This window comes from Diabrotica undecimpunctata, chromosome 6 (assembly GCF_040954645.1).
Source record: "Diabrotica undecimpunctata isolate CICGRU chromosome 6, icDiaUnde3, whole genome shotgun sequence".
NCBI lineage: Eukaryota > Metazoa > Arthropoda > Insecta > Coleoptera > Chrysomelidae > Diabrotica > Diabrotica undecimpunctata.
This window is the reverse complement of record NC_092808.1, coordinates 94,371,407-94,494,383: the sequence shown is the minus strand read 5'-3', so window position 1 is coordinate 94,494,383 and position 122,977 is coordinate 94,371,407. Positions and strand designations below refer to the sequence as shown.

Below are 122,977 nucleotides of genomic sequence, written 5' to 3'. Positions count from 1 at the left end.
TGCTTGAATTCAAGAGACTAGGTGAAAAGGACGAATGAACAGGTGAAGGATACAAATTGTAGTATGTAGGGAAAAGTAACACTAGGAATGGAGTTGGTATAATTGTTAACAGTGAAATGAAAAATAACGTAGTAGAAGTTGTAAGAACGAGTGATAGAATGTCAGTGAAATTTGTACTTAATAAAGAAGTATTGAATGTTGAATGTATTGAAGTGTATGTATGCTCCTCAAACAGGGCTGGACGATGAACATAATAGGTGATTTTAATACACATGTGGGTCAATTCAAGACAGAATATAAAGCATACATGGTGGAGCAAGCTTTGGAACTAGAAATTAAGCTGGAGCTGATATGCTTGAATTGGCAACAGCATTAGATTTATTATGTACATAAGTCGACAAAATCACTCCCAAATATATTATTTCTTGACAAGAAAAGAAGACATACGTGAGTGTAAGGACTGCAAGGTAATAGCGAGACAGTAAAGCCGAAGGGAAAATTTTATAAAATAGCCATAAGACCAGCTATGATGTACGAAACTGAATGCTGGGCAGCTAAAAAGAAAGAGGGGTAAAGATTGCATGTGGCCAAAATGAGAATACAGTGGAACCTCGATTATCCGTCAGGGCACCGGACCAAGGGTATGACGGATAATCGAAAAGACGGTTAACAGAACAAAAAAAAGTTCATAGTATAACTCTCAAATTTTATTTGTATGTTTTATTTGACACAGCATTGTCGACTGCGTGTTTTAAATTGTATGCTTTCCAGTATTCTGGCAAAGAATATTTGAATGTTTTAATGGCCGATTGATCCATTGGCTGTATCAATGATGTTGTATTCGCAGGCAGAAAAGAGCAGGTGATATTTTCATCGTTACTTCGCAGCATACCGGCTTCAGGATGGCAGGTGCATTGTCCAAAATGAGAATCGCCTTTGGTGGCAATTTTTTTGCTTGAAAGTATTGTGGAACGTCCGGTATAAAAACTTAAAAAACAAGATGTTAGAAAAATAGATAAACAAATTTTGGTTTGCAGTACATACCTTTTTGAACCAGTCAGCGAATATTTCCTGGGACATACATGCATTAGTTTTGCGTAGTAGTTAACGGAAAGCACGTTGTCGCGTGTCTCATCGATCATATCTTGAAGCTTTCTTTTATAATCTTCAACGACTTCAATATTTGCGGCGCTCTATTTTTCACTTTCGATTTTCAGTTCCCGTATACCGTGGCGATTTTTGAACTTTTCCAACCGCTGCTTCCTTTAAATGAAGGATCGTCATTCAATTTCATGTTGAAAAACAACGCTTTTCCGGCAACAATTGGTCCAGACAAAGGAACACCTTCGCTTCTTTTTTGAACGAACCACAAATACAGAGTGTCGTATCGTGCCATGTCGAGTGATTCATTTGTGGCTTTTTTTCATTGTCTAACTATGTTTCATCCGGCCATCCAACTATTCCATTTGCGAAGCATACTTTTCAATTCCATCAGCATTTTTCTTTAAATCATTGATTGTCGTTCTCGGAACATCATACTTTTTGCTCAATGCGACAAGTTCGAATTTGAATTAAACTGAATTATGTTGACACACAGATATTGACTGTAATAATTATTGTGCTCTGGATTTTTATTTTCGGCTTGCGATTCTAAAAATGAAACTCTAAAAGAACGGTATCACTTATCATTACCTATTTAAATTGAAGTTTAATACAGAGCCCTGAATAAGAACAATAATTATTTACATAAAAAAAATGCGATGGTGGCATAACTTCACGTACACATTTCAACGAATTTAGTTTGGCTTGATGACTTGATGAATTGATGAAATGAATTGATGACTAAATTTTTATTTATGTTGGTAATATAACTTATGTATGGACCCTGACGGTTAACAGAGGTGACGGTTAATAGAGAGACGGATAATCGAGGTTCCACTGTACTTAGATGGATGAGTGGGGTGACAAAAAAAGGATGAAATCAAAAATGAATATATTAACATCGACACATTAATCACCCAATATGAAAAATGACTGATCTGCGGGTTCCTGGGAGTAGGGGAGGACACGCTTAGGCAGGACATATCGATATAGCGAATTATTGGGGGTTTCATTGTATGAGCTGGTTAACAAGATATAAACTGAATTGGCCCTCTCTCTTAAGTTTGACCCCCATGAAGGCGGTTGGGGGTAGTCTATATCGCTCCTGTTATGAATGAGCATGCTATCGCTGAAGCTTATTCAGCTTCTCTCTGATGGTCTTTTGTTGACCTTCAGACCATCATATTAGTATCCTTACCATATTAGTCAGAACATCTGTTAGGAATCCATACCCATTATTTCCCGCATATAATTCGACATGTTAAAAGGGAAAACTTTGCTTCGTCTCCTTCATAACTGACTACTTCATAAATCTAAATATCTCTATACCTCTGAAAAGAAATCGGGAAATTTTAATTTTAACATGGTCCAGTTTATAAAAAATGTCAACAGCAATACGAATCCATTTAAACAAAATTACCTACTACAAAGATGTTGCAATTACAAAAATCTTATAATAAACGTTGGCGCCACCTATAGAATTATCGCGACAACCACAAATAAGTATACATTTTATTAAATAAAACTCCTTGTGTAGAGAATTGCAGAAAGATGGCAATACTTACTTATGAGATTTGATCTTAGTTGTTCACTTTGATAGTCAGTCTTAATTTCTTACATGACAATAATTTCTTAGGCAGGTCAGAATTAATTGGCTAATTCTTAGTATGTCTGCACATAATTCTAAAATTTAAAGATATATCGAGAAACACAAAAATGATAATTTATAAAACAATGAAACTCTGATGTATTAAACTGTAAATGAGTGAAGTTATTTAAACACTTATTACAATTGCCTATATCATAAATCATATAAATAAATAATAAGCTGTATGATACTAGGCAGGCCGGTGCGTGCGAAACCGGTAAAGGTGTGGACTTGACGATAAAAAAACTTTATAAAGACTATTAATCGAATAAACTGCCGAAATAAAGTGATTAATTAATGTAGCCAACTAACCAAATTTATGTATAACAGTGACGGACAAATAACAGATAAATAACGACTCAAAGAAGGTCTTCAATCGAGCATCCTAGTCATCAGATGACCACCAAAGTAAGTACATCAAATGAATTTGTAAAATATAATATTGACGATAATCTACCTGACTTTACGGTAGAAAATTTAATAAAAGAAATAGAAAATAATTAGTCAAATGATACTTATAGACGTAATAAACTAAAATAAGAATAAATTAGAAATAAGTCCTTCAGACAATGTAAATGCATTAAATAATACAATTACAGTTAGTTTAAATACATCAATAGAAAAATCAGGTCCATCTGACCAAACAGTTGACAATAACATAAATATCAATAATACTGACTTCTTACAAGAAGCAAATTTTAAAGATTCGTTCAGTAGTATAATGTAAATAACGTAGAATTAGTAAAAAAGACCCCATTCCGCAGGAAGTGGCTCAGAAACAGAAGATCTGATCTGCACTAAGGAACTAGTTCGATCAATGGACACATTAATCGAAAAAATGGAAACCCAAAACAAGCGCGTGATGGACCAAATACTTAAGAGACAGGACGAAAATATGAAGCAAATGACAAAACTAGAAGAAAAAATCTCCGGAAAAGACCAAAAAATAAAAAATCTAATGCAAAAGATATTCGAATTAACAGATATAATAGCAGCATTAGAAAAGCCGGTAGCAATACCAAATGATGAACCAATACAAAGTGAAAAATAGAAACGATCAAAAAAGGACAGAAAAATAAATAAAAACTCAAGAACTGGGTACCCACTGGTACTGGAAGACCCAGTACCAGTAAAGGATGTCAAATGAAAACAGAAGAGAACGGTGATGCTGACTGGACAATTCAACAAAATCAAAAAAGAAAAATAAATAAAAATGCCGATAAATAAAAAAACTCAGAAAGAAAGAATACCGAAGTAGAAAAATCAAAAAACACCAGTGTTGCTGAAAACATATAAGAAATACAGAAGCGAAAAGAAGATACTTGCGTAACCAGAGGTATGCAAAAAAGAACATGCCCAAAGCACCCATAGAGACGGAAGATGCAACAAATGAAAAAGAACCACCAAGGAAGGATGCACCTAAACCACCGGAGATTATCCTCAAAACCATTGGAAAAAGTGAGGTGATCTGGCACAAAGTTGCAGAAAAAAGGATAGGATCGGCGAACAAATTCGCTAAATGCCGAAGATCTATTATTATACAAACTAGTCACAGAGAGGGATACCTCGAAGAATAGAGTCAAAAGAACCCTATTGAATACATTGTGTAAGTAATAGACCAAGAGATAACAACAAGACTTGTAATTAGAGGATTACACGAAACTACAGAAAAAACAAAAATCCACCAAGAACTAAAAGTAGGAGGTATTGATGTAGTTCTGCCACTGTTCCTAGTCACAATGAAAGAAGAGGACAATGAAAAATTACGAAGCTTAACAAATCTCTGCTACATGAGAATACACGTATAAGAAGAACTAAGAACAAGCAAAGAAGTTATGTAGTGCTAAAATTGCCCATGAAACTACCATGAATTCAGATCATGCCACTGTGGAACTAAATGCGTCAAATGTGGCGAAGAACACATCAGCAGCGAATGCACAAAGGACAGAAACACTGATCCAAAATGCGCAAACTATGGCGAATCCCACACTGCCAATTACAGAGGATGCTCCAAAACACCAAAAAGAAGGACACACATGCACCAATAAGAAGCAAAACAGTGAAACATGCACCAACAACTAAAAACAACAACAAAAGCTATGCCCAAGTAGCAAAGAAGACAGGAGAACCAAAAGAAAATTATGAAGTAGCAAATCTCGTGGCAATACTACACGAACAAATTAAAACCTTCACGTTTATGTTCGAGTAAATGACCGATGTACTGAGCGCAATGGACAGTATCGGTGTAAACGGAACTCTCTTGGACGAGTTTGCCAACAGACTTAAACTAGACATAATAGCTTTACAAGAAACTAAGATAACGGAAAAAATAAGAACAAAATTTCCGGGCTATGATGTTTACAGAAATGACTATAGGGCTAATCCAAGAGGTACAGACATACTGGTGAAAAAAGGAATCGAACATCAAGCAATTCCTACACCAGATGATCTGGTCACTATGGAAACCACTATAGTAAGGTTCAAAACGGGAAACGACATGCTGAAAATTGTTTCCTCATATGTTAGACCGAACGATTCACTCTTTAGTGATGACCTGAATGTCATTTTGGACACGGAGGAGCCCACCATTATTATTGCAGACCTGAACGTGAGATCGCCCAACTGGTTCGAAGGAACAACAAATGGTAACGGGAGACTGTTGTGTGGTCTTGTTGTGTGATCTTGAAGAAAAACAGAACACCGTAGTAGTAAGGCCCATAGAACCTACAAGCTTTCACGGTGGAGACAGACTTCACACATATTTGGACATAGCAATTCTACAAAACGTGGGTCAACAAACCGAAATGCAATCAATCAACGAGGGAGACTCAACACACAACCCAATTGTATTGGCCCTGGGAGCAGTAGAAACAAACTACAAGCAACCCTACAAGAAATAAAGGACAAGTTGGCCAAACTACAAAAGAGTAGTGAGCGAAACCATTGGAGCAATACCAGCTATAAACACAACAGAATAACTAGAAGATTATGTCCTAAAACTAGAGAGAACAATACAAAACGCTCTCGATGCCAGCACCATCCACGAGGAAGAAGAAACATCCACAACAAAAGGAAGATACAGAGAAATCAGCAAGAAGCTGAAAGAACTGATAAAAAAAGGAAAAGACGAGCCAACAGAACAAGAAACTAAGAAAATAATAAAAGAATTACTAACGAACTGAACAGGGAAGTCAAAAAACAATTAGAAGAACAAAGGAGCGAAAACTGGGACAATTATATCCAGCAGCTAGACCCAAATAAATCCGCGTTCTGGAAGCTATCAAAAATACTAAGAAAAGACAAGAAACCTATTCCACCCCTAAATGGAGAAAATGGAATAGTGTACACAGAAACCGACAAAGTGGAAATGATGAAAAACACGCTAGAAAAAGGATTTTTGAAAAACTATCATCCTGATGATGTACACTTCACAGAAGAAGTAGAAAGAAGATATAGAAATCTAAAAAAAAGAAGGGTAACATAGGCATTACTCACACCTCCCCTGAAGAAGTTGGAAAACTGATTGCCAAGTGCACCAACGCCAAGAAAGCTCCAGGACCGGACATCATAATGATCGAAAAACCGGGCAAAAAACAACAACAGCTATAAACAACATCATGGAGCAGGTCATACTAACCAGACTGAAAGAAGAATCAAAAGCAATCGGAACGATACCTGAAGCACAGTTTGGATTTAGTGAACACTTAAGTGAACTTCAGCTTCTGAGACTAACAGAATATGTCACGAAAGGGTTCAATGAAAAGAAACACAGCATCAGCCTTTCTGGTTGTCAGTAAAGCTTTTCATAGAGTATGGTACGAAGGCCTGCTGTATAAAATGAGCCAGTATGGTTATAGCGAGTCGATGACCTGTCTCCTTATATACCTGTCATACCTAGCCGACAAAAGGTTCAGAGTTCGTATAAAGCCAACTTTTTCTGAAGTTGAGACTATGTAAGCTGGTGTGCCACAGGGGCGGTGCTGTCGTCATATCTATACACCATTTATACGACAGACAGACCATCTGAACCCAGTTAGATGCTAAGCCTGTACGCAGACGATACAGCGATAGCTGCTAGCAGTAATAACCAATATCTAGCTACGAGACACCTACAAAGAGCACTCAAAGAACTTGAGGCACGGTATGTGCAGTGTAAAATATTCCTTCAACCCTGACAAAACACAGGCCGTCATGTACCAAAAAAGAAAAGGCAGACCAAATGGGGTACTATCCCAATTCGATATCCCAATCGAATGGTCAAACCAAGCCAAATATCTAGGCATAAGGTTGGATAAAAAGCTGACCTTCACAGAACACGTAAAACAAACGGTCAACAAAGCTAAAATACTCTGGAGTCAACTCTCATCGCTAATAATTCGAAAGAGTAAACTGAGATTTAAAACAAAGATTAGGATGGCAAACTGCATAATTTTGCCAACACCAACATACGCCTCAGCAGCATGGGGACATACGTGTAAAACCAATAGAAAAAGGATACAGACCGTCCAGAACTTCATGATAAGAGAGGCTCTGAATATTCCTAAGTACGTCCCATTAAGATACGTATTTAGGACAACAAAAAAAAATCCCTGAGAACAATGGATGAAAGAGCATACGAGATATTCAACAACATCAGGAACCACCGGAGCAGCTTATTAAGAGAGTTGACAGACTATGACGAAAACGTAAGGACGATATATAGACGGTCCAGGCAGCAGCTATCAGGATATAGAGATAACGCAGAAGATTAATAAAGAATGAGATAGCCATGCGATAGTCTAACGTATGCAGTAACAGAAAAAAATCCCTATATTATTTTATTTCTTTTATTTAGTTATGTTTTATTTTACTAACCAGTTATACTGTAAAACATAAAAACCAAAAAATATATACACGGGATGTGTCATGGCCGTATACACCTAGGAATGCACACCCCACCCATTACTACTTTCTTTCTATTATTATTTTATTTTAACCTTAACTAACAATCCCCTGTTACAGTAGCCATACCAACGATGCAACCACATGGAGTGAATTCTGATGCACAAACATAAAGACCTGCCTCTCAGGCAGGTCAAAGAACATACAGTCGCGAAACCTGAGCATCGAGGTCACGTTCGAAAAACGTGAGCTTGGTGGCCAGACCTCTCGGACACTCAGCCGGCGAGGAGAACAAAATTTATTTTGCCGATTCGGCGGTTGAGTGACCTAGCACAAAAAAATCCGGACATCTTTCCGGAACACACTTTGGTGACACAAGTCCAAAGTCAAGTCAAGAAATAAATTCAATCAGTCATAGGGGGAAAGTTCGTCTAGCTACCCCTAAAATTAGGTGGCTTAATCACACAAAGTAAAATAAAGGATGTCACATTACCCACAGCATCCAAAGTAACGCTCAGCACAAAATCCTCCCCATTCGTTATGTTCTGCAATAAGGAGGGGTGATTGGTTATAGCGTGGGGGTTAGATAGGTACCGCTCCATTACGGAATGTGACCGGTTTGATTTTCGGACGTGTGGGTTTCACTGATCCATTGGAACACACATGTCACTCGGAGCTGAGGTTTGTACAAACTGTGTGTGTGTGTGTGTGTGTGTGTGTGTGTGTGTGTGTGTGTGTGTGTGTGTGCACCGATATTTGTGGTAACGTGTGTGAACATATTCCTGTATTATGGTAACTTCGTAAATTGTGGTAACTTACACACGTTACCACAATTTCATTCCCCAACATTTTCTTTGTTTAAGTAGTATTTACTGTCTAAATAACTTTAAATACTCTTTTTTCTCATGTGCTTTTAATAGATATTGTTTTTAATACATAGGATCGAATAGAGCTTAAATAAAAATTGTATTACGCCGATTCTGCGTATGTTGCCAGAAATCAGGTTGAGGCAGATTGAATTTACACACGTAATTGTGGCATCGTGGGCGTGGTCATAAAGTGGCGCCCTCTGAGATGGCCTTGCGGTGTTGCCCATTTCAGTTGAAATAAAATTATTTTTATTTCGATTTTGGGAATAAAACGTGTAAGTGTGTGAAAGGTGCCACAAAAGTGCAACAATTTTCTTATACGCGATGGCGATGTTGACCAGAAATAATAGAATAATAATTTATGGAAAGATTAAAGGAATACTAACTTAAAAAAAAAAGCGTATTATTTCTCCAAACATTATAGTTAGATTGGGTATCAGATACTAATTAAAATAAAGTTTTCTATATTCAGTGATGTGATGTGGCCATTCGTATAACTTTTCACACCTACTTTTCATGCAAATCATGTAAGTTTGACTTATGAAAATTACACTTTAAGAGTTCTGTAGACCCGTATAAAAAAATATAAAATTGGTCGTCTATTCATCCGTCCGTCTGACTCTGTTACACAAAATGTATTTCGAATCTACGAAACCGATTAAATTGAAATTTGGTGCATATGACCCAGTTGCGAATAGTTATGTGAAAAATAAACTTTTAAGTATAAAGAAAACTGAAATACTATGCCTTAAATTTTAGATCAAATTAAAGGGCCTGTTGTGAGTTATTTAAGTTAAAATTTTTATTAAGTCTAAGACAATTTAAAATTGGAGTTGAAATAGCAGCTGCATGAACTTTCCATTATCAATGAATAAAAGACTTATCACAAGAATTGCTTTCGACCAGCCTGAAGAGAAACTTTTGGAATTATTGTTGGTAGCGTCCTCACTATACATATTCGGACATATGGAAACTATTTTATTTTTAACTGAAGAATTTTTTTTAAATCTTAGAAAACTATAATTTTAGAGTCAAATGATATAAAATGCTTTTCAAACATCTCTTTCAGTTATTGCAAATAAGAATTTCAAAATGCTAATCTTGGATCTTTTTTTAAATATAATGGGAGATTATATGATACCCTCTTTTTAGAGGTTTGTATAATAACTTAAAACACAAATCAAAGCGTTGCCACAAAAATGACGGCTGTCAAATTTGAGCGTTTTTATACAATATGCCATTTTTTAACTCAACAACCAATTATCAAAACACTATAGCATTTATTGATTACTTTCTGATCTGATGGAGATTAGTATCAAATGATATTTTGAAATTCAAAAACAAAAATCAGGCTGTGTATGCCAGACAAAAAGGTGTGGGTTCGAGTCCCATTGTAGGCCGGATTTTTCTTCCCCCATTTTCTAATATGATTTGATAACGCTATAGTAATTTTATCAATCTTTTTCTCTCAGAAGAACCTATCCAATTATGTAATAAAGTATGGAACATTCCATTTAAAAACAATGCTCAGGATCTGTCTATGTTCGTCAAGAAACAATTTTTCGACGTTCGAAATCGACGTTTAAAGAAAAAATGATAATAACATACAATCAATAAATAAATCGTTATCGTGTTATGAAGCAATTTAAACAAAAATTATTAACTTCGACTGCTTCTAGATCGTCTTTTTAAAAGTAGCGATTTTATGTTCAGTAGACCTTATAAAATGTCAATAACTCTGGTTAAAATTTAAAGTGAAAAAATCTTTTTTACAATGTCACCATCTTCTACTTACAACTGAAATAAAAAAGTGTTATGTTATGTTTTTACTAAACTCTGACCACTTTGAGAATTTTCCACCTCTAAACCAATCTTATTCGGAAAAGTTCCCACAAACTTAATATTCGAGCCAGCGAAATTAAAAAAATATATTTTTGAAATACCACAGTGTTCTGCTAGATTTTTATGAATTTATTGCCACCCTAGTAATTTTTCACTTCTCAACTACCCCTTATGGGAAGTCAATAATTCTGTTGGGATAATATTAAAGTGAAAAAATCTTCTTTTGCAATTTCACCGTCTTCCACTTATAACTGAAATGAAAAAGTGTTTTAAGTTTTTACTAAACCTTGACCACCCTGATAATTTTCCACCCCTAAATCAATCTTATTTGGAAACGTTTCCGCTAGCTTAATATTCGAGGCAGTGAATTAAAAAAGAAAATTTTGAAATATCACAGTATTCTGCTAGGTTTTTACGAATTTATTAGTACTTTAGTAATTTTTTATCCCAAGACTAACCCTAGTGAGGAGTCAATAATTCTGGTAGGTTAAAATTAAAGGTGTAGAATTTTTTTGTAATTATACTGCACTTTATTCAAAATAAGAAACTGATCTGTTTTTAGTAAATGTTAACCAACTACACGTTTTTACTAAATGTTAACCAACCACACCAATTCTATCAGTCACACATTTACTATATTTTTTGTGTTTTACTATATTTTTAACAGACTAGTCATTTTTTTCTCGACTACTTAAATTAAAAAGCATTCTCAAATGTTACTCGGTGCTAAATAATATATACTTTTTAAATGTTTAATTATATTGAATATTTTAACTATAGAATAGTCTAAATATTGAAAATATGAAAATACTTTGTTACAAAAATTATAAATTTTAACTGTTTTAAAAAAGTTTTTCGGATTCGGGTCGTGAGTACCCTTTTATGAATATAAAATAACTGAAATCAAGTTGAGTTTTAGTAAATACAATGGAATTGTTATATTTAACATAATACTTAGCAGGTAAGAAATATTCAAATTCCAATAATTTTATTACATCCATTACTTTAATTAGCTAATTATTGTAAAGGCGGATCGAGACACCTTGCACACCTATTGTTAAAAGATACCGGATAGGTACCTGAAAATTTGGAAAACAGCTTAAATATTTTATTATTATTTAAATAATAAGGGTATTAAATATATTGTTTAGGTTAGTTGTATAACATAAAGAGTTTATATTACTTGGAAAACATTTTAGCAGATAAATATTTTAAGAATATTCAAATAAGACGGAAATTACAAGTTTTACAGAACAGCTAGTTTAGATTATTTGAGTAGTAAAATAGATTTATATTAGCTGCATTTCAAAAATTTAAATATATTTATATTATTTAATTTTATGTCGATATTATATTTATTGTCAGTTGGATATAGGTAAAAATTAACAGAGTATTGGGGTATTAATGGGTATTAAGGGGTGAAAAATTACTAGGGTGGTAATAAATTCACAAAAACCTATCAGAACATGATGGTATTTTAAAACTATTTTTTTAAATTTCGCTGTCTCGAATATTAAGCTAGTAAGAACTTTACTAAATAAGATTGAGTTAGGGGGGAAAATGATTAGGATGGTCAAAGTTTAGTAAAAACTTAACAGCAGAACACTACTGTTTTATTTCAGTTATAAGTACAGGGCGGTGAAATTTTAAAGAATATTTTTTCTCCTTAAATTTTAACGTAACAGAATTATTGACTTCCGATAAGAGTAAATTGAGGGGTGAATAATTACTAGGGTGGTAATGAATTTGTAAAATCCTAGCAGAACACTGTGGCATTTCAAAAATATTTTTTTTTCCAATTCCACTGGCTCGGATATTAAGCTAGCAGTAGTAACGTTTTCAAATAAGATTGGTTTATCATCATTCCGTCTTTACAACCTTACGTGGGTCCTAGCCTTCTCAAGAATTTCTCTCCAGTCGTCCCCAACCCTCGCCTTTCTCTCTCCGCCAAGCACGTATTCCCATATTTTTCATGTCTTTATCGATGTTATCAAGGAACCTTGTTCTAGGTCTTCCTCTTCTTCTCTGACCAATGGGTCTATCAAGGAGCGTTTTCTAGCTGGGTCATTTTGTTCCATCCGCATTACATGCCCTATTCACCTCAGACGTTCCAAGATTAGTTTAGGGGAGCAGAACAGAACACTTTTTATTTTATTTAAAAGTAATAATTTATAAATGGGTGAAAAAATATGGCATAGGCAAAAATATATTTTTTTAAATTCTGCCAGTTTGAACCTTATGCCAGGAGAATCGCTCCCCTTAAGGGTGGTTCGGTGGTGAAAAATTATGATGGTAGTAATTAATTAGTGAAAAATGTGTGAAAAAAAATGTCATAGACAAAAAGTTTTTTGTTTGTATCCTGCTAGCTTGAACTTTAAAGCAGCAGAATTACTCCACTTAAGGGTGGTTTGGTGGTCAAAAATTAGTGAAAAATCGGTGAAAAAATATTGCAAAGGTTAAATCGGATTTAGCTTATGTGTCCTATAAAAAATGCTGAAGCACGTCGAATATAAATATGCGCTTTTTAAATATACTGGACAAGGTGACTCAGGCAAGCCTACCATAGTCTAAAAGCTTTACTTTTAATGGAACTTCCTGTATATTTTGCTATTCTTAAAAGCTCCTTAATAACCCGATCTCAACCAACTATGTCATGTAGAGTCTATTATGAGTATTAAAGGGTAGTTAATATGTTGAAATTAAACAGTGTGGAAACCACTTATGGAATAAAATTGTTTGTGTCCTTGAATCTTCTGCCCTTATGAATCATCTTGTACATTTAAATTCATGTTTAAAGAGCACCTTTGAATTTAAAACTAACAGGTGAGGCGTTTTTTTATAATTTTCTAAAATAAGGACGCAAACAATTGTATTCCATGAGTAGTTTACACACTGTATAATTTTAAAATTCCACCCTGTATTATTCATAATATATGATATAGTTTATCGAGATCAGGTTATTAAGCAACTTTTAAAAATAAAAAATATACAGGGAAGTCTATTAAAAATAAAACTTATGCAGTATGCTAGGCATGCGTGAATTACCCTGTACATTTAAATTTTTCCTTAAAAGGCACACATTTATATGTATTAAAAGTCGGCGGGTGTCATCGTTTTTTATATTTTTTTTTTAAGGACAGAAATAACTCTATTCTATTATATAGGGGGATCCACATATATTATATTATATTATATTATATATAATAGTAATAATAATAATAAATTGCCTTTATTTAGTCTGTAAAAATTTACAAACACGAGATACATGAGGCGAAGTCTAGCTAGAGCTACTCCACTTAACCTCAAGTTTACAAAGTCAGTTGGAAATAAGTAGAACATGAAAAAAAAATGATTTATAAATTGACATAAATGATAATATAATATTGAAATGATAGAAATAGTCATGTGGCTACTAGAAAAATAAGATAAGGAAAATAATTTGTGATGTTATGTGATAAATGATATGAATGATAAATAAAAACAAAAAAAAATTCTAATGGTAACAATAACGACAACAATATACTATATAATAATAATAACGTTACTGCGATTGTAGGTAAAAATTTCTTATAATGCCGCTTCATGAAATCAAGAGATTTACTTCTTAAATTTTTTGTTAAACTATTAAACACTAAAACAGCGTTGTAAGTAAACGATCGCTGGGAAATAGCTAGTCTATATCTTGGCAGCATAAGACTATGAAGATATCTCAGATCCAGATTATGAGCGTCTCCACGAAATACTAATTTGTTCTTTAAATAAATAGGATTTGACGACGCAATAATTCGATATATCAATGAGGCGAGGTGATATTTGTATAAATTATCTATGGTTAACCATTGAAGTTCTTTTATTTTGCATGATATACGATCATATTTTCTTATGCCAAAGACAAATCTGCAACAATAATTTTTAATTTTTTGCAACTTTAATTTTGTAACCTGATTTAAGCAAGGGTAAAATACCAAGAGCCCATAATTAAGAATTGACATTACGATAGTTGCACAAAGTAACTTACGCAATTTAAAGTTTAAAATGCCTGTACTTCTATACAGTTGACGCATAACTAAATAGCATTTTTTTACTAAAAGGGTGACATGCTCTTGAAAACGTAGCGTACAGTCATATATGACTCCTAAGTTTTTACAACTATTAACATTTTTTAGATGTTCATTTTTTATAATTAGTTTTAAGTTATCCTGAACAGTGTTAGGTCCAAAAGAGAAATACAGTTGTGTGTCATCTAAAAAAGAGTGCAATTTCAGATTATTTAAAGATTTATACAGACCGGAAATATATATTTAAAAAAGAAGAGGACCAAGAACCGAACCTTGAGGCACCTCTGAATTGACAGATGCAAATTCTGATGAATTATTATCGATTATGACTTTTGATAACGATTTACCAAATCTTCTTCTTCTTCTTCAAGTGCCATCTCCGCGGCGGAGGTCGGCAATCATCATAGCTATTCGAACTTTTGAGACGGCTGCTCTGAAAAGTTCATTTGATGTACATCCGTACCACTCTCTCAGGTTACGTTTACCAAATAAAATTTGAAAAACTGTAAGGAGGTATCATTAAATCCAAAATATTTCAATTTAGCACACAGAAGAGCGTGATCAATAGTGTCGAAGGCTTTAGAAAAATCAAGCACGATGACTGAGGTTGCTTTTCCTGCATCAAATGATCGAAGTATATTATCTGTTAAGTCAAGAAGCAGGGTCGTTGTACTAAACTCTTTTCTAAATCCTGATTGTATATACGTAACTACATTATTTCTAAAAATATAATCGTATATCTGTTTATAGATAACCTTTTCTAAAATTTTTGACAGTCCCGGCAAAATGCTTATTTTGGGCGAAGATCATTAAGTGATTCAGGTTTATTTGATTTGGGCAGTGGTTTTACCAAAGCGTATTTCCAAGTGTCCGGAAAATAACCTACCTCCAAAGAACAATTTATAATGTGCGTAATATAAGGAGTAGTAATAGAAAGGGAGAGTTGTAGCATCTTTGCAGAAATATTATCACATCCATATCCAACAGCTTCCGAATTTAACTTCATCAATAGTGGCCATTTTAAACGAGAAAACAATATCTGGGTTGAAAATATTTGACTGATACCATTGGGTTGTCTCAGGACAACAATTTACAGGGCTAAAGACAGATGTAAAATAATTATTTATAGATATAGGATCTTTAAGCTCCTGAGGGATCTCTATAACTGGTTTATTTACAATTTTGAATAACCTCATAGCTTTCCAAAGCTCTTTTTTAATCAAAGAAGCAGACCGATAATTTAAGTAACCATTATTCTCCAGACGGACTGCGTTAGTAACTGCATTTCGAAGATCTTTATAGTAACTATAGTCGAAGACGTTTTTAGTTTTCTTATATTTAATTCTAAAATATTATAACACTATCGTACACTAAATAAAAAAATGTAATGTAACCAACAGAGTATCCGTATCACAGAAAAGGTAAAGCAACAACTTATTCCTATAACAAATATGGCAACATGGCTTTCAAACACACTGTATATACAGCAATACTTATGGAACCCCCAAACACAGAAAATGTGTTACGGATATATTTGTGGCATCTTTTGCACACAGTTTCTGATGACAAAATAATTGTGGAATCCGGTGCCATAATTATATTCGTCGATAATATTAGAACCATGGAGTGTATCAAAGCAATTCCTATCCATAAACACTCTGCACGACGGGTGCCAGTATCATGGTATGTTTACACCGATTTGCCACAATTGAGGATATAGTATGTGATGCCACAAATATTGCGAAACGTGTATAGGTGTGTGTGTGTGTGTGTGTGTGCGTGCGTGTGCTTGTGCGTGTGAGTGCGTGTGTGTGTGTGTACGATACTATAAAATATACAGCTCTTCTCATTTGAATTTGTCTCTTCTTAAAATAGTTCTCTGAAATTAGATACTTTCGACATTACTTATTTCTTGAAATATTGATTTTAACACTCTTTTCCCGGTTGTCTATACATTTATATGTCATCTGCATATTATTATTTTATGGCATTCATCGTGTCCGTGTTCCACAACTTTATAATCTGCCTTTCCTTTTTGGCTATGCCTGTTCTATCAATTTAATTAACATGTCTTTATAAGGAGTACCATGCCTTACTGTATTTTTCGGATTGTTACTCTAGCTGTATATTTTTTTCTTGCGAGTTTCATCTTCAATATTATTTTCTTTTTGGTACTTTAATCTTAGATAATTTTCTTTGCATTTAATTTGTCAAAAGATTGTTTATAATCTAGAAACAAGATATGATTCTATGTACCTAATATTCTTATTTCTGTAAGTTGTCTTAGTGTAAGGATATCGTATGTTGCCGATCTTTCTCTCTACAAAAGTTGTTTGGAACGTATGGACAGGAAAGGCGAAGGCCAAGTTTGAAAGAGATGACCAGTAAAGTTTTGGGGACTACAAAACAAACACAAGCTGCACTCTTTACCTATAACACACATCTTAATTTATTTTTGTCGATAGGATACTTAAACCAAAAGATATCAAATTTTTATCGTCGAGCTGATACAAATTTTATTGAACATTGATTTCGCGCACGTAACTGACATTCAAAATCGACGGTCGTTTCAAGCGTTGTTCCTGAGAGAACGGTTTATTCTACATAAAAAGTGCTAATAAATATTTTTGTTTAAAATTATCCCAGCTACATTTTTTATTTGAAACATTTTTTTCTACGACGTACAGATTCTTGGTAAATCGATTTTTTACGTTTTTACCCTCCTATGAGTTGGGTTTTAGGGCGAAGCCCAGGGGTAAAAGTGGTACTTTTTTGAATTTTTTTTGGGGTCCCAAAATTTATATTCTCTGCAAAATTCAGCTTGTTCGTATGATTTTTAGGGGTGAACTATCTGACCCTATTTTATTTCATAAAAGTACAAAAATAAAATATTATTCTACAACATGAAGTTTACCCCACTTGGCGTGGATTATTTGGTAAAATATCGGGTGTAATTTCTTTTTGTTTTTTTTAAGGTACCAATTAATATTAGTCCAATTTGGATCAAATATTCACCTAATGGATAGCTTGTATAATAGTTATCTGTTGTCATATTTCTATGGGAGTTTTTGATAGGATCTACCAATTTCTGTACAATATCAAATGGCTTATTAGATGTCTTGTAAGAACCATCAAATTTTAACCACAGTATATTTCAAAATTCCAGATAAAGCACGTCCTGCTGTCACAAAGCACATATAAGTTTATTCCATATTTAGGAAACGAATATGTAATATTTCATCTATAGTGACAAATTTCCCCTAACTATAATTATCTTTGATATTCGTGACAAAACGCGTTTAAATAAACCTGGTAGCAGCTAATTTGTCTGTTTTGTTACGATCTTTTCTGGTTAAAATACTACCAAAGCGAAGACTACGAAGAAGAAAGAACTAAAAAGTGCTATCAGTAATAACATTCCAGTTATATACACTGCGCTCCAAAATTAACGCATAATTTTAAAAAATCTGGTAAATCAAATAATTTTAATGTTTCGACTTTTGTGCTAATATATTATTGTTACCCCCGGTATATTGTAAAATTTATCGAAAGAAAGTAAAAAACGCTGATGTTTTTACCATTTTTTGCAAAAAAATTAAAAACGTGCTAATTGTACTTCATTTTATTTCGAATTTAATTGGGTTGGATTACGTTGTGCTAATTAAAGGGGTTTTTCAAGTTTATTAAGTGTTTTTTCTTTGAAATGAACCACCAGCAGCAAGAAAATCGAAATTTGTCAGAAAATGACTGTTTTAGTATCGTTACTTTTCGCGAAGAAGGATACACTCAAGTAGAACTCGCTGAACGTTTTAATGTCACCCAGTCAACGATTTCAAGAGTGTTAACACGTTTTTCTGTTACTAGAAGCACAGTATATTGCTTATAAAGAATTCTTTATAAGCAATATACTGTGCTAGAAGTAACTCGAGAAGACCCGGTCAAGGCCTTAGAATGGTTATTACATCTCCTAATCAAGACCGGTTTTTGACACTTCGTACACTGGGACAAAGGTTTGTTACCAGTACTTCTCTAGAAAATAAATTTTTGGATCGTTATAACTTTAGAATCAACCAAAATACAATTAGAAGAAGACTTGCCGAAAACGACCTACACCCTCGAAGGGCACCAATTGGCCCATTATTGACCAGAAAAACAAAGGAAGAAGGGGAAAAAGGCTGCTAGGGCATGGACCATAGCAAATCCCAAGAAAACCAAATCTGCAACACCCGAGGATAAAGAAACACTTCGGAAGAATACCATCACCCCCCTCACAACAGAGTTGCTAAGAAAAGTCACTTAAATATTTCAAAAAAAAGTCAGAAATGCTTTTAGTTGTTATTAAAAGATTACGGATGAAAAGTTTCGGCGAAATAGAAAATTTCAAAATTTAACAAAAAGTTTCATTGAATACTTTTTTGAACAGGACAATATTGAAATTATTTTAATGAAATAATTTCGAAAATAGTCTAAAAAGTTTAATGTAAAGTTTTGAGAAAATTGAATTTTTTAGTTTTGAGATAGAAAAATAGAAATAGAAATAGAATGTATTTTGAAAATTTTTAAAAAAATTTCGTAGATTTTTGGGCTGGAAAACAGTATAATAAAAGTTACGTTACAGTTTTTCGTTGTGTTGGAACCATCGATTGAAACACACATTGTATACTAAACGTTAGCGCCACCTATCGACAAAATATTGCGACAACTACAAAGTAGTATACATTTCAATAAATAAAACTCGTGTAGAGAATTGCGGAAGGATGGCGATACTTACGGTAAATATGGATATCTTTAATTTTCAACTTAACTACCCATAACGAAAATTAATTTATGAGATTTGATCCAGTTGACTACTTCGGTGTCGCTGGGTCAGTCTTAATTTCTTACATGATAATTTCTCTTGTAAGGGGTAGAAAATATTTCACCCCATAAGTTAATTAAAATATAAGACACGTATTAAGTATACAAACTTGAATTTTAATAACTGGTATTTTGTGACTAAAACCACGATGACGTTAATACACGTAGAAATAAAGCTTTACATACGCCATAGGCGTACGGTCTACGGTCACGGTCACAGTATGTTGCAGCAATATATACTGTGGTATGGTTTTGGTTTTACCACGTTTTACTTTCAAATAAAATTATTAAAATTTTGTAGAGCTTCGCTACTTGTTTTTAGCAAGATTGCAATTAGTAAATAAAATACTAAATAAAAGGGGATGGGGTCACCTAGGCACCTATTTTTAGTAGTTGCCAATATTAGCCAAAAAATATGAGCTATGCAAGCAAGCACTAAATATTTCAAAATAATAATAAATAAATAAATAAATAAATATATATATATATATATATATATATATATATATATATATATATATATATATATATATATATATATATATATATATATATATATATATATACAGGGTGGTCCTTAAGTAATTCTACAAAAAGAAACAGTAGATTCTACACTTTAAAATATTACGATTTAAGCCAAATTGCTTTAATAAAATGTTGATATTAAGAAAGATACAGGGTGTTAAAGTGCAAATTTATAATTTTGTTTTTCGCTATAACTTTCATGTTTGTAAACATTTATGTATAAAAATGTATAACTGGGAACTTTTAAATGTGAAATTATAATTTGATGCACATTTTGGTGTAGCTGATAGAGGGCGCCACATATATGGCATACATTTGCACTTAACTTTTTTGCTCTTTAAGTTACCTGTATTTATGACAAACAAATATTAAAGATACACCCGACTAGACAAACGTTATGGAAATGCCAGTCTACAATGAAGGCGCAACTAAGAAGAAGTAGAATTCAACGAGCAAGTGAAAATTTGCAAGAGTTTGAAGCATATGTTGCTCGTATAGTGCGGTTGGCTTATCCGGATGTACCAGACAACATTTTAGAAGAAATTGCTGTAGATACCTTCGTCAATGGGTTAAAAGAAAGTGAATTATAGAAAGCTTTACGACTAGCAAGACCGAAAGTTCTAGATGAAGCGCTCGTTATTGCCTTGGAACATGAAACAGCTAGTCACACCACAGAATACTCTATTGGAGTATTCTGTGGTCAAACTTCACGGAGTCATCGAGTAAGAACCATTGAAGAAGAAGAAGGCGACAAACCAAACGATGAACGTCTGGAAGAAATGGTACGAAAAGTAGTTCGTAACACGATGCCGAAGAGACGCGAGCCCAGATGTTGGAATTGCGTGACGTAGGTCATATTCGCCGTAATTGCTAGAAAATGATACAACAGTCTGAAAACTAGAACGGGTCGACATCAAGGGGGACTGCCGACCTCAAGAAACAAGGTCCCTTAAGCTAGCGGGGACACGAGCGGAATCCAATTTAACCTACGTAATATTTTTTCACCAATTTTTCACTAATTTATTACCAGCCTAATAATTTTTCACCACCAAACCAACCTTAAGGGGAGCGATTCTGCTGGCTTAAGGTTCAAGCTAGCAGAATTCAAAAAAAAAAAACTTTTTGTTGATGACATATTTTTTCACCCATTTTTCACTAATTTATTACCACCCTAATAATTTTTCACCACCAAACCACCCTTAATGAGAGCGATTCTGCTGGCTTAAGGTTTAAGCTAGCAGAATTCAAAAAAAAACTTTTTGTTGATGCCATATTTTTTCACCCATTTTTCACTAATTTATTACCACCCTAATATTTTTTCACCACCAAACCACCCTTAATGGGAACGATTCTGCTGGCTTAAGGTTCAAGCTAGCAGAATTCAGAAAAAAAACTTTTTGTTGATGGCATATTTTTTCACTAATTTTTCACTAATTTATTACCACCCTAATAATTTTTCACCACCAAACCACCCTTAATGGGAGCGATTCTGCTGGCTTAAGGTTCAAGCTAGCAGAATTAAAAAAAATATTCATGCTATACCACAGTCTTCTGCTAGGTTTTTACGAATTTATTACAACTTTAGTAATTTTTCACCCCTTACTATCCCTTTAACAAAAATTAAATAAATTTGTTTTTTCAAAAATACTTCAATACATTTACACGGTGTGTGTGTGCGAGTGTGTGTGTGAAAAACACTTCGGTTGTAATAATTGGTATATTTAATTAAAAATTACTACTTACCTATTACTTACTAAAAGTACTACAAATTTCACTGAAGATGGACTAATAAATCCGAAAACGTTTTGAACTTAATCCCTTAGGATTTTTAAAATTTAATCAAATATACCAATCACAACAGTGTTTTACTTCAATGTTCGAGTTTTTTAACTATATGATATACAGCCAACTCACGGGAATGATCCCTTTTTAAGTTGTAGAGTTTTGTTAAAAAATAGGCAATGTACAAAACAACAATATTGCAATGTTTAGCATATAAAAAAGTTGGTGAAGTTGGTGTTTGTGTAAATTCTAGCATTTAAAGATGTAAACTACTTTCCTTATTTGAATTTCTAGTATTTATGGGAATTATCTTCCACACTGACACATACGGATTTCAAGATTGGAGGGTTATTGGAAAACAGATCCACTATTCAACTTAAAATCTTTTTTGCAGAACATCGGAAGAGATCTTTTTCTTATAATTTTAAGGTGCTTAATCTTCATCCATAATCCAATGGGACCGAATGTTATTCCTGAAGATCGGTTTTATAGAATAAGAACAGTTATAGACTTTTTAATAATAAAATGACTGCTCTGCGTTATCCAGTAAAAGAATTATCGCTAGATGAATCGATGGTACCGTGGAAAGTTAGACTTAGTTTTAAACAATATACTAAACAAAAAGCATAAAAGACGATATCAAGGTTAGAATTAATTCGTAAATTAATTTATAAAAATGCAGAGTATGTCCTATCCTAGAAATAAGAAAAAACCCAATTTATGAATGTGTGGATTGTGCCGAGAAACCAGATCTCTCCGTGGGCGATTCTTTCAAATATTTCCATAAACAAAATAAATAAGTTAATATTTTTTTGTAATAACCTTTAATTTCTACCTATATTCAACTGACAATGAATGAACAATCGACAAAGAATTAAAATATAAATATCTTTAAATTTTTAAAATGCTGCTAATATAAATTTATTTTACTACGCAAATAATCTATATCAGCTGTTCTGACCAACCGATAATTTTGGTCTCATTTGAATATCCCTACTTAAAATATTTGTATCCTAAAATGTTTTCCAATATAAATTCTTTATGTTATACCTACACCTAATCTTAAAATTATGTTTTGACCAATCGTTGATACTCTTCTTATTTAAATAATATTAAAATATTAAATACCTAAATTATTTTTCAAATTTTCATCTACCTAATGAATACAAATCTTTTAACAATAGGTGCGCACGGTCCCGACCCTCCTTTACAATCAGTTAAATAATGTAATAGACGTAATAAAATTATTTCAATTTGAATATTTCTTACCTGGTAATTTATTCTGTGAAATATAAAAATTTCATTGTATTTACTAAAACTCAACTTGATTTCAGTTATTTTATATTCATAAAAGGGACTAACGATTCGATTTCGCTTAGCCATGTAATACGACTCGAATCAGAGTCAATTTTTTAAAACAGGTAAAATTTATAGTTTTTGGAATAAAGTGTTTTCATATTTTTAATATTTAAATATTGAAAAAATAAATATTAGTTAGGTAGTATAGAATAACATTTGAAAATGTTTTTCAATTAGAGTAGTTGAGAAAAACATGACTAGGCTGGTAAAAATATAGTAAAATTCTAGCAGAGCACTCTGAGAAAAAACACAAGATTTTTTATTCACCTAGCGTCAATGTGTATCTTGTTGAATGTTTCCCATTAACTGAGGCTTAGGGGTCAAAAATTATAAGGGTGGATCAAATTTAGTAAAAACCAGGCAAGCAATTTATATTTTCAGTTACAAGTAGAATACAGTAAAATTATAAAAATAGATTTTTTATCACCTTAAATTTTAACGTAGTAGAATTATTGACTCCTCATAGAGGGTAGTTGAAGGGTGAAAAATTACTAGGATGGTAATGTATTAGTACAAATCTTGTACAAATCTAGCATAATACTGTAGTATCTCATATTTCCGAAAAGATTTGCTTTGCATTCAACCAGCGTAAATAGATGGTGGAATTGGTGAAGTTGGTTAACATTTAGTAAAAACTAACCAGACAGTTTCTTATTTTATTTATAAATAGTATTTAGTAAAATTATAAAACAAAACTTTTTCATCTTTAATTTAAACGTAGCAGAACTATTGACTTCCACTAAGGGTTAGGCGAGGGATAAAAAATTACTAAGTTGGTAATAAATTCGTAAAAACTTAGCAAAACACTGTGGTATATCATAAATAATTTTTTTTAATTACGCTGGCTCGAATATTAAGCTAGGAGGAACGTTTCCAAATAAGATTGGTTTAGAGATGGAAACTTATCAGGGTAAAAATACTTTTTTATGTCAGTTATAAGTAGAGGATAGTGAAATTGTAAAAAAAGATTTTTTTCACGTTAAATTTTAACCTAACAGAATTATTGACTTATCACAAGGGGTAGTTTAGGCAAAGAATATAGACGCTAAGCGTCTATATTATTTGGTTTAAGTGTGAAAAATTTCTAGGGTGGTAATAAATTAGTAAAAACTTAGCAGAATACTGAGGTATTTCAACTATTACGTTTTTTTTCTTATTTTACTGGTTCAAATATTCAGCTAGTAGGAAAGTTTTCGAATAGGTTTATGGGAGCAAAATTATCAGGATGGTCAATGTTTAGTATAAACTTAACAGAACACTTTTTTATTTCAGTTATAAGTAGTGGACAGTAAATTTAAAAAAAAAATTCTCCTTAAATTTTAATCTTACACAATTATTGACTTTTCACAAGGGGTAGTTAAGGGGTGAAAAATTACTAGGATGGTAATAAATTCGTAAAAACCTAGCAAAACACTGTGGTATATTATAAATATGTTTTTTTAATTCTGCTAGCTTGAACCGCAAGCCAGCAGAATGGCTCCCCTTAAGGGTGGTTTAATGGTGAAACAATATTAGGGTGGTAATAAATTAGTAAAAATTGGGTGAAAAAATATGCCATCAACAAAAAGTTTTTTTTTTTTAATTCTGCCATCTTGAACCTTAAGCCAGAAGAACCGCTCCCATTAAGGGTGGTTTGGTGGTGAAAAATTATTAGGGTGGTAATAAATTAGTGAAAAATGGGTGAAAAAATATGTCATCAACAAAAAGTTTTTTTTTTGAATTCTGCTAGCTTGAACCTTAAGCCAGCAGAATCGCTCCCATTAAGGGTGGTTTGGTGATGAAAAATTATTAAGGTGGTAATAAATTAGTGAAAAATGGGTGAAAAAATATGTCATCAACAAAAAGTTTTTTTTTTGAATTCTGCTAGCTTGAACCTTAAGCCAGCAGAATCGCTCCCATTAAGGGTGGTTTGGTGGTGAAAAATTATTAAGGTGGTAATAAATTAGTGAAAAATGGGTGAAAAAATATGTCATCAACAAAAAGTTTTTTTTTTGAATTCTGCTAGCTTGAACCTTAAGCCAGCAGAATCGCTCCCATTAAGGGGGGTTTGGTGGTGAAAAATTATTAGGGTGGTAATAAATTAGTGAAAAATGGGTGAAAAAATATGTCATCAACAAAAAGTTTTTTTTTGAATTCTGCTAGCTTGAACCTTAAGCCAGCAGAATCGCTCCCCTTAAGGTTGGTTTGGTGGTGAAAAATTATTATGGTGGTAATAAATTAGTGAAAAATTGGTGAAAAAACATGCCATTAACAAAAAGATTTTTTATTTTATTATTCTGCTAGCTTGAACCTTAAGCCAGCAGAATCGCTCCCATTAAGGGTGGTTTGGTGGTGAAAAATTATTAAGGTGGTAATAAATTAGTGAAAAATGGGTGAAAAAATATGCCATTAACAAAAAGTTTCTTTTTTGAATTCTGCTAGCTTGAATCTTAAGCCAGCAGAATCGCTCCCCTTAAGGTTGGTTTGGTGGTGAAAAATTATTAAGGTGGTAATAAATTAGTGAAAAATGGGTGAAAAAATATTACGTAGGTTAAATTGGATTCCCCTCATGTGTCCCCGCTAGCTTAAGGGTCCTCAAGAAACACAGCCCCCATAGTAACTGTGAACATTACGTCTTCAGGTGGAATTCATAGCTTGTACATCGAGGGTCGTATCAATAATAAATGTAGATCGTTTTTGATAGATACAGGTGCAACGAGAACTATTGCATGGCCAGAAGTAGTACGAGGCCATCTTAAATTATCGCCTGCAACAGTAAAGCTTAGAACAGCAACTGGTGAGAGAATTAATACATATGGCGAGGCTAATATGTCAGTATCCATTGGCCAGACCACAGTGAAACATAGAGTATTAATTGCAGATATCTCCGACGAGTTCATATTGGGGATGGATTTAATAAGGAAAGTTGGGGCTGTATTGAATGTCAAAGATGGAGTTCTCGAGATCAGTGGTGAAGAGTTGCCGTTTCATGAAGACAAAGAAGATGTTATCAGCTTAATAACTACTTGTGACGTAACAATACCCGGTAATAGTGAGAAAATTTTGATGACCAGACCAGACCAGAGATGAAGTTTAAGGATGGTCGAAGATGTGAATAATGCCGAGTTCCTAACGGCAAAAGCTTTGGTGAGAATTCGAGATGTCGTTCCTGTAAGAGTTATGAATTTAAAGGGAACTGCTATTGAATTAAGTAACAGAACTTTGATCGGACAGTGTGTTCCCGTGGCTTCGATTTGTTCCATGATTACTAATGAGAAACCGTCGAAATCTAAGTATCCAAAGGAGCTTGTTGAGATGATGATTAAAACGTGCCAAGATCTTGATGATGAACGAACTAAAAAAGTGAAGTCTATGCTGATAGAATTTCAAGATGTTTTTGCCATGGATAAGAAGGATAATGGCAAAACAAGCATAGTAAAGCATAAAATTAATACCGGAGACGCTCAGCCAATCAGACAACAACCTAGATGACTTCCTTTTGCGAAATGAAGCCGAAGACATCATCAAAGATATGAACAAACAAGGGGTAATTAAACCATCAAACAGTCCATGGACATCACCAGTAGTCCTAGTAAAGAAGAAAGATGATTCAACACGTTTTTGTATTGACTACCGACAGCTCAATGCAGTAACTAAAAAAGATAGTTATTCTTTGCCCAGAATAGACGACATTTTGGATACACTTTCTGGTTCTCGTTGGTTCTCCACACTCAATCTGAAAAGTGGATATTGGCAAGTAGACATGGAGCCAGCCGATCGTGAAAAAACTGCATTCTCGATAGGATCAGGGCTTTGGCAGTTCACAGTTATGCCCTTTGGTTTATTTAATGCCCCGGCCACATTTGAAAGATTAATGGATGCAGTTTTAAGAGGTCTACCATGGAAAACATGCCTGGTTTATTTGGATGATGTAATTGAGTTGCAAGATCCTTCGATGAACATGCCAATAATCTGACATAAGTCTTTCAACGACTGCGGGCAGCGAATTTGAAGTTAAGGCCAAAGAAATGTCACTTGTTTCGACGAGAAGTGAAGTACTTGGGACATATTGTAGCAAGTAATGGCGTAACAGCTGATCCTGAAAAACTTGCAGCAATTAAGGAAGGGACCTGTACTAAGAGATTATTATGAAATTAGAAGTTTTCTTGGCCTATGTACATATTACCGACGTTTTGTCAAAGGATTTGCCAACATCTCCAAGCCATTAACAAAGTTGACAGAAGAAGGCAAAGAATATACATGGAGCGAAGAGTGTCAAAGAGCTTTCGAACACTTACAAATGGCTCTGACCAGCGCACCGATTTTAAGCTACCCTAGGCAGGCAGGGAAATTTGTGTTGGACACCGATGCAAGCAACAGTGCAATAGGAGCTGTTCTCTCCCAAATCCAAAATGGACAGGAGAAAGTCATCGCTTACTTTAGCAAAGTCTGTCCAGAGGGACAGATGGCAAGATGGGTAGAACGATTACAAGAATATGATTACGAGATCGAACACAGGGCTGGCAGAGTTCATTCAAATGCTGATGCCCTTTCGAGACGGCCGTACAGTGTAAATTGTAATCACTGTATTAAATTAGAAGAACGACTTTGCCCCGTGAGACGAACCACCGTCATTAATGATCAATGACAGCCTCAACAGCTACAAGACGCTCAAGCCGATGATCCATGTATAAAAAGAGTATTGGATTGGATGCGTCGAAGGAAAAGACCTTCTTACCAAGACATTAGTGCATGTAGTCCAGAAGTCAAGTGTTACTGGAGCCAATGGAATTGCCTAGTGCTGAAAGATGATCTTCTGTATAGAACCTTTGAGAACGATGATGGTACAGAAACTAAGCTTCAGTTGATTGTACCTAAAAGTAAAGTGTCAGAAGTATTGCGTCAGTTGCATGACGATGCATCAGGTGAACACTTTGGTATCACGAAGACTCTGCAAAAGGTTCGAGAACGGTTCTATTGGGTGAACTGTAAAGATGATGTAAGAAGATGGCGCCGGAAATGTGAACTGTGTGCAACCAGTAATGGTCCAGCTGGTAAAAAGAGGGCACCCACGAGACAGTACAATGTTGGTAGTCCTATGGAAAGAGTAGCAATCGACATTGCAGGTCCACTTTCAGAGACAAACGATGGAAATAAATATATCCTGGTAGCGATGGATTATTTTACGAAATGGACTGAGGCCTATGCGATACCAAATCAAGAAGCTGCTACCGTTGTAGAGGTACTTGTTAAATAATTCTTTAGCCGATTTGGTGTTCCCTTGGAGATTCACTCCGACCAAGGGCGAAACTTCGAGTCAACCCTTTTCCAAAACGTTTGTAAATTGATTGGAGTCAATAAGACCAGAACGACACCCCTGCATCCTCAATCAGATGGAATGGTCGAGAGAATGAACCGAACAATGGGTAAACACCTGTCCAAGGTTGTATCAGAACATCAAAGAGATTGGGACCAGCACATTCATTTATTCCTAATGGCCTACCGCTCGGCCGTGAATGAAACTACAGGCCAGACTCCAACCTGCCTGATGTTAGGTCGTGAAGTTCGTTTGCCCTGCGACCTAGAGTTTGGCTGCAGACCTTCCGAAGAACATGTGGCAAGCGAAGATTATGTCAACCGCCTGAAGTTAAGAATGAACAACATTCATGCACTTGCTCGATAACACATCCAGTTAGCCAGTGCCAGAATGAAAGATCAATACGATTCTCGATGCAAGAGTGAAAGCTATGAAGTAGGTAATCTTGTTTGGCTTTATAATCCACAACGTCGTCGAGGCTTGTCTTCCAAACTGCAAAGACAATGGGAAGGTCCGTATGAAATTAAAAAGAGAATAAATGACGTCATATACCGAATTAAGAAGTTGCCGAAAGGTAAACCAAAAGTAGTTCACATAAATCGTCTTGCACCATATGCTGGCTCAAATTAAACAGGAGAAGCACGAACCCTTCAACATGAGATCAAAAGTGACCGGCGACCAAGCTTTAATGAATTTATGTCAAATTACGCAAAGAGAAAGAGTGCTAGATTCGGTGTGACCACAGAAGTTCAGCAGGATCTTTTTAATGTTCCGCATAACGTCTCCCTAGCCCACTGTGTTGCCCAAGATCTTGAGATGACTAAAGGAATCTCATCCGTATTTTATAAGAAATTCGGTCGTTTGGACGAGTTAAAAAACCAGCAGCAGCAAAGTTGGAAGAGTACTGAGATTAGAAGATGGTTCTCGATCTTTGCTGTATATGGTGACCAGGAAGACGTATACAGACAGGGCAACCTACGAGGATATATGGCGTGCTCTAACTAATTTGAAGAAAATCGTCTGTAATTACGACATTAAGAATTTGGCCTTACCCAAGATAGGCCATGCACTAGATAATCTGGACTGGAAGATTGTCAGAAGCATGCTTGAAGTGATCTTCCGAGAAACCGGCGTACGAATTACTGTGTGTTGCATTAACCCGATGAGATCGTATCCTTCAAAGTCAGTAGACTGTTATTTCTTTCTAAGGGGTTCATGCAGAGCTGGAGAGCTCTGTAAATTCCGCCATCCTGGGCGTACATCTGGAGTTGCTGATCGGGACGCTCAGATCTAAGAGGGGAGCAGTGTAACGAAATAGCCCATCTCCGATACGTCATAATTCTTAGAAGAAAAGATCTAGAGAACACAAGAATTGGCATTTCAATACCGCCCGTCTTCGATGGTTCTTTCGATGAGACGAATTAGAGGTGGGACAACGCCAGAATATTCTAGAACATAGTAACTTTGTTATATATATGTAACGTTTTTAGGAGTGAGTTTAGTTGACAAGAGAGTACCGAACTGTAAACTATAAATAAATATATTTATATAAATTCGAACCGCTCGTTTTATTTAATCTCGCTACAATATTCATTTTTTTTAAATCCTGAGAAAACTAATAAGTATTTTTTTAAAATTTAAACGCAGAATGAAAAATTACCTTATTACCAAGGGCCTTAAGTCCATCAGAATAAATAAAAAGTTTGCAATTAAAAATAACTGTAACTTATTAAAATAAACATTATAGAAGTTTTCAGATACAAGTTTCGATATCTTGGTCCGCTCTCTCTACCGAATCATGCTACTGGCTGTATCTGGGTTTTCCGTGACAATTTTCAATTCGTCCCACATACTGCAGATTTCTTCAATAGTCTTATTTGAGAATTCTCGACCATTATCACTGTGTAAAATGTGTGGAGCTCCAAATATGGTAAACACTTCCAACAAATGGTACCCAATTTCTTCGGCACGTTTGGTTTGTAATGCTCTGAGCTGGACAAATTTGATAAGATGGTCTTGATAGACCATAATAAATTTATAGTCACCATCCGCTTGTGGCTGCATGTCAATAAAATCGACTTGACATCTCGAATTAAATGCACTACTTAAAATTGGCTTCACAACGAGTCCTTTTTTTTTGAATACTCATTTTCTTTTGACACGGTACACAAAGATTTAAGTAAACCTCCAACAACAAAAAACTCCACAGTGATGTTCTTATGGTTCGTCTTAAGTTCTTTCATCATTCTATTGCGGCCCCCATGTCCAATTGAAATATGAGTCTCGTGAATGATATCGAAAGTTACCTCCATAAATACATAATAAACAATAGGATCTCTGTCGTTTTTTACTGGCACAACGAGTTTCTCGACATTACCAATTTTTACAAAATCATACCGGGATAACCGTTCACATTCTTTAGGTGTTTTGTGAGAAGTCTTGTCTTTGGTTGTTTTAACTTTCATTAAAAATGCATAATACTCATCTGTAGTGAATAACTGATGATTGTTTCCTTTTCCAAATTTAAGCGTATCAATTCGATCGCTAAGTCAGGCTTTCATGGACTTGAAATCACTCATTGTATAGGTAATTGATTTTGACAAGAGCTATAAGTCATGCCGATGCAGTACACAAGTTTACCTGTTATTTACAAGATCATAGCTCTTGTCAAAATCCATCACCTATAAAATAAGTTAGTAGGTATGCACAGAACACTCGAAACTTCACACCGCTTGTTTAACTAAACAAAAATGATTTACAACGGCACAGAACCGCTTCCGACTACAGATTTACTATCACTGTGGTAATACGCGTGCCTTATTTTAACACTGGTATGTCGCAGTGACTAATACACTTACTTCCCTCCACCCCCAAGCTTTTAAGAACTTATTGGTATTTAACATTTATCACGTTTACCGTTTGAATACGGGATTTATTAATAGTAACCGGTAATTTGAAATGAAAAAGACAGAAAAGATTTGATTTCACGTTCAAAGCGTCTATGTATCTATTGATACGTATTTCGACTTAATAAGTCTTATCAGAATAGTTATTCATAGCCGTTCTAGTAAACCGGTAATTATTAATAATTCCCATTTAATCATATTTACCGTAACATATGTTATATATATATATATATATATATATATATATATATATATATATATGTATATATATATATATATATATATATATATATATGTATATATATATATATATATATATATATATATATATATATACAGTTTACCCTCAGAGGTAAACTGTACCAAGTCACAATTGTACCAAAAATGAGATTTCAGTACCAGATGACTTGATATTCATGCTATTTTCTATGGTAAACAGATCTACGTTCAATACCATTCAGACACAGACTGTATTAGAAGTAAACTGTATTATGTCAGTTAATTCTCTTTACCTCGAATGCCTGTAGTCACGTGTCTGACTTGGTATTAAATTGTCATTGCGTTTACTGCATTTATGAGTACTAAGTGATTCACAAAAAATATTTTGAAGATAAGTTTGAACTTAGTGATTGTGTTTGTGGTACTATATTTAAAGAAAGCATTGAAAAAATGAGCCTTGGACAACAAAGATCCAAATTACCAGTTTTCTGAAAGTTCGAGTATTTCGGGTGAAAATGAAGCAAATGATAATGGAAACAGCAATACTCTCAATGACGAAGTACAAGGAGATAAAAAAATAAAGACTCGTAAACATAAGAAGAATTACAAAACATGGAAGTCGACAGTTAAAAAAGAAAAAGGAGCGGGTGGTGAACAGTATACATCGAAAAAAAAATAAGCTAATAAAACCGGGTACTGGGTCCAACGTGCAAAGAAACTTGCAAATTGAAATGTAGTGAGAAGTTTTCACAAGAAAATCGTCACGATATTTTAAAACAGTTTTGGTCTGCTGTCTGCACAAATTGATATTATTCAGAAACGTCAATTTGTCGCATCAACTTTTAAAGTTGAGCTCATCCATACACCATGCGAAAGAAAGGGAGAAAGAAAAAATCAACAGAAAAAAACTTTAAGATATTCACTCGCCAAAGACCAGACGTATGTAGTCGTCTGTAAATTATTTTACTTGAATACATTAAACATTTCGTTAGAACCGCTTTATCTAAGGAAGGAACTAGTGATGTGGTATCTGAAGATAGAAGAGGAAAAAAGGTCTTGCCCAACAAAATCAACGGAGAAGTGAGGCGTAGTGTAAAAGAACATATTTTACAATTTCCTGTTGAACAGTCGCATCACCGGCGTGAAAAGACCAGTAAAAATTATCTAGGGTCACATTTGAATATTTCCAAAATGTATGAACTCTATAAGCAACAATGTGAGAAACAGAATATTTCATTGGAAAATATAGTCAAGCCATGGCTTTATAATGAAATATTTAACATAGAGTTCAACTATTCCTTTAAATCGAAAATTAATGACACATTCGTTAACGCTAGAAGAAAGGAAAGCCTACATGATGAATATGACAGACATCTGCTAGAGGCATCTAACTGATACAATCTAAAAAAAAATGATAAGGAAATGTGTGGGGCGAGTCAATCGTTGGAAGGGTAGTCAACGAGATCGCCTCCTGCTTGTTGAAAGGGATATTGTTTTCAAACATATCACCTACTGTTCAAGATTTAATAATTTAGTCCGATAATTGCCCATAGCAAAATAGAAACCTCGGTATGGTTATGTGCTACTTTTATCTCCTCCAAATTTGTCCCAATCTTAAAAGTATAAGTTATAAATTTTTATTGAGAAGACATACACATCTAGAGGTGGATTCGCATCATGCACGAATAGAAAGCGAATCAAAAAACCAGCCACAGTTTCATATTATCACACCTTGGGATTGGCAACAGATCGACAGAATGTGTAACAAAAAAAAATCCCTATGAAGTGTTAGCAATGAAAACGAATGATTTTAAGAACTTTAAAAGTATGTACAAATCTCAACAGTCGCATTATCTAGCACGTAAGAAATCTACAAATGGAGAACAGTTTTTAATATCTAAGGCCGTTCAATTGCAGATGAGAACAGATGCACCTGGTTGTTTATTTTATCAAACAGATTTTAAAAGTGACTTTTATGAACTGGATCTTAATAGCAGTGGCTAGGCAGGATAGGCCGGGCCTACCCAATAATTTTAAGAGCTTTAAAATTGAAAAACATATATTCAAAAATTATGTTAATGCATGTAAATAACTTTTAAATGTACTAAATCACTCAATATATTCGCCGTTAAAACAACTATGTTATTATATTACCACAGAAAGCATCGAATCGCATTCAGGCGTTTTAAATATCATTAATAGGCCCGATCGGAAGTGGCCGACCCAGCCCACATAAGATCTCCGTACAAAAAGCGTTTGAAGTTAAGCAGCTTGCCGGACAACGATTTATATTGTCGTGTTTATGCTTGCTGTTTAGGCACCAGACGATCGGGCCTACGGCCACCATTGTTGCCACTTGTAACGTAATTATCGAATTGTAATACACTTGAGTGCAAAACAATCGACTCAAAAGCGATATTTGAGATTACACCTTCTGTTTTAATGTAAGAAGTATGAAAATAACAAGATGTAATATGCAAACAGTAACTTTATTATTGAACTTACAAAAACCGCTATTTCATTATTTGAAAGACGCATTATAAAAACAATATGCTATACGAACAAAGTTTCTCAAATATTCATCATTGGAACTATCCCAAGAAAGACGTAATGAACAGAGAAATCATCAATTACGAAATGAATTTTTTTATTTTTCAATATCTGATATTACCACCCCTATTCCTAATTACACTTTTCAGTCGATTTCGCATGGATCGGATGACTTTTCTAATAAATTCTTGAGGCATTGCTTCCCATTCATCATTAAGCGCAGCCCTCAATTCCATTAGGCTCCTTGGTGCATCAATTCCGTTTCGGACCCTTCGTTTAAGCTCATCCCAAACATACTCTATTGGATTTATGTCCGGGCTCAACGCAGGCCAATTTATTGTAGGTATACCGATCTCAGTCAGATAGGTGGTGGTGACTCGTGCGGTATGATATCGTGCATTATCATGCAATAAAATAAAGGCATCACCAATAAATCCCACGTATGGAACCACATTTCCTCCAAAATATCTCTGATGTAACGATCCGCCGTTAAACCTCCACCAGGCACGAAATCATGGAAACTCAATTTTCCCATCCATGGAAATGCCTGCCCAAATTATACAAGAACCGCCTCCATATGACACAATTTGTCGTATACAACATTGAACAAATCGTTCTCCTGGCCTTCTACAGACTCGACACCTCTTTTCGTTGCCATGTAGGCAGATCCTACTTTCGTCGGAGAATAATACCTGACTCCATTGATAGTGGTCCCAATCCAGATGTTCGCGAGCAAATTCTAGTCGCCTTTACTTCTGGGCTGCAGTTAGCTTGGGACTCGTAGCTGCCCTTTTTGGTGTCAGATTGGCTGCTTTAAGTCTCCTTCTGACTGTCCAAACACTAGTAACCACACCTCGGACCTCTCTAAGCTCTTCTTTGAGATTAGCACCAGTCAAATGTCGATTTCTCAGAGATTTAGATACAAGAAATCGATCATCTCTCTCCGTTGTTGTTCGTTTACGGCCTCCTCCTTGTCGGCGGACATAATCACCAGTATCTTGGTACCGACGATATACTCGGGACACAGCAGATTGGCTTAAATTTAGTCGATTTGCCACGTCCCTCTGGCTCAGGTCTTCTCTCAATAATGCTACTGCTTGAGCTGCTTTGACAGATGTGGTATCCATTCGTTATGCAGTTGCGAACTTAATTGACTCATGTTTTAGTGCATCGCTATGGAAATTGATGCCTACGATGTTAACCGAACGCGTTAAGTCGGTCCGTGTCGATTTCAATGAGTCAAATTCTGACCCCCTCTCTACGTGTTACATTATTTATTTGTAATACGTCACCCGATTTACCAAAAACCAAAACTTTTTTCAAACTCAATAATGAGGATAATAATTGTACAATAAATATTATTAAATTTACACCTTTTAGATTGAAACAGGAGATGTACTTTCGCAAAATAATTTTGAGTCGATTTTGTATAAATTTCCTTTTAAATTATTGTGATGATTTTATTTCAATGTCTATTTAATTTATAATGTCTTGTTCTTATCTTAATTCATTAAAAAGCACAATAACTGATATTTATTTATTTATCACTAAACATACATAATTTATTAAAAAGCGAACGTAACATTTAAATTCGCGAGCGCGTCTTGAGAATTAACTGTCCTCTATTCTCCAAAAAGTCCCGTTATATATTCACTACTGTTAGACGAGAAACGTCTACGGCCTTCTAGACAGAGCGGCGAATTGTTCTCAGAACCGGTATGGTTAAATCGGCTTGTCTCCAGAAGGTTCGAATTGTTGTTTTTTATTACAAAGGGGGACCCATCGTGTGTCAGGTAGGCATTACCTAAAAATACGTGAATGAATGAAAATATTAGTAATAAATATATTTACGGTTTTGGGTCAGAATTTATCGTAACATTGCCCCCCTCTTAAAAGATTGTTCCTCCTGGAACCTTGTCGGGACTGGAACCGGAACGGTATGCAGTAACTATGCGGATTGCAACAGACTAACACCTGGACTTCGGTGTCTTTAAAGATCTCTTCCACCATATTCCGAATAACCCTCCAATCTAATTGGCGGCACTCCAACTTTGGCATGGCTAACTTTTGCACGTCGGACTCCAGTACGTGCTCTCTCAATTGAAGTAAGGCTTCCCATACATCTCGGTAGGTAGGTTGGTCACGGGCAGTGTCTTTTGTTACCAGGTAGAAAAGGTAACGTGATGCATCTTGGAGTTTCAAGGTTTTACCGGGAGCTGGCACTTGGCATTGAAGTTCTGCAACTCGACCAAACTTCCTTCGAAAGACGGATGCCAACCCTGGTGCGTCTTTGATACTGGCCGGGATGGTAAGGGCCAGCGAGTAGTCATCGGGGAGCGCGAGTAGATCTTGCTTTTCTTCAGTAGTAACACCATGTCTCGCTTTACCGGTACCTCCATAGGCACCCATGAATTCCTCAAACGTGAGGTCAGACACATCGTGGACTTGGTTTACTTCCACTTCTTCATCTACGTTGTGGTCACCTTCGAAAGACGCCAACCGGTTATGGTGTACTATCATCGGCTTTCCCCTCGGAATCTTGCTTATTCGGTAGATGACATCGTTGATTTTCTCCATAATGAGGTATGGACCTTCCCAAAACTGCTGCAATTTGGGAGAACAACCTTTTCGCTTCTTGGGATTATACAGCCATACTTTGTCGTTCTTCTTAAAGCAACCCTTTTCGGCTTGTGTATCGTACCGTTTCTTCATTCTGTCGCTAGAGATCTGAAGGTGGGAACGGACCAACTCATGTACATCGTCCATTCTTCTTCGTAATTCGATCACATAATCTTCACCTGCTACATCTTCTCCAGGTTTACATCCAAACTCGAGATCACAAGGTAGTCGCATTTCGCGTCCGAATAGGACTTTGGCTGGTGTCTGGCCTGTTGATTCGTTAACAGCAGATCTGTAGGCCATTGTGAAGAACGGAAGGTATTGGTCCCAGTCTCGCTGATGATCGGACACCATCTTTGTCAAATACTTGCCAACTGTCCTATTCATTCGTTCTACCATACCATCCGATTGCGGATGATACGCGGTAGTTCTTGTTTTCTTCATGCCTAGTCTATCACATATTCCTTGGAATAGATCGCTTTCGAAGTTCCTGCCTTGGTCACTATGTATCTCCAAAGGCACTCCAAATCGGCTGATATATTCTTGGATCAACTTATCTGCAACGGTGGCGGCCTTCTGGTCGGGAAGTGCGTAAATCTCGACCCACTTAGTGAAGTAATCCATTACTACCAGCATGTATTTGCCTCCATTTTCACTTTCTGGAAATGGCCCAGCGATGTCCAAAGCTATTCTTTCAAACGGGCTTCCAACATTATATTGTCTCATAGGAGCTCTCCTTTTTCGGTAAGGCCCGTTACTCGTGGCACAAATAGTACATTTCTTACACCAGTCTTTTACATCGTCGGAACTGTTCATCCAATAAAACCGTTCCCGAATTCGCTGAAGGGTTTTCCTTACACCAAAATGCCCTCCCGATGGACTGTCGTGTAACTGACGAAGTACTTCGGCTATTCTGCTCTTTGGGATCACCAACTGTCTTCTCTTCTCTGAACCGTCATCATTTTCCAGGACTCGTTTGAGCAAGCCATCTTCGATGATAAATGAGTCCCACTGGGCCCAATACGTCTTAACTACTGAGCATAGGTTTGATATTTCCTGCCAAGGTGGTCGACGGTTTTCCTCTTTCCATTTTCGGATTTTCTGTATAACTGGATCTCTCTCTTGTTCTGCCCTTATCTTAGTAGGCGTCCAGTCGTCGTTGACAATCGTCGTTCTTAGCACTGCTGCTTCCTTGGATTCCGTTTTGTTGCAGTGGGAACACTCTGCTGGGCATGGCCTTCTGGAAAGAGAATCAGCGTTTCTGTGGCTAACTCCGGCCCGGTGCTCAATCTTAAAATCGTATTCTTGGAGTCGTTCGATCCACCTGGCTATCTGACCCTCTGGATTCTTAAACTGCATCAACCACTTAAGGGCGGCATGGTCGGTTCGGATTAGAAACTTTCTGCCATAGAGGTATTGATAGAAGTGCTCTACTGATTTAACTACTGCTAGAAGTTCTCTTCTCGTGACGCAATAGTTCCGCTCAGGTTTTGAAAGAACTTTACTAAAATATCCGAGGACTCGTTCCTGTCCTCCTTGAATCTGAGACAGCACTCCTCCAATTCCCACATTACTTGCATCCGTATCTAAGATGAACTCGCCTTCTGGCAGTGGATACCCTAAAATTGGTGCTGTTATTAGATGTTTTTTTAAGGTCTCAAAGGCATTTTGGCCGTCTGTATCCCAGCGGTATTCTCTTGCTTCCTCTGTAAGTCGCGTTAATGGCTTAGCGATATCTGCAAACTTCTTAATAAACCTCCGGTAGTAAGTACATAGTCCAAGAAAACTTCTCACTTGATGTTTGTCAGTTGGTTTTGGCCATTCCTTAATGGAATCGATTTTTCCCTTATCCACGGCCACTCCTTCTTTACTGACTATATGACCCAGATAATTGACTTTACCTTGAAATAGCTGGCACTTCTTGGGGTTTAGCATCAATTGGGCAGCTTTAAGTCGATTAAAAACGTTTTCTAAATTCCTCAAATGATCTTCGAATGTCTCCCCCAAGACGATTATGTCATCTAAATAAACCAGGCATGTTTTCCAAGATAACCCTCTCAACACATTTTCCATAAGCCTCTCAAATGTCGCAGGAGCATTACAGAGTCCAAATGGCATAACGTTGAATTGCCACAATCCAGATCCTGTGGTGAAGGCTGTCTTTTCTTTATCTACTGGGTCCATTTCTACCTGCCAGTATCCAGACTTCAAATCCAAAGTAGAAAATAATTTACTTCCAGCCAATGTGTCCAATGTGTCATCCTGTGGTAATCGTCGAGCTGTTTGACGAATTGGCTTAGCATTACCAGTATCAATTTTATGCTTAACAACGGTAGTTCTTCCCGTCTTTCCTCCTTTCGGTACGAAAATATCACGATACTGCCGCAGAAATTCCCTTAATTTCCTTTTCTCCATCTGATTTAGACACTGTCCTGCAACTGCAACCATTTGGTCGAATTTGTCGTTGGAATTATCAGATGTTGTCGCCTGACGGATTATGGATGTCACAGGTACACAAGTTCCTACTTTTGTCTCTTTCTTTATGGTCACTGGGTAGTCATTGACATTGATAAGTCTCACAGGAATTTCTTTAGCCGAAGTCACCAATTCCTTTTCAATTATGATTCCACGACCAACCTTATCGTCGTGGTTCCAAGGCTCCATCATAACAGGTCTCCCTTCGTCCACAATTCCCTGTAGCCGCGCTACTATGATCGTTTCGCTTCTCGCAGGCACGACTGTATCTTCTGTAATGGCTGCTTGCACAGTGTTGTCATTATGTGGACGGAGAAATACCTCCTCGTTGCCAACTTTGATTACCTTATTCTTAAAATCCAATTGGAATCCATGCATATTCATTACGTCCATTCCTAATATAACATCCTCTTCGATGTCAGCAACTATAACAGTATGGACGAACTTTTCTGCTCCAATTCCCAATTGTACCTGGATTTCTCCATGAATGTTGGCGTTTTCACCTGTAGCGGTCCGAAATCGCAACCTCGTTGGTAACAGTTTCTTACGGCTGTTTATAACTGTTGGGCGTATAATGGTTCTGGTCGCTCCGGTATCCACCAACAACGTATGCTTTTTACCATTTATTTCTCCATCTACATATACACTATCTTCACGACATTTCAAAGAGGCTATTAGTATAAGAGGGTCTTTGGAAAAGTTCCGGGTCGAAGCTGCTCCCCTAAAGCCGACTCGTTCTGGTTTTCCTGATGGTGAGTTTCTTGATTTTATGGTCTTCGTTTTCTTGCATGTAATAATTTTCATCATATTAACGAGCTGGTCAAGTTTATCTTCATCTCCTTCCTCTTTTACAGTCCTAACTTTACTGTATCCGCCAGAGGCCTGCGTAGCTGACTCGTATTCGAGGGCGGCGGATAAGACATCAACCAGCGTCTTGTGACGAGCTAATCGTAGTGTTCTCTGCATTTCATGATCACGAAGACCATCAATAAACGTTTGAACGGCCAATTTTTCCATCATGTCTTCGGGAGCTGTTGGATAAGCATATCGTACCAATCTGGCAATATCTACCTCATATTCTTGAAGAGCCTCATCTTTCTTCTGTCTACGATTTTTAAGCTGCGACTGATATACATGCTCCAAATGTTCGTGGCCATATCGCATATTTAACCTCTTCTTCAGTTGTTCGAAATCATCGGTCTCCTCTACGGCTATGGTCTGAAGCACATCTAAGGCATCTCCTCTAAGAGCGATAGTCAGGTTTACCGCCTTTTCTTTTTCAGACCATCCATTTGCTCTTGCGGCTGATTCGAACTGTTTCATGTAGTTGTTCCATGATGATTTTCCGTCGAAAGTTGGGACTTTAACATGAATAGAACCTCCACTTCCTTCAAATTTCGGCCGTGTCTCCAACTTACATTTCGTCTCGTCTTCTGTTATCTCCACTGTAATCGGATTGTTACGTCTCTCTGCTGTCCCTGTTTCCTCCATCTTCCTTTCCATCTCTTTCCATATCTTTTCTTCGAAGGCCAACATATCGGCAGCAACTTGGTTTTTTAACGAAGACACTCTATCGTCAAGAGCAGATATCTCTGAAGTGACTTTAGAGATGTTAGCAGAAATTTTGCTTTCCAGAGAAGAAATCTCGTTAGAAACTTTGCTTTCTAAAGAAGCGATGTCGCCGGAAACTTTGGCTACATCAGAAGACACTTTCGAAATATCGTCAGAAACTTTGTTCTCTAATGATGCGATATCACCGGAAACTTTGGCTACATCACCAGAAACTTTCGAAATCGACGAGAGGACAGCATCATGCTTGTCTTCAAATATATAAGTTTCCGGATCCAAACCTTCTTCTTTTAAAGCGTTCTTTAGTCGTTGGACTAAATCAGACTTTTTCCCAGTAGAAACTAATTCCCTATCTTCAAGATGCCTTCTTAAATCCGTAACTGTGAGCTCATAAATCGTCGTCATTTTCACAATTTATTTTATATCACACTTCTGCACCACTGTGATGATTTTATTTCAATGTCTATTTAATTTATAATGTCTTGTTCTTATCTTAATTCATTAAAAAGCACAATAACTGATATTTATTTATTTATCACTAAACATACATAATTTATTAAAAAGCGAACGTAACATTTAAATTCGCGAGCGCGTCTTGAGAATTAACTGTCCTCTATTCTCCAAAAAGTCCCGTTATATATTCACTACTGTTAGACGAGAAACGTCTACGGCCTTCTAGACAGAGCGGCGAATTGTTCTCAGAACCGGTATGGTTAAATCGGCTTGTCTCCAGAAGGTTCGAATTGTTGTTTTTTATTACAAAGGGGGACCCATCGTGTGTCAGGTAGGCATTACCTAAAAATACGTGAATGAATGAAAATATTAGTAATAAATATATTTACGGTTTTGGGTCAGAATTTATCGTAACATTATGATAAAAAAATATGTAACATAATATATAATTGTAACATATTTTTAAACAAACCTTAGAAACAAACAACACAATTGCAACTCTCACACAAAAAAAATATGTATTCAACACACTGGCGGCTACAGAAATTTTTTTGGGGAGGTCATGGATCTTGAGGGTGATTACTTTTCTCTGATGCAAGGTCACTTTTAATCTTACCACCAATAGGATAAGTGAGTTTTCAAATATGTTTAACGGGAGGGGGATGGTCATGACCCCATGACCCCTCCCTCTGAATCCGCCACTGATTACACATAGCTATATGTAATTTGCTGGCTTGGCCTACCCAAAAATTTACCACATCAACCGCCACTGCTTAATAGACTCAGGAGAAATGCAAAACTAGGTGACATTAATTTGCCTATTATCCATAAAGAACTGAATCCACTACCCTCTACTAAATACCAACATTTGCAGAATTTATTAAAGTGGGTTCCCAAGGTTTTCCATAGTTTTATAATAATTTACCAAATTCTAATAATTTATCAAATGAAACTATTGATGACGATTACGATTAAGTCTACTGTAAAATGTTTATATTTTTGTGTAAGTTACGAAATAAAAATTAGTCAACCACTCCTTCTTTACTTCTGATACTTTCACTTACAGATAATTTTGACTGTTCGGATACTAAATAGTATGTGAGTGAAAATATTGGAGAATATTGAAGAACATCTGTTTAGCAAAAAAAAGGCAGAGGAATAGTTGAAAACACATTTATTACTTAAGTATTAAGTCACATTTTTGAATAAAGAAATTCGAGGTAAAATGTACCAAGTCACTTTCTTCTCATAAATTTGTAGGGTCAATAGTTTTTTATGTTTAGTGTCAAAAATATGACCGTTGTAGAAACATTTGACCGAATTACAAAATATTTTATTTCATTACTTAGCAACACTACTGCTTTGAAGATAGCTTTCAACTTCAATCGTCATTTTCTCAATAATTCACTTTTGTGACTTAGTACAATTTACCTCTGAGGTGCTGATATATATATATATATATATATATATATATATATATATATATATATATATATACATATATATATATATATATATAAGTTATAGTGAATAACCAGCAGTGTATGCAAATAGTTGTAGGACATTGCCCAAGCCGCGTCTACTGTTTCAACATATCTCCGGTTAGCTAGAATTACATTTTTTATCATTCTGTGTTGTTATGCATGTAAATATTAATTTTATAATTTAGTTTAGAATCTGTTCTCTGCAATGAAACTTGTCTTGTAAAAATTGTTTTAATAAATCTTTTTTAAAAAACGATATACCGAGTGTTCCAAGTTTAGTGGCGCAGTCAGTAGGATAGATAAAACGGGCTTTAGTGAATATAAATCCCGGTTCGTATTAACGATTTAATAATCTATCGAACTAATAAATAACTGGAACCGCGAATAAAGACTCTTAGTTGGGTGAATTGAGTAGCCTGACTTGAAGAATAGTGTAAAGGAAAATTCGAGTGAATATTGAAGTTCCTGTGAAGGTCCTGTTCCTGCCGTGTCAACGTGGACTCAGAGTATAGATGGGCTGGAAACTATTCTTAATGTAAGTACCTTTATTTATGTCGTATAGAGAGCAACAATTTTTCATTAATTCAGATAGTTCAAGTAATTCTGACTCAGATTCTGACTCAAACAACAATACATTATCATTTAAAACTAAACCAAATACTTCTAATATTTTTCCTAAAATTATTTTATCAAAATCCAAATTAACTATGGCTTTACCTCAACTAAAAAAAGAATATCTGGACATGATCCCAGAATTCCATGGAGATGTTGCGTTACTTCCACGCTTCATAGATATTTGCGAAAAATTAGTCAATAAATTCTATAATATAACCGACCCAACCGATTTTCAAAATGAATATTTGACTTCTAGCATTTTAGCAAAAATTAAAGGTGATGCCGCCATAAATATTTCCTCATGTAGTATAAGAACTTGGGAAAATTTAAAAGATGCTCTATTAAACACTTATGCAGATAAGAGAGACGTATATACACTTAGTATAGAAATCACACACCTTAAACAAGGCAATGAATCGCCATTTGAATTTTTCCAAAAAATACAGCATCTCTTAAATCTCCAAATATCTTTGTTGCAAACTCGTTCTAATATTAACGAACAAGAGATACTTGGTAGTTATTTCAGAAACTTAGCTTTAAGAGTATTGCTACGTGGTCTTAAGGAACCCTTGGGTACTTTTATGCGTACCAAAAACCCTATTGATATGAACACAGCTTTAAACGTTTTAACAAATGATTTTCAAATTTATATGGGACAAAGTAATTCCACTAAAAATCAAAACCCCTCATCATCAAGTAATTTTTCGCATAAAAACAAATCAAACTCATCTAATTATGTTCCACCAAATAAATTTAACTTCCAACCTAATTACCAAAGAAATCATAATTATTCTCAATCCCCAAAAAGTCACTATCAAAACATACAAACCCGAACTTTTAATAACAATAATCAAAACCAACCTGGCAGTAGCAGAGATAATAACGTTTTTAGACCAAATCAAAACCGAAATCTTCCAAACCCAACTCCGATGACTATTTCAACAACTAATACTTCCAGACCGAACCAAAATTATCAAAACCGATATAAACCTCGTAATCAAACCTATTTTTCAAACCAACCACAAAATATAATTCCAGAAGAACTACATAATATAGACGAAATAAATATTTCTGAAGATAATGACCATTTTTTAGAGCAACTTGCCTCGGACCAAATAGAATAGAATTATTAAATTTAACAAATAAAGAAAGTGAACTACCGTATATAATTTTTCCTGAAAATAATCTGAAAGTTTTAATTGATACCGGTAGTACTAAATCTTTTGTTGTTCCAAATGTAGCGGAAAAATATTTCAAAAATTCCATTTTTCGGAAACCTTTTCAAGTTTCAACAGCACTAGGCATGACCCAACAAAATTTTTGTACTGTAATTCCTACTTCTAAAATATTTGAAACCAAAAATCCTATGAAATTAAATTACTGTATATTTAAATTTCATGACTACTTTGATTGTTTATTAGGATTAGACAATCTTAAGAAACTTAATGCCAAAATAGACCTTACAAATAATGTCTTAATTACAAAGAATAGTCAAATTAAAATTCTTTATCATAATATTAACAAGGAAAGCATGAATTGCATAGTAGTGCCTCCTAGAACCGAACAAATTATTTTGGTAGACATAAAAAATGTCAATAATGGTGATGTAATAATTCCATATACCAAAATTGGGAATTTAGAAATCCCACAATGTTTAACAAAAGTTCAAAATAATAAAGCCATTTGCAGTATTTTGAACTCTTCTGAGAATGCCTGTAAAATTACTTTCACTTCACCTATCGAAGCTGAAAGATTCTCAGAAAACTATAGCACAGTTTACCCTAATTTAAATAATATATATGCAGACAAATTTAAATTCGATATTTCCAAAGTTCGTACCGAACACATGAATATCGAGGAACGGGAAAAAATATTAAAGCTAATCAAAGAATTTTCAGATATATTTCATGTAACAGGCAATATGCTATCCTTTACTAGTAAAGTAAAACATAATATTAAAACAGTTAACGATATACCTATTTACTCGAAGTCCTATAGATATCCTGAAATCTATAGAAAAGAGGTACAGAACCAGATTCAAAGTATGCTGGACCAAAATATTATTCGTCCCTCAGACTCACCATGGTCATCCCCAATTTGGGTAGTTCCAAAAAAGTTGGACAACTCCCAAGTACCTAAATATAGGATTGTAGTTGACTATAGGAAATTAAACGAAATTACTTTAGGAGATCGATATCCCCTACCTAATATTTCCGATCTACTTGACAAACTAGGTCGTTGTCAGTATTTCACAACTTTGGATCTTGCTTCGGGATTTCATCAAATAGAAATGGCCGAAGAAGATATACCTAAAACAGCTTTTAACACCGAAAACGGTCACTACGAATTCCTTAGAATGCCCTTTGGATTGCGTAACGCCCCGGCGACCTTCCAAAGAGTAATGGACAATATACTTCGAGGAATTCAAAATGAAAAGTGTCTTGTGTACTTGGACGATATTATAGTGTTTAGTACTAGTCTCCAAGAACACCTTACAAATCTAAAAGAAGTTTTTAAGCGATTAAGAGAGTCAAATTTTAAAATTCAGATTGATAAATCCGAATTTTTAAGAAAAGAGGTTGCATATCTGGGACACATCGTTACACCAGATGGCGTAAAACCCAATCCCGATAAAATTAAAGCTATAGTAAACTTTCCTATTCCAAAAAATACTAAACAACTAAAAGGTTTCTTAGGATTATTGGGATACTATAGAAAGTTTATAAAAGACTTTTCAAAATTAACTAAGCCGTTAACTTCTCGTCTCAAAAAAGATGCAATCATAAATGTAAACGATTCAGATTATTCTCAGTGCTTTGAAATGTGTAAAAATCTTCTTATTAATGACCCAATATTGCAGTACCCTGATTTTTCTAAACCATTTAACTTAACCACAGATGCAAGCAACTTTGCTTTAGGAGCTGTATTGAGCCAAGGAAAAATCGGATCTGATTTACCTATAGCGTTTGCTAGTCGAACTCTAAATAAAAGCGAAACCAACTACTCAACAATTGAGAAGGAACTTCTTGCAATTGTTTGGGCAGTAAAATACTTTCGTCCTTATCTTTTTGGTCGTAAGTTTACAATTGTAACTGACCACAAGCCATTACAATGGCTATTTTCCTTAAAGGACCCTAACTCAAAGTTAGTTAGATGGCGCCTTAAATTGGAGGAATATGATTACAATATCATATACAAAAAGGGTGCATTAAACACTAATAGTGATTTTCTATCCAGGATAGAATTAAACGTAAATGAAACAAATGATGCACAACTGAATACCGAAGAAGAAATTGATTACATAATAAATTTTGACGAAGAACTTCTTAATACTCCAAAAAATGATGTAGAAAACGAATCACTCATAGTTGAATGCGACGAAAGAAATGAAGACCCAGATGACGAGAATAACACAATACACACCAATCAAGAAAATCCAACTATCGGCATCCCTATCGCAGAATATGCCGTAAATGTAGGAAAAAACCAATTAATAATTTCCGAAGTAAACTTCGAACCAGCAACACCCAGTATTATTAAATTATTTAATAATAAGTTAAGGATTCTAGTGCAATTTTCGAAAAACAATTTCGAAAAAGATGTCATAAAATTCATCAAAGAATATATTGTTCCAAGAACAAAATATCATTTATATTTTGAAAATCCTATATACGAAAAGTTTAGCGTAGTTCTCCAAAAATTCTTTAAAAATTCCCAAATATCCTTCATTAACTGTTTAAAAAAACTTATCGATGTTTCCCTCGATGAAATAAAAGAAATAATTAAAAACTACCATGAAGGAAAACAAAACCATAGAGGATTGGATGAGACTGAGTCACGTATAAAAAATATATATTATTGGCCCAATCAAAGGGCTTCGATTCAAACCTATATAAATGAGTGCGAAATCTGTCAACTAACTAAATACGACAGAAAACCAATCAAACCATTTTATAATGTTACACCCACAGCAATCAAACCCTTCCAAATATTACATCTCGATACAATTACGTTAGAAAATACTAAATTTCTAACGTTAATCGATTCATTTTCCAAATATGGCCAACTCTACAAATTAAACTCCGCCCAAGGAATAGAAGTTGTAAACGCCCTAATAAAGTACTTCTCTCATCATAATACACCCGACCAAATAATCTCGGACAATGGTACCGAACTTAAAAATTCTCTTGTCCAAGAACTTCTTTCTATTCATAAAATCAAGATCCATTTTATATCTTCACAACACCCAGAATCTAATGGAATTGCCGAAAGATTTCATAGCACAATTATCGAACATATTAGATTATTTAATAACCGCGACGAATTTAAGGATGAACCAATAGAACAAAAAGTTAATTACGCCTTATTGGCTTATAATAGTAGTATACATTCAGTGACTAAATTAAAACCTTACGAAATAATAAATGGACATTTAGAAAATACTTCTATATTCGACTTAGATCTCGAAAAGCAACTTAATAATAATTATATAATAAACCATAAAGAAAAAATGAAGTTACTTTACTCAGAAATAAATAAAACTATACAAGAAAATAAAGAAAAAATAATTGGAAAAGCAAACTTAAATCGTGAAGAATTACCTGAAACAATTCCCCCCGAGATATTTGTACGTAACAAACAAATTAAAGGAAAAACAAAAAATAAATATCAAAAGGAAGAAATAAAAAATATCAATCGCGAAAGAAAAACAGCCAAAATCATTACTCGACATAAAAATACAACTGAAGACATACACCTATCTAATATTAAACGTCCTAAACGAAAACCTTATAATTTTATTGCAGGTGCATCGCAGTCGGACATGCAGCGATCAACATAAAGGATATTAGCAACAATATGGGCATTCTACCCATTAATCTTGGACCTGCCAAATTACAAAAAGCAAGTCATACTTTTATCCATTTTTATGATCTTAATCCATTATTAGACGAATACAATAATCTAAATATTCAGTACAGCCATCTTAAAACTAATATTTCGAACGATACCTTTTTTAGATCAGAAACCGAAAATTTTATTAATTTAATTCAGTATGTTAAGAATAGTATAAATGATAAGTTAGATAATTTTAATATTCATTCTACTAGTATAAGAAACAAAAGAGGGTTGATAAATGGTCTTGGATCGATAGCTAAAGCTATTACTGGTAACTTAGATTCACAGGACGGGGAACGTATAAATTCAATGTTAGAACATTTAAAGGAAAACCAAATTAATTTACAAAATCAACTTCAAATGCAATACTCCGTAAGCCACGAAATAATTAAAAATTTTAATCAAACTATAGTCGACATTCAAAATAACGAATTAAATCTTAAGTCTAAAATACTAGAAATCAAAGATATTATTAACTTTCAAGGAAATCTTGAAAATGTCGTCTATTTAAAAGATTTGTTCAATGAAATGCTAATTATTTTTAATTCAATACTAAATGTTTTAGAAAACATCGAAAACTCCCTCACATTCTGTAAACTTAAAACCTTACACCCAAGTATTATAAAATCCCGAGACTTACTATTAGAAATAAGAAAAATCTCTTCCCATTACCAATCCCAACTTCCTTTTGAAGTCAAATATGAAAATATATTAAATTTTGAATCCCTATTAGAAGTTAACTGTAAAATAGACAAAAATAAAATAACTTATTTTCTTTCTATACCCATTGATTTTGAATTAGAATTTGAACTTTTTTATTTACTACCTACTCCAACAGAACATGAATCAGAATTTTTAACAATAATACCAAACACAAAATTTTTGCTGAAATCTAAAAATATAATAAAACCTCTAAACGACATATGTACTAAAGGTAAAATATTCCAATGCCCTGGTCACCTTCAAAACAATAATAATTTTAAATGCGAAGAACAAATAATAACCAATGGAAATTCTTCTGAATGCCAATATATCAAAGTTGAAATTTCAAAAAATCATATAGAAATCATCCCAGAAGTAAACCAATTTTTAGCTATATTTCCTTCGCCAGAAAAATTAACTATAAATTGTCCACAAGGAACAGAGATTAAAACATTAACCGGAATATATCTTATAGAAAATTCGAATTGCAAAATAACATTTAGAAATCAAGAATTGGTCTTTTTAGAAAAAACATATGGACAACCACTTATAATAAACAAACCAAAAATTCAATTTAATCCCACAAAAATTGTACCAATGAAAATTAACCTTAAATCACTGGAACTTAAAGAAGTGCATACCAATGGACCATTTCCTATTCCGACGATATATACAAAATTCCACATTCCAAGCGTATGGACTATTCTACTGTATATTGGTATTATCCTATCTTTATTATATTTTATTTACAAAAGAAAACAACAGAGGAAAGCAACAAGAACATCAAAACAAAAAGAAAACAAAATTCAACTTCCTGAAGGAGCTTCATTTTAAGGGGAAAGGAGTTATAGTGAATAACCAGCAGTGTATGCAAATAGTTGTAGGACATTGCCCAAGCCGCGTCTACTGTTTCAACATATCTCCGGTTAGCTAGAATTACATTTTTTATCATTCTGTGTTGTTATGCATGTAAATATTAATTTTATAATTTAGTTTAGAATCTGTTCTCTGCAATGAAACTTGTCTTGTAAAAATTGTTTTAATAAATCTTTTTTAAAAAACGATATACCGAGTGTTCCAAGTTTAGTTATATATACATCTCCTTATATATGTATATATATATATATATATATATATATGTATATATATATGTATGTATATATATATATATATATATATATATATATATATATATATATATATATATATATGTATATATATATATATATGTATATATATATATATATATATATATATATATATATATATATAATAAAGGTACAGGTAATTATTTATTAAATCAAATTCTTGTGTGATATTTGTGTAATATACTACTTTTTGAATTTTTATTATTTTTGTGACTTATGCCTCTTTTCCAAACCAGGTAACACATTATTGTTACCGACGCTTATGCCCATTTATACTAACAGTGGGTAAATAAAAAAGAGGTTTTTTAAATTATATATTTGCCAATTTTGTATAGAATATGATTTAAACACTAACGTCCCAATCACAATGTGATCACAAACATAATCTAATCACAAAATGCATGGCATCTGAATCTAATAAATGCAAAATACTTAATAAATCCTTCCTTTTCTCTGCTACGCTTAAGAGTCCGTTGTAACATCTTTCAGGTTGTAATGTGACTTTCGATTTTCCCCTCTGGCCGGCGGCAAAATTAAATGCACTTAAATGGCTGTTATTGTTTTAGGGATGTTCACTGTACGCGACTACGCGTACGCCTATGGCTTCTTACGTGTCTTAGCGACGTCAGAGAACTACGAACACAGTACAGTGTGTTCGTTGTAGGTTGTAGTTCTCTGAACTTAACTTCAAAGGAGTGTCGTTTCTCTGTATTCGTAGATCTCTGCCTCTGTGTTCGTAGTTTTCTGATTTATATTCTCAGGGCATCTTTATTTTTAATATGTGGCGCCTGGAGCTACAGGCACAGTATATTGCTTAAAAAGAATCAGTAGGTTCACTCTCGCATTTTCACGGCTCCAATTTTGAATTAGGTCCGTGCCGGTCCGTGCGCAATATATTTGGCGAAAAATGATGCTGTTGCAAGATTTAAAATATTTCATTAGTTTCAAAGAATATTCCAAAATTATAATAAAATAATTATTATTATAGAAGTTCTTCACACTTACACACTTCTAAAGTTTGAAAAATCATATTGCCTAATTGACTTAATCTATTTAAATAATTAATCATAAGTATCTATCGTGTTTGTCAAAGTGAAATAGATTTGTACTAAGTAGTACTTGTAAAGAATTTCTACGTCCTTGGAGATCAGTATATCACTGTTCCAGAAGTATAAACACATAATTGTAAAATTTTGAAAAATGACTTTATTATGTTGGAGGGGTTAAAATTGCATTTTCTATATATTTTTAAATCATCATAACTGTATTTACGGAATCACCGGTCATGGCGAAATTCGTAAGTAAAATTACGACGACTTACAAATATGTTGAAAATGCAGTTTTGATCCCTCCGACACAATAGTCATTTTTCAAAATTTTACAGTTATGTCATTATACTTCCGGAACAGCGATATATGCTATCACTTTTCCATCGTTGTCTGGAAGTGGAATCTGATTTTATCTTTCAAAATTATGATTTGACTGTTACTGTTCCTGTCTGTGAGTATCTTAGCTGGGTGTAACATATATTCTATTATTTTATATTCTGCAAGCATTTGAGTATTACCTTATCTTCAGAAACTATTTAACAGGCCTCCCAAAACCCAGCTTTGGTTTGATTTGTCATGCTTTAGTCTCAAAAAAACTTAAGCTATGTAAAAAACATAATTTTCTTGAACCTTTTAAAAAAGAATATTAAATAGCTGAGGAGATATATCGCATGTCACGATTCGATCAATTAATTTTGTACTCAGCCTAGAGCCTTTTTTAAGTCAATAAATCAAAATTTGTCTTAAGGAAAATCTATTTTTATCCATAGTGCCCTATCATATCTTGTATGTCGCTATACGTTCATTAATATTGAAAACACTGTTTATTTTCCCTATCTACCCTTTCAGTAGTCGCCTTGTTTATTTTTTCTATCTGAATATATTCGTTATATCCTCCCCTTTCATTTGCTATGTTGCATGTTAGGATTCAATCAGTTGTTTACTTTGTACTCAACCTGAGGCATTTTTTAAGTCAAAAAATCAAAATTTGTGTTATGGTAAATCTATTTTTATCCATAGTGCCCTATCCTATCTCGTATGTCGCTATACGTTAATTAATATTGAAAATACTGTGTAGTGCCCTTTCATTTAACGCATTTTTTCTGTCTCAACAGCATTTTTACAGCTTTTACTTAATTATATTTAGTTTTAGTAGATGTTGGTAGTTCAGATTTCTTTCCTAGGTGGCGTAGTTACCTTACTGGACAAACAGTGTGACATCCTAGCTTTTTATATCGATAGATTCTTTCAATTGTAAATGTATGTAAAAATTTGAGTTTAACTAACTACGTTTTGAACGTAGTGATCCTACAGTGGGATATTTAGGATAAGTATATGACATTTTTTCATTTCATTATTTTGTTATTAATAAGTTGTGATTGTGGAAATATATATATATATATATATATATATATATATATATATATATATATATATATATATATATATATATATATATATATATATTCTATTCTAACTTGTATTCATAGTTCGCTACTTGTGTTTTTTATAATCTTGTTTTTATTATAACTGCTATCGTAAAATTTAAATCCTCAAAATATAATTTATAATTCGAATGTATTATTATTTTTTCATCTATAGAAATTAGTTTCCTCATTAGCTCTTCGTTTTATGAGATTTCTCACCAGTAACAGTGAATACAGCGTGATTGTCTAATGAATACAAAAAAGTAAATATTCGATTAATCCAAACTGATGGATTCAACATAATACATTTTAAAGGACAATCAGTAATCATTATTTGGGAAACTATCGATAATTGTCGAAAACGTTAAATTAAGGAAAGTATTCATTATTCCGAAAATCTCATTAAATTTTAGGTCGCCACAAGTTACACTTTTCCTATTTATTTTCGAGCAGTGTATTAAAAATTATATTGAACAGTGTAACAAAAACTGGAATTTATCTGCGTGTGGAACTCATGCGCGTGAAAAAAATGGAACATGAAGAACAAAGGACTGGCGGCAGAGTGAACCTACTGATTCTTTTTAAGCAATATACTGTGCTACAGGGAACAACTATAGCCAACCAGAAATACGAGAACGAGAACTATGAACTATATAATATTATGTTTGCGTTCGCCTAACAGAAAAGTATAATATAAACACTATAACATATAGCAATTTATTTAGTTTAATAAATTATATAATTTGTATACTCAATATTTGTTTTATGCTTTATTAACATATGGGGTGAAATATTTCTACCCCTTACAAGAGAAACTGTAGTGTAAGAAATTAAGATTGACCCAGCCGAAGTAATCAACTGGATCAAATCTCATAATCTAATTTTCGTTATGGGTAGTTAAGTTGAAAATTAAAGATATCCATATTTACCGTAATTATCGCCATCCTTCCGCAATTCTCTACACGAGTTTTATTTATTGAAATGTCGTATACTACTTTGTAGTTGTCGCAATATTTTGTCGATAGGTGGCGCTAACGTTTAGTATATAATGTTTTGACGAAAAACTGTCACGTATTAATTTTTTTATTATATTGATTTCCTGCCCAAAAATCTATGATTTTTTTTTTATTTTCAAAATTAATATATTCAACCAAAAATTTCAATTTTCTCAAAACTTTTCATTAAAGTTTTTATACTATTTTCGAAATTATTTCATTAAACAATTGTCCTGTTCAAAAAAGTATTCAACGAAACTTTTTATTAAATTTTGAAATTTTCTATTTCGCCGAAACTTTTCATCCATAATTTTTTAATAACAACTAAAAGCATTCCTGACTTATTTAACTGTGACTTGAAATATTTAACAGTGACTTTACTTAGCAACTCTGTTGCAAGGGGGTGGTATGGTATTCCATAGATAAATTACACCTAGATTGGTAACAGGGATAGCCAAGGTCAAATCATGTGCGGATTAGGCGCCCATTCGCTTGGTGGCACTGCTAGTCTCGTTCCTGCGCGGAGTGAGTGTGCTGTGATCAAGTCAAAGTTGAGTTTAGACAAATACGGCGCCATATTTGTATTTGTTTTATTTTTTATAGTTTATTTTATAATTTAAAATTTTTTGTATAAATAGTGCAAAATCGTACAATTTTCGACGATTTTTTATTATGGAATCGAACACATTACATGGAATAACAATGTAGAGACGAAGAACTGAACAAAAAAGATGTGTTCCAGATTGCATGGATACTACCAAAGAATATAGACGCTTAAGCGTCTATATTCTTTGATACTACTTTTTTAAGTCCAGGACATTATATGAATATGTTTGATAAATGGGTGAATGCTGTTAAGAGCCCTAATTAGAGAATGCTGCAAAAGAAACTATTTATAACAATTTTCGTGTATGCGCTAGTCATTTTAAAGAGGAAGATATAGTCAATGTTGGAAATAGCGGTATTACGAGAACAGCCGTTCTGAGTTTGTTTTTACCAGGACCAGGTAAGAACTATTATACCACTGACCTATATTCTTATTCACATTATATCTGACCTTTTACTATAAAATTAGTTTATAAATTTAACCTAAAATTATATATTATAAAACCAGTCTTACTTAGCTTAGTATTTGAATTATTTGTAGGTGGTGGTTCAACAACTATCTTAAAAAGCATCACCTTAGAGAGGGTTCGGCATAAATTTCTACAGGTGTGCGCCTTTCAAATTTGGATTAGATTAGCAGACCATGACTACACTATCATGGAGAGGTCTATGAGCTTGCCTGCTTTAAGTATGAGATGAGGAGGGATCTGTCATCTGTCCCTCTCTTGTGAGTGAGATTGGTCTTAGAGTACCATATTACCATGGTTTGCCTCATCTATGTACTTTTAATGTTCCATTTTGTAGAACAACCTATGGTGCTAATAGCCCACTGAATAGATACTTATCTTTGTTAAACAACCTAAATGTAAATGTATTTAATATGTCCCTCAATAAATATATAAATATTAGTAGAAGAGTTACTGGTACCATAGAGTTTGGAAACTTAACTGTGTAAAATACTTCATGTTTTTATTGTAACTAGGTAATACTTTACATATTTTTTTATTTTTGTTATGTTATTTTTCCATCTTTATTGTTTGTGCTGGATTTTAGAATCATAGAACTAACTAAAGATTTTATTCATTATTCTGTAATTTTTTTAACCACTTTGGCATTTTAATGTAATGGAAAATAAATATAGTCCCAACATAACAAGAAAACCCAAAAAGTATACGAAAAATATTTATTATCGTATAGGATAAGGATTTTTCTTGTTATTTTAGGATTATATCGATTTTCCTTTACTTTAAAATGAGTTCACAATCCTAGGTAATATTACTAAACTTTTGAATTTAGCGCCATGTATATATAGTTACGCGCCCGATCACTAGGTGATGCGCCAATCATTGTTTTATTCCTTAACACGGAAGTTTCAATGCTAGGTGGTAGTGTGCTATGTGGTATTCTTCCGAAGTGTTTCTTTATACTCGGGTGTTGCAGATTTGTTTTCTTTCTATTTATTTATTTTTTAAATTTAAAAATTGTAAAAAATTCTTTGGTGCAATATACAGTGGTATAGGTATATGCTAAAAAGCAATTCTAGCGTACTAACGAGATCAGGAATTATTTTTGATCGAAACACCACTTAAGTGTTGTATACGATAGAAAGGTCTTTATTAACATCAAAAATGGGTGCCATATTAGAATTATTTGAAATGGATGCTGGTGTAATAATTATAGAAGGTATTTCAAACAAATTTGTGGACTTAAAAATATGTTTATTATCAACTAAATGTAAATCTGGTTTAATATTTTCACTAGATTCTATATTAGATTCAAAAATTGTTGAAAGAGAATCGCTTATTCTAAAGGATGATACTTGTGAATTGATATTAGAATTAGAAATAAGATGAAATTTGCTTACAGTAATAGGATGATGCTTGGATGCATTCCTTTTAGGTACAAGTTTCTTCTTCTTTAAGTTTCTTTTCAGCTTTCTTCATAAATATGTTTCTGTGCCAATTTGCCTGGAATCCGTGGGTTAAATAGCTGTAGTTTTCCCTGGATTTGGGTTCGGTAGCGGGTAAACATTTGAGAACGACGAGGATCTTCTGGAGACTCTCCCACTAATCTACTGAATGCGCCACTTAAGGGTTGTCACTCCCGAAGGTACTTTTTAAAAAGGCCCTTCTAAAGGTACAACTGACAGAGTAACAGCACTTTATTTAATATAATTACAACTGGTTTTAGAATAAAAATTTACAGTATTTATATGAAATTAATTGATGACGACCTGTCTGCAATATGTGTCGAAACTGCTGATCGGCTGGGCTATTGTCACATCTATTGCACATCCCCTGGGGAAGTTTTGTGAGGGATGAACAAAACTCTGTGAACTATTTCTGAGGACTCTTGGCTTTGGTCAGGGATGTCTTCTGCTGTGGTTGGATTCTGCTCATCTTTTTCTTTTTTCAGTTTGCGTAGCTTAAGAAAACCAAACATTAAAAGGATTGCTACCAGGATATATATCGGTGGTGTCCATATGTAGCTGTGGTCCATTTGTGTTGGAAGGATGGATTGGAACCTTTCTTCTTCCTGTGATAACTTGTGTAGTTCGTCTAAAAAGGAATTCTGTCCAATTTTAGGGGTTTGACTATTGGGTGGTTCTTCAGAATAGTGGTGGTCTTGACTTTTGGTAATGTTAGTGGTTCTTCTTTAATTGTTGTTTTGGAATTCATGTAAACTTCATTATTGGTTCGTAGTTCACATCCTGGCGGTAACTCAATTAGATAGGTCCCTTCGAGTACTTCTATTTCAGTAGTGGTGCAATGGGTAGATACTTTCGTAGCCTTTGGAAAAACGGCAATGTAGTGTGCATCGGATACTTTTTGAATGATCGTTGTAGTGACAGTGACGGGAACACTTTGGCATTGGGCAGCATCATTGATTAACTGGAGAATTTGGACGATGCAGTCATTAGTCTGGTCATTCTCTTGTGGAAATTTCTTAGGACAGATGAATGATTTGGATTCGCTTCTTTTGCATGGTACATCCATATATTGAAAAAGGTCTGAGTTGTGGACTAGGTATGGACCAGGTGGAATGATTATTGTGTGATTATTAGTTGGAAGGGAGTATAAATGGAAGTATGTGAACGACTTGGAATGAAGAATAGGAAAATGTAAAATGAAAACAAGGGTGTGATTCGTGTAGTAACCATCAATGTCTATGATTTCATAGTATTTGGTTAAGTCTTCTTCCTGAATATAGTGAATCTGTGATGCAGGGGGTGAATATAGGGAATATGTGTCGAAACTGCTGATCGGCTGGGCTATTGAACTGCAATACTGCTGACAATCGGGGTTAATGTATCGTAATTCACCTTAGAATTTTTTGGACATTCTCTCTCAGTAATTTACTTTTAATTAATTTTATTTATAGTTTATAAGAAGAGAGTTTTAATTATATTATTTGTAGATTTGTACATATTTAAATTAAAAAATTGAATCACAATATTTTTTAAAAAGGATTCAGGTATTAAAAGTTAAAATAATATTTTATTTTCTTCAAAAAAAAATATGGTGCATTAGTAGGATTTAATCTCTAATTTTATAAAATGTAATTTAGAAAACGAATGTTGCCCCACTGGATCAGTAATATCTCTGACATGAACGCTCCCTAGTGGTGCAATAATGAACTTCGCGAGGAACCGCAAAGTGGGCGACGCCTGGTGGTAGATTTCAAAAGCATCCACTTCGGGAAAAGCTTGAAATTGTCATTAATTTGTATATAATATTAGTAACTGGTTTATATTGTAATTAACAATGACTTCGACTCGACTTCAAAAAACTATTGCAGTGTTTCTCAATGCTCATCTTATTATAATTCCCAAAAAAAAGTCTATACGTAAGTTTCCGCTGGACGAGAATATGAGAAAAGTTTGGCAATGCATTTTGCGAATTGGCAGACATACATAAGTATAACCAAATACATGACTGTGTGCAGTCTACATTTTACTGAGAACGATTACTTTCCAAGTAAGTGTTGATTAAAATATTATTTATATTTTAATATATTTATATTTAATTAACTTTATAGTAACACCTAAAACTAAATTTAGAAGACTGAAGAAAAATGCTGTTCCATCAGCTAAATTGCCCCAAAGGTCTCATGAAGTTATTACAAAATATAACGTGATCAGCTCCAAAAACTGTCTCACCCTCAACTAAAGATCTCTGCCAACCTTGCAACTACAAAAATAATTGAGATAATGTAAATTTTACTTTCCGTGTTTCAGATATACTGTAAAAAAAACAAACATTTAATTTCATTTTTATTCAGGTTTGGGAGTCAATTACCGTATGTTTAAACTCGAATCACAAACAAATAAACTTTGAAGAACGTACTCAAACTTTTACTTTGGCAAAACACACGTATAAATGATTTATATTAAACGTTTTATAGCTTCGAGATCAGATAACAAAATGATTTGTTTTCCCGAAGTGATCGTCCACCTTTGAATTCTTGAGCGCCCCCTGCCGGAATTGACTATCGCGAACTTCGACCGAGACTAAAAAATGACAGTGAAAGACCCTTCTATATGCGTCATTCTTTGATGCTGGTATTGAACGGAACGAAAAAGCGGTCCATTTTCCAGGGGAGGGACAAAAGGAACATTCATAGGCCCAGAACATTTCATTAGCATAGCAAATATTTAAACCAAAATAAGGATATCAAACATTGAAAAGCTTTTATACATAAACCTTCCAAGAAAAGATCCAAAGATCTACTGTATATGAATAGGAACAATCTAGAATAATCGTAGGTCTCCTAACAGTACACTGTCAGCTCAAAGGGTACGTGAATAAAATCAGAGAGACTGAATGTCGTACGGTCGTAGCGTCCTCCTGGTTTTCAGGTGTTTCTTGACGATCTACTACCGCCACTCTTGTATTAGAATTCTGATGCATAGTGTATACCTCAAATTCCACAGAGATGTCGGCCTTCTCACTTCGTGTAGCCGCGTTCCCTCTCCTCGAGAGAGGTACAAGAATGCCGGCAATGTCGACTCTACCTGTTGCCGGTTGCTTCGTATTGCTATCTTTCGTTAACAGTACTTCTTATAGTTACTATTTGCGTAATGTTCTGGAGACGATGTGTTATTGCAACTCAACCTGAACGGAAAAGCAATTACAAGTCCCCGTCGCGACTTTCATTCGCTCTTTTCCGTGACAGGTCCAAATAACGCTGTGGTCAATTCGACACAATTTGAAATAGTTCTAAGACCAATGTCTTTCTATCTCAGAAAGTCGTGTTCTACTGCAGGAAGCGTTTTTGTAGTCGACACGCCCGGTCTTGCACACTTGATGATTTAACTTCTAAGTTGGATAACTATTCTTGGATAATTATTCTTGAATTTCGACGTCTTCGACGATAGCAGGATATTGGTTAAATAATAAAACTCAAAGGTAGCGTAGTAGCACACCGAGCCAACAAGGTCTAACGGGGCTAGTAATGAAAAACGACTGGAATCCGATCGGAAAATGTGCTGCTCTTTTATACACATCGTGTTTGAGCATTTGCAGCACATTTCCGCCGAGAGGCCAATGACGACGCAGTTAATAACATGCGCTGTGGTTGGCTGGCCAAAGTAACAATATTTGTCATGATTGGTTACCTTGGCGACAAGAAAGTGGGGATTGCAGATATTGTCGGGCTGAAGACGAGACGGTAGAACACTTTCTGTGTAACTGATCAGTGTTGGATAAGGCTCAATACATTTGAGCATTATGAACCCGAGCATTACGATTTCTTAGAAGTGTCACCAAAGGCCGTAATAGTCTTTGTTAAAAGGCTGGAATAAATGTACAACTTAATCCTACTGATAAACCACAATAGATCTCCTAGGTCGAGTGGATGGTTAAGGGAATAGTATAATATATTGATAAAATCAATAATTATTACTTTCAACATTGGAAACTAATGATAAATCATTAGTTCTACTATAGTCAACCGCTTCTTTCACCCTTACCTGTTGTTATCTTCACATTATTATTATTATTATTATTCAATAAAATATAACTGCTTACCTACATTAATTAAAGCTGTATAACCCCCTATATATTTCAATCGAAAGTTGGTAATCTAGGGATAAAAAGAAAATGCTTGAACGTTTGTCACATATGAAAACAATATCCCATACATTTTATGTTGTAATTTCACTAAAAATAATAGGCGGCTATCATCTATGTACAAAAAAATAACAATTCAAATTTAATAGATTTATTTACTCTAAAATAAAAAAAGTCCATTTTAAAATTTCTTTCTTTCTGAAAAATTCCGCTTTTTGTTAAGGCGTTGTTTAATTTTTCTAATTGAAATTCTTTTTTCAATTTTGTAACATTCTGAAATGGTCTAAATCTCCATGAAAGAAAAATCTAAATATGCTTTTTCGCGTGGTAGAAGATGAGCAACATCCAACTGGACAGCTAATACGGATAGAGACTGAGTGATTGACGGTATAAACAATCACTTAAACATATTCCTTTGTTCCCGTGAGCACATCATGGAAATGATACGCCTTGTATCACAGGATCACAAAGGTATATCGGTTTCAGGTCGATAAATGAGAACAATGCGACAGAAGCCTGCGCATGTGAGGGATCAAGTAATCTAGGCAACATCTATGGCTGGAGGAGATCATCTGAACGTTTGAAATCAAATACACTTAGGAACATGGAATGCACGATGCCTTATTCAATCTGCGAAATTATATATTCTAGCAAAAGAGAACCTTTCAGTGTGTGGGATCGCAGACACATATTGCAAGATATGTGGAAAGTTAATGCGGTTCATTAAGTACATGTTAAATTTAAATTTCTTGAGTTTATGCAAAATTTAAAGCGAATAGAAAAAAGATACAGCTAGAGTAACAATACGTAAAATACAAAACATAGTGAGGCAAAGTACTCCTTATGACGAGATATTTATTAAATTGATAGAATAGGCATAGCAAAAAGGAAAGGTAGATTGGAAAGTTGTCGAACACAGAAACGGTGAATGCCATAAAATAATATGCAGATGACATATAAACGTGTGGACAACCGAGAATAGAGTGTTAAAATCAGTATTACAAGAAATAAGTAATGTCAAAAGTACCTAATTTCAGAGAACCATTTCAAGAAGAGAAAATTTCAAATGGGAAGAGCTGTAGATTTTATAGTATTGTACACATACACAATTTGTACAAACCCCAGCTCCGAGTGACATGTGTGTTCCAATGCATCAGTGGGACCCACATGTCCGAAGATCAAATGGGTCACACTCCTTAATAAAGCGCTACCTACATGACCTCTAAGCTAATCGCAGAACATAACGAATGGGGAGGATTTTGTGCTGAGCGTTACTTTGGATACCCTGGGTAATGGGATATCCTCTGTTTTACTTTGTGTGATTAGGCCACCTAATTTTAGGGGTAGCTAGACGCTTTTCATCGTCATATTCTTGTTTTTTTGCTATTTTAATCCTATATAATTTTCTCCTATATAATTTGTCAAAATATTGTTTATTATCTAGAAACAAGATATGATTCCCTGTTATATTCTTATTTCTGTAAGTTGTTTTAAAGACGAAGGCCAAGGCGGAAGAGATACATTACCAGTAACGTTTTGGTACTGACGATCTTTTTAAAGATAAGAATGTTTCATGTATATATGCATAAACCAAGTTTTATTTTTCACACAAATCCGTTTTCATTAGATTCATAAATTTTCAGTCATACACAACGTTGATTTACATTTTCCTGATAAATGTATCTGTTATTGTTATCAGCGGAGTTCGCTTTAAATTTTGCATAAACACAAGAAATTTAAATTTAAAATATATTTACAAATTTTATTTAAAACAAGTTTTCAGACAACAATAATATTTTTATCATTTTTCATCCAGTTGAAATGCACTAAATCAAAAATGAAATTCATAAATTAGAATAAATTTAATTTTAGAACAATTACACAATACTACCATCTACTTGCAAAATTTATCGCATTGATATTATAGAGCATGGCCCAATTAAACCAGTAGTTCACCTAAAACATCTTTATTAGAAGAGGTTTTTGCCGGAAATCCTGATATACGCCAATTTTGGTTTTAAAGTGAAGTCTGATGATCATAAATTATTAGATGCATGCCAATAAATGACGTGACAAGCCATTCAAGATTTTAGTTGGAAGGGGAGATAAAAAAAAATATGAAAAACATAAAATGGGTAAAAAAACAAACACAAAAATATAAAAAACCAAAAGTAAAATAAATCGAAGAAAAGTTGCCATGTTCAAGAATTTTTTTATATAAGTGATTAAATTGCGATCCAACTGATTTCATACAGTAATAAAATCATTGTTGAATATTTTCTAGCATTTCTGGGGTTACTTTTACGGAACTAAATTTTACAATTATTACACTTGTTTTAAGCGCGCACATCGGGCTGATTGCATAACTCTAGATGCAGTTACCATGGAAACGAAGCACAGTAACTATAATATTTTGGAAGCACATATTTTAGAAGGTAGCCCCTAGAAAAAGCTTACGATTCGATTGGTTAAGTATTACGCGTAGATACGGACTACATAATTGTTTTGTGTTGATAAAGTTAAGTTAAAGTCTTTAGAAATAACAATGAGGGTGTGTGAATTAATGAAACTAGACTACATTGAATTTGGCGGTAAGTGTCTACGACAAGACATTAGGTTGTGAGAATGTGAAGAAAAATATGCATTATTTTCTTTTTGTTTATTTGATATTTGATGGCTTCGAACTGGATAAAATAAGGTGTACATGATTTGAAACATCTGAGCGAAAAGGTAAAAAACTCGAAAAAGTCGAAAAAGGGCGAAAAGTCGGCCAATTAATGAACAATATTGTAAGCTTCCAGCTATTAGGCGCAACTAATATCGCTTCTGGTTTAAGTAATATATTACTGATATTTTATAGTTGTGCGGTAAATACGGTCTTGTACCACGTGGTCATAATGAGTCTGAAGAGTCGATTAATACGGTTATGTTTTTAAAACTAGTTAACGATTATGACATATCTTAATGTTTTTTTTTTAAATAAAATATCCTTGGTAGAATATCCATGTTGATATCCTGGTGGAATATCCCGGTAGGATATTCCTTTGGATATTCTACCTTTTGACTATAAAATATTAAGAAATGTCTTTCCGATACCACCTGCTGTTCCTCAGTGTAGCTGCTTACCCTTGTGGGAAATGGAAAGGATAAAGGATGGGTAAGGGGTGGGTGATGCTTTCTGATTGTATTGTATTCGGAGTTCAGGTCAGATGTATCTTTGGATATCTTGATCGTTGACCATTTGGTGACTGTGATTTATGTCGAAGACATGGGAGGTAACAGTGAGGACCTAAGGGCCTTTAATTCTTTTTTGTCTGGAATTGGTACAATCAGAGGAAGGTTTTTTGGGGAGGTGTGCTGCGCACCGACTACTCGGCCTTCGACCACGTCGAGGTCATTCCATAGCCCCGGAAAGGAAAACCGTTTTACAAGAACTACGGAAATTAGACAGCCTTATAATATAGTAGTACATTTACAGTAGTAACTCAGCTTTCATTTAAATAATGTTTAATCCATTTCGACGAAATTCAATAAATAAAGATGGACAAGACAAGTTTTGGCATGACTGCTTGGATAAGATAATTTATGGAATGATAACATGCATAATTTATTATATTTTATTTTTATTAATTTTAAAACATTGGTTTTTTAACAAGGAAATATGGTTTATTAGGATATTCTAAATTCTTGGAAAAATATGTTCCTCAAGACCCCTTTCGGAAAACTCTTTAGTTTCGGTTTCTTCATCTAATATTTCAATAATTTTGGCTTATTCCTCGCAAAACTCTCAAGTTAAATCTTCTCGCTCCACTCAATACTCTCCAAAGTGGGAGTCTAGTAACTTCTTGACGCCTCAACTTTTTTTTCATTTACTGCCAAACCTTTCTGAATCTCAACAACTTCCTTCTGGGTTACTCGTTTGCCACGTTTAAAAATTGGTTTTGCCTCTTCTATATCGCTGCTGTAGTTTTCCTTGCCTCTAACTTTTATTTTGTCTTCATTTTTTTTTCAATTATAATTCTTTTGGCAGTTGAAAACTTGAGATACCAGGCCTGAACACCTTTAAAGTACTACTTTGTCATTTCCTTCCAGGACTTTATTCCACAATACGCCAATTTAGTAACGGTTCCTCTTTCCATAAAAATATCAATATATAACGCTAAATTAATTTCATTTGGTCTTGTACTTTCAGATTGACCAAGTTAAATCAGAAGCCAAATACTGTCGATTACTTTTTTTTTCTACAATAGTGGACATAAGAATATTGCAATTTTTCAAGAAACATTTTGACTGCCTGTTTTTTTTTTAGTATAAAGTTTTGTTTTGAACCACCTCGATTCTCTTCGGGGTAAGCCATTTTGTAAAATAATAGAACGAATTCTTTGAATGGGATCCTTTCAAACATGAAAAATATCCTTAAATGCATTTTGAAATACCTATACTTTGAAGTCCTTCGTTTCCCTTATTTTTACAAAGTATTTGATAGCTACCGACTTTCTAAATGAACCTGTTTTTTTTACTACATCTTGAAGGGACACCGATAGTCATATATTTCAAGATAAAGTTGTCTTTTTCAGAGAATAAAATAGGGCATGGAAATCTTTAATATCTTGAATTGCGAGCATTGAACAGCGATATGTTTTTGGTTTTTCCCGTTGAATACTTGTATTTTGGAACAAAAATATAGCCTAAAATGTTCGAATTAGAAACGTGTATAGATTACCTTTTCAATTTTGCTATGTTTTTCTTCCATTTGGGACGGATGCCGTATCCTGTTGGCATCACTTGGCCTATCCTACTCAATTCCTATCTTCACCTCCAAGTCGGTACATGCCGGTAACCTGAGCAACCCCACTGGAGATTGGGGTCAACCCAACCCCCAGTGGAAGGTAGGGTCAGGGCTGACGAAGAAGGGAGTCTTGGACCTCCGACGAATAGGGGGTTGGGCTGAAGGTTAACTACCTTCTCCTAGAAAAACTATAAGTTATGAACGTTCAAGGAAGAAAAGCCGGACTGATTAAACGACGACGACTGTGCGAGAAAAAGGAACACGATTTGAGGGAATATTCGAACCTTATATAGATTGGAAGCTCTCCAAAATCTTCTAAATGAACTAGACAGATACAAAATAGACATAACTGCCATACAGAAATGAGGTGGGTTGGAAACAATGTAATGGAAAAAGAAGCCATACGATTTTCTACAGCTGCGATCCTAAAGATCACGTCTTGGGCACAGGATTCATAGTAAAGAGGAGAGTAAAGCATACTATAAGAGATTTCAGAGCCATTAGTCAAACAATGTGCATTTTAAGAGTTAAAGGTCGTTTCTTTAACTACAGTCTAATTAATGCGCATGCCCCGATAGAAGAAAAAGAAGAGGAAATTAAAGAAGAGTTTTATGACGAATTAGAGTCCGCATATCAGTTATGCCCAAAAAATGATATAAAAATAATTTATGGAGACCTAAACGCCAAAGTTCGAAAAGAACAGCAATTCCAACCCACAATAGGTAGGCACAGTCTGCATGAGCAATCAAATGACAATGGCAATAGGTTAATAAACCTAGCAAGATCACTTAACATGGTGATTGCCAGCACGTACTTCACTCGCAAAGATATACACAAAGGTACCTGGAAATCCCCAGATGGACTTACAGTAAATATGATAGATCATGTCATTGTAGACTCGAGACACCAATCGAATATAATAAACGTCCGCACCAGAACAGGGGCAAATGAGGATTCGGATCACTATCTGGTTGAAAGTCGGGTAAGGGCTAGAATTTCAAACATCAGAAAGAAAAGAGGCTCTAAACATAAACGATACAAGGTAGAAGGACTCAAAGAAACAAACAAAAATAAAGAGTATAAAGAAAAGATAAACAACAAACTAGAAAACAGAATAACACATAATGGAAAACCTAAATCAGGAGTGGGAAGAATGTAGAGACATCATAAAAGAGGCAGCTAAAGAAGTACTAGGCATAGAAGATAGAGAAAGAAGAACAAGAACGAATGACTGGTTTGACGAAGAATGTCAGATTATAACAGACAAAAAAACAGAGCATATTTAATGATGCAACAGAGGCAAAGAACCCGACAAGCAGAGGAAGAATATAAACGACTACGCAAAGAAGAAAAGAAAACTCACTGAAGAAAAAAGAGAGAGTATATGAACAAAGATCTTCAAGAACTACAAGAACTAAGTAAATCAACAGAGACATGAAAATTTTATCAGAGACTGAACAAAAGCAGAAAAGACTTCAAACCGAGAATAACGATGTGTAGAGATAAGGCAGGTAATATATTGACAGAACAGCAAGAGATACTAAGTAGATGGACAGAACATTTTACGGAAAAGCTTGAAGGCGATCGGAGAGAGACGAACCCTGACATACCATTAGACCAAACAGACAACAGAGAAAAGACTCCACCAACAATAGTCGAGATTAGAGCAGCAGTAGAGAAATTGAAGAACAATAAAGCACCGGGATCGGATCAAATAGCATCGGAGTTACTGAAGGAAGGAGGAGACGCACTACAAAAAACAATACATGAATTAATATCAAAGATATGGTCGAATAAACAGTTACCAGCGGAGTGGAATAGCGGTATTATTGTACCATTACATAAAAAAGGAAATCAGTTAGAATGTTGAAACTACCGTGGAATCACGCTGCTGAATGCAGCATACAAAATAATGTTCATCGTCATTTATGAAAGACAGACCAAACGCTGATGAAAAATAGTTGGCAAATACCAAAGTGGCTTCTGTAGACAGAAGTCAACAATAGACCAGATATTTGTTCTGCGACAGATCCTCGAAAAAACAAGTGAATATAACATCGACACACATCATCTCTTCATAGACTTTGAAAGCGCATATGACAATATAAACCGAGAATTCTTAATAAAAGCAATGAAAGAATTTAATATACCAGCACAACTAATAGAATTGACAAAAGAATCTCTAAAAGTAGAAAGTAGAATCCGGATACAAAATAAATTAACGGAAACAATAGATGTAAAAAAGGAACTACGCCAAGGAGAGGCTCTATCATGCATCTTGTTCAACGTCGTACTCGAGAAAATACTGAGAGACTCAACAGTCAATACACGAGGAACAATCATTAATAAAAGCGTGCAAATACTAGCATTTGCAGATGATGTTGACATAATCGCAAGATCAAGAAGAGAAATGATAGAGACATACAACCAAATAGAACGAGCTGCACAATATAGTGGTCTTACAATCAATCAGACCAAAACAAAATATATGCAGGTAAGTAAAAACGCAGAAATAAGGCAGCCACAAAATATAACAATAGGAGAATACAACATTTAGGGGTAAAAAACTTTACGTTACGGAGGAAGTGAAGAGGCGAATATTTATTGCAAATAAATGTTACCATGGCTTAATTAGGCAACTAAGATCAGATAACGTTGCAGAAAAACAAAATGCCAAATATATAAAACCATAATAAGACCGGTACCCGAAGAAGATACAACTGTGAACTATACAAAATATACCAGGATCCGGATATTATAACATTCATTAAAATAGGACGGCTGCGTTGGATAGGACATGTAGAAAGAATTGAAGAAGCCGAAATACCAAACAAAATATTCAAACAGATGCCAGTAGGAAAAAGAACAAGAGGAAGACCGAAGCTGAGATACTTAGAACAAATAGAAAATGATATAACACCCTAAAAAATAAAAAACTGGAGAAAAAAAGCACGAAACAGATCAGAATGGGGAAGAATCCTGGAACAGGTCAAAACCCAAAAAGGGTTGTCGAGCCAGTGATGATGATGATGACTGGGACGACGTCCCCTTTTCCTTGTGCTACGGGTAAACAAAATGATTCATTATTATCTTTTGTGGTTTTTCTCTTTTCCAAAAACATAGACGGGAGGCCAATGTCTAGCAGTGGCTGAATTAATTGTATCGGAGTTGTGTTTATCTCCACATATAAATAATTATTCAGGTCGACGAGTAAAGTAATACATTTGCAGAGTTTAAATACTTTATTTTAACACTTTGACAATTCAAGTACAGATCCCGAATTTCTCTTCAGAACGGCAGGTATTGAGCCGACTGTCTAAAGGAGGAACCAACAGACTGCACGATCTCAATGTAAATTCGCACATATGCTTGTAAACACGAATCAGCAATAGTAAGGTGGAAAGAATGTGCACTACAATGTACATAAAGAGCAAGAGGACATTCTTAGCTGCTCACAGACACTCAGCTGCAGCGACATCATAACCTTGACCAAGACGAGAACATTAAAGTTACGTCAACAGTTGGAATATACTCTAAGAAAATATCTTAACTTTATGTTGTTTAAAATATTTTAAATCAACATATCGCAAGCACACCGAAACTTGCTCCATTTACGCAATATTAGTCGTTTCTTCAGCCATAATTGCAAAACTTAGTTTTAAAAATAACCGTCAAATTGTTCCTCTACATTGCACGTTTAGAATTAATTTAAATCTAATTACTTTTACTTAATTTTGTATTTAAAAGCCAAGAGTTATCTTGAAGTCAAATACTTTGAACGTATGTAGTGAAAATTCTAAATCTACGTAGGTCAAATCACAAAAATGACAAAATAACTTTGTTCACTGTAAATTGCAATCTTTAGTGATAATACACAATAGTGTCCCTCGGTAATCATTGGTAGCAGCCCGTTCAGACGGCATGCACGACACGATAATTTATTCGAATCAAAATAGCCCTGTTGAAATATCAACATACTTTGTTGCTGATTTAGTTTCCTCTCGTAGTTAGTCAAAATTTCGCTAACAAAAACCGTCCGCTATCGAGCGATATAGACTTATTTACTGAAACAATGAATAATACACAATAAACGACGTTCGGCTGAAAGGTTATGTCTAAACGTCGCGATAATTATAATCAAAAGATAGACCTTCTTTGTAAAAGGTTGCCTATTAATTAGAAAGAAATATACATTGATTAAACATTCACTCTCCGAACAACGCTCAGAATACAAACAAAATTACTTTTAAATTCATTTCGCATTTTAAAAGATAAATTGTCTCTATTTTCTCATGTATTTAAGTAATATAAATTGTAATACAGTACATATATTAGTTTGTAGTATATCGTTTGTTTTAATAAGTCAAAATAAAGATTCATTATTTTGTATTTTTATCTCTGGAGCTTATTAATTTGGTAGCAGTTTTCCCAATCGAAAAAAAAAAAAAAAATTTCAACCCATCTTATGTGTCTGAGATTAGAATAAGGATCCGCACAAGAATGATTCGAAACGAATAATCGAACAAATATCTTTAGTCCAGAGCCCTAGTTAGTTTGATGCAACGGTGAATAGTGCATGTCAATACGTTTGTTACGATGTATGAGTATTTAAAATGCCGAAACAGAATGTATTGGCAACATCGGGAAAAATTTACGGCTAAATAAACTTTTAAAAAGTAAACATGTTTACAACCTACTACGCTTTTTTGGTATTCGACAAAATTCTAATCGTGTAAAGGAGCGTACCTATAAATACAAGCGCCACTGACGTTTAACTCGAATTTGTGAAAATCAGTGAAAATATCTAATGTAAATTTGGACGTTCCCAGTAACATTTTTGGGTGTGATAATACCATCGAGTGGTTTGAATTCATCTATTTAAAACCATGTTTCACCGGTTTCACTGAGCAATTCAACATTTTTATCGATTCGAATCAGTAGTACCGCCTAAACGGGTTGTGTGAACGCGAAAAGTATGTGTGGTTTACGAAACGGCTCGAAAGTCGAAAGTATACTAAAGTTGTAATTATTCGATCGCGTCCGAACGCGATCGGATAGTCGCTGGGGGCGGAACGCGTCGTTGGCGGGCGGGATGGTAGGGAATCCAAACTTCATCAATGTTGTTAGTGTAAAGGTTAGTATTAAAAGATATATAGATATACCATACACCTGTCTTTATTTTAATTTTATGAATGTTAATGTAACAACTTTTGGGCGGGGGGTAACAAAACGCTCCCTCCTGGCTACGTACGCGATCTACAGGTTAATCCAAATTTTAGACTATGTTCCATTATTAGTCCTCTTATAATGTTTTTGCTGCTTCTTTTATTGTGTAACATCACCGGGAGCTTAGATTTATCTTACCTGTAGTGGGCAATGTTCCAGAAATTGTCACGTATTCCCTAGAGTTTAGCAAACGCTTGTTATTATTATGGTTTATACTCATTGCTCTGATGAAACTAATGTAATAATCATCATCATCATCAACTAGCCTCTAACGTCCACTGTTGAACATAGGCCTCTCGCATGCTTTTCCACTTAGTCCGATTTTGCGCCATCTGAATCCAATTTGTAGTCACTCTTTTTATGTCATCTGTCCATCTCGTTGGGGTCGACCTCTATTTCTGTTAGCTTGTATTCGGGGTCTCCATTCCAAAATTCTTTTTGTCCACCGGTCATCAACTGATCTTGCTACATGACCTGCCCAGTTCCACTTTAGTGTATCCTTTCAATAACGTCTGCTACTTCTGATCTTTTGCGTATAGTAGCATTGGATATTCTATCACGTAGAGAAATCCCTAACATTATTCTCTCCATTGCACTTTTCGCAACTTGTAGTTTACTTACTGTTGTTCTTGTGAGTGTTGGGTTTCTGCGCCGTAGGTCATCACTGGCAAAATACACTGATTAAATACTTTTCTTTTCAGACACATTGGAATCTTAGACCTAAAAATATCCTTCATCTTTCCAAATGCAGCCCAAGCGAGGTTTATTCTTCTTTTCAGCTCGATTGTTTGGTTGTCTCGACTTATTCTGATCTCATGGCCCAAGTATTTATAGGAGTCAACTGGCTCAATATCTTTGTCTTCTACTGAGATGTTTTTGTTGTGGTCTAAATTTTTCATAAATTGTGTTTTTGAAAAATTTATTTTAAGACCAACTTTTTTTTGTGGCAGTATGTAGTTCTTGGAGCATTATCTGTGCCTGATCAAAGCTGTCTGCGATAAGAACGATATCATCTGCAAATTTAAGGTTATTTAAAAATTTTCCATCTACATTGATGCCCTTTTCGTTCCAATCCATTGTTTTACAAGCGCATTAAGTCTTACACAGGCTATAGCATGCTGATAGATGTATCTGATGAGAGATATGTATCGGTGATCTATTCTACATTGTGTTAGAGCTTGGAGCATTTCACTTTTATTGACCGTATCAAATGCTTTTTCAAAGTCGACAAAGACAAGTATTAGGGGTCTATTATATTCAATGGTTTTTTCAATCAACGACTTAATGGTTTGCAAATGATCATTTCTTCTGTATCCAACTCTAAATCCTTCTTGCTCGCAAGGTTGATAGAAGTCTAGTTTTGATGTCAACCTATTAGTTATTATCTTCATAAACAACTTATAAACGTGAGATAACAAGCTAATAGGTCTATAGTTCTTTAGCACTGTTATATCTCCCTTTTTGTGCATGACTACTATAACAGCTTTATTCCACTGAGATGCACAAGCACAAGCACTATGCTCTGCTTTTTACTATCACCTATCACTCAAACTAGTTCAAAAGTTTGCTCTTCAATCTTCTAGTTTGCCCAGTAGTATCGAGGAACTGGATTGCCTCAATATTCTCGTGCCTGTATTCTGTATTCTCCTATACTGGAGAAGACAACACAGTTGCCACCTTTGCTCATGATACAGCTATCCAAGCAGCAGGAACGACTAGTGAAGAAGCGACCAACAAGGTCCAAATAGCAGTTAACCAAATCCATAGATGGACACAAAAATGGAGAAAGGCCGAATGAAGCTAAATCTGTCTATGTTAATTTCACCAACAAAAAAATAAAATATATACCAGTTATAATCAATAATATCCAAGTACCATATTCAGATACTGCTAAGTATTTAGATATAACATTAGATGCAAAGCTACGCTTGAACGCTCACGTAAAGAAAAAAGGGAAATTATAAATATAAGGTACAAAAAAATGTATTGGCTAGTTGGAAGAAACTCCACATTGTCAATGCATAATAAGTTATTACTTTACAAACAAATATTGAGACCTGTATGGACTTATGGATGCCCACTATGGGGGTGTACTAGACCACGTAATATAACAATAATACAAAGATTCCAGAATAAAATACTGAGAAATATTGTAGATGCTCCTTGGTATATAGTGACCTCCATAAGGACCTAGGAATGGAAACTGTGGACATTATCATCAAGAAGATGGCAGGAAGTCACAAGCAAAGATTCCTATTAAAATGAGTAGATAATATAGAAATGTCAACAAAAAATTGTTTCAGAACCATACTTAAAGAGCTGAAGCAAAAAAAACCAGCTCTTACACAAGGATTGCTAGTAACGCCATCTGGCTTTACTGATCAAATAAGTTGAATTCCGATCTTATCGTGTTTATCCCTGATTTTTAAAACCAGATCGTCTGATAGAGTATACGGAGAAATAAAATTATAATCACGAGTAATAGAAAATGTCTTAAAAGAGTCTAGGTTAATTTTTTCCCGCAATTTTTGTAACAATGACCCCTCATTTTAAGCATTAATTGAATTTCTTGAGAGATTCAAAAGTTACTCCTCTTCAATAGTCTTTTAGATTGAATTCAATAAGCATGTTAAAATGTTGTAAGTCTGGCGTTGTCGAATAAGCTGTTGAACGGACACTTAATTCGATACCATTTGTGTTTTTTTGACGTTATTAAACAAATAATTTGATACATTCTATAGTTTTTGTCAGGTAAATTAATAGTAAGGGAGAAAATAATCAAAATAATGTATTTTTGTTCCCTCTTGGAGGATTAATTCCTGACAGCAATAAAATTTTTATTGAAAGAAATATAATCATAATACAAAAATTTCATTGACAATCAGGTAATAAACTTTATAAAAAATAAAACAAAAAAAAATTAACAACACAACAAATCTATGTATTAGTGCGAATTTCCAATCCATTACTATAGTAAAATTCATTTAGCCTCTGAATAGTTGCCGAAAAATTTTGGGTATATACTTTCATATCTCTTATAACAATTTGCTCGTGATTGTCTTTATCCAGAGCTAAAGTAAACATTAACTGTTTTCTATTGGGCATAAAACGAGACAGTATATTAAACAGCTGAACTCCAAGCCATCCGTGGTAAGACTTTAATGTGGCGGTATATGCCTTCTTAAGAAGTGGACCAAAATCACTCGATGGCATTTCTAATTGACTATCTTCCAATATCAACGTGAAGAATGTTGAAAGGAAATGTAGTCCTCTGAAAAAGAAAAAAATATATTATTCGGTTACTTTGAAGGTTTCCTGAAATATGAAACAGAAAATCTACTCTTCTTAAAAATTATCGCACCAATACAAAAATTGACATTATATGACTAAGGCTGGTTATCGGAATTAATAACATTAACCAACACCATTAGCATTAAATATCTTTTTAATTTAAGATATACTTGCAACTTAAATTTCTGACAAACACAGATATTGTATTGTTGACAAGGATTGTCAATGTCGCTCGGTAAGTCGGTAGTTATTAGTCGTTCTCTCGTCAATCCTGAACTCCCCACTTACGCTCCCGACAGTGCCGTCTCACGATCACTGCATATACAGGGTCCTCCAACAACACATGCAAATGATAAAATTGTTTTATCAAATGTGTGTTCTGTTCGGGAACGTTCCGCGCGCTGCGGGCTTCCCCCATTTTACGGTAACCAAAATTCACAGTGTGGTGGCCAACCAACACCCGTACGTCGACGAAACGCAATATCTGCCTAAAACATCGCCGCTGTCGACCATGGCACAAAAATTCGCCAAGACTTGGCGAATTTTGCACTTGTCACTTAGACCTGACTCGTACAAAATTCAACTGATCAACTGAAGGTAAACGACCATACACAACGAGGTTTGTTCGCTGAATGGGCTTTGGAGCAGTTGGAACCTGTCTCAACCCTCAGGAAGGGTACATTAACAAGTACAATTGTCGAATTTGGGACGATACCAATTAAGATGAGATGCAATAGCGCCGAACTGCGAATGCTAAAATACCTTAATACGAAAATGATGGTCCAAACCACGTTAAATGAGCAAGTGAGTGCAATTAGAGACAAATCAAACTAAGAACAAACGATTAAACGGTTCAAAATGTAAAGCATAAACATTAAAAGGCAGAAACATTAATCAAGAAAAATCCTGGATGACAGATGAGATCTTGGAACTAATGGACGAAATAAGAAAAGCCTAAAAACGACCCAGACATATATCAAACAATAAATATGACAATAAGAAGGGAAATCAGAAAAGCGAAAGAAAAAAAAGCAATGGGAAAGATGTGAAGAAATTGAGACTTAACAGTCAAAGTACGAGAGCCACAATGTACGTAGGAAAGTAAAAGAACTCATAAGTCGACTAAGACGGAGACAGAAAGGAAATCTAACTGATTCTGACAGAAACATCATCTTGTACAAACAGAGTAAAATAATAACGTGGAAAGAATAGCTAGAGAAACTGTTTGAAGACCAAAGAGATAACACGTTTGAGTTAGAAGAAGACGTTAATGATTGACCAAGAATACTACAACAGGAAGTTTATTCTGCAATAACACAACTAAAGGACGGCTAAGCAGCAGGCCCCGATAATATACAAGCAGAACTACTCAAACTAATGTACAACCAATCAATCGCAATAACAAAGATACTCAACAGCATATACAAATACCAACAGAATGATTAAAGTCTAAGTTTATTGCACTTTCAAAAAAACCAGGAGCCAAAAAATGCAAAGAATACCTACCGTACGATAAGCCTCATAAGTCATCTCCTAAAATTGTTCCTAAAGATAATCCATAAGAGAATTTACAAGATGTGTGAAAGTCAAATTTCCCCCAACCAGTTAGAGTTCATAAATGCTGTTGGTACGAGAGAGGCTTTGTTCTCAATACAAGTCTTATTCCAAAGCCGCAGAGACGTCAACTACGACGTATACGCTTGTCTGGTTGATTACGAAAAAGCGTTTGATCGAGTATGGCACGCCAAGATGATGCAAATACTAAAAGAAGCAGGAATTAACAACCAAGATCTAAAAATAATCCGCAAATCTCAGGACTGAAGGTAAACACATGTGAATATGTGAAAGTCATGCGTGGAGTAAGGCAACGATCTATTTTTTCTCCACTAATCTTCAATCTTTACTCTGAAAAAATATTTATCGAAGCTTTGCACAAAATGAAAAAGGCATTCTTCTATACGGGTACCGGCTAAACAACATCAGATATGCAGATGACACCATAGTATTTGCGGACAACCTAACAGACCGACAAGTCCTTATAAACAAAATCAGGTATTACAGTCAACAATATGGACTTAACAGATACGTAAAGACCAAGTTCATGATAATTAGCGAGAAAAAATTAACAGAAGGTCAACTCTACGTCAACTGAACCCCAGTAGAACGAGCCATAACCTTTTTCTTGGTATAAAAGTAAGAATGCTGTGATGCTATGTTTTCTCTGTCAGTAAAGCATTTGAGATGTGGCTATATCGGAGAATACTTAAGATACCGTGGACTGACTGAGTCACATTGAGGAGGACCTCAGAAGAAATAAATAACAACCGAGAAGTACAGACCATCATCAAATCTCGAAAGTTATGTACAATACTTCGGACACATTATGCGAAATAAATCCAGATATTCCCTCCTATAACCAAGGAAAAATATTTGGAAAGCGAGGTCCAGGAAAAAAACGGACATTCTGGTTAAAGAACCTCAGAACCTGGTTCAACACAACATCTGGATAAAAATTGCCATGATAATTGCCAACATTCGTCACGGATACGCACATCAAGAAAAGGAAACATCTAGAAAAAGTCGCTGTCTGTTGTGCCGGCAGCGTTATAGTACATAATTATTAACTTTTTTTGGCCTAAATTGGATGGTAGAGATAACAACGACATTTGGTTTCAACAGAAGGGTGCTACGTGCCACTCATCTAATGCCACATTGGACACTCTTGAGTCTAGGGCGTTGTCATCTTAAGTGGAAGTGATGTAAATTGACCACAGATATCTTCCATTTGACTTCGTTAGACTCTTCTTGGTGGGGTTTTCTTAAGTCACAGGTCTGTGGGAATATACCATATACCACAGCAGCGCTACTAGCCAACATAACTCATACCATCGGTCAAATTCAGCCCCCCTACGAAGCCTGGGCGGTCATTTGAATGATGTTATATTCCATGCATAATGGCATCGAGAGGCCTTTCAAGCGAATAAAAACTTTCGATGATATCTGTTATCTGACACACATTTTGTTTTGCTTAAATTTAAAGATATGAAAGAGACTAGAAGCCCATGGGACACTTTTAAGGAGTCATTTTTTGCAGTGCCGTACATATCGAATGGCACAGGGGTGAGAAATCTAGGGCGCAACCCTTGATTTTAACCCAAATTCGTTGAAAAGCTATGAAACTAATTCGTAGACGGTTATAATAAACGAAGGATCCGGTCCTAAACCATGTTAAGTAACATTACCTAAGATTTAAATGTTTTTGCATTAAAAAGTTGTTAAGTAACCATATTACAGATTTCAATTTTCAAAATTAGGTATTTGACTCATAGATGTTACTACCTCACATCTTCAACATCTGTTAACTGTCGAATGTTATGTTTTTTGCATGTAAAATCTGTGAACTGCAGTGAGCACACTATAAGTGTACTTAACAAGTTGCCTGTTTTATTTTGTTTTATGCTTAAAAATGTCGAAAAATAGTGATGTTTCTTCAGCAGAAGAGTCCTTTGAGGGCTCAGATTCGGATCCAAACTATAGTGACGAAGAAGGTTCAATCGAAAGTTCCGATTTAGAACAAGTAAGTTTTTAGGTTAAGACTCTAACACTGCATGTAAAATCTGTTAAGTGATGGCGGATACCACGTTTTACTTGCTATTAGTGATATTTATTTATTATATTAGTAAAATCTGTTAAGTGATATGATACATATAACATGTTTTACTTGCAGAAATAGCTAGTTATATTACTTAGTACTTGACATTATTTAACATACTAAATTTACATTTTTTTAGAATTTTAATGTAAACAAGGAAAGAAAAAGATTCTGGAGAGAAATATAAAAAATACAAAGGAAGTGGTCGTGAAGTAAGCAAGAAAGCTGTCATGCCTCCATGTACATGCAAAAGAAAATGTTTTGAGATAATATCAGCAGATGAACGATCCAAAATATTTTCTAAGTTCTGGCAGCTCTCAAGCTATGATATGCAAAATACTTATCTATTCGGATGTATGCGTAGAAACAATATAAAACGAAAGACCAGAAAAAGGGATACATAAAGGACTTCTACTTTTGAATACTCTATTCAATCAAACAAAAGTTTAAAATTTGCAAAAATGCATTTATTTCTTTGCATGGAATCGGTAGAGGTCGAGTGGAATATATTGTGAGTAAGCTTAAGAAGGGTGTTATTGTTCCTGAAAAAGAGCGCAGATGTAGACATGGAAACCAAAAAAGGAAGTATTTGCAAAACGACATTGAAGCAGTTCATCGTTTCATAGACTCTTTATCTCGATATGAAAGCCATTACAGCCGACCTGATAAAAAGGATAAAGAGTATATGAGCCTTGATTACAATATTAAAATATTATATGAAAAGTCGTCAAGCACAAAAACTTGAATTTGTTTCTTCAGACAAGTTCAGAAGAATTTTTAAAGAGGACTATAATATTTCTTTTAAAACTCCTAAATCTGACACTTGGGCAAAGTGCGATGAGTTCCAAATTAATATAAACCATTCTAAAGAAATTGGTGATAATGAAAAACTTAAGGAACTAGAAACTTCTAAAGAGTTACACTTAAGAAAAGCAAAAGCTGCAAGAGACGTTCTTGAAAAAGTAGTTGAAGAGTCTAAGGAAAATGAGGTACATGTGATAACGTTTGATCTGCAGCAAGCTCTTCCTACACCTAAAAAAACTTTGGTGTTATAATTTTAGTGTCCACTGCTGCAACGAGCCAGAAGATGGCTACTTTTTCCTTTCGGACGAATCCATTGTTAAACGAGGATCCGATGAAATTGGTAGTTGCTTAAAGAGATATCTTGATAAGTTTCATGTTCGTGGTGACACACTTTATGTTGTATCTGATAACTGCTGTGGTCAAAACAAGAATTGGACTATCGTAGGATTCTGGCTACAACTCCTGGCATCTAACAGGTTTAAAAACAATAATTCACGTTTTTACAAAAGTAGGGTACACTATGCTACATAGTAATAGAGATTTTACATTAGTGGAAAAATTCGCAAAAACTAAGAATGCAGTGTACTCTCCTAGTGAATGGGAAGAAAAAAATAATATTAAACTTAGAGACATAGAGAGAGACATTAGAAGAAATAGAGACTATAATTTTTTTACCAAAAAAAGATTTTTTGGTTCGTAAATTTTACTTACACGTACTATATTCAATATAATATGTAACTTCCTAGTTAAAAAATTAGTTACAAATTTAATCATAAAATGAATTATATAACTTTCATTATATTTTTCAAATATTTACTTTTATGGATGGAAAAGGTTTTATTTCTTTAGAGCTTACCATGAGTTCGCTCTAAGGAAGCCAAGAGGCAGAAATATGCATATCAGCGAATGGTGGTACACTGTAACGAAATCAAACCTTAACTGTCTATTTTATTGTTATTTTACATTTTACTCTAGTATGGAGTATTAGGAAATGGTTTTCACGAAGAGATTTATGCCTAGACGAATTGGCATTTACGCTGAATCCTGAATTCGTTTTCCTATTTATATTCTCGTATTCGAATAAGTAGTTTTTTTTTTGTTAACAGACATTGTGGTGCAAGTGCAACCACTATTTTTGCAATTGTTTCTGAGAATCTGAGAAGTGTGGTGTACTTTATAAATTAACCAGAGCTACATTGTATTTTGTTGTTGTTCAATCTGATGAAGATACATATAGTGAACCCAGTATATTTCAAAATGCAGGATCTAGTGATGATTATGAACCTTCACAATCTGAAATGTATGACTCTTCAGATAAGGTTTTCCCTACAATTTAATACATATTTTTTACAGTATTCTTCTTATTGTGCTGTCATTTATTATTACTGAATCACACAATACCAAGTTTTTGAAAATTCAATATCAGTGAGCCTACACAAATAATTTCTCTTGATAAACTATGAAAAATATCAATACAATATATTTTAATAACTCCTAACCTAAACATGTATTAGAATAACAATCTGAAAGGCTTGTTTGGTTACAGAAGGAGAATATGTTAAAACACAGGATGAATTGCCGAAACAAAGCAAAGAGAGCCTGACCTTAATATGTCTTATGTATAACTTATATAGAGAGTACTGCACAGAGTTAACCTTTTAACTGCTCTGGGCGTATATGTATGTACGGTATGCATAAAACTGTTCTGGACGTACATATACGTTTCTTTCAGAAAAATTATTTAACGACGAGCTGCTCTTGCCGTATAAACACGATAAGTCAGGACACGCAAATATTTTCCACCTAAGAAGACCGCTTCGCAATTAAATAGTGGTAACTTTATTACTAGTGGACCAGATAAGCGGCGATATATTTTACACTACCTTTATGAATAACATTTTACTGCACTGTTGTTTCAATCAGCACTGCTCAACAAGTTATCGTTTATTGGTTTTAATATTTTATTACAATAGTACGAGTACGGAATATTTATTTAAACAGTGAATTTATTACATGTTAAATTTTTTTAAATTTCTTCTGACGTATCGTATAATGTAGGTTTACCCAATAATCAAAGTTATGCCTTTACAAGAACATATTATAATAAAATTATATTTGAAAAAGTACCATGTGTCATAATAATTGTAATCTCCTTTATACACACTTTAAAAATTTGTTTAGTAATGTATTTCTTAAATGCACAAAATCATTGAAAAATGACTCATGCTGTTTAAAAATATCTTTCTGTTAACGACACTGTCATCGACAAAGTAGATCAAATTCAAACGTCATCATATTTCTGTTCTGTTTCTCGTTAAAAATTAATTGGTGGTCGTGGGTTGTATTGGTGTTATTTTACAATTTAACAAAATACATAATCAGCAAAAATCTTATTTAAAACATGCGAACGGTTTTTGCAATCACAATCAATGCAGTGGTTCTGGTTGTTTAGCATTTGCTGTTAAATAATTTGTGTTCGATTGTTTCGTCTGTTGTACAACCCTCGTCCTTTTTAGGGTGTAGTAGTTGTATATAAGTACCTATTTTTTATAGTAGTGTAGTGAAGCGGTACTTTAAAGCAAAATGAGTAATTTGGAAGAAAATAAAATACAGTCGAAACGTAGAGCGTTATCTCCAGAAGAACGGCGTTTAGTTCTAAAAGTCGAAAGTTGTTTCAATTTGGAAAAAAAATAATATGTGTCCATTGACATCTGTTATGGCAGTTCAGAAACGACCATGCGATGCTTGCGGATTCAGAGAGGACATTTCGAAGAATTATTAACATGAGTGAGGATGGAATAAATAAAGTAAGCAAGAGAAATCGTCGACATCCAAAAACTTTTTAGATTTGCGCCAGTCAATTAAACTTGCAATTAAAAATTTTATATATAATATGTATAAAGCCAAAGAACATGTAACAGTTAGTGCTGTGTTACAAAAAATAAAAGACAAGAAACTGTGTGACATTAGTTTAACAAGTTTGTGGAGAGTGCTGAAACATCCTAGGTCAACGGTCGGCAACAGGCGGACCGGGGTCCGAATTCGGACCGCGAACTGCGGAATATCGATTGCTGAGTCAATTAAGTTCAAAATAAAACTGCCGTTAGTTTTCAAATATGAAGTGAAATGATAAATAAACATAATAATTATGTATAAGTGATGAAATATTGTTTTATAATAATATTGTATATTTACAATAACTGAAATATATAAATCTGGGGAATTCTGTTGTTGAACAACTAGTAAGCGACTGTCACTGACTGACAGTCGCTCACTAGTTGGTCACTGACATGCACGTAGCGCACTACAGTTAATTTGTTTTGTGATTACTCACGTTTTCGTTCGTTTTATAAAACATCTTTCTGTACCTACGTTAATATGGATCCGAAAAGCAGAAGTGGGCAGTGAAAATAGGAAGTTTCTGGCAGAATGGACTGAACAATATTGTTTTACACTGCCTGATAGGCCGCAAGCGGTTCCGGTGTGCCTTGTATGCAATAAAACTGTCGCCTTAGTTAAAAGTGGAAATTTGAAGCGATACTACAAAACAACTCATCAGCAGTTCCACAAAAACTTTCCTCTTGGCAGTTGGTCGCGTAAAGAAAAACTTCGGATATATCTTAATTCTTATGAAAAATGCACAAAAATCCTAATTCGCTGCATGAGCGACCAAGAAAAATCCACAGACGTAGCGTTACGTGTGTGCTGGATACTTAATAAACACCAAAAACCATTTTCTGATTCTGAGATAGCGAAGGACTGTATTCTTGCAGTAGCTAACTCACTTTTTAAAGAAAAAAAAGATGTTGCCTCAGCAATTCAAAGCATTTCATTGTCAGCGCGAAGTAATACGCGAAAAGTTTAGTAGTGAAGTTAATTAATTCTATGAGATCTCATTCTGCTCTTTAGCACCGACATTTCAAGGAGTTTCTTTCTGAATGTGATTCAGCATATTCTGACTTACTACAACACAATAATGCTCGTTGGTTAAGTAAAGGTCAAGTTATTGAACTTTTCTGGCTAATAAAAGAACATGTGATCTCCTTTTTACAAAAGGAGCATACGCAGGGGGCCAGGGAAAATTTTAAGTATATAATAAACAGGCGCAACATGCTGGTTGTGGCTTTTCTAAAAGATATTTTAAAATATTTGAATGCGTTTAACACAGAGTTACAATGAAATGGAAAATTAGTATGCGATCTGATAAAAAAGCGTGTCTGCTTTTCGTCGTAAGCTGGATATCTTTAAAAAAGATATTGCACAACAAGAATTCATTCATTTTCCAACTATTTTTGAATATAATAAAAATAAGGTGTATTCCCAAGAAGACATTGCAGTGTTCGTAAAATTTCTGGGTGATCTTAGAAAGGAATTTGCTTTAAGATTCCAAGACTTTGCACAGATAAGCAAACTATCTTCATTTCTAAATTCACCATTTAAAGTTGATGCAGCGGCAGAATGGACAAATGTAACTGCTAAGCTGTTTAATCTGTCAAAAGCATTACTTCAAATGAAGATTATTGAATTACAAGAAAATTTATCTTTGCACGTTTATAAATCGGTATCCGCCGAAGAATTCTGGGCCAAACATGTGCCAGCAAAATATGAAAATTGCAGACAACTTCCAACCTATTTGGCCACTATGTCTGGCTCAACATATATGTGCGAAACGTCTTTCTCAAAAATGAATTTTTTGAAAAACAAATATCGCTCCCGATTAACGGACTCACACCTCGAAGATACATTTCGAATTTGTTGTTCAACTTGAGAACCAGACCATAAGCAACTAGCTCAAGACCGTCGGTGCAGTTTTTCGCATTAATTTAAGGTCTTTTGTTTTATCATTAAGAATGTACCAAAATAATAAACATATTGTCAATAAATGTTATCATTTGTTTTTTTTTTTGACTTTGTCCAAATTTTCCTCTAGTATCCGGACCCCACATAAAATTACTTGCCGACCACTGTTCTAGGTTTTCGATATAAAAAGACAAATAATAGACAAGTATTGTGTGAACTCTCTAATGTTGTTTCAAAACGGTGGCATTTTTTAAGAAAATAAATGAACAATAAAAGTCTGATATTCCGAGGCAAGTTATATTTTTAGATGAAACTTGGATTTTCGCTAAAGGAAATATGTCAAAATCATCCTGGCAAGATGGCACCACGAAATGTTATTCTTCTAGTCGTTCCGGTAATGGTAAACGCTACATTATACTTCATGCTGGAAATGATGAGGGCTTTATTCCTGACGCTAGTTTAATTTTTTCGACCAACAAAGAATACAGGTGATTCCCATGGAAATATGGATGCAAATATTTTTGAAGAATGGTTTGAAGAAAATTTGTTAAAAAAATTGGAGCGACCATCCATAATAGTGTTGGATAATGCATCCTACCACTTAAGAGTAGAAGAGAGATTTCCTTCAAGCAGCTGGACAAGAGAAGAAATAAAGTTATGGTTGACAGAAAAGAAAATTTATCACAGTGACTATTTTTACTCAAAAAGTCGATTTACTTCAAAGGTGTGGAGAGCACAAAATTCAAAAGAAATTTGTTACTGACCAAATAGCTCTTAAATATGACCATGAAGTTCTTCGACTTCCGCTTGCTACGTTTGCTACTATAATGCAATTGAGTTAGTTTGGGGTATAGCCAAAAATTTTTATGATAAACATGCATCCAAAACAACAGATGACGCTAGCAAGAGTTTTTTCTACTGAAACTCTACTACTGAACTACTCAAAAAACTTCTATCTGACCAAATCATGGTGCCTGGGTGCTATTTATACGTTTAGCTTAGCTAATTTATATTGGAGTGGCGATATATACGTCTTTATTAGGTACTTAAGAGAAAGATCCGTGAGAAAAGTTACAAACTTCTAACGTAATCACACCCAGACAAAACTAACGACATGAGAACGTAATAAAAACATATACAGTGCTCACGTACCTACTGTGAATACGAACAGTGCTCACCAAAATTTTAAATACTAGAAAATTGAACCGCTACAATAGTTTCAAGAAAAGTCATAAGGGTAACTTTTCTTATAATGAACGTTAGAATTTATCTATTAAAATTATCTTCAAATTTTAGAGGGGCGAAACAAAATTATCTGCAGTAAATGTAAGTATTTCATTGCAGCATAGTATTTCATAGCAAATGGTGTTCGTACATAGATACTCAAATGTTTTTTCTTTTGGTACCAATCAACTATGTCCTTTCCATCTTACTCTACAGACAAGACAATCATTTTTGTATCTAAATAAAGTGTTTGAAGAAAAATTTGAATCCTAATCAAATATATTTCTGATGTTTTCATATTTATTCAATATGTCGTTCTTTGCAGAGTATACTGAGTACGACGGGAAGATGATCAATCCGAATCTCGAGACAGTTGGATCTTTCTGATGGAAACTACCATCTTAAAAATATATATCTAATTGTTAACGAACAAATAGATACTGGCAGGTTATCGAGCAAACCCTTAATATCTCTCACTGATATTTAGGTAAAAAGAGTAATACAATGTAATAAAATAATAAACGACTAATATGTCTGTCATCCTATTCTAAGGAAGATCACAGACACGGTCCACAGATGGCATCCGATCCAGATCTTAAAAGACAATTTAAAGATCCGGATCTAAATACAATATATAATCAGAAATATTAATTTAAATCCTAAACTGTATGTTAAATAATAAACTGTAAACAAATTAAATTTATAATAAAATATACAAACGGCGTTCCTTTTGAGCCAAATGGTTTAATACCTCTTCTTCATCTATTTGAATATCCTGAAGGATAAACATCAAAGCTAAACCATTTAGTCTCTCTTTGCTAATACAATTTCTAAAATAAGTCTTTAGTATTTTTAGCGATGAAAATGACGTTTCCTATGTGCAGGTTGTTTTAGGTAAGGTCGCCATTTTTAGAAGTAAATTATAAACCAGAGGAAATAAGTTCTTGTTACATATATCAAGAGCTTCAAGAGCATTTTTTGATGTCGGTTTAAGATGGAAATCTTTTAGAAACCGTTTCCAAAGTATTAGTTCTCCTTTTATGTTTGTGTCATCAAGTCCATAAAAATCTACTAGACTTTGAAATAATTTGCCTATAGTCTCATCATAATATACACTTAGTAAGTCCTGAAATGGTTTTAAAATCTCTTTGTGTGCAACAACCCTATCATTTATGGATTGTATAATTTCATCAAAAAATGAGATAAAAACAGATCTTCTGTAATATTCTTCTGACGTGGAGGCTGGTACATTATTTCTTTTTGTTTGATAAATTACTGTTCTCGGAAGAGACATGTTAACACCAAATTAATTGCAAAGAGCTGATACTTACCCAAAAATATTGGTAAAAGTTTCATCTGCGTTTTGTCTCAACTGTTCTAATGATTCTTTCATTTTGTCTGCAGATTCAACAGCTAAACGGAGGTCTAGATTTTCTGTTTGAAGGTACTTACTAAGCGCTAAAATGAGTTCAACAAGTCACATTTGCAAACTGTAGCAGACAGCAACTGAGCATCAGTGGCAGTTTTGTTATCACTCCAGTTTGTAATAATATCCAGTGCTTTAATAATGACAGGAAGTAAGGAAATAAATGCATGAACTGAGTTAAGTCTTTGAATCCATCTTGTTGCACACAATCTTTTTACTTTCGGCTTCTGTTCTAACTGATCAATTTGTATTCTACATATTTAAGGTGATAATTTAATTATTAAATTAGCGTTTTGGATTTTTTGTATTGTATGTGAAAGACAAGTTACATTTTCCTACTATTATTTATATTTTTTTACTTTATATCCCGGGGGCGGGGTTAATCCCCCAAACCCCCCCCCCCTGGGGGTGAGCCACAGCTGTCCTATTTGAAATCATAGCATTAAATCCCTGTTAAATTTCACAGTGCGTTAATTTTATGATTAAGAAACCATAGGAATATCAACAGTATGTCAACAATATACATACAAACAATAGGATAAGTTATTTGGTATAGTCTTGTCTTAAAAAATAAGTTCGTTATTCTTATAAACTAATCAACTAGATTAAAATATAAAAATAATCGTAACACCTCTTAGCTTGATGGACTAGTTCTGTGATAGAAATATGATAAGTAGGTAGTTTATCTATGAGAGAAAGTGATGTCGTGCTTTATTTTAATTAATTTCAGACAGTAAAGTGGGAAAAAGAGAATCGTTTAAAAATGTCTGTTTACAGCTAACAATAAAAAATTCAAATCATAAAGTGTTGTTTCATACCAAGGTAGTTCCGCTTCAGAATGTATTGATATGTTTTTCTCTTGAGGACAGATCATGCTTTACTGTGTAAATTAGTTGATCCAACTAAACGACTAAACTAATATTTAGTCCAATTCATAGTTGGTTGTATTGTTGAAAAAATTAAATAAAGCATGATTTTATTAAAAAATACTGTTAATTGTTTTGCTTTCCGTAATTCTTATTTGTATCAAAAAACTTCAGTAATAAATACATTATCTTTATTATAAAGATAGTAATATAAATGGTAGATAATTACACGCATATTTCTTAATTATTATTCATTGAATATTTCCGTGCATAATATATAATTGTTGTCAAGGCTAACGTATTAAACAGATGATCTAAACTAAAAACCGTAACTTTGCAAAGGTTTTCTAAACATTAGTTTTAAAAACATTTTGAACATTAAAATCGCATTTAAAATATACAAAAACGATAAAGTTATGATAATGTAAACATTTCAGTGAAATCCAAATGTTAGCTAATTTATACGAATATCTCTTATAATATATTTTATAGATATATTTTTTAATAAGATTAAATCTCAATTATTGTAATAAAAATTTAATTTATTTTGACATTTCAATTTCCAATCCCGAAACCGTTTTTAAAAAACTGTGAAATTCATATATAGAACACCATTAACAACCTCCTCGTTGAGCACTACTCCTTCGCCTTATTGAAAGAAGACTTTCTGACAGATAGTTTGTTTATTAAAAACTAAATAAAAATGGTGAAAAGATGCATCCATGTCGCACACTTCTGAGTATTTCTATTTCCTGGGATATCATATTTCCACTTTAACGGCAGTTTTCTGATTACAATAATCATTAAGAACTATTCGCAGTCTTTATTACCTTTGTTCTTACTCTCAAGAATTTCTATCTGCTTATCACAACGCACTCCGACAAAAGCTTTTTCAAAATTTATAAAACGGGCATATATTTTCTGATCAAGCATCTTTGCCTATTAGCATTTTAATATATAGCCTCAGCTACAAAATAAACGCAACATTACCAAAACATTGATTTTTATTTTATTTTTAGTATAATTTTAATAATATGTTGAAAAAACTTTGGGCAAAATGAATAATTTTAACTTTCATGTAGTCTTTACATTAATGCTTGCATTTTAGTCATCATAGAGTGTTAATTAAAAGCGTTAGGTTTAAGGACCATGTGGAATAATTTTAATAAAATCGATAAAATCGGTTAATTGTATACGGTTGAACTGGTATTGAATTGGAGATTTCAATAAAGGTACAATATACAGGATACAATGATTTTACAAAAAATTGTAAATCAATCTGTGTGTGTGTGTGTGTGTGTGTGTTTTATTGGCACTGGTTTTGACAACCAACTGGCCAGTCAATTTGTTTTGAGTTCTCTCTTTACACAAGATATTGTTAGTATTTAAATTTAAAACTATTGTATTGAGAGTTAAGACATGGAATGTTAGAAACTTACTTACTAGTTTACTCTGTTTTTGCTGTTTTATTTTTTGTATCTTTTTTTTTTATTTTTTTTTATTTTTTTTTTTATTTTTTTTTTACTTTTTTTTTACTTTTTTTTTATTTTATTTTATTTATTTTTTTATTACTACGCTAAGACATAAACCCGATTCGACACCTCGGAGGTTTAGATCTTCTTAGTAACTTTTTTTTTATTTTGTTCTCCATTTTTTTTATTCTTTATTATTTTTTTTATTGTTTTTTTTTTGTCAGAGCTTTAATTTTAAACAATTAATATGACCATATAAAATTTTATATACATCTAGATTCTTTGACTCTAAAAGATGTGTTAGATTAGAAGGTAATTGAACATTAAGTTGAACTAGCTTGGTAAAAAAATTTGATATTTCAATAAAATGTAAAGGACATTCTAACAGCATATGTTGTAGATCAGCTAGCTCCCCACATATACATTCATTATTATTTGTCAGTCCTATTTTTCTTTTGTATACTGGAGTCATACAATGATTGCTTCTTATTCTACAAATAGTTTTGATGAAGCCTCTGTTGGAAACTTGTTTAAACCATGTCTTGACGGAAATTGTGGGTTGGATTCTTTTATAAAATTTGCCTTTGTCTGAATTGTTGTAGTGTCCCTGCCATTTTGTGCGTTTAAGACATCTGATTACAGATATTAAATCACCCATAGGAAGTTGATAGGTTTGCAGAGTGGATTCTTTCATTGTTGCTTTTTTAGCCAGATCATCTACTATTTCGTTGTTTTTTATACCAATGTGTGCTTTTATCCAGCACAATATGATATTTTTGCCCGATTTAAAAGCTTCACTATTCAGAGCTATGATGTCACTGATGATATAATTTTCTTCAAAATTATGTAAATTATATTTCAGTTTATGTACAATGCTTTGGCAGTCTGTAAATATAACATAGTTTAGTTCTTTTTGATTCATACATATTTTGAAGGCTTCTTTGACTGCTACGAGTTCAGCTGTAAAAGTTGTCATTTTGTCAGGTAATCTGTTGTTTATCTTTATACTTTTTTGGGGGTAGAATATAGCATATCCAACTTTGCCGTCCATTTTTGAACCATCTGTATATAATTTTTGATAACTCCCCCAATGATGTTGTACATACTGAAGGTGATCTATTTTAGTAAGAAAATCTGTGGCAAGAATATTACTTAAATGGCAGTTAAATGGAGATAAATAATCTTCATAGTTTAATTTTCGAGATGAGGTTTGTTCCATTTGGTGTATGTCGTCAATGTAATTAGAAACGTTGAGAAAACTTTCCACAACTAAAAGCTGCTTCTTTTTTTCCCAGTAATGATGAGTTAGGTATGTAGTGGTTAGTTGTACAATTTTACTCAACAACAGTTTATTGTTAACTGCCACTTTAACTATAAATTTCTCACCTAAGAATTCTCTGCGTAATGAAAGTGGAGGTTCATTAAGCTCACATTCCATGACCAATATGGGAGTACTACGAAGATAACCAGTGCTTAACCTAAGTGCTTTATTTTTTATACTTTCGATTTTTTGGAGTACAGCGTTTGATGCTGAGCCATAAAATATAGATCCGTAATCTAGGATCGATCTCATTAAATTTCTGTACAGTAATATTGAGATGTTTGGGTCAGCTCCCCAGTTACTGACACTTACAGTCTTGATGATATTCATTGCGTTTTCCGTTCTTCGCAATATATAATTTGTGTGTTCTTTCCAATTTAATTTTGAGTCTAAGAATACGCCAAGAAATTTTATTGAAGTTTTATAATGAATTTTATAATTATCAAATTGTAGGTGGTTTGGAGGAGAATATCGTTTTCTGGTAAAAGTAACAATGGTTGATTTACTCTCCGAGATTGTTAAATTCTTATCCGTCGCCCATTTTTCTATAATATTCAATCCTGATTTAAGGTACTCATTACATTTATCTATTGACTTATTTTCTACATAGATTGCAACATCATCAGCATACTGTAAGATTTTTATATGTTGAGGAAGTTTATTTTCTAAATCAGCAGTATACAGAATATATAATAGAGGACTCAAGATGCTACCTTGTGGTAGTCCCAAAGATGTGTACCGTGTGTTAGACTTATCTCCATTTAATCTAACGTGTACTGATCGATTAACATACAAATTAATGATATTCCATGTTACAGTTTCAGGTATTCCTATTTCCAACATTTTCGCATATAGAATGTGGAGATTAACATTGTCATAAGCCCCTTTTATATCTAAAAACAAAGCACTAACTGCTTTCTTATAAGTAAAGGAACCATAAATGTCTATCAATAAGTGACTCAGGCTTTCTTGTGTGGATTTACCTTTTCTAAAACCAAACTGTGTTTTTGGTAATAGGTCGTTCTTTTCTAACCAAAATTCCAAACGGTTTTTAATTAGTCTCTCATATGTTTTAAGTATACATGAAGCCAGTCCTATTGGACGGTAAGAATCACAATTATTTAACGATTTTCCGGGTTTTAAGATCGGGAGAATAGTATAAACGTGCCAATCGTCAGGAATCTTTATGCGACGTGACCAAATTTCATTGTATATATTCAGAAGCACAGTCTTACCAATTTTTGAAAGATTTGATAGCATCGAGTAATGGATTTCATCAGCACTTGGTGCTGAATTTGAATTTTTCTTTAACGAAAAGTAAAGTTCAGTGCCAGAAAATGGTTTGATTAAGAAGCGGATTTGTTCTGGATAGTCGTATTGCGCATTCACTTGTAGGTCAGGAATTACTAATTCTGCAGACAGTGGAGTGATATTTTGGTGGAACTCTTCTATCCATGAAGCTTCCGATAGTATTATAGGAACTTTGTTCTTAGTTTTTCTATTTTTTAGCCTATTAACTTTTGACCATACATCTTTAATTGGGACCGACCTATTTAAGGACCTGACATAATCTCTCCAGCTATTTCTTTTAGCTTGTTTAGTGATCTTCTTCACGTGGGCATCATCTTTTTTATACTTAAGTAGGTTTTCTTGGTTTGGATGATCTTTGAATATACAAAAACTTTCCCGTCTTCTTCTGACTGCTTCCTCACATTCTAAATCCCACCAGTATTTTCCTCTGGAAGTTGGTTTTTTTATTTTAAATTTGGGGATGCAGTAGGATGCAGTTGTATTTATAGTGTGCAAAAATTTTTCATATGAATTTATATCTTCAGATTGAGAGAAGATATCTTCCGAAAATTGTTCATATAATTTCCAGTCGGCTTTCTTTAAATTCCACTTTTGTGAATACGGGTTATATATGTGAGTTGGTTGATCCTCTAATTCGACCCTTATAGGTGCATGGTCTGAACCGAATAGGTCTTGAAGTGTTTTCCAAGTGATCAGATGACTTAAGTCAGGAGTACAAATGGTCAGATCTATTGCCGATTTCGAAAAGTTCCTAAAGAAAGTAGGCGAGCCATCATTTTTGTATATCAAATTATTATCATCTATACAGTCCATTAAGATTTTGCCTTTTATATCTGTATGATTGTCCATGCCCCAGGCAATGTGATGAGCATTGAAGTCGCCTCCTATTATGAACGGTCTTTCTATAGATGTTATGAAATTGTTCCACTGTTGTAACGATAACTTTTCTCCTGGAGGAACATACATCGATACAAATGTGACAGTAAATGATTTAAACTTAATTTTAATGGCTACTTTATTGACGTTTAATAATTCGACTTTCATGGTGACTTCCTCATAATACAGATTTGAGTTTATTAAAATTGCCGAGCCACCACCGACAGTTGCTGAAAAGCGGTCGTCTCTGACAATATTATATCCGTGGAAGTTAATATATTTTTCTGGTTTAAATCTAGTTTCTGATAATAATGCGATATCAACTTTCTGGTCTTCTAGTAGGTGGAGAAGATTTTCTCTATTAGAGTTAGCCGATCTACAATTCCATTGACAAATTACCAAACTATTCATTATTATATGAGAGAGAACTTAAAACTGTTTGAATTAAATTTATTAAAACTGATTTTTCTGGGATTTCAAAATTTTTGTGATTCATATTAGAAATAATACTTATAACTATATTTGATATTAGTTCTGTTAATTCTTTAGGAGATTCATGTATTTTGGATCCTTGTTCTGTATTAAACGTAGATTGATAAGAAGATGAATTGAAAATGCCGCCAGGTCTGGTGGACATGGGGTTTAACTTTATTATTTTTTGATGTTCTATTTCTATTGGGTCTTGCGAGGAAGGGAGGGGTCGTTTGTATTTTGGAGGTTTTATTATTGTATATCTGTTTGAAACTGTAGGAAGGGTGAGCTGATTGGGGGGTGAGGGGGGTGTGGACAATTGAGTAGAGGAATATGAAAAGGATGGAGCGTTCATAATTGGAATTTGATGTGAATTTATTGAGGAATTATTAGCTGTTATCGATGCATAGGTTACTTTAGGAAATAATTTAAGCGTTTCTTTGAAAGACAAGCTGTTTTCAGACATGTAATGTTTTATTTTTTTTTGACGGTCGAATTCTGGACATATCTCCCATTCATTAGTGAAGTGTTCACCTTCACAGGAGAGACATTTTTTACTAAAGGATGATAAAGAACAAGAATCGGAAGGGTGAGACTCATGACATTTAAGACATCTAGGGTTGCTTTTACACTGCTTACTCATGTGTCCATACCTATAACAGTTGTAGCAAATAATTACTTTTTGTTGGTATTTTTCTACATTATGTAAAACATGGTTAATTACGATATATTTTGGTATACTTTGACATTTGAATGATACAATTACCGATTTTGTAGGTTTAAAAACTACTTTATCATCTGTTACTATTTTTCTCTTTATTCTTTTTACATAATCCACCGAGAATTTACAATGGTGATCAAATTCTTTTATTTTATCTTTGAGATATTCTTCTGATATATCTGATTCTATATCCCTAACTACACCTAATTTAAATAATTGAAATTTCGGAATATATGCAATTAGATTTTTTTGAATAAGCAATTTAGAAGTAATTAAGGTATTTGCACTAGCATAGTTTTTAAATGTTATCCTAATCCGATTGCGTCCAATTGAATCAATTTTTTTAATATAATTATCAATTTCTGGGTGTACGGTAAATAATATTTCACCTATCTTAACTGCATTTAATTTGCCTGTAAAATTTTTATCATTGTTTTCAATAAAAATGTGAAATGGCCCTAAATCAGTTTTATCATATAAATATACAGGTCTGCTTTTTTCTGGCTCATTAGAAGTTAATGAGTTAATTTGTTTATCGGTTTTTAAATGATTAATATTATTAAGACTACTTATCGAGTTTTCTAGCTGATGGGATGAAAATCCATGGGAACCATAACTGCAATCATCCATCGCATCCTGATCCCTTGGCATTTTATCGGGGGGCTCGCCCCCGTTAGAAGACTCCATAAATGGAGCCTTCGACGATCGCTTCGACGACCAAACTAGTACTAATGTATATGTATTAAACTATAGTAATAGAATGTAACTGTGTTTAGCACTTTCTAAATCATAAAAATTCGCAGAGAACTTTAAAATGTGTAATTTAACTTGAGTTTATATGTAAAACCACCGAACAACGGTGTTCGGTGGTAAAACTATCTGAAATTAAACTTTAAAATGCAGAGTACTTTTAAGTTCGTATTTACACTTTGACGTTTATTTGACAGATGTAAATCAATCTGAAACCGTTACAAACATCAAATTTCAAATCTTCATATTGCAAAATAGGTGTATCCCTGTTGTTGTATAATTAGGACGATCCATTTATGTGTATAATTAGGACCAGATGATTAGGCGTCTCCGGACTTTTGGTTAAATATATATACAGGGTGCGGCAAATAAACGGCCAGTTAGAAATATCTCGAGAACTAAAGGTAACTGAATCATGAAAATTGGAATGAAGGGGTTTTGATGAGTGACCTATTTAATAAAAATATTTTCATCTATTTACTACTTCCGATTATATCAGAAGTTGCTTATAACTTCGTTTTTTTAATGGAACGCCCTGTATTTTTTTTTAATTTTAAAAATATTCACGTTATTCTCAACAATCCTATTGTAAACCGTTTTTGAGTTATAATGGTTTTTATGTGAAAATTACACATTTCTACCATTTATATAAAGTTCAATATCCTCTAATCCACCTTCCACCTTCTTGACAGCCGCACAAAATATGGGCCTTAAAATAAACGAGGAAAAAACCAAAATGTTAGCATCTATTCCAAATAACAGAGATAGAGCTAGAAACGCCGAAGAAAACTTCAGTATAGACCAATATAATTTTGAGGTAGTAAATAAGTTTACATATTTGGGTTCTCTCATAACAAACGATAATGACACATCTGAAGAAGTAAAACGGAGGGTACTGCTAGCAAACAAATGTTATTTTGGACTAAGCAAGCAGCTAAAAAACAGAAATTTAAGCCAGAAAACCAAACTAATAATATATAGAACACTCATCCTACCAGTGCTGACATATGGGTCAGAAACATGGACCATCTCCAAAACAGACGCAAATCTTCTGCTCGTCTTCGAAAGGAAGATACTAAGAAGAATAATGGGCGCATTCTATGAGAATGGTATTTGGAGAAGGCGATATAATTTCGAATTGTACGAGAAGTATAAAAAAATAGTAAATGGTAGAGATGTAATATCCTTCATAAAAATAGGTAGGCTTAGATGGGCTGGACATGTGTCAAGAGCAAATGAAAATTACCCACCCAGACGAACTCTATTATCGGTCCCAGTGGGAAATAGGAGTAGAGGCAGACCACGACTGAGATGGAGAGACGGTGTGGACGAGGACGCAAGGAAAATCGGCGCGGCAAATTGGCAACGGTTGGCGATGAACAGAAATAGACCGGGGAAGGTCAAGGCTCAACTAGAGCTGTAGCACCACTGATGATGATGAATATCCTCTAATGTAATTTAAATAAAAGTTTAAATTCCTTAGTAACTTATTAAACAGATACAGCAATATCTTTTAAAGTATAAAGTCGCCTTTTTCATTATACAGGGTGCTGTTAAAATTGGCATAAAACCCACATCCTAAATTTTCACCTAATTCCTTTTTTTTAAATGGGACATCCGATTATTGTATGTGATCCATTATTTTAGAAAAATATATTTTTCACTATCGACTGTATCAATATTCCCTATACCTATCTCTTGCAGTTTTCAAATAAATTAACTTTTGTCAGAAAGAACATTTTTGTCAGAAAAAAAATTTTTCGTTGACTATGTTGTGTTAATTTACAATTTTCATATTGTAAGTTAAACATTAAACAATTAAAAAGACGCTATCAAAGAAAATAGGCACTGTCTTATTAATGTAATAAATCGCCTTCCGGCAACAATACCGGGACAACTCAAAATTGGTCGTTTTTGAGATGTCTACACTAAAATATAGAGGATTTGAAGCTCTATAATCCGCGATGACTGGGACATTTTTAAGTGCAATACTCTCCGAGCGAGGGCGCTAGGTCCACTATTACATTCAGACTGGTAGGAGGTAAGCGCGGCGGGAGTAGTGGGCTAACGCTGAAGTCCGTCACTCTGTTACCGACGTTTGAAGAGAGTGTGTCACGAACAGTGAACCTTTTGAATTGTCTCAGTGTGCATGCCTTAACTTCGGTTATCCATTTTGAGTTGTCACATCTTTTTGAATTGTTTTTAGAGATGTCCCTCTATTCAGGCTCCAAAGTAAGTATTATTGTATATTTTTAAATTATTCACTATGTGATATCTTTACTTTGGTCATAACTAAAGAATTTTACGTAGGTACCTTTTTAATAACAGTGTTATAATTATGAATAGATAGCAGATTGGTGCGATTTTGCGAACAATTTCGGACAGAGATTAAGGCATAAAATAAATATTTGAAAATTAAAATACACAGAAATAGTCCAGTAAATGACCGTTTTGGAGTATATTTTTGTCAGGGTCAACTCCGCATTGCATAAAAAATTTGTATTTAGGTTCTACTAACCCTCGACTTTAAAGTTGAGCTTGTACCGTTGGTTGATTTTACTTGGGGGTGAAAAAATGCACGTCACACACTTTAAAATTTCCACACATCTTTACTTACGAATATCATATCGAATTTACGAATATCGTAACATAATAACTTAAGAATAACTGTAATGTACGAGTAATATTCAAAATTACATTTCGGCTCATTTGTTTTCAGGGACCGTCTCATTCTGATGTTGGTGGGCGAGGTCGGCTTTTACTATCATTATGTAGACAGAATCAAAATGAAAAGGAGAATCTAGATTCAGAACCTAATAATCCAGCGTCACGCACGATTGATAATGTAAGTGTATGGAACCCCTTTATTTTTGAATATGATCGCTTTTCGACTATAATAACTGATAAAGACTTGGCCATATTATGCGAAAAGTTCACCCAAATCTCACCTTGTTCAAATAAAAATACTTTAGCACGTTTTGAACCCACTAACAATGCTGAAGACACGATTGAAAATCTAGACAACGAATCCACAATTAGTGATATTGTCGAACCTTTCGGAGATGACGACTCAATTAAAGATCCAGATTTCGATGTATCGGACTACGTTACGTCCCCAGACAGTGTTGCAAATTTGCCCAGCAGCTGAAGTTCTGGTTGATGTCAATAATTTTTCACCAGAAAACGAAGGCGGAGCCACTACAAAAAGAGGAAAAAAACGAGTTGCCTGTCCTTCAGAATGGAAAAGTAACAAGAATAAACAGCTTCGTAATTCGGGCAAAGAATACACTTCACGGAAATCTAATAAAATCGTTAAAGCAAGAGTCATAAAACCTCCTTGCAGAAATTGTCCACACAACTGTCCTTTAAAAATTTCAGAAGAAATAAGGATGTCTTTATTCAATCGATACTGGGAACTTGGCAGTATAGAAAAGCAGCGAGATTTTGTGGTTCGTCACTCAGCTGAAGTAAAACCTCAGTATCGTTATGCCAAAGAAAATTCTAGAAAATTGAATCATGCCTTCTATTTTGAAGTGAATAATTTGCGACTTAGAGTATGTAAATTTTTTTTTATGGCTACATTGGGAATCAGTAAACGCGCAATTTCGACGAGTTTCCTTAAAAACGAGGCTGGTTTCGTTCAGCCAGACCGGCGCGGTAAACACACTAATAGAAAAGTAGTTGATGTTTCTATTAAGAACGACATGAGAGCACACATTGATTCAATCCCGAAAGTGGATAGCCACTATACAAGAGCTAACACCACAAGGCATTTTATCGAAGGAGGTAAGTCAATATCGCAAATCTATCGTGATTACGTTGAGAAATGCAGACAACAAGGCAAACATTTTGGAAATCAGACGATGTTTTCAAGTATTTTCAACCAAGAATACAATTTGTCATTTTTTACGCCCAAAAAAGATCAGTGTCAATTTTGCACAGCGTTTCAAAACTACAATGAAGAACTTCGAGAAAAGAATGCAGAAGAACTCAAGCGACATCATCAGGAAAAAGACTTGGCTCGAAAAGAGAAAGAGATGGATAAAACTCAATCGGCAGCAGATGTTATCGTAGCAACATACGACTTACAAGCAGCATTGCCTACTCCTAAAGGAGAAGTTTCAACGTTTTACTACAAGTCGAAACTCTCTACGTACAACCTAACTGTATTTGACTTGAAAACAAAACAAGCTATTTGTAATGTCTGGCACGAGGGTGATGCCCACAGAGGTGCCAATGAAATAGCTACATGCATTTTTAAATTTATTGAAGAGAGAGCTATGAGCGCAGAAGGAGATATAGAGTTCATTTTCTTCACCGACAACTGCTGCGGACAACAAAAAAATAAATTCTTGTTGAGCATGTACATGTACGCCATTACACAGTTCAGTAATATAAAAAGCATCTCCCATAAATATTTGATCTCCGGGCACACTCAAAACGAGGGTGATTCGGTTCATTCAACGATTGAGGCGGAATTAAGGAGGACTCGAAAAACTGGACCCATTTATGTGCCGGCCCAGTACTACCAGCTAATGAAAAGTGCGAAAAAGACATCTCCACTGTATCGTGTAATAGAATTTGCATTCAACGATTTTATCGATTTCAAGGATTTGGCAGGAAAAATCGGCAAAAATTTTAATAAGAATATTGATTCTGACACCTTTTCATTCTCAGACATCAAAATAGTAAAAATTGTCAGAGAAAAACCTTTTGAATTCCTCTACAAATTATCATACTTAGATGACTTCAAGACTGTTAATATTTTCGATGAACATAACCAAAAGAAGCTAAAATTGCGCAAGAATTGCAACCAGTTGACTACTACTGATAAAATTAATGTAATAAAAAACTGGCCCAAAAAAGCGGCGTATGACAAACCGGTGGGAATATCTGAGAACAAGAAAAAAGATTTGATGTCTCTAGTCTCTGACAATCTCATTATCTCTACCTATCACAGTTTTTACAAAGACTTATTAATTAATAAGGCAGTCAAATGAAGTGATCCTAGTGTTATGTTTAGCTACCAAGTTTGTGTACCCCATTAATTAATAATACACACAATTTTTCTGATGCTTGGCCTCTTGAAATTTCTTTGTGAACATTATAACTTTTTAATAAAACTATTAAACTACCGTCTACTTTTTATTCATCATTTCTATTTATGCTGTTACTCTTTAAATGGGATATCAGAATGAGTAGATATTTCATAATAATGAAATAATTCTGGCAACAATACTGGAACAACTCAAAATTTTTTCAATTAATTGCTAATTATTAAATCGAGTGATAGCACAAGATTGCTAAAATGAACTGAAAAGCAATCTTTGACATCAACTGAAACAAAGAACATAGTTTTAGTCAAAAACGTATATAACTCAAAGCATAAAATGGCTGTACAAAATTCCAAAAACTTTAAACTCGATTTTCTCGAAACACGTTTTTTTGAGTTGTCCTGGTATTGTTGTCGGAAGGCGAAATGTTCAAAATGTTACCCATCAACATTCAATCATTTATGAACTCTTTTAATCATATGTTCATTAGTAGTTCCTGATATTGATTCTTTATCTATTTCGTTAAGAACTTGAACGACTTTATTTATTATAGCTTCCTCAGTAGTGACAGGTTTAGAGAACACCTTATTTTTAACATATCTCCAAATCTTGGTGGTCAGAGAAACGAATCTTTATTAGCTATCGGTCTATCGCTAAATCATCAAGCAATGTGCCGACTCCTGGAATATTGTGAGCCGGTGCTCCTTATTATTATACAGTGAGTCTGTAAAGTATGGAATAAATTCGATATTTCTTAATTGAAAAGCCTTTTAAAAAAAAATCTAAAACACGTCGATTTTTAAATTTAATGTTCTACATTTTACAATAAAATTTCATTATACAAGGTGATACACATTACAGTGATGACGTCATCGGCTTTTTTTTTAAATGTAACACCCTGTATTTTAGGACATTTTTAGATCGATAAAAATGAGCTGATTTCAAAAAAGTATAATACTCCGGTCTAATGGATATAATTTGAAAGATATGCGCTTAGAAAATAAATTATTTACTATCAATTGCAAAATGTAAAATGTAAACTGTAATTATTTTTAGTAACGTTCAATAACAATTAAGTAGTAAAATTATTGTATTAATTCGTGAATGTTGTGTATTATTGCTTAGACTTAATTTTAAGTAGAAATGAATTTGAGGGTAAAGCAAAGAATTGAAATAATCATGATGATTGGGTATGGAGACAAATCGCGAACTCAGATGGAAGTGTGTAATTTATTTAATGATAAATATCCTGAAATACCCATCACGCAGTCAACAGTAAGTAAGATTGAAAAGAAATTTCGAGAAACTGGTACGGTTGGAAATGCATGCACGCAAATCAGGTCGTCCCTCTGTAAATTATGTTACAACATTAGATGTTCTACTTGTTGTTGAAGAAGATGCACACACTTCTGTTCATAAGGTTAGTAGTGATCTCGATGTTTGCAAAACAACGGTACACAAAGTACGTAAAAGTAAGTAAAGAAAGTAAAATGCACAGTTGTACAGGAATTAAACAAGGATGATCCAGATAAAAGAATACAATTTTGCGAAATAATGATGGATAATAGCCACCGAAACAATCTCTTGGTTCAAAATATTATTTTTTCTGATGAGGCTATATTCAAATTAAATGGCGAGGTCAACCGTCAGAATTGTAGATAATGGGCAAAAGAAAACTCCAACTGGATGCGGGAACATCATATACAATATCCGCAAAAGATAAACATATGGGCTGGCATTGTAAGAAATAAAATCATTGGACCCTACTATTTCGAAGGTAATTTAAACGGGCCAGCATACCTTCAGTTTTTAAGTAGATATCTCGTACCTACTTTAGTTAATTTATTCCCCAGTACAATTGATCTTGGAGGTTTTGATAAAAGTTTATGGTTTCAACAGGATGGTGCGCCTCCGCATTATGCTTTAGATGTTCGAAGGTACCTAAACGAAATTTTTCCGAACAGGTGGATTGGAAGACGTGGACATATTGAATGGCCAGCGAAGGGCTACAATTCGAACATTTAAAATTAAGTCATGTATTAATTACTGGATTACTTTCGAGTTATTTATTATAATTTATTTATAATTTATTAATATTATAAATCAATGAAACTTAATTTTCTAAGCGCATATCTTTTAAATTATATCCGTTAGACACACAGTATTATACTTTTTTGGAATCACCTCATTTTTATCGATCTAAAAATGTCCTAAAATACAGGGTGTTACATTTAAAAAAGAGCCGATGACGTCATCACTGTAATGTGTATCACCTTGTATACTTTTTCCAATGTCAGTTTGCCAACCGTCGGCTTTTGAGATTCTTTGATGCCAATGCCGACCATTGGCGTGGAAATTAAGAAAAGGGATCAGTTATCAAACGCATATTTCAAGAAAAATCATATAATTTTTATTAATTTTTACATAATTATATTCAGGAAAATTTCTCAATTTTTGGGCAGAAAATGTTTAAACAATTTTTTAAACAAATTCAAAATATAACCTTTTGTGCTCCAAAAAATATTTTTTAGGTTTTTGGGTGACTCTAAATAAGATCTATGTCATTTTTCTCAAAAGTTAATAGTTTTGGAGATATAGGCGATTTAAAATCCGAAAAATGCGATACCTAATATGCATTTTCGAGGCTTGAAAAATATGTAAATGAGTATTTTTGAGATTCAAGAGTATCTAAACTAAAGTCTCAACATTGATTTTGGTGAGAAATCGGAGCAATATTTTCCGTAGCAGAAAAAGGTGATCTTTTGAATTTGAATTGTTTCCGGCAAAAATGTCCGGCACCCTTCAACCTTCGATTTGTTTAAACGGGGCATTTTTGAATAGGACTCTTCAAAGGACAGAATCAGTTTTTTTTCAAATGGGTGCGGGCTCACAACATCGAATAAATAACAAATTAATTCTTTCAAATTAAAGCTTGTTAATTTGAGTGATTTATAAGAATATTGGACTTATTATTTAGTTTTTACATAAACCATAATATTTTTTTACAATTATCTGTAAATAATGGCTCATTCTGTCAGAAAATTTTAAAAGATTGTCTATCCAGCAATTAAGACAGTCAACTGAAAATTAATTTTTAAACACGGCCTACTGTTAATGCACAAACAGGGTGAATCTTCAATATTTTGCTTCGAGTTAGAGATATCTGAAAAAAGTTATTTGGAAAAGATGTTCCAAATATTATTATAACCCCACATAACAAAGTTTTATGTCAAAATTCGCACTTTTACTTTTTTCATTAATTGAAGAGCTTATTTCCAAAGTGTCTTAAATCCAAAATTTCGATTTTTTTAATTTTCTTTTTTTAAACTTTATAGATTTCTTCAAGACTAGAATAAAGTTATATGTACCAAAACAACTTCTTATTTACCATTTAAAAGTGCATATGAAAATTGTAAAATTGTATAATTTGTATGTTAAATTTGTATGAAAATCTGTAATTTCATGGATTTCATTATATGGATTTAAGACACTTTGGAAATAAGCTCTTCAATTGTAGTCGGGATTCTAAAACGGACAGTTGGCTGTCCCGAGATGCATCTTTAGACAGCCAATTGTAGATTTAGGATCGAGATTACAAATAATACTGAAAAACTAAAATTGCGAATTTTGTCATGAAATTTGGTATGTGCGGTTACAACAAGTGGAACAACTTTTCCAAATAAGTTTTTCCGATTTCTCTAACGCGAAGCAAAATATCGAAAATTTACCCTTTTTGTGGATTCGCAGTAAGCCGCGTTTAAAATTTAAATTTCAGATGACTATCTTAAAAAAATGTGCACTATCAACATGTATGACTGTGCAAAATGTCAAATCTGTATGTATTTTAGTAGCTGATATATAAAGGTGTCTTCATCTTAAATGCGACACACTTTATAATAATGAATACTAGTGTTCAAGATGCATCGCGATAGCTGTAAAGAAATTAATTAGAAGGACTGAAAAGAATCGTCAGAGTCTTCTGAAGTCGAATCGTTCCCAGGTTGGATAACTATTGGTGTGATTGCCGGTAAAACAGGATATTCGTTTTCTATTTTTACAACATGAGCTTCGCAATTTTTCCACACATCGCTATTAATGCCACTAATTATTTCTCGAATATTCTCAATGGCCATTGCGCTTAATGTTGGTGACTGATTATATTTTCGCAATCGTTTTTTTACGGTACCCCAAACCATTTCAATTGGATTAAAAATGCAATAGTATGAGGGTAATCGCAAAAGAGTATGGCCGTGCCTGCTGCAAATGGTGTCAATAACGTATTCGTTTTTAAAATTCCGACTTTTGATAATTCTAATTAATTCTTTCTTTACTGGAATCTTTTTAGGAACAGTGATGTTTTTAAGTTGCATAAATTTTAAAATTTCGTCCTTTTTCGTGTTATTATTAGGTATTTTATTTAATATGCGGGAATGATACGAAGCATTATCCATAACAATCACTGAATTCGGCGGAATATTGGGCAAGAGTTGTTCAACAAACCACTTTTCAAATAAATCAGCTGTCATATCTTCGTGATAATCGGCAGAAGACTTTGTTATATTTTTGGCCGACAATAGCAATGCATTAGATACAATTAGAACAATTGCATTATCAGCCATCCCAATATTTTCTTTTTTCAAACACTCATACATATTTAAGACTATTCTTTGGGATTGTACGTGCAAATCTTTATTTTTTAACAAAAAGAGAAATCAAACGATTTCTACTTAGCGAAACCGAATTCAAATCTTAACCACTGTGTTTCCTAAAATTTGCGAAACAAACAGCTGGATGGATTACTCGGCAAGGGAATCTAAAATTGCATTCCACAAGCCGTTCATTCTAGTCAAAATTCGTAGTGAATTCAGTTTCTCGTACTTCCAACGAAGTAAATAACAAAACAGAATGACGGTATTAGATTTTTGTTTTGATACAGTGCAGCAACAACCGTTGATACGTATTTCGACCTCCTTAAGTCTCTTCAGAACGGTATAGTCACTGCTCTGAACCAAAACAAAAATCTTTCCCGTCCTAGACAATAGTTATTAAAATAACTATATACGGACGTAACTACGCCATCTAAAAACAAAAAGAGAAATCAAACGATTTCTACTTAGCGAAACCGAATTCAAATCTTAACCACTGTGTTTCCTAAAATTTGCGAAACAAACAGCTGGATGAATTACTCGGCAAGGGAATCTAAAATTGCATTCCACAAGCCGTTCATCCTAGTCAAAATTCGTAGTGAATTCAGTTTCTCGTACTTCCAACGAAGTAAATAACAAAACAGAATGACGGCAGTGTTGCTGCACTGTATCAAAACAAAAATCTAATGCCGTCATTCTGCTTTATTTTTTAATTCGGAGCTGTCATTAACATAATTGTCATTATTTATTGATAACACAGAAGTTGACGCATCTTAAAAAATGCCATCCTAGAAAAATATAATATTACTTACCTTATAATAAGCCTCCGCATCTGCAAAAGGAAATATTTTAGGGTGTCACATAGCGAGACAAACAGGTGTTCATTACGATTTATAGCTTTGCGCTTCGCTGTTGCCATAATGCATGAGTTTAAAATTAGTGAATATAACTTTAATACCATATTAATATATCTGCAATTTTTCATGTTTCCAGGTAAGGTATAAAATCAATGAAATTTGGAAAAAAATAATACAATTCTTGAAACTGTTTTTGAGAACTTGGATTCTTAAAAGTTGTCTGATTTCTTAAAAGTCGATCATTATATCTATAAAAGTATTACCGCTAAATTCACCAACAAGGCAACGTCGATAAGGACGGAAGGTTCAAATTCTCTCCAGACTACAATGTTGCCGATATTCGAAAATTACTTAGAGTATAAGTAATATATACAAAGTTCACGGTTGCTTTAATTCATTAGTGAAGAGTCCATGGAAATATTAGTACCTAGTTAATTAATTTATAGATATATTTTTTGAGAATATGTTCATATTATTTTTTAAGAGTGTCGTTCGTTGACTAGCAATTGAATAATAACGAATAGAGAATAGAGCATATTTTTTAAATATAACCTTAGGAATTTTAGGAAATATGTCTGACAACCTTGATTTAAAATGCGGTCTCTTTGATACCAGAATGAGGCATGTTTATGTTGGAAAATTATTAGTGGATGTACTATACAATGAAATTCTATTGTAAAATGTAGAACATTAAATTTAAAAATCGACGTGTTTTAGATTTTTTTAAAAAGGGTTTTCATTTAGGAAATATCGAATTTATTCCATACTTTACGGACACACTGTATAAATCGTGCAATGCTGGTACAATTATTTGCCGTAAAATGTTGCAGTAACGCTCTCCGTTTAAATTCTCGTCATAAATCATGAGAGCGACTATCTTATTATTTTTCACAACACAAAAAACATTGAACGAAAAGAATGCTTGAAATTTACTATCCCACGTGGACTGAGGATTTTCGTCACTCCAGAAGTGACTGTTATGGCGGTTTAACATATATTTTTTTGTAAACTTCGATTCATCACACCAAATATTTTTTGTTGTAAAATCTTGATCTTGGCATTTCATTAAAACCCATTCACGAAATTATACAACTTTTGGAAGAAGACAATTTAGAACTATTATCAAGACTCTTCAACACTATATACAAGACTGGTACAATTCCACAAGATTGGTTAACATCTACGTTTGTGCCTATACCCAAATCAAACTACGCAAAAAAATGTAACGACTTTCGGTTAATAAGTCTCATGCCCTATATTCTGAAGCTATTTCTAAAAATTATCCATAACAGAATTTACAAAAAATGCGAAGAAGATATGGGTCCGGAACAATTTGGCTTTCGTAACGGTATGGGAACTCAAGAAGCTTTGTTCAGTTTCATTGTTCTCATGTAAAAGTGTCGGGATCAACAAAAAGATGTCTACTTGTGCTTTATAGATTATAAAAAGGCTTTTGAAAAAGTCACACACGATCAGCTAATAGAATGCTTGCAAAGAACCTGGATCCAAACGACATTAATACAATACGTGAACTCTACTGGAACCAAAACGCCTCTGTCAGAACTGAAATGGGTGATACTGAAACCATAAATATCCAAAGAGTAGTTATACAAGGTTGTATACTATCACCATTATTATTAAACTTGTACTCAGAGGACATCTTTGCACATGCTCTACATGAAGCACAAGAAGGAATAAAAGTCAATGGAAAAATCGTGAACAATATCGGGTACGCCGATGATACAGTACTGATTGCTGGCAGTGAAGAAGAACTACAAATTCTGTTAACCAAAGTAGTGCGAGAAGGAGAACTATACGGCCTTAAGGTGAATGTAAAAAAAACCAAAACAATGGTAATTTCAAAAAAAACACACACCAGTTATAAACATACTAGTCAACAACAATCTAGTTGAACAAGTGAAAAAGTGTAAGTATCTAGGCTGTTGGATACATGAAACCTTAGACCAAGAACAAGAGGTTAAATGTAGAATAGAACAGGCAAGGAACACCTTCTTAAAGATGCGACAGTTACTCACTACCCGTAATCTTGATTTGTCCCTACGATACCGCATGATAGTACCGTGTACAATTACAATTACACGGCATGGAAGCTTGGACGTTAACAGTCAGCTCGTTACGACGTTTAGACAGCTTTGAGATGTGGGTATTTCATCGTATGCTGAAAATTCCATGGACCGACCGCGTTAGAAATGAAGAAGTTTTAAGGCGTATGAATAGAGAACGTGAACTCACAGAAATTGTCAAGAAGCGTAAAACGTCTTATCTTGGACACATATTTAGACACGACAGGCATTACTTCCTTCAGCTTATTATAGAAGGGAAAATAGAAGGCAGACGCTGCCCGGGTAGACGACAAATGACATGGCTAAGCAACATCAAAGATTGGACAGGATTAGGCTTTCAAAGTTTAATAAGGAAAGCCCAAAATAGGGAAGACTTTGCAGAGGTCATCGCCAACCTTCGCTAAGAAGACGGCACCTAAAGAAGAAGAAGTGTATACGAATAAAGGGTCCAATGATGTTTTTTAAAATTCTGTGAATTGTTTGAGTCGACACCTGTAACATTTGCTCACATTACTGTAAGGATGAATTTGGATTAGCTGCAAAATATCCCAGAATATCTATCTGTAAGTCTTTATTATCGAAATACAAAGATGAGAATCTATACAACCTTAATTGGGTCTGGGTCCCATTGGGGAGACCATCATGGGTCCTGAAAGAAACATCCAAAAGCACACTCGATACATTCGAAAGAAAAGTACTGAGGAGAATATTAGGACCTGTGAGGGAAAACGGAATCTTCAGAAGCAGATACAACAACGAGCTTTATCAACTTTATAAGGAAGCACCACTGTCAGACTTCATTAGAATACAAAGATTGCAATGGGCCGGACATGTGATAAGAATGGGAGAGAATAGGCTACCAAAAAGAGCACTGAATGCTAGAATGCAGGAAAAGAGACCGGTTGGAAAGCCAAGAAAGCGCTGGGAAGACACAGTAAACAGCGATGCACAAGCCCTTTTAGGAGTCCGTGTATGGAGAAGATCAGCCACAGACAAGCAAGGGTGGAGGCAAAAAATAAAGGAGGCCAAGGTTCAATTTGGGCTGCAGTGCCGTAGAAGAAGAAGTCTTTATTATCGACGTGGGTTCTTTTACTTATAACTGACCAAAGGGGTTCAACAAACGTTTTACAGTTTCATAATTTGGTCGAGGCTTCTCAGGATATCTCTCAGCAAAAACACGGCAAATTCTGGATACTATTCTGTTAGACTTACCGTAAATTATAATTAAATTTAAAAAATCATCATTTTGTATATCCTAAAATAGCCATTATTAATTTGTCAAGAAAATTGGAAAATTATTATTATAACTGACACACAATGACATACAACAAGGTTACTATTAAACATTAACAATAACTGATATTTTTGTCAGAATAATCCATAGGCTACTTGATAAATAATTTTTTTGTGATAAAAATGTGTAAAGTTAATTTATTTGAAAACTGCAAGAGATAGGTATAGGAATACTAATACAGATCTATAGTAAAAAACATATTTTTCTAAAATAACGAATTACATACAGGGTGTCCTATTTGAAAAAAAAAAGGAATTAGGTGAAAATTTAGAATGTCGGTTTTATGACCACTTTGACAGCACTCTGTATAATGAAAAAGGCAATTTTACACTGCAAACGATAATGCTGTATCTGGTTAATAAGTTTCTAAGGAATTTCTTAAGGATTTTTTATTCAATTTATATTAGAGGATATTGAACTTTATATATCTACTTGGTAGAATAGTGTAATTTTCATATAAAAACCATTCTAACCCAAAAACCATTATAACCCAAAAACTGTTCACCATAGGTATAGCAAAAAATTTTCAGAATAACGTGAATATTTCTAAAATTAAGAAAATATACAGGGTAACCCATTAAAAAACGAAGTTATAAGCAACTTTCGATATAACCCGAAGTAGCAAATAGATGAAAATATTTTCATTAAATAGGTCACTCTTCAAACCCCCTTTATTCCAATTTTCATGATTCAGTTACTTACCATTAGTTCTCGAGATATTTCTAACTGGCCAGACACAGAGGTAGAACTGTTCACAAAAAAAAAACAAGACAAACATTTGTACTACACTTTTACAATTAGACTGACAATTTTAGAATAAATTAAAATACACATATAACAACAAAAAGTGTATAGTTGAATAGATGAGTTTCTTTGTATTTGTATATATAAAATAAAGTAAAAGATACATGGTAAATTAATTTTGAATTAAATGAATTGCAGAAGACTGCTGTAGATGCTGCTAAACTGATTTGTATCTGCTTTGTAATTTATTACATTTTTTCTGTTGAAAATATAATACATTTCGAGAAACAGCTTGTTCTTTTTAATTTAATTATTAATTTAATTTAATTCAAAATTAATTTACCAAGTACCTGTTACTTTATTTTATATATGCAAATACAAAGAAACTCGTCTATCCCACTATACACTTTGTGTTGTTTTATGTGTATTTTAACTTATTTTAAAATCGTCAGTCTAATTGTAAAAGTGTAGTATAAATGTTTGTCTTGTTTTTTTTTGTGAACAGTTGTACCTCTGTGAGTAAATATTTATGTAATTTTATCTTAATGTTGCTTATCTCTTTGTTTTAATAAATTTGTAGTAGTGCACTTTTGATGAAGCCAAGAATCAATTATCGAAATATTAAGTGACAAAAAAATAGAATTGTTTTAATTCTAGATCGACAGAACCTGAAAAATACCGAAGAAAATTATATATATATATATATATATATATATATATATATATATATATATATATATATATATATATATTATTGTGATATTTAAAGTCTTGGTGCGCCAAGCAATAATTAGCTAATTAATTTTTTTGATTAATTAAAATTATTTAAATGATATGATTATGACTCTATCACAATTTTTAATTCTTTTATCTCAGGGTTAAATTCGTGCTTCAATATCTATGCTATTACATGTGAAAGGTAAGGTCCAGAGAATACCGGAATAATAAAAAACACATATGATCTAACACTATATATTGAAATAAAAATAATGAAATAATTCACACTCAAAAGTTTTCAATAAACAAATCTCATATAAGGATTCTCAAAATTTTGTTCTCCGTACGTGAACAATCAAAATTAATGGTACAAACAATATTAATTGAAAACTTAAAATCCCAAACTATTCTAACTCTCCTAATCAAAATATTTATATCCTTTCTAAATTACGTGTAAAAATTGTGTTATCAATAAAAGAAAAAAACTGCAGAAAACAAAAATATCTCTCTCTGATGATGAGTGGTCCAAATCCTTGTTCCTTGTAGACTGTATTATCTCCTCTCAACCGCTCCCTATGTAATCAGCATTCTTACAACAGATTGTTGCAAGTATATCGTCCTTAATGATCTCCTTCAAAAGCAACAATCATTCAAATTATGATAGCCTTTCTCCTCTCGATAAACTGAATCTCTCGTTGGCCCGAGTGAAAAATGACTCTTAGAATATCTTCTCTTTACGATAAACTGAATCTCTCGTTGGCCTGAACAGTGACTCTTGGAATATAAGTAGGAAAATATGACTTACAATATTTTGCTGCTTCAGCTTCTGTCAGATACACTAACTCCACAAAAACTCACTAACATTCAACACTACTGCTTGCTACTTCTTGGGAACCACCAGAGAACAATCACTGTTCGTCTTACAGACTTGGAAAACCAACTGATTATCTTTTCTCTCTCCTAAATCTAGCTAAACTTTTTCCTACATACTTATCCCACCTTTTTCAATCTCCGCCAATCAAAACTCGTCACAATTCCCCCATTTTTTCATTTCGATAACAAACAAATTTTTACCTATAATTATAAAATTTCCTAAAACTTATTTACAAATAATATTTTCTATAATTCTTAAAAACTAACAAAAACCTCTTTCTAAAATCTCTTCTATTTGTCTCTAATCACTGCATTAATGTATTTTGGAAAACCCCGTTCAATTGTCTTTGGATTTCACTCAAAATTATGCGGGTCACTCAAGTATAACAAAGAAATAATTTATGCAAAGCTTACATTTTGTTTAGTACAGGTAATCCAAGAATTTAATAACTTTCCTTCTTCGAAATGTTTGTTGGATATTATCCTACTTATCTGAATTATTTTAATGTTTTTGAACTTTGAAATATTTTTAAACAAACCAATATTTTTCTCGATTTTACATATCATAACAAATCCCCGCCATTTGATCTGCCGAAAACTCTTTGTTAAATTTTAAAAATGACAAAAGTTTTCTAGGATCAAATTATTTCACTATGTTATTAAAATCTACTTATGATACTGATAAATGTCGTGAATGTTAAAATACCCCGTATATTGCCTGTCTTTATACGGGATTGGATATATTTTCGTTTTACATTTTTCCAAGTATTTTCCCTTAAAAGAAAGTTCATTATTTTTAGCCACTCGGTTTACTTCATTAATAAGATCTCCATGGTTTCCTAAAATCTTCTCTATTTTCTTTCCCCTGTTTTCTCCACAATTTATTTTTCTTTCATCCTCCTTTTGTTCACATGTGTTCACTGTCCATAATACTTCTTCACAAAATTCTGGATTCTCGTCCATCAGTGCCATTTTTTTTTCTGTTTTCTTTTTATCCTCTAATTCCCTTTGGTATTCCGAGCACCATGTTTCTATTCCTTTCATTTCTCTGATGATACTTTCTTTTTCTTCCTGCTTCCATTCTGTTTTATCGTCGGTTGCCAACAATTCTTCTGTACCTTCTATTTCCTGTTTTTCTCTGGTCTCCATCTTATTTTCCTGCTTTCTTTTCGAACTCTTCTTCTTTTTCTTCCTTCTCTTTTTCTCTTCTGTTAGATCTTGTTCTTGTACTTTCGGTTTATCCTCTACAGTCATATCGATTTCTTTGCGTTTTTCCTGTGCATTGATCCTTCCAGAATTTGTTTTCCTATCTGTTTGCTTTTCTTCTCCTGTGTTGTCTGGTTCTGCTCTGATTTCCAGTTTATTTTCCGAAAAATTTATGGTGATATCTTTTTTCCTCAATTCATCAATTCCCGCTATCATATCATGATTTAAATCTTCAATCACCACACATTTCATAATATGGAATTTGTTTCCCACTCTTATCTGTACTCCCAAACCTTCGTTTACTGTCGTCAAATTTTTATTGTTTGCACCCACTAAATCAACCCTAGGAATCTTATACACAAATATGTCCAAATTTAATTCTTTTACTAGTTTTTTATTGATTAGCGATATCTCCGAGCCAGAATCAATCACAATTTTAATCGCTTTATGTTTTATAAATGCATCTAAAAATATTAGATTAGAATTAGACATTTGTCTTTCGTTTCCTATTGCTACATGATTCATCTCCCTTCTATTTTGTTGTTGGAAGCTCTGGTTATTTCTATCGTCCCTTTGTTCGTTAGTATTCCTATTCGGAGGATTTTGTGCATCTCTATTCCTGTTGTGATTTTCATGTGTTCTATGTTGTGTGTCATTCCTGTTATCGTAATTTTGTTGTCTATTGTAATTATTGTAATTTCTCGGCCTATATTCGTTTGTTGATCTGGGATGTCGGTTTCTCTGGTCATAATTTGATGAATACCTTCTTTCCGGTCCATTATATTGGTCATGTTGTCTTCTATTTCTCATTTCTTTTCTTTTCGCTTCTTTTAATTGAAGGAATTGGCACAAACTATCAATATCTTGATAGTTTCTCAAAATCACGTGATCTTCCAACGTTTCCTCAAAATGTCTGCTGATCATTTCTACCAGCTGTTCGGTAGAATATTTGTATTCTAGATATTTTGAATTGTTATATATCTGCAAAGCATATCTTTCTTCAGATATTCCCATTTTTTCGTGATATTTTCCATTCTGTAGCTCTTGGTTGATTTCTCTCTGTTTATTTTTCCCCCAGAAATAGTTGAGAAATTTATTTTCAAAATCTGTCCAATTTTCAAACTCATCTTCCTTGCTTTCATACCATAACGCTGCTCCTTCTTTCAAATGGTTTCTAATTGTTTCTTTGCAATCGTCAAAATATCTAATATGTTGTAATTTGGTTTTCAAATTTTTAACAAACGGTACTGGGTGTGTTTTCCGAATATCCCCGCCAAATTGTATTTTCGACTCGCTTGTTCCATGGATGATAACTTCTTTTCTCTCTACCCCTCTTAGTTCAATTTCTGCCATTTGTTTTTCATTTTGCTTTAATCTTCTTTCTATTTCCTTCCTGTCTTCTTGTAGCGCCATTTCAAATTTTTCTTCTAACTGTTCTAATTCTTTTTTCTGTACAGTCTTAATATCTTTCATTTTAGTTTCTATTTCTTCTCTCTGCATCTCTAGTTTCCTCTCTGTTTCTTCTCTGACTTTTTCTAAACAGACTTTTACCTCATTTTCATATTTGTCAAAACGCTTTTCCATTTTTCTATCATTTTCTTCTAATTTTTGTTCTATTGCTAGCCTTGTTTCCCGTTGGTTTTCTTCCATTGTCTGTTTTGTTTCTTGTTGATTTCTATCAATTTTCTTTGATGTTTCAATTTGGTTTTTCTCTATTGTTTGTGTCTGTATTTGCATCATTGCTAATAATTTTTCCAGCATCCCTGTTTCTTTTCTTTCCTACATTATTGTAGCATTTCCTTCATTATCCGATCCTTCATCAATAATTGTTTCCTCTTCTCTGTTATCCTCCTTCCTTTCTTGCATTTTGCTTTGACTCCTTGTGGTCGACATGTTGTTTCTTTTCGTTACTGTTTTTGTCCCCGCCAAATGTGAAATTTTACAACACTCTATATGTTTCAGAACACGACAATATTTCTCCCCAAATGTATTAAATTTTCACGACAAATATCAAATATGCAATCAGTAAAATTCAAATAATTCAAAATAAATATCAAATGTACGATTGGTAAAGAAAATAAAATCAAATAATTCAATAGCAGTAAATATCCACTAACTACGATCAATCAATAAATCAAATTTATATTCCCTGGAAAAATTGTCAAAATACTTTCAAATTCAAATTCCCTCAATGTTATATGTTTTTATCTCTGGATCACCTGTACTTATTCCAGATCTCTTTCCCTTCCTTCAAATGTAAAGCTGCGATATTTTCAAGCCCCACGTTTTGGAAGCCAGTTATTGTGATATTTAAAGTCTTGGTGCGCCAAGCAATAATTAGCTAATTAATTTTTTTGATTAATTAAAATTATTTAAATGATATGATTATGACTCTATCACAATTTTTAATTCTTTTATCTCAGGGTTAAATTCGTGCTTCAATATCTATGCTATTACATGTGAAAGGTAAGGTCCAGAGAATACCGGAATAATAAAAAACACATATGATCTAACACTATATATTGAAATAAAAATAATGAAATAATTCACACTCAAAAGTTTTCAATAAACAAATCTCATATAAGGATTCTCAAAATTTTGTTCTCCGTACGTGAACAATCAAAATTAATGGTACAAACAATATTAATTGAAAACTTAAAATCCCAAACTATTCTAACTCTCCTAATCAAAATATTTATATCCTTTCTAAATTACGTGTAAAAATTGTGTTATCAATAAAAGAAAAAAACTGCAGAAAACAAAAATATCTCTCTCTGATGATGAGTGGTCCAAATCCTTGTTCCTTGTAGACTGTATTATCTCCTCTCAACCGCTCCCTATGTAATCAGCATTCTTACAACAGATTGTTGCAAGTATATCGTCCTTAATGATCTCCTTCAAAAGCAACAATCATTCAAATTATGATAGCCTTTCTCCTCTCGATAAACTGAATCTCTCGTTGGCCCGAGTGAAAAATGACTCTTAGAATATCTTCTCTTTACGATAAACTGAATCTCTCGTTGGCCTGAACAGTGACTCTTGGAATATAAGTAGGAAAATATGACTTACAATATTTTGCTGCTTCAGCTTCTGTCAGATACACTAACTCCACAAAAACTCACTAACATTCAACACTACTGCTTGCTACTTCTTGGGAACCACCAGAGAACAATCACTGTTCGTCTTACAGACTTGGAAAACCAACTGATTATCTTTTCTCTCTCCTAAATCTAGCTAAACTTTTTCCTACATACTTATCCCACCTTTTTCAATCTCCGCCAATCAAAACTCGTCACAATTCCCCCATTTTTTCATTTCGATAACAAACAAATTTTTACCTATAATTATAAAATTTCCTAAAACTTATTTACAAATAATATTTTCTATAATTCTTAAAAACTAACAAAAACCTCTTTCTAAAATCTCTTCTATTTGTCTCTAATCACTGCATTAATGTATTTTGGAAAACCCCGTTCAATTGTCTTTGGATTTCACTCAAAATTATGCGGGTCACTCAAGTATAACAAAGAAATAATTTATGCAAAGCTTACATTTTGTTTAGTACAGGTAATCCAAGAATTTAATAACTTTCCTTCTTCGAAATGTTTGTTGGATATTATCCTACTTATCTGAATTATTTTAATGTTTTTGAACTTTGAAATATTTTTAAACAAACCAATATTTTTCTCGATTTTACATATCATAACAATATATATATATATATATATATATATATATATATATATATATATATATATATATATATATATATATATATATATATACATATATATATATATATATAATATGTATATTTATATATATATATATATATATATATATATATATAATATGTATATATATACATATATTAATATATCGTTTAATAAATTATTTATGTGGTATTAAAAGCCTAACAGATTATAAACCATTAAATCTTTCAAGGAATTATGTTTAGTACAAATTAATAAAATTTAGATCAGATATCTACAAGAAAGTTATTATAAAAAATAAACAGAGATGAAATATTTATAGGGAATGCTAATGATAAGATAATTTCTTATGGTATTATCTAAGTATCTAGCTTAAACAACATCCAAGGTAAACTTCAAATAGAGAACAGAAAATACTTTAAAATAAAATAAATAATAGGTATCTTGAATATTTCGTGATATCTAAATGATAAGTTGTTAGAATGGCAGTAAATAAAATTAAGATATCTATGATGGTAACCAACGCAACTTTCTGAAAGGACATGGTGCATGAAGAAGAAAGTTGTTGTTTGTTCTGAAAGCTGGAGTTCCTTTCTTTTTTATGTGTTTGGCTATTTTTGTTGATATTTTGGCTGTATAGGTAATCGAGCAGAAGGTACTGGGCTTTTGTTCTTGTGGGGGGAGGGGGGAGACTATACCCATTGTTTACTGCTATTTGCTTAACGTTATTTGATGGGATGATGAATTGTGTATGGTGGTATCAGTATGGGTAAGTTTATAAAATACAGAGAACACATGTCTGTTTTCAAGTCTGATAATTTTTAAATCTTTTAAATAGGGGGTGTTTTCAAAACACCCCGTATTCAAACAGTTTTTATAATGGTAGAAATACGTGGAAGATATACTGGTATGCTTTACAGGAACTAATAGGCAACTTGACCAATTTTTATCCTACATTAATTCACTCCATGGTTATATTTTTACAATAGAATTTACAATAGAAAAAGTTGAGTTCTCCGTATTTCATAAACCTACCCATACTGAGACCACTATACACAATTCATCATCCCGTTCTATACGGCATAAATTGGCAGCCTACCATAGCATGTTAGATATATTAACAGAAATTCCAACGTCAAAAAATAACTTCACTTACATCATCACTTACAACATCATTAAGCCAATAGCTCTAAACAATGGTAACAACGAACAAACAATAAACAAAATTTTAAATCAAAAACTACACAAGACAGCCCTAAAATTAGTATTCCCACCACCTCAGAAAAAACCCAGTAGCTTCTGCTCGATTACATATACAGGCAAATATATCATCAAAAATAGCCAAACGCATAAAAAAGAAAGGAAAAACGTCAGCTTTCAGAACAAACAACAACTTAAGCAAATATATTAAGAACAACACGATCCAAAAGAAAAAGCACTTAAACAGTGATTTATACAAACTTACATGAGGTGACCGCCCAAAAACAAATCTGCCAAACTGGTAGAACATTTAACAAACGTATAGCACAACACAAAAGGGCTTTCAATAATAGAAAAACAGATTCTATGTCCGCAATTTACTTTCTAGATTATAATAATTCTTTTAATGATAAATTTCAAATTCTCAATATTCAAAATTAAGACTTTAAGCTATTTTTATCAGAATCTATAGAAAATAATAAGTTAAAAAATACATATATAATACTTATTCAGTTAACAACTATAAAGTGTAGACGCATAGTAAAAATACATCAATTAAGAAAGGCACTCTGCTGAAACAGCTGAAGTGATAATAAATTAGGATAAATTTTGTGGAAGTGTTGAAAACAAAAGTTTTCAGTGTTTTATTGTTAAATAAAATGAACTTCCATCAAGGAACGGTCGAATCCATCGCTTATGAAAAAATGGATATTGGATGTGATAATACCTATAATGAATTTTTGAGATTCTATTTTATATTGCGTTTTCCCAAAATGACTAACAGAGTTTCAAATACAGTAGAGCGTCGATTATCTGGACTATTTGTATTTAATTTAAATATTTATCTTGGAGTTACCTTAAAAAGTAAATAGGACTGTGACGAAGAAGTGAAGATACGAGTAGCAATAGCTGGAAATACTTTTGCCAAATTCAGCGCGAAACTCCTTTAGATCCCCGTATTCGCGTCCTAAAATGCTAAATATGGCCATTAATAATGTAGGGTAGCGAAAGCTGGTCACTTAAAGTAAGATCGCTAAACCCTATTGAAGCGAATTCGAAATGTGGTGTCTCAGAAAGTTGCTTAGAATTACATGAGTCATTTTCAATTTCAAGCCATATTACAAATAAAGAGATCTTAAGAAGAACTAATACGCAAAGAGAACATCGTTAAACAGCGAAAGGTCTCATATCTAGGCCATATTTTAAGAGGCAACAAATGTAATCATTTAAAAATCATTTTAATCATAATCCAACCAGCATGAACGCCTACAAGTTGTATAGTGTAATATACTAGAAGAAGTAGAATTGGGTTTTCTATCTGACTATAAGATTTCGGATAAAAATAATTTCGGATAATAATAAATCAACTCGTAATTTAATGAATGCTATATTGACCGTACCGTTCGCGTCATAAAAAACTGGTACAACTCTTATAACCAAAAACCGTGTTTTTTAAGTTGTGTACGTTGGTCTTGTCACATGTGTCATTCTAATTTCTAGGGCACTGTTGCCAGTTCAACGAAAATATTATATAAAACCAGCTAAAAGCAGGGCTGTGCGACAGACCGCCAGTTTTGAGTATACTAAAAACTAAAACATTATCGAACATTCTCTATCAGTCAGTCACATTTATGTAAACATGCATCCTAAAAAATTCTCCTATTACTATTGTAGTTTTCCATAATCTCAATTAAGTACCCACACATTGATTTGTGTTTTATTATAATTTATGAAAATATTTCAATTCAAAAATAATGATAGATAATCAATCTAGACATAACTTTAAATTATTATAATAAAACACTACAGTGAGATATTGGATTGTAACTGTTACGTTTTGAAAAGCGTTTTTTCGTCCCGGATATTTTATAGTTTATAATACGCAGGATAAAGTATAATGTTAGTTTTTTACCTTTATTGTTCTTGTAATAAATAATAATTTATTTTGGTAGTGTGCCTGTTACTAAACTTATTGACACAAAATACAACTCGTGTTCGGTAGGTAATTGAAGTATAAAATTACAGTATATGCATTCCAATTTTCCCTGTGCCAATACCCTAGGTTTAAAGATCCTTCAAACATTTTGGATATTAGCTCAACCCTATCTCTGGTTATTAAATTTATTAGATACGGTTTTTTGTTGTTGATAAATAAATAAAAATAAAAAAAAATTAATAAATGATAAAAATAATACCTATCTAAAAACTTTGTACATTTTTGAAAGTTATTTTTTATATATTTAGATTTTGTGCAATCTCGTTATCTGTGATGGCAACAACGAACTGATTCACGGACCATTGTGTCCAGTTTGAACACAGGTTTACATTGGGAAAAAAAAGTGTACCAGTTTTATATGACGGGAAGTGTACATATTTTACAATGAAAAATGGTTTTTAATTTTTTTTTGTTTTAATTCAAAGTAGCATTTTTAGTAGCTACATCACGAACTCTTTATAGTAGTAAAAGCTATTTCGTAACTATTCTCTTGCTTTTCAAGACCTGCCATTGTAGTATTCAGAACTGAACAAGTTTTTTTATAACATGAACGGTTTTTTATTATTTGTGCTATTTTCTGCGTAATCTTCGTTACTGTCACATAATTTATCTTATTTAATGGTGCAACAATTCCATTATCGTTAAATATTTGAAAGACTGGATCGTTATTCATTGACCACCATTCTTTTGTGTCCTCAACATTACATTCACAAAAAAAAAACATATTTTTTTATTTAACTTCATTGAGTACATCATTCTGCCCACATGGGCAATAAAAATTTATTTTGTTAAATATACTGATATGTAACGAGTTACTCTAATGAGTAACCTCCTTAAAACTAATCTAAAATTAAGATTTTATTAACGCAGATTTAATTTTCTCGATAGTACATTAGGATTCATAAGTAAAAACATTGTGTGACTTCTTTCACGGATTCTAGGGGGATGTTGTGCTGAATCACCTCTTTGGGGACACAATAACAACAGTGCTTGAGATGGAGTTTCTTGGCAAATTTCACAACACTGTCTTTATCATTACCAGCTAAAGACAAACGACAAAGTATTTACTTTTTGTAAATCCTGTACAGGGCTCTCTCTCTTTCTCTCTCTCTCTCTCTTTCTCTCTCTCTCTCTCTCTCTCTCTCTCTCTCTCTCTCTCTCTCTATACTGAGTAGGGCTCCGCCAAGACAGACTGGTTGGAGAAGTTTTATCAACTGAGAACATGATACAGGACCAGCAGTTAGTTCATCAACTCTAGATTTATTTTACACACTACAGACATGTCATCATAAAGTTAGATATGTACTGCAACTACCGCGCTGCCCACCCCGACAACTGGTGAACTTTGCTTGTGACACGCTATTGGTGTCTAATTGGACACTGTTTCAAAATAAAATTGGTCATATCCAGTAAAATACTTGGTATACGGTAGAATAATCTTATACTGAGAGAATTCTCAAGAGCTGTTATATAGAAATCCTTAGTACTATACAGGGAATTATATTTAAAATAGGAAAGTTTTCAGCTTTCTGCAGCAGCCAACGGAGTGAACTAGAGATTATTCTCCTAGTGAAATAGAAATGTTTAAATTTCCACCACAACTGAATATTTCTACACCCTACCCTTCTGCAGTTTTAGACCGGTCTGTGTATGATGTGTAACCATACAGTCTGTGTTGGATGTTTCCTGTACCCATAAATCTCATGAAAAAATGTTCACTTAAGTAATTTATGCCTATATCTGGGTACCATATGGTCAGAAATCATCATCCATTTGTTATCACTAATTTCATTTATGTGCAAAGTTGTTGTTCTACTTTCCTATTGGAATTCCGCCCTATCTCTAGACAATTATTGTCTTCCAACTTAACAGTGCCTAAAAAATATTTCAAGTCTGCTTGATATGCTTACTGGTTTGTTTTACAAGGGTTACAGTAAGTTTCCTAGATAGACTCATTACCTGTTATTTCAAAACAGATGTGTCGATGGTCTGAATTGGAAACATGCCATTTCTTAAGAGTTCTAGCCATGTGTGTCATGGCTACTGTTCAGCACAAGAATATGCTGAAAAAAAAGAAGGAAAAACCAAGCATACCTAAAATTCTAACAAAGAGTGGCAATAAAACAATCACAAGAAGAATATAAAATGATAGGAAAGAAGAGAAGAAGTTACACAGAAGAAAGAAAAAAAAACAAAAACAGAAATGCAAGAACCAGAACTATTAACAACAGACCAGAGACAAGAAAAAAATACCAGAAACTAAATAAAACATAAACAGTTTATAACTAGACTAAGTATATGTAGAAGTAAATATGGAACAATAATAAATGACCAAAAAGATATCCTCAAGAGATGGAAAGACAATTTTACATTAACAAAATGATAGAAATTCCTTCTCAAGACATCAACAATCACAGATAAGAAGAAGCCCCACTATTTCGAAGATTAACTGAGGACCCTAGAAGGAAAGGGGTATAAGTGACAAAAAGTAAATTTTGAGTAAACGCCGTTCAAAGTTGCGCTTCACTGTAATTGCCATGATTATTTAATGCTAGTTTTTCTTCTCCGATTTAGTAACTGTAGACATTATTATTATTATTTGTAACAAAAACTCATAATTTGATTGACTTTACTCATTTTGGAGCTATTTTTAGCTTGCTAAGTAGCACTTGTACCTCTTTACTTCTAAGAAATGCAACATAAAGGTAAAAATGTAAATAAATCATAAAGTTTTTATACAAATTTATTCTTCATCATAACACTAATACATAGTCGTAATATCAGTGTCAATATCAGTGTCGTAATTTTGATCCAAATCGTCATTTTCGACTTCTGCTTCTTCTGAGTTTGCTAGTTGTCCAGCTTGTTGACTATCATGTCTCAGATTTGTGAAGAACTCATGGTAAATTGTAGGTACGTAGTTGAGTAATTGTTGAAGATTTGAATATTTAGCTTGCTTAATAAGAGGCCTTAGTCAATCGGTACTGGCAAGAGATCTGGCAGGACAGAATTTTTGCCAGCTCAATATGGGTATCATAGATAGCTCACTAAACTCTTTACCTCCAGCTGTTTTTTTGTAAAACTGGGTGAAAGGTTTATCCTGCTGAAAATGTAACCATTGCATACTCTGTATTCCGTTTACGCTCTTCTTGAAGTATGGCGCAAGTGTTTGACAGTCCAAAAAATTGTCATTTTTCATCTGTGCTGTAAAGAACTTTCAACTTGTAGAAAGTAACAAGCTCCATCCAATGTACATACAGGTCCTTTTTGGTTCTTTTCTTTTTTAACTTTGACAAACCAAAGTTTTGGTTACACTCATTATAAGGAATAGCCACTTATAAACAAGCGATGATCTACTGTTTGAATATTAGTATTTCTTACAATGTAGAGCCAAAATTTGACTGTCAGATGACTCTTGTTTTAACCTCCACAATTGTCACTAAATGCAAAACCGATGCAGCACCAAGTGGTGTCTACATTGTTAACTCCTCTAGTCTTGATTAGTTTGGAGTTGGGGATTATTGAGCTGGGTCCGCTTGAGTTAAAGAGGTAGGGCACGTCTCACTTTTAACGTTTTGACTCTGGGCCTGAACTAAGGGACGGGATATCACTCAGGGTACTGAACACGACGTCAGATATTTTAAATGTCTTGGATGTGCTCAATATGTTGGAAATGGCATTCAGAAAGTCGAAGTTGAAACCAGTTCAGCGGGTCCTACTCCATTAGAGAAAGCTATATTTTTAGCTTTTGGGCGGCGTATGCCGAGGGGCGGTAACCTAATAGGTTTTGGTTTACCCTATTATTTACCTCAATGTTTAAACTTGACACGTAGGCTCCAGGATTGGCGTCTGAAGCAGCATTTCGTACTGCATCAGCTAACACATCTACATAGGGAATTTCCTCATAGAGGTTGTGCAAATGGCATCGACGTTTTCGCCTGGAAGGGCGAGGGTGCCATACCTGCCTGACCTTCGTGCCTCATAAAGAAATGGGTCGTTTCAGTCAAAGATGATCACAAATTTGCTAGCATCCTTTAGGTCATGACACTTATCTTTTGCTGTTGTATGATGTTTGCTGATGTATACCAACATAAACTTAAGGGGTACAATAGTAAACAAGATTGTACAAATCATGACATATATATATTTTTTAAGCTGTTTGTTGTTACAACCAATTGTAGGTTGTAGTGCAACCAACTGACTTATTGTATGTCTTTCATTCATGTAACCTTCTGGCTCAGGTTTTTTAGTGTTAATGACTACATAAGTAGCTGTGGCAGACAGCTTTTGCACTTTCTAAAGCACAGTGGTGGCTCAGTGGTGATTAAATGTCCCACTGTCGCCATGTTTACAGATTTTTAGCAGCTATTCCTTTTTAATGTGCATCCGATATATTTTAAACATATAAACATAAACATAAGAAAATGATTACTTAAAAAGGAAATATATATTACGTAAATGGATTAGAGGGCATGATTTCAATAAAGTACATCATTAAAATATCAGAGGGAATAATGAATAGATATAAGTACAGAATAGATATAAAAACTCATATGCTGTGGACAACAATGGTTGTGACAGGAGAAGAATAACATGACATTAATGATGAAATTAAGTCAAATATATGAAATATATGTTTAAAACCTAAAAATTAAATGGAGAATAAGTAAGCCAATAAATAAAAAAAGTATATCTTTTAGATATTTTCACAAGAATATAATTAATTGGTTTTAAGTTTTTAGTTTTAAATTTTTCAAATATATAATAAATCAACTGAATGGAAATTATCTAGCTTGAATTATAAATCATAGTTATCATCTATCATTTTTGAAGTATATATATGAAAATAATAATTTTATGAAAGTAATATTTACCTTTTTAACCACATAAGAGCCTCTGTTGCTAAACCAACTTCAGATCTTTCTCTGAGGATCATGTCTTCCACATACATATTAGAAGTCACATCTTTCTCATGTTCTCTTTTCAGTTTCTGAATATTTCCTTGCATATCAAGTACAACTGGAGCAAATGCTTTTCCAAACCTCTCAATAATTGATACGGCATCCGAACAAGCTTCCAAAAACTCTTTTGTCTTTATTTTATCACTGGAATTTTGGTACACACAAAGAACTGTAAATACCGTGGAATCATTGCTGCCCGAAATATCCTCACTCATGTTTATTTAATATACGAATTTTGTCATGTTTAGCAGCTTTTATACTTCAATCTTGTTTATATTTACGTCCACAGCTGATTTGTAAACGTCAGTCAGTTGTTAATCTATGAATGAATAGAATCACAGAACATAAAATTAAGGAAATTCAAATTTTATTAATTTCATCCTTGGGGTATAAAACCAATAGAACACATATAAAATGTCCATATGGCTAAATATCGTTGCCACATCTGATGTGTACAATATACGGTCCGGAGAACTTAGAGTACAAGTCTTATAGACTTTATATTTCGGAAAGCTGCTGTAGTTTGTCACGTAATCAACTGGAGTAACATTTTACTCGTTTTCTGGGTAAAGAAAGCTGGGGAGAATCCTGTGATCATATTTGGAAGAGTTAAGAGCTAGAACTAATTCA

General features: G+C 33.6%; 1 protein-coding gene across 1 annotated transcript; it reads right to left on the bottom strand.

Moving 5' to 3' along the window:
* Positions 1-72,798: 72,798 nt before the first annotated feature.
* Positions 72,799-122,676, bottom strand: LOC140443574 (glycolipid transfer protein). Its single transcript, XM_072534907.1, has 2 exons — positions 122,261-122,676; positions 72,799-73,288 (listed from the first exon to the last, which is right to left on the bottom strand). Exons 1-2 carry the CDS (start codon positions 122,560-122,562, stop codon positions 72,955-72,957), a joined length of 636 nt encoding a protein of 211 aa, XP_072391008.1. The 5' UTR covers positions 122,563-122,676; the 3' UTR covers positions 72,799-72,954.
* Positions 122,677-122,977: the final 301 nt, after the last annotated feature.

Bases quoted from the DNA above. Each gene is read 5' to 3' on its own strand.
- LOC140443574 (XM_072534907.1), bottom strand. From the start codon at position 122,562: ATGAGTGAGGATATTTCGGGCAGCAATGATTCCACGGTATTTACAGTT. The intron at 73,289-122,260 runs GTAAATATTACT...TTTCTTTTTCAG, and splicing joins GCTCTTATGTGGTTAAAAAG to AGGACTACATTTCCTTTCAA.